The sequence below is a fragment of the Pinus tabuliformis genome, chromosome 1_2, assembly GCF_031772625.1.
Source record: "Pinus tabuliformis cultivar Carrire ecotype Pingquan chromosome 1_2, CPIR1, whole genome shotgun sequence".
NCBI classification, from domain to species: domain Eukaryota; kingdom Viridiplantae; phylum Streptophyta; class Pinopsida; order Pinales; family Pinaceae; genus Pinus; species Pinus tabuliformis.
The window spans coordinates 1,121,123,151-1,121,267,329 of NC_142298.1; the positions used below are offsets into that span (position 1 = coordinate 1,121,123,151).

Here is a 144,179-nt window from a genome sequence, read left to right on the forward strand (position 1 = left end):
ATAGTCATTAGTAGAGATGTAACATCTGATGAATCCTCTCTGTTAAAATCAAATGTTAAAAGAATTGAACAGGAACAAGTGTCGTTGAATCAACGAGTTCAGTTGAAGGCTAGAACTTTCGGTGACAGTCAAAAGGAAGGAGAGACTTCTGGAGAAAAAGGTGTTGAAGACACAAAGGAAGTCGTTGAAGCTTCTGAACCAGTGCAATTTTCTGAACCAGTTTAGCAATCAGTCGCTCTAAGAAGGTATACAAGGGAAAGGAAAACTCCCAAAAGGTATGAAGATTATGCTTCATCTTTTGCTTTGATTACTGAAGATGGGGAACCTTCTTGTTATCAGGAAGAAGTAGATGATACAGATAACGAGAAATGGAAAACGGCTATGGAAGACGAAATGGACTCCTTAGCCAAGAACAATACCTGGGATCTTGTAGAGCTTCCTGAAGGGAGAAGTGTTTTTGGATGCAAATGGGTCTTCAAGCTGAAACAGAAAGTTGATGGAAGTATCGAAAGGTATAAGGCGAGACTGGTAGCAAAAGGGTATTCTCAGGTTGAAGGTATACACTCTCATGAGATTTTTTCTCCAATTGTAAAACTTGTTTCTATTCGTACTATGTTGGCACTAACTGTGTTGCTTAATCTTGAGTTAGAACAGTTAGATGTTAAAACAACTTTTCTACATGGTGATTTGAACGAAGAGATATATATGCAACAACCAGAAGGTTTTGTATGAGGTCGCAGCAGAAGATTAGTTTGCAAGCTCAGGAAATCATTGTATGGTCTGAGGCAGTCTTCCAGACAATGGTACAAGAAGTTTGATTCCTTCATGGTGAGCCAGAACTTTATAAGAAGTGAGTATGATCATTGTGTATACGTCAAAAGTTTCAATGGCATATTCATTATCTTAGCTTTGTATGTTGACGATATGCTTATTGCAAGCAAAAGAATGGAAGAGATCAACAGGTTAAAGGCTCAACTCTCTAGGACGTTTGATATGAAGGATCTTGGAGCAACAAAACATATCTTGGGCATGGAGATACACAGAGACAGGAAAAATGGTAAGCTTTGGTTATCACAGCAGAAGTATGTGGAGAAAGTACTTGAAAAGTTCTTTATGAACAATGTGAAACCTATTAATGGTCCACTAGCTTCCCATTTTAACCTTTCTTCGGTTTTGAGTCCTAGAGCTGATGAAGAAAAGCAGTATATGTCTCATGTAACATATGCAAACATTGTAGGCAACTTAATGTATGCGATGGTATCTACAAAACCTGACATTTCACATATAGTTGGAGTTGTCAGCAGGTTCATGGCAAATCCAGGTAAAGAACATTGGCAAGCAGTGAAATGGGTGCTTCGATATCTAAGAGGCACAAGTGACCATTGCATTGTATTTAATGGTAGTGAAGGATCAGTCTGTAGATATGTAGATGCTGACGATGTAGGTGATTTGGACAAAAGAAGATCTACTACAGGTTATGTCTTTACTCTTGCAGGTGGAGCAATTAGTTGGATGTCAAAGCTTCAAGAAACAGTTGCGTTGCCCACTACCGAAGCTGAATATATAGCTGCTTCAGATGCCAATAAAGAAGCAATCTGGTTAAAGGGTCTGCTCGATGAAATTGGAAGAACGCAGGAGAAAGTGAATGTACTTTGTGACAGTTAAAGTGCTATTCACTTAGCTACAAACCCTACGTATCACAGCAGAACCAAGCACATTGATGTAAGGCATCATTTTATGAGACATGTGATCGATGGCGGAAAATTAGCTCTTCAAAAGGTCCATACGCGAGAGAATTGTGCAGACATATTCACAAAGCCAGTTATAGTAGAGAAGCTGCGGTGGTGTTTAGCTTCTCTTGGCTTGCAGAAAAGATGATGAATGGGCATGGGCAAGGGATTAGGAAAATTGTTGTCAAGGTGGAGTTTGTTAGTTTGACAATGAATTATGTAATTTTGGGTAAAATGTAACTAGTCAGTTCTATACCGAAATGTTAGTTATGTAATGGAGGTGGATGGTATAAAACTCGTGAATGCCCGAGAAATGTAAGTGAGGAGAATCATTGTTGATTTAATATATTCCAATCCCTTGCCCCATGGATGTTTCCTTGACACATTGTCGAGGTTTTACGACGTAAATCCTGTGTCTATTTGTGTGTTTGGTTTCCAGTTAGTTATGGTGTTTTCTTGGTCAATATATAACTGAATGTGTGTAATTCTTTCCTATTTTTCTTCTATTTCACCAACATAAAGTCAGAAGGATTGATATGGATGGATGCTAAGTTAGCTACAGACAAAGTTGGTTATTCAATTTGGATTATACCTTCAAAGGCTCATTGGCTTTCCTGGCTGGCCGTGAGTCTCTAGATCTATTTTTAGGCATTTTATTCTCATCAAAATGTTCGGACGAAATAGAGAAACTAGTGGAGGTTAGGCATATTGCTCTTTTGTTGTAAATAATTCCTCAAGCAGACACAAACGTTTGCAAAACAAGTTTGGGTGCATTGGATAAGCTTTACAACTGTGCTAAGGGTCGATCCGCTGCATATGACCAAGTTTTGACCGTGCCTCTGTTTCTCAGAAAATTCTTGGAGTTTGGGAGATTGAATTTGCATTGTCTATACCATGGATGCTTTGTCATTACTCGAACAGTCTTTGTGTAGCGTTAAAAGCTATTCAAGAAGGCGTGATTGAGAAACTTGTGGTACTGATGCAAATTGGATGTGGCAGAAAACAAGGAAACAAAGTTCACAACTCATTGGCCTCTTTAACCATTATAGACATGATAAGTGCCATGAATGGGAATGGCGTAGGAAGACGATATATTTGGGCAAATGATCCCTTCTTCTTTAACTTTCTTAGGATAATGTTCTCTCCAAAAATGTCTGGCATTACCCCATCCACCACTGCACGTAACTATATACCCCTGTTTATTAGACTGGTGCATACCTTGACTTGCGACCATGATGGAAAAACTCTTCCCCTAATCGGCCGAATAGAGGAAAGACCAACAAATAAATTTTATATGCAACACGTGAAAAAGCATTTTCTTCTAATTACCATAGTCTATTCATCCTAAGTTACATCGTGGAGTCATCATGAAAAGCTTGTCCTCGTTTTCTCTGTGAGGGCGTTCCATCTGCCATCGATTCATTTTACATTAAGAGTATCTATGATGATCAATAGGGGTAACAAAATTTATATGCAGATTCAGTGTAGTACAAAGATGAAGGCATTTACATATATAATATCTATGTGTAAAAATTTATCATTTTATATTTTAAGGTTTTGTATTCTTAAAATATTCGATTTTGTCACTACTAACAAGATATTTATTTTTAGCTATACTTAATATTAAAAATGTCATTTTAAGTTTTCATAATATTTGTTTTTGAAAATAAACATAATCCACATATTCCTATGATACTATCACAATTTTAAACTATTCATATTGTTTTTCATTTCATTTTTTATTTAATTTGTTAGTAAAAATTTATTTTATAATATTATTTTTTGTTTTATAATATTTTTTAATATAATTTGTACTATATTTTTTAATTAATAAAATTTAAACTATCATACTATTTATATTATTATATCTAAAACTCATTAATATTTGTTTTTTTATCTCACCTCCAGAAGAATGAAGTTTTTAAAATTATGTAAAACTTTTTTCAATATCCAAATCGAAAGACATATCAAAAAAATTTTCACATTGAACTTTTGATAAGCCACCAAAAGTTGAGAATTCACGTAAGTTCTCTGGAAAAATAAATAAATAAATCACGTTTGCCATACCCTACGCCTTCCTCATCTTGCATATCTTCGAAAATGAATTGATCATTTAAAATTACTTTAAAAACTACCAAAACCCTCGTTGCCCGGGAACTCTTCTACTGTGAACTTATCATCTAAATCTAATGCAATTCCTGCGAGGCATTTACAAAATTTGATTTTTTTATCAAAAAAATATTGCCCTACGTTTGGTTAGTTCTATCTTGAAATCCTAGGTAGTAAGCCAATCATCATGCTTTTAGGATTATTTTAAACTCGAACTCTTCAAACACTAATCCAATCATCGTGTCTTTGGAATTATTTTAAACCTTAACTTTTCTATCTTGGAATCCAGGCACTTAACCAATCGCGCCTTTGAGATCATTTTAAACTTTAACTTTTTGATGAACACCAACAGATATTAAAATAGTTTTATGATTAATTTTCAATTTTCCCCATTTACCTTTTAGTCTCTTTTTGGTTAACAACTTCCCAAGTTTTTCTAATTTTCACACTCAAATTTGAAAATTGCATGTCTTTGTGATCGTTGTAAACTTTAATCTTTTAATCAACATCAAGAGGTTTCTGAATTGTTCCATGTTTAAATTTCAATTTTATTCTATTTTGGGAATTTTTTCAAAAATGGCTAATTAAGATTTAATGGTCACCATTAACATTTTACTAGTCACTATTTCAAATATCGTTTATCTACAATTTATATGCATTAAATAAGTTTTCTCTAATATTTCTGAGCACCCGTATCCAACCCACATGCTCTTTAGGAATCCTTGAATCCTATGCATTCAATATGAAAAGATTAGTTTTGGCATTCATTATATTAGTATAAAATCATGAAACCATTTATTTTAAGTATTGTTTACCATCACCCCATAGAAAAATAGAGTTCTTCTAGTTATTATTTCTTTGTATTTTTTATAATCCAATATGAGAAGGATGTGTAATTTTATAGGTGGGTAATATGGAGTTTAATTAATTAGCCTAGATTTATCTTAACACCATATCTATCAAGCATTGAGAGAGATAAAAAAAGATGCAAATCTCTTTTTGAGTGCAAAATTTGAGGAAATATTTGCATGTCTACAAATGTGATCCTTCTTTGCTTGAATATGGAGTTAAGATGGATATAGGATAGTTTGAGTAATGCACAAACACGGATCTAATAATTCTAAATATGTTTAAGATATTTCATTTTAAAATGTGCACACTAATGCCTCATTGTTGTGGTTCATGGTGTTTATCACAAATATAAATCATCTTCTCTTTTTTGATTTGCATAATATGTCTCTCAAGGAATTTGAATTCAAGTAGAGTCGTATTCTCAAAGTCATCTATTATATAGAGAGTTTCAACATATGCTATCTTTCATTGAGGAAGAAGGAAAGATAACAAAATAATATATTAGGATATATATAAATAGTGTTGGTAATTGAAATTACACTCAATCTATGGAGTAAACTATATATTAATTAATATTATTACTACAATAGAAATGTATACATTAAAATAGATGCAATATATTTACATGATAGATTAACAACTACACTCATATTATTACATATACAATAAAATAAGATTATAAATCAGCATTTACATTAAAATCAATAAATTCAGTACAATCAAGAAACTAGGAATAGAAAATAACATGTACAATCAAATCAATGTATTTATTTTTATTCTAGTATAAAAGGAAATATATTAACATTAAAATAATATAAATTCAACTTAAGAGCTTACATTTTTTGAACAATTTATGAAAATTTCAATAATTTTTAGTATATGTTACTTTAATGACTTTCTACACTTAAAATATTTTATCTTATATTATATAATATTTAAATTTTTAATAAATTCCTAAAATTAACCTATTTTATCTTACCTCATATAATAACATTAATTAATATTTAAATTTTAAAAATTACAATGTTATAATAATATATTTAGTATAATACTATAATGTTCCTAAATTAAATATTATAATATAATATTATAACAATGTCTTTAATATAATGGTATGATGATGTCTTTAATATAATGCTATGATGTTCTTGAATTAAATATTATAAAACTATATTATATTAAAATTAAAATAATATTATAATAAAGAAATATTATATTTTAATTACATAATATTATTTTTTAAACATTATAATATTAAAATTAGTATTATATTATCTTTTAATTATTATAATATTAAAATTAGTATTTGTTTGTGTTATGCAAGTCTAGCGTCCTCACCATCCCATTGTTCATTTTATTTATATATATATATTATAGTAAAAGAAAACAACAGGATCATTTTAACAATGGAATTGTAATTTTTGTGTTAATTTGAAATTATTTATATTTATTTGTGCGTTAAATTATTTCTATGTTACTATTACTTTAAATTTTAATTATTTTATTTTAATAATGTAAAAATAAAATAAAATAGAAAAATAATTATAAACTTTGTTAATAGATAAATTTGATTCATCACTATTGATATGTTATGAAAGCAGAAATATTTTTTTGATCTTTGTAACTTAAATTGTTATTATGAGATAATCAAAAATTAATTATATCAATTATGGACTTAATCTGTTGACTATTTAGAATTGTTATGCAATTAGATTTTGTTCTTGTTACATTAATTAATATCACTTTTGCATGAAGGAATGTTTATATCAACCATCTAATTAGACTTTGTTCTTGTTACATTAATTAATATCATATTCACATAAATTAATATCATTAATATCATGTTTACATAAATGAAGGTTTATACCATTCTTACTAATCTTACCTGAAAGGTACAAAAAATTTCATGATGGTTATTTAACATAGTTGATGTAAAAAAAAAAAATCAGTAAAATTGGCATTCAAATAAGAGATGACACATTTACACTGGGGCGTGGAAAGAGATGAGACGTCCACTTCCGTGCCAAACTCTCCCTCATATGCCTTATCCTCACATTATATCTCTGTGTGAGAGTTTTTAGAAATCCCTGTTACAGATATCAAACTTCGAGTCCTTATCAGACAATGCCTAACTAAATTTGTGAAAACCTTATTCTAAAATAAACACAGCTCACACGCTCACACGTATCAATGTACCGATTAGAGAGCAATTTAAATAATCGCACCGCTGTGTTGAGCTGTGCAAACAGCCATATGACTTTGCATATTCCATGAGTCGTGAGAGTCACGGCAACAGACTTGACGGTCATACGCCTGGGCACGCATTGTTAAACGTGAGCTTCTTCACTTGGCTTTTGCATATTCAAGAATTTTTGCATATTCAAGAATTGTGAGCCGCCCCAGCAAAATTGACCACGATTTTGAAGGGATTATATAGTTTTGATTGTTGAACGTCCACACTCACTCCTGCAGTTCCTGAGAGATATCCATAGAGGGTATTAGCGTGCTTGGACTTACATACTCTTGCTTGCGATTGAACCCTGAGACAGAGGGTATCAGCTGTTGTATTTGCCAATATGAGTACATTAATCCAATGGCAGAATGGGAGTTTAAGGCACTCCATGATTCTACTATTCGCCCTCTTGATAGCGCAGTGCAAGGCACAGGTCCCGTACGCAACCTTTGCTTCGTTTGGCGACAACCGGACGTACACGTATGGCGACCAATTTGCGACAAATTTGAACAACGTTTTGGATGATCTTGTTCAGAACACGCCTTCGACAGGGGTAAATGTTTCTTCGTATGGCGAATCTCCCAACAAAGTTTATGGGCTTCTCCAGTGCAGGGGAGACGCATCGCAAAAGGAATGTTCCGATTGCTGTCAGAATATAAGGAATAATGCTACTATATTGTGCGGAAACGAAGTTGAATGTCGAACGTGGTTGCCTATGTGCGAATTGTACTACCGGAACGACAGCAGCTTCATTGCTACAGGGACACGTAATTTGGCTTTTGTTGCTAATCAATTCATGAAGGGGCAAGAAATGGCTTTTATAAATCTTGTTTCCAATCTATCCATTGAAGCTTCTACATCGATAAAGAGATTCGCGGCAGGGCCGAGCGTTGATTCTTCAGGTCATAAGATCTACGCTCTCGTTCAGTGCTACAGAGTTATATCCACCTCCAATTGCTCTAACTGCTTGGCCAATGCAACGAAACAGCTTCAAACTTATCCATATGATTATTCCGCAATTTATATGGAGAGCTGCTATGTCCTGCTATCTAATCAATCGCTTTCAAGTAATATTCCTTTTTTGCTTTCCTTTCATTTCTGCCATTTTTATCAAACCAATCACTTTTCAGTAATATTTCTTTTTGCATTTCTCTTCATTTATGCCGTTTTTATCAGAGTAACGGGTACTTAGTTTCGCCGTAGTAGCCATAAGCCTTAAGGAGGCTTGGAAAATAATGGAAATTACTATATTTGATAGCATTTTTTGAAAATCCTAATTATAATGGTGAAGTTCAAGAATTTGGGTACTCCAGAATTATTGATAGTCCTGAATTTCTCACTCTGAATAATCCTTACAATGCCAATTATTTCTATTGGTAAAGGAATATATTATTCATTAATAATAAATACATTTTGTTTTACAGCTAATCAATCAGGAAAATTACCGATGAAATTGGGGGTTGGGAGAGCTGTGCTTCTGCTTACTGTTTTGCTGGCGCTGTTAATGTGAAAATGGCTCTGCTACTGTGATTTGAATCATAGTCTGTGTCAATATGGAGGTAACTATACATGTGCACGTCTCTTTATGTTTGCCTGGCTGGCTCATCCTTTTATTTTTGACAAAAAATAATACCACTAATGTTTGACTTCTGGTTTTTATGTACGCAGGCAGATGGAACAATGCAGGCTCTCCTTATCCACGTCAACATTGGTTTCTGTTTACGGCCTGTTCCGTTGGTTGGTTTAGAATGATTTGATATATGTTTATATAGGGCAGAAACGGTGTGTAAAATTTTCAAAGCTGGTAGGCAAAAGTCATGTTATCAATTAGTCTTTTCCAACGAGATACTTTATTCGGACCTTCTCCCCACTTTAATTTTAATGATTCGGTATTTTTAAAATGTAAGACATTATACTTTATGTTAAAATGTCATTTTAGGTTCCTGTAATATTTACTTTTGTGAATTCACATATTTCTATGTTCCCATAATTTTAACCCATTTGTATTTTTTCATTTCACAATATTTTTCTAATTTATATATTTTTTTATTTCACAGTATTTTTCCAATTTTATATTATTAGTTTGATCTTTATAGTATTTTTCTAATCTATTACTAATTTTTTATTTTATCAGATTATTTTCATTTTTATAATATTTTTCTATTGTAATTTCTAAGTTAATTTTTAATTAATAAAATTTAAATTATTATAATATCTATATTTTTATATCTAAAATTTAAGTTATGGTTAATATTTGTTTCTCTTTCTCCGTCTCCAAAAGAGTGAAGTTCACTGTAATTTCTAAGGCTATGCAAATGTTCTTTAATATGCAAGTCAAAAAGATATATCAAATATTTTCCCAACTTTAAATTTTTTATCAATCTTGAAAGGTGTTCACAAAAATAGAAATTCTCATTTACAAACTTTAAAAATTTTAGTGCATCTTTAGATCTTCTTCTATGAACTAATCATCTAAAGCTACTATAAACTCTCCCGAACACCTTTAGTGCATTGTAGATCTTCTACTATGAACTTATCATCTAAAGCTATTGCAATACCTACTAGGCATTTGCAAACATTAATCTTTTCCATAAAAAATTAGCTATTGCTCCACCATTTGTAAGTTTTACCTTGAAATTTGAGGCACTAAGCATCACATAAACCTTTGGGACAGTTGTAAGCTTTAACATTTTGATCAACATTGAGAGATATCGGGATCATTCCCTCCTTAATTTTCATTTTTCCCCATTCACCTTTTGGTCTCTTGTTAGTTAACAACTTCCCATGTTTCCCCAAATGGCTTTTGGGACTCGTTCAAATTCCACACATACAAGTTTGAAAAATGTATAAGCCTTTGTGGCTCTTGTAAAATTTCACCTTTCAATCAACACCAAGAGATTTCTAGATGGTTCCATGCATAACTTTCAATTTTCCCTATTTGCCTTGTGGTCTCTTTTTGGATAACAACTTCCCAAATTTCCCGAAAAATGGTTTTTGAAACTCTTCTAAATTTCACACAACCAGTTTGAAAATCCCTTATTAGGATTTTATTCTTTATCTATTGTCCTAAATATTATCTTTAAGTGAGTGCTTCAACTTATTGTCTTAAAAAATTATCTCTATAAAAGCAATATGTAACACAATTATTATTTTCTCTTAGGGGGCAATTTCATTTTTGTCTCTCTAGAGAAAATAGTTTGGATTAAAGACATATTGTCTTTATAAAGACAATGCGTCTTTAATCCTAGCTATTATCTCTCTAGAGACAATAAAATATTATATTTAAATAAACTACAATATCATTGATTAATTTCTATTAGGGCACAGTGGAATCGAACCACCAACCTCCTACTTATAAGGAAAGTGTTCTTCCATTGAGCTAGCACCATTTAAAGAAACAATAATTTTGTCTTAAATAAATTTCTTATCTACCTATATTCTGTAGTAGTGATGCCACATTCCATAAGAAATGTAGTTGATTTTGAAATCCTATAACAACGAGAGTAATTTCTGGGAACCCCACAACAAACATTGATCTCATGCCCCTTGAGATCAACATGGTGGCTACCATCACCCCATGTGTAAAAGTTATTGATCTCAACAAGTGCACATGTGTGGTATTTACCACATGCAACAAATGTAATAATATGATTTTCTATAACATCAATTAATTTTGGTTGAGAAACATATGCACCCATACCATGGCCAAGTCAACCATTCAATTTCTTAACTGTCATTCTGCAAGAAATAAATATCAAATATTGGTAATAAATTTCCAATATCCATTGAGTTTGACAACAAATATAGTGACCACATGCCCATAACATTAAACTCCATTTTTTCTCTGTGAACCCATAAAGGAGAAATTTTGGTGTTTCCACTAACATAAAGTAACAAGGAAAATTAATTTCAATTGGGTATGAGGCTACCTAATTGATACCATATATTTTACATGACCATGAAAGGATATCCTTCATAGTTTTGGGTTTTTTAGAGTCTTGGTAGTTGGCACTATATAGTGATTCTTAACCCATCAATTTAGTTTGAGAGAACTGTAATGTCATGCCTCAATCTATTATGTTTATCTAATGAAAATGATGTAATAACCTTCTAGTAGTGATGAAGCTAATCTATAAATGCTAAGTTGTTACCAAGCAACATAATCCAAGTACCTTATTCCTAAGTGAAAAGAAGAATTATGGATATTGTGACAACTCTTAAGCCACCAGATTTAATTATATTTGATGGATCACCTTTTGTTTAATGTATTTTGTAATAACAACAATTAGTTGTCAAATGAATTATGAGTTATGCTGTGTTCATGCTTCTCTTCAGGCTATTCTCCAACATTCATGAATGAGCATTGTTTCCAAATTCTATAAAGGGCTTGTTTGCTTTATTTATGGTGCCAGGTCCAATTCCCTATCATGGAGAAAAAATTCAAGGCAGTGATGCCTACTTTGTTCTTACAACTTGGTGCCCAAAAGGAATGCTATTATTTGTTATAATTCTAAATACACTTTGCATACTGCAATTATGTGACTAGCTAAAAGTATATAATTTTGTAGTTCTAATTTTATCATATACCCCCTTCACCTCTCTTCTTTTATTTTAAACTATAACTCTGAGGCTCATTGGCTAAGATTACAGGTATTAGGAGCCAACAAATTGGAGGATAAAACATGATTAGATAAATATCACCATCACCATCCTTGAAGGGAAATATAATTATATAAATAAAAGGAATATTTATAGGCAAGGTATTTATGTATTCGTTAATCAAGGTCATTGACCTAAAAAGATAGAGAGGTTGTACATTCCTTTGTTTTTTGTATTTAGTATGTTTGTTGATGAGATGGAAATATGAACATTTGTAGATATCATGTCTTAGTATAATAGCTAAAGAACATAGTCTATTTTTGTTGCTAACTATAATTGTGCGATATATACATGCATATGCACATACGCTTCCAACATGATGTTCATGGATGTGCTTGCATTATTTAGAATTAGCACATACAAAGAGAGGATTTGTGGGGAATCAAAAAAATGACAAATGCAATTATTGACCTCTTTTCGTTGCAAATCATTTCATATCACCAATTTTAACTTTTATTGCATTTTCGAATGGAACTATTAGGTGCACACCTATGGGCGTATTTACCATGTCCAGAATCTCTAGTTCCATTAACCACTTTCTAATTTGTGGAGATTAATATAAAGATTTTTTTTTTCCAATAAATAAGAACTTCTGAAGAAATCTCAAACTTTAGGAAATGTATACACTACTACAACAAAGTGTGTTAGTCAATAAGGACTAGAACCATCTATATATGTAACCAACAACTAGTTCCTTATCAAGTGAAATCCAAGAGAGGTTTAAAATATAAACACAATAGTGTTCAATATATGGCATGCACAAAAAATAAGAGTGTTAGTAATGTGTTTCATACAAATTAATCATATATTATATTACTAATACTCAAGAAAATCTTGCATAAGTTCGAAGGATATTTACCCTTACAAGAGTTTGTAGAGCAAGACATTTAAGGAAAAAAATTGCAACAAAGGGATCTAGTGGGCTTCCATCAACACGCTCATTGAGTCTCATCCCTTTTTACCAAAAAATAATGAGCAAGTTTTGTAGTCACAGTTTTGACTAGAATTACTGGATGTAGTGAAGTAGGAAAGATCCAAATGGCAGCAGAGATGATCACAAAGATAATCAATGTAACAAATTTGCAATTGCATAAAATATTGCACTAAAAATTCTTATAGGAAATTGTTTTTTACTCTCCAAAATCCAATAATAGACAGTTAGAATAGTAAGAGATACATATCCCCCAACTTCATCAAATTTTCTAAATTAAGGAAATCCTCACCTCTTACCCTTGCTTTCCATAAATAGAGAGATTTTCTAGCCTTAACTGATTCAATTTGCTTTTCCATAGAAGCTCCATCATTTTTCTCAAAGTAGTTATCTTACTAGTAAGCAAATCCCAACCCATTTCAGTGGCCAATGGCTAAATATGAGGAAAGAGAGAAAGGACTTGCTTTGAGAAGGAAAAACTTATCCATAATTACTTATTTAAAATGACTTGTAAAACATGAAATAATAAACAAAAAATATTTATATCAAAACAATGTCATATAATACGAAGCATAGAGATATGAACTATTCCCCTTCAGAGAATAGTGAATAGTTGATTATCAAAGGAAAATACCTAACTAATAGTATGAACCCTCGACAATATTGATATTACTATAATATAGTTCACGGGTGACAAGAGATAAAAAGAAATAAAAAAATGCATCACGAAATCATATATTTCTAGCCTCTTGCAGAGGTTTTTTCTTTACAACAAAGAGAGTTTCCTTCGAAATTATCTCCAGGACATGTTCTTCAGATATATGGGGAAAATGATATAGCTCTTGCTTGTAGGAACTAACTAGCTAACCCTACACTATGGAAATATTTTCAGAAATCGGCATGTATCCTGAATACAAAGCTTTCAATCTTCTATTTAGATTTTGCAATGGTGACGGGAAGGAGTACTCATTAGAAACTTTTTTTTCCCCAACCTCTTCATGTATTCAATCATCTAGCATACCCTAAATAATGGAGAAACCCATTCTAGTAGTATTAGATCCATGCAAGTACAACTAATCATCCATTTCACTATATAAAAGCTATTGGATGTTGAGACTTCCTCATAAATCCTAAACACTTTATCTCTTGTTTGAAACCAAAATATTTCCATGTCACCATCTTGGAGCTTCAGTTTCTTTGCAGGATCATGTATCATTGTCATGCAAATTATGCAAAAATACAATTCCTTACAATAGGAACACCAACCAAAGTACTAGAAACACAACTCTTGATGTTAATATCAGTGTAGGAAGAAGAGTGAACATATTCTAGAAGAAAGAAATGTGTAATTTTGTGGTGATTATTATGTTTCCTTTATCTTGTGTGGCATGTGAACTAGTTTAGTAATTGTTACTATTTGAGTTGAATTTAAACAAGAACACAAAAAATTATGGATATAACCATAAACACAGAGATGTAGTAGAAATAAAATTTCATTTCGTTAATATCAAAGAACTGAAATATGCTTACAAAAATAATGGAAATAAGACTAGCTTGGGTAATGGTAGCTTATCTCTAAGAAGAGATGTGGCAACTACATGCCTCTAAATTGTGTCACAATGAGGCTCTAAGGCCTATTTATTATTGAGAAATAATGGAAAACCCTAAAAGTTCCAAACCCTAACCCTAGAAGATGAAGTGCCAAAACTGTGGGCCCTGTTTGGATAAATTGGTACATCAACTTCCCGGGGTCGTAACTTTGGCATATGATCTTCGTTTGCCACACACAATATTTTGTTAGAAATATCTATTCGAGGACTACAACTTCTGTCTAGCCAACACTAGTGCAAGTTCCTGGTTGGCCCCATTTTTCCCAACAAAAAAAAAACGTTGTTTAGGGCCTCAAAATGGCTCCGGAAGTTTAGGACCCGAATATTTGTAAAGATATATGAGAGAGGACACCCATCTTTCCTCTCGAATTCATCTGCTACTCTCTATAGAAAAGCTTTCCGCACCTCTTTTAACAAAAGTATGATACATGAAAAAGTTTACACAATAGTTTCCCCTCAGAGGTTTTCTTTACTTACATGGCCTTTCCAGCTAATAAAGATCTCCTTGAAGGTTCACCCGAGCTTAGGACTCCTACTACCTCTCAATTTCTCGACCATGAGATTCGTCTTTCAGGACCAGAATCTCCCCCCTAGCTTACTTGCTAAACAACAGTCTTCTGCAAGTTACTCGCACATTGTGCATGGCTATCTGATCATCACCAGACTTAGCCTTTTTTTTTCCCTCTGCCTGTCCCTACAGCGCAGATTTTCCTTCCCTCTCTTCCTTTTCTCTGGAAACTCTTCCAGTTAGGGGAGGTAGTTAGGGTTGCAATCACAACAATTATCTTTTCCCAAAACTTCCTCCTTGAGAAGTTAACAGCTCTTAAAAGAAAAACATTTCTTATCTTTAATAATAAAAACAAATATTATCAAATTTCAAACAGATAATATTATCAAATTCAGTTTGTATTTTACCACAGTAAAACCAAATATTTACATTTTTTCCTGCGGCATTACATCTTCCCCTCCTGAAATCGGACATCGTCCCAATGTCTTTTGGCCATGAACAGCCCTGGATAAGCTTTTTTCATGAGCTCTTCATCTTCCCAGGTGGCTTCATCTGGCCCAAAGTGCTGCCATTGCACTTCAACCTGGGTAATAGCTCGTTTCCGCAGCATTACTTCTCTCCGGTCAAGGATGTTCAGCGGCTCAACCAAGATTTCTCCTTCCAGCTCGACCTAAAACATGCAACATCTTAAATCAGTTTTTTTTCTAAAACTCATTTAGATTGATTTACTGGAGATATTTCTTACCTGTATGTCCTACCAGCGGATAACATGCTTAGGGTCATAAACATATTTTTTTAACACAGAAACATGGAAGATGTTGTGGACCCGTATATGACTCGGCAAAGCGAGCTAGTATGCTATCAGCCCAATTCTTGCTAAGACCTAAAAAGGTATACAAAATTGGGGTGCCAAATTAGTGCACCCGCTCCATTGTAATGTGCTCTTTTTTGCTTGAATTCTCACATACACATGATGACCGACTTGATATTCCTTAAACTTCCTTTTCCAGTGAGCAAAGTTCTTTTGCGTATCCTGAGCTGCCTTTAGATTGGACCGTACCTTCTTAACCATTTCCTCCATTTCCTTAAGCATTTTGGGACCTAACATCAATCTGTCTTCCGGTCCACCCTAGCTTGAGGGTGTATGACACTTCCGCCCATACAATACTTCAAATGGGCTCATTTGCAATGATGTATGATAGCCATTATTGTACGCAAACTCGACCAAGTGCAGACAATCTTCCCACTTGGTTGGTTGTTGCATAACATATGCTCTTAACATGTTTTCCACCACCTGGTTCACCCATTCTGTTTGTCTGTCAGTCTGAAGGTGATAAGCTGTACTGAAATTCAGTTCAGTCCCCAATTCTCCAAACAGTGTTTTCCAAAAGACTGATGTAAATTTTACATCACGGTCTGAAATTATTGTTTTTGGTAACCCATGCAACCTAAATATATTCTACATAAAAATATGGGTGATCTGCACATCTCTGTAAGTAGATTGCACAGGTATAAAATGTGCTGATTTACTTAACTTGTCCACCACCACCATGATGGAGTCGTTATTTTTTTGACTTGGGAAAACCCATTATGAAGTCCACAGAGATGGTTTCCCACTTCCACTATGGAATGGGTAATGGTTGTAATAACCCCGCAGGGTGTTGGTGTTTTGTTTTAATTTGTTGGCACTTCATACCCAACCAATAATATTCTTTTCGGAGTGTTGTGATCATTTTCTGATATCCTAGGTGTCCAACATAGTGACTTTTATGAAATTCATCCAAAATCAAGTTGTTAATGCTGTTTTGATTGGGCACATACAACCTTTTCTTATAATACAAAATTCCAGTAGCATCCATTACATAGCCTTGCTGATTTTCCTTGCTGGTTGAGTGCTGATCTTGCTGTTTTATTTGCTGATATGTGGTATCTTGTTCTGCTGCCTTTTTAATCATTTCTTTGAAGGTGATTTTCCCTTCGCTGCAACAAATCTCATATAGACATTGTAATTTTCGAATTAAAGTGTCCGCCACCCAGTTATCTTGCTCTTTCAAATGCTTGATCTTGAAATCAAAACCACTTAAGAATTCCACCCACTGTGCTTGCCTAGCATTTAAGGTGGGTTGGCTAAAATAATTGGTCAGATTGTGGTGGTTTGTCAATAATAAAAAAATTCTTCCCATAAGATAATGTTGCCACATTTTTAAAGCATGAATGATAGCTTCCAACTCTAGATCATAAGCGGAATATTTCTGCTCATGCTCTTTTAATTTTCTTGACTCGCAAGCAATTACCTTCCCTTCTTGCATTAACACGCCTCCTATCCCTTCCTTACTTGTGTCCGTGCAAAACACATAATCTTTACTAGGATTGGCTATGCTTAGAATGGGTGTGGTGGTGAGCAGATGCTTAAGTTGCTCAAAAAAATTTTGGCATTCTGGGGTCCATCTAAAGCTTCTTCCCTTTTTCTATAAAGAAGTGATAAGATAATCTACTCTTGAAAATCCTTCTACAAACCATCTGTATAACCTGCTAGTGTCATGAAGGATCTGATGTCTGCCACATCCTTTGGTACCGACCATTTCATTATGGTCCTTATCTTTTCGGGATCCACCGCGATCCCTTATTTAATGATTATATATCCCAAATATTGTATTTGTTCCTTAAAGAAATCACACTTGCTGAACTTGGCGTATAATTGGTGTTCTCAAAGGGTTTGCAGTACCAATTTGAGGTGCTCCTTATGCTCCTCCATAGTTCGGGAATATATCAGTGTATCATCAATAAAAATTAGCACAAACTTATCGAAATACTGATGAAATATGTTGTTCATTGAACACATAAAAGTTGCGGGGGCATTGGTTAACCCAAAGGGTAACACCACAAACTCATAATGACCATATCGTGTTCTAAAAGCAGTTTTAGCTGTGTCTTCTTCTTTAATCCTTATTTGATGATACCCTGATAGCAAATCAATATTTTAGAATACCGTTGCCCCTTTTACTTGATCAAAAAGTTCATTAACATGGGGTAGAGGATACTTATTTTTTATTGTCAATTTATTCAATTGACGATAATCCATACACGTGCATAGGGTCTCGTCTTTCTTCTTAACAAACAACACCGGGGCTCCCCAGGGTGACACACTGGGACGAATGTAGTTTTTGTCTAACAACTCCTGTAATTGCATCTTTAACTCTTTCAATTCTGGTGTGCTCATTCTGTAGGGTGCTCGCGATATGGGGGCTGCCCCTGGCACCAATTCGATGGTAAAATCTATGTCTCTCTTGGGTGGCAATACGAGAATCTCTTCCAGAAACACATCAACAAATTTTTGCATCACAGGAATGTTTTATGTTATCACTTAGGTTGTTCCCTTTGACTCCCAAGGGAATACGGCCGAGGTAACCACAAACCAAATTTGGGCTGCAGGTCCTAGCCTACCTGCAGTCAGAGAGGGCTCTCTCTTTCAGATTTAGCTTTGTTGAAAATGATTTTAGGCTAGCTATTGAGTTCAGGGGTTTTTGTTTTGATTTTGGTGGGAAGGAAGATGTCTCAAGTAGAGAGGCAAAACATAGTTTGGTAAGTTTCAAACCATTGGGCGTGGAGTCAAGGAGTCGGACTGCTGGTGCGTTTTCTTGGTCACAAGAGAAATAAGGAGCAAGGTAGCTGCTCATGAAACAACACTTAAGTTTAAAAGGATGGAATGAGGGATAAGGAATGAGAGGCAACAAAGAATCTCTCACTCAGCTTAAAAGGGGGAAGGTGAATGAGCTCTATCTAGGAGCAATTAAGAATTCCTAAACAACTGTCAAAGATGAATGAATTAGGGGAAATATGAGCCGTAGGGAATTCATATTCATGACTAATCCAGAGGAAAACATAAAGAAACAACAAAAAATGAGCATAGAGGGCAGTTAAACCAAGTCTAGACTATTCTTTCTTTCTGCTATTTTAGATGGTATATCAATGGAAAAACAAAGGTAGGAGAACTTGTTGAATCATGTTGCAGCACAAGAATTCCAAATTCACTTCTTCAAACCATTAGACACAGAGCAGACAGTCATTCCTCCAAGCTTTTCAGCAGTGTTTGATTACAGAAAACATATCAGGTATACAGTGCGAGTCTCTACTCAAGACTATCAACCAACCAACCCTTTAAACAATACAGAGGGTGGTATATAGAGGGAAGATTATCCAAAATTATCTATTACAACTGACCTAACAGGTCTGAAAGAAAACTGACTACTTTAACCTAATCTTATCCAGAAATAAATGCAAGAAAATATCTTTGAGCTATGCTGGGGGCAGCTGTATCAAAATGAGTTAATGTCTGTCCTGGTGGCTCTGTGCTTTTCGTCTATCATAACTGCGCATTGGTCTTTGCTCCCTTGCTGTTCGGCGGTATTGAATGCTTTTGACTGTGATTTGAGAGCTCTGATGGGCTTACGCCTCCTGACTTGACCTTTCTGAGGGACTCATTAATGTACAGGTGCTTCGAGCCCCTAAAAAATCTTTGCTGATACTCTTTGGCTCTTCTTCTTCCTCTGATACTCTTTGGCAATAAATCGGGATGCTGCTCTGACGTGCTGTGTGTCTAATCACAAATTAATGGCCGCTGTTCGGCTCTCTGTTTCCTTCAAAACTGCTTTCTGCTCCTTCCTGAGTGCCTCGCAAAGAAAAACGGCTCATTCGGTGCCTTTCGGGCTTCTTGGGGGCTGCATAATAAAAAGATTCCCTGAAGATTCCCCATTTCGGCCTAAAAAATCCAGCGATGAGCGATTTGCGCTAGGCGCCCAAAAAATGCCTCAGAAACTGATTTCAGGGCTCCGGAGTGCGATTTTCGCCTTTGCGCCCAAAAAGTGATGATGATGTCAGCATGATGTCAGTCGATGTGACTTCGTACGGCGGGTGACGTCAGCGATGACATCAGCATGATGATGTGGCAGGATGACGTCAACATGATGACGTCATCCTGTACAGACGGTGACGTGGCATGTACGGTGGCAGGGACACATGGGCAGGATATGTGGCAGGTGACTCGGCGGTGGGGTGACGTAGGCAGGTGATGTCACTGGCAAGAGTCGGTTTCCGGTTTTGTGGCACACCGCCTTCGGGGGAGGGCTGTTTCGTCAGGGGGGCTCCGCCACAGCCCAGGTGGTGACGTGTGGTGGGAGGTACGGCGGCAATACCGCCCATCTCCCAGACGCTAACCTTCGGGCGGTTCGGAGATAGGACTACCCGCCAACCGTCGATCTGGGCACAGGACGATCAGACGGCTGGCGGCGAATGTGAAGCAGCGGGGAGTTAGGGCAGGGAATATTCAAGGAATATTCTGAATTTCTTATGCGTGCGGCGAGGTTTAGACTTAGGGAATGGGGGTTTATGGGTTTAATGCGCGCAGGTTTAGCAATTTATGCCCAAAACTTAGGATAAGGGGGTAAAAAGTGGGTTTTTGAGGGTTTAAGGGCTAGGGGAGAGGTTGTTAGCATGACCAGGTGTCATCTAACCCATGTTATGACTCGGATGGGCTAAAAACAGCCCCAGGTGGACCATTTTTTTCCCGGACTTGGAGAAAATATGGCTATATTGCCAGGGAGGGGATATTTTCATAGGGGAGTTATATACATAGTTTTAGTAGGGGAAGGGGGGAAAACTGATAGGGAGTTATATACTAGAGTTAGTAGTTAATATGGAGGTGATAAGCAGACGCTAAGGTCAGGGACCTTAGGCTAAATTTTGGGGAAAAGAACTTGTAAAGAACTGAGATCCTTGAGTGAAGCAGATCTTCACCAAGGCAACTGATATGGATGATGATGAAACTGAGAGGAATCAAGCAGATCTTGACCTCTTTGGGAAGTTAGTAAGTGACTTGGGGAATTAGAAGAAAGGGAGTTAGTGATGTCCACCTTTGAGTTCCTTTTGCATGAGAACTGCCTGCACTGTGATCTGTAAAGATAAAGCACTTTGAAACACAAAATTGATCACAAATTATCATTCTGCAACCACACAGCTACCTACCCAGCCTACTCTCCTAACATTTTTTCTTTTTTTTTGGCTGGGTGCACTTTAGACTTGCAAACCCAGATTTACAATTTTTTCTTTTGAATATTTCCTATCTAAATCTACAGTTATTTCTGCTAGGGCCCAAATTAAACAGTTGGGTCCCCTTGGTTCTCTACCTATCTATAAATCTGACCAAGATTAAACTGTTTGGACAGATGTCATTCTCTATATTCTAAAATAGGAAATTGAAACTTAGGGAGACCAAGATTAAACTGTTTGGACCTCCCTCTACGAACTCCTCAAAACTGGAACAACTCATCAAAATTGGAATACAGCAGTGGCCTTTGGACCAGCACACTTCATGGCTTTTTGTGGAAATATGGAACACTGCAGCCTGCAAAGTATGACATATTTGGCATGTAAAAATGTCAATCATGAAAGATGAATACCTGCTGCAGCAGGAGGCTAACAGTGGCTCCACTTGGGGATGGCTTTTCCTTGTGAAAAGCCAAGAACAGCAGGTCAGACTGCCTTGTATTCAATTGCTGCTGTATTCTGCAAAATTTGCTTGGCCGGCTGCCTTATTAATCCTACCTACCTACCCTAACCAGCACTTACTTTGCCGTTAGGTAAAATGAAACAGCCAATGCAGCCATTTAAGCATTACAAACATGAATGGCCTCTGCTGCTTCTGATCGCTGTTACCCGAAATGGAGATCTTGCAACCTGATGTGGCTTTGTTAATCTTTGAGAAGATCAGGTAACTGCTAACCTTCTTTGCTGAAATAAGACACTGTACAAAAGGGTCCTGTAGCATATATACATTATTGTTGGACTGGATTGAAAAGTTGTACAAAAGTTTGGGATAGCTATCATGCTTTGAAATTGGGAGATCATCAACATCTTGATATTGTACCTCGCAGCCTTCTAGCGGAGAAGAGCAGTGATTTACCTCATCACACAGCTTGCCATCAGATGAATTATACAAAACACGGAACGATACTTGCATTTCATTAAAAACTGGCTCAGATGGTACTTGACAGATTTGTGCTAACTGTTCTTCTTCTTCTTCAAATATCTGAGATGGCTGAAAACCAACAGGCAGGGAATCCAGTTGGATTCTCTGGTCACATGCTGCTGCTTCTAAGTCTTCCTCAATCTGACATTTACATGCACTTTGGGGCTGCAAAACTAGTGGTAATGCATTAGGAGCAAGGATTTGACTCTCCTTTAGCTGGCCAATATCAGAACACGGTGATATTTGATTATTAACGGTATGATAATTTTCCCTAATAAACTGAAAAGACTTGAAACAAAACGGTAAATCTCCTCCGCTGAAATCAAAATTTTCTACCTTTTCCTCCTTTTCTTCATAGCTGAAATGGGCATGCTGATCATTGGTTTCAGGCAGCTGAACCTGAACTGTGCTTTCTGCCAAAATAATGTCTGACTCCTCTACAAGGCTGATTTGATCGTCAGGCTTATAATCATCATCGTACAGATCATATTTGGGCAAAGAACTGAAAGAAGAGAAGATGTTATATTCATATATTATATTAGGAGACTGCTCCATCATGTATGGCGATATGAATATGTCATCTGTTTTGTAGCAGGTTTGTTCATGAATATCATTACTTTCCTTTTGCAAAACAGGTCTGTTTTGGTGCTCTGAACATTCAACTTCTATTGTGCACCTCTGCTTTAATTCCTCTGCTTTCTTTACAAAGATATCAAGTTCATCCTTTTTTTCTGCTTTCAACTTCCTCTCCCTAACTTTCAGGTTAACCTCTACATCTACTGTCATGTTCTGCATCTGCTGCATAGTAGAGGGGCTCCTTTCTCTTAGATGAAATTCTATTTCTGGATCAAATGCTGTTGGATAATGCAGTAGAGCCAAATCAGGGGGAGGTCTTATATTCAATGGTATAGAATGATAAACTTGATTGAATCGGTCAGAAAATTGTTGAACAGATTCATTTGGAATCCTTTTTAACTGTGTATATTCTTCTATGAACATGAGGAAATTGACTTTGATCATCCATCTATCAAGGAAGAGTTTGAATAACTGCTGGAGATTTGAGATGCTTGCCTCAGGCAATGCTTTAAACCAAGTCCTAACTTCACTTTGCAAAGAAAGGGCAAACAACCTAACACTAACATCCTCATCTTCTACTTCAAAAATGTTTAAATAATCTTCAAAAGCCTGGATATGCTTTTGGGCCTCCATTCTCTCCATCAAATCTTAGGAGATACGCGGGATGATTTTTGGGCAAAGGATTGAGCACGGGAGGCAAAATGAGTGGCTTATATCTATCAGGAACCTTACGAGGGACGGGATTGTGTACAAGGGCTAAATGACTGGGTTCGGTATGAACAGGGATAGGATGATTTGTTTTGACAATAGTGTCCTCCTTGACTATAAGGTGAGCATCAGCAGCATTTAAAGGCTGCTGTTCTACTGTGCAAGGAGGGCTTTCTTCAATATTTTCAAAGGGAAAATCATAAAAGTCGAATTTAAACAATATGCACAACAAAATTTTATGGAAGAGAAAGAACATGACCTCTTGGATAATAATCCAAGTCAAAAGCCTGATCTGCTCATAAATTTCTTTTGGGTTCATTTCTCCAGTGGAGTCTTTATTATGAGGATGATGTGGAGTCGCCAGGTGGATAAACCAACTTTGAGGGGTCTGATCTCTGTCCACCAACACAGACCAGATCCAAGCATAAAATAATTCTGAAGAAAGGGAAATCTTCTCCAGGAAACGAGATTTTTTGAGATTTTTCTGATTATTTTGATTTCTTGTTTTGGGATTTTTCAAAAAGTTTTTTAAGAGAAAGGCAAACTGGTCAAAATTGGGGATTTTTACAATAACAAACAGGTGAGTTCCCCAGTGGAGTCGCCATTATGTTATCACTCAGGTTGTTCCCTTTGACTCCCAAGGGAATACGGCCGAGGTAACCAGAAACCAAATTTGGGCTGCAGGTCCTAGCCTACCTGTAGTGAGAGAGGGCTCTCTCTTTCAGATTTAGCTTTGTTGAAAATGATTTTAGGCTAGCTATTGAGTTCAGGGGTTTTTGTTTTGATTTTGGTGGGAAGGAAGATGTCTCAAGTAAAGAGGAAAAACATAGTCTGGTAAGTTTCAAACCATTGGGCGTGGAGTCAAGGAGTCAGACTGTTGGTGCGTTTTCTTGGTCACAAGAGAAATAAGGAGCAAGGTAGCTGCTCATGAAACAACACTTAAGCTTAAAAGGATGGAATGAAGGATAAGGAATGAGAGGCAACAAAGAATCTCTCACTCAGCTTAAAAGGGGGAAGGTGAATGAGCTCTATCTAGGAGCAATTAAGAATTCCTAAAAAACTGTCAAAGATGAATGAATTAGGGGAAATATGAGCCATAGGGAATTCATATTCATGACTAATCCAGAGGAAAACATAAAGAAACAACAGAAAATGAGCATAGAGGGTAGTTAAACCAAGTCTAGACTATTCTTTCTTTCTGCTATTTAAGATGGTATATCAATGGAAAAACAGAGGTAGGAGAACTTATTGAATCATGTTGTAGCACAAGAATTCCAAATTCACTTCTTCAAACCATTAGACACAGAGCAGACAGTCATTCCTCCAAGATTTTCAGCAGTCTTTGATTACAGAAAACATATCAGGTATACAGTGTGAGTCTCTACTCAAGACTATCAACCAACCAACCCTTTAAACAATACAGAGGGTGGTATATATAGGGAAGATTATACAAAATTATCTATTACAACTGACCTAACAGGTCTGAAAGAAAACTGACTACTTTAACCTAATCTTATCCAGAAATAAATGCAAGAAAATATATTTGAGCCATGCTGGGGGCAGCTGTATCAAAATGAGTTAATGTCTGTCCTGGTGGCTCTGTGCTGTTCGTCTGTCATAACTGCGCATCGGTCTTTGCTCCCTTGCTGTTCGGCGGTATTGAATGCTTTTGACTGTGATTTAAGAGCTCTGATGGGCTTACGCCTCCTGACTTGACCTTTCTGAGGGACTCATTAATGCACAGGTGCTTCGAGCCCCTAAAAAATCTTTGTTGATACTCTTTGGCTCTTCTTCTTCCTCTGATACTCTTTGGCCATAAATCGGGATGTTGCTCTGACGTGCTGTGTGTCTAATCACAAATTAATGGCTGTTGTTCGACTTTATGTTTCCTTCAAAACTGCTTTCTGCTCCTTCCTGAGTGCCTCGCAAAGAAAAATGGCTCATTCGGCGCCTTTCGGGCTTCCTGGGGGCTGCATAATAAAAATATTCCCTGAAGATTCCCCATTTCGGCCTAAAAACTGCCTCAGAAACTGATTCCGGGACTCCGGAGTGCGATTTTCGCCTTTGCGCCCAAACAGTGATGATGACATCAGCATGATGTCAGAGGATGTGATTTCGTATGGCGGGTGACGTCAGCGATGACGTCAGCATGATGACGTGGCGGGATGATGTCAGCATGATGACATCATCCTGTACGGACAGTGACGTGGCATGTACGGTGGCAGGGACACATGGGCAGGATACGTGGCAGGTGACTCGACGGTGGGGTGACGTAGGCAGGTGACGTCACTGGCAGGAGGCGGTTTCCGGTTTTGTGGTGCACCGCCTTCGGGGGAGGGTGGTTTCGTCAGGGGGGCTCCGCCACAGCCCAGGTGGTGACGCGTGGCGGGAGGTACGGCAGAAATACCGCCCATCTCCCGGACACTAACCTTCGGGCGGTTCGGAGATGGGACGGCCTGCCAACTGTTGATCTGGGCGCAGGAAGATCGGACGGCTGGCGGCGAATGTGAAGCGGCGGGGAGTTAGGGCGGGGAATATTCAAGGAATATTCTGAATTTAATATGCGCGCGGCAGGGTTTAGACTTAGGGAATGGGGGTTTATGGGTTTAATGCGCGCAGGTTTAGCAATTTATGCCCAAAACTTAGGATAAGGGGGTAAAAAGTGGGTTTTTGAGGGTTTAAGGGCTAGAGGAGAGGTTGTTAGCATGACTAGGTATCATCTAACCCTTGTTATGACTCGGATGGGATAAAAACAGCCCCAGGTGGACCATTTTTTTCCCGGACTTGGAGAAAATATGGCTATATTGCCAGGGAGGGGATATTTTCATAGGGGAGTTATATACATAGTTTTAGTAGGGGAAGGGGGGAAAACTGATAAGGAGTTATATACTAGAGTTAGTAGTTAATATGGAGGTGATAAGCAGGCGCTAAGGTCAGGGAACTTAGGCTAAATTTTGGGGAAAATAACTTGTAAAGAACTGAGATCCTTGAGTGAAGCAGATCTTCACCAAGGCAACTGATATGGATGATGATGAAACTGAGAGGAATCAAGCAGATCTTGACCTCTTTGGGAAGTTAGTAAGTGACTTGGGGAATTAGAAGAAAGGGAGTTAGTGATGTCCACCTTTGAGTTCCTTTTGCATGAGAACTGCCTGCACTGTGATCTGTAAAGATAAATCACTTTGAAACACAAAATTGATCACAAATTATCATTTTGCAACCACACAGCTACCTACCCAGCCTACTCTCCTAACATTTTTTCTTTTTTTTTGGCTGGGTGCACTTTAGACTTGCAAACCCAGATTTACAATTTTTTCTTTTGAATATTTCCTATCTAAATCTACACTTATTTCTGCCAGGGCCCAGATTAAACAGTTGGGTCCCCTTGGTTCTCTACCTATCTATAAATCTGACCAAGATTAAACTGTTTGGACAGATGTTATTCTCTATATTCTAAAACAGGAAATTGAAACTTAGGGAGACCAAGATTAAACCGTTTGGACCTACCTCTAAAAACTCCTCAAAACTGGAACAACTCATCAAAATTGGAATACAACAGTGGCCTTTGGACCAGCACACTTCATGGCTTTTTTTGGAAATATGGATGGCATAAATCTGACATCCTTTCCTAATGTATTTTTCCAACTGAGAGGTAGTTATTGGCCGAATATACACTCGCCACTTAACTCCTTGCATCTCTTGCTTTGCTCCAAGCTCATCTTTGTAACAAATAGTCTTTGTTTTACAGTTTATAATGGACCAGTGTTTTTCTAACCAGTCCATACCAATTAATACATCATACGAACCAAGGGGAAGCACGTTTAAATCAGCCACCACGGTTGTCCTGCTATCTTTAAAGGGCAGTTATTGACCTTAGGGAGCACTCGTCTCTTTGCCTCTGTTGCCAACTGTACTAGCCAAGGGTCTTTAAATTTAAAAGGTTGTAATTTACAATGCTCCACAACCTTAGGACTAATATAACTTAATGTAGCTCCAAGATTAATTAAAACAGTTACAGTAAGGTCTAAGATCTTACCTTCAAACTCCACCATGGTCAGCTGGCACTCTGCCTGATGATCTTCCAGGGCAGCATTAATCCTTGGTAAACTACGTCCTACACTGCCAATTATAAATGCTTCATAGATCTAGGAAACCTGTTCGGTTCCCTTTCGTTGAGGAAAATTTTTAACGTAATGAGGCCCACCATAGCCCCAACATTGCACTAGAGGCCTTGCTGTCCCTTCATTGCCTGTTTTTCCAGGTTGTTCGCTGATTCTGGACTCAATGGGTGGCTTTAGTCTGAGCGGATTCTTCTATATATTTCTGCTATTTTGCTCCTTGGCAAAATCCTTTGTTACCACCACCTCGATTGCCTTTAATATTTCTAGCCAACTTGTTGCTTCTCTTATCAACCCACCTTTTACCTAGGATTTCTCCCTTCTATTTACTTTGTTGATAACAAATCCCGGCTTTACGTATTACCTCATTCATCGTCTTTGGCTTATCAAACTCAATTCTTTCCCTCATGGTCAAAGGTAAACTACTGACAAAGCTCTGTACTTTAGCCTTTTCCTCTCGAATATAAGGCACATAACGGAGCAATGAAGTAAAATGAGCGATAAACTCATCCATTGTTTGTTGTCCCAGTCGTAGGTGATGGAATTCTCTTGCTTTTTCGTCATGAAAACATTCGGTCAGGTATCTTTCCTTAAGTATTTTTGAAAATTTTCCCAATTTATATTTTTTTCACTTACTCTTCTTACAATCTTAACTTCTTCCCACCACAGGGTGGCTTTCCCCTGTGATTGGAAAATGGCCAACCGTGCCTTGAGGTTGTGAACGTATTCATATAGATGGAAGTATTTGTTCATATTAATCAACCAAGCCTCGACTGTTTCCTCCAATTCTCCATCAAAGTGTGGCGGTTTTATCTTACGAAACTCCCCTTGCGACTCTATCTGTTGCCTTTTTTATGTCTGTTGCTCGGAAGCATTATCAGATCGTTCTTCTCGTTCTTCCTCCCTTCCTTCTGACTCTTCTGGTTCTGTGTGGTGATTTTGCTCCTCCAACACCCTTTGCTTCTCAGCGCTGAGATTCAGCGGTTGTTGATTCTGCTTGTTAGATAGGCTCTTTATAATCCTTTCATGTTCCATGGTTAACCTTGTGTTATCCTACCGCAATCGGGCCATTTCATTTTTCAACTCCTGTATTGTCTCTAATATTGTAAGGTTCGTATTGCGAGCCTCCTCTCCAAGCTATACCCATAATTCTGAGTTATTTTCAGGGCCTATTGCAGGTCCCTGACCCACCACAAACCTATGTGGAACACTCTCTGCTCTTCTCATATTGGTTGTCTTATGTTTTCTTGTTCTTAGCATAAGAAAGAAACAAAAGAAGGATTAACGCATTAACTGTTTATGCGAATAAAAATAAACTAGAATTAAATTGAGTATACTTTTTATATATATATATATATATATATATATATATATATATATATATATATATTCTTTCTTTCCATGAATTCTCCAGAGGCCTCAGTTTTGTAAACTTGGCTCTGATACCACTTGTCATGTACCTACCTACGTCATGTAATCTTACCCTATAATTTTTTTTTTTACATATAGGTCAAACCTTGTTTAACCTCAAACTTTACATATTAAACTTTACATAACACTTAAATATCAAATACACCATTTCATGAAATATCAGAGAATTTGTTTTTGGGTCGACTAAAAACTCTCCGGTAGAATATTTGAAGATCGCATTTAACGCTGGGTACTCTCACCCCTTTGCCATCTAGCTACCGGCGCTGTCTGCTCCTAACACATGGCTTGGTATTTACTTTTCATCGACTCTGTCATGTGATGGGGTATGGGCTAGCGTACACTCTGACTTTGTGCCCCTCAGGCTTCTCCCTTCATCGACGGTGAGGATTAATCAACGCCCATCCGAGGGCTGCGCTTGGTTCGATGTTTTCAACCCTTGTTTATCTGACAATGTGGAGACTCTCTATCCATTTGCACTGTGTTTTGTTTCAGCTCCGCCTTTTGTCCTTCGCGCCAAATGGATCAAAGGGTCTATGGGCATACCTCTAAGCTCAAAGGCTGTATTCGACCTGGTTCTTGCAGCTGTAAGCATTCTGGTAAGGGTTTATCATTTGCAGAATCTTAAGTACTTGAATTCCTTTCTCTCTGGCTATCTTTATATTTTTGTTTTTCAAGACTCTAACAGATCATTGTTTTCCTTTGTTAATCGGTCGAGGGAATATGTTAGCGACCTCAAGATGTTACAAAGGGTCCTGGACGAAGCTCATCGGGTCCTACCCTTCAGTGCTGGCTATCGAGTAAGCATATTTGCAAGTTCTGGGTCATTTGAGGTGAAGGGGTTCTTCCAGTTTTAGAGCCATCCGACCCAAGTTTTATGTTTTCTACTTCTTAAATGTTTCTGATTTGGTTGTGAATGCTATAATTCCTGTCAGGGTTTCTCTATGGCTCCTTCCAGGGTTAATGGGGTTTGAATCCCAGTTAATACTCTGGTCCATAGCCTTGGTTATTCTCGCGCACCACCAGACCTTTATGCCCTCGGGCCTGTTCATTTGTTTTGCTGATAAGCTGTTTAATTTACCATTGTAAAGAAGTACTATTATGGTTATAATTTCTGGGTTGAGCCCACTGTAGCTTTTCTCCAGTTTCTTGTTGAGCTAAAGACATACTCGTATTTTCCTTTTTCTGATATGGAACCTGGGTCCACTGTATATGGTAAATTTTAATAAGCATGTCGAGTTATGCCAGAACTCTTAAGGCTTCTTTCTTTGCTAGTTATGATTTGTATTTTTTCAGGAATCTTAGATTATAAAAATTGTTCTAAAGTTTACTGAATATTTAAGTTCAAGGTTTTCGATTCCAAAGAAATACTTTTGTGTATGTTCTGCGCGTTTTTATGAATCTCTGAGTACGCAGTCTCTGGCTTGGACATTTATGGTTTAAGATTAACAGATCTTGTGACTAAGGCATATAAATTTTAAGTCTAATCTCTTATGGGTATTTGTTGTTTCCCTTGAGCGTGTAGCATTTACTTATCCTTCTGTGTTATTAATCCGCTACACAGTGCTCTAGTTATGTTTTTTTAACTGTTATCATGATTTGCTACACTATCGAATTTTAGATTGGTTACATGCATGTAAAGATACCGGTTTGGTTTTGGGTTCGAGATACATGCGGGTCTGCTTGTCTCTCTGAGTTTCTTTTGGGAACTATCATAATTACCTCTCCGGTGATAGTGTTCCAAGGGTTTGAAAATGCCCTCTAGATTTTTCCTGCATTTTTCGTGTTTTGCACGTTTAAAGAAAGTGCTCTCGTATGGTCATTCTGTTAATTAACTATATTGTTTCTTATCCTCTACAAGAATAGTTTCATGTTAAACCTGAGTCTGCTATATTGTTTTTGAATTCTACAAATAGTTTATTGTCAGATAACAACAAACTTCTCATGCAATTATTTCCAGTTCAAAATAAAAATAAAAATAAACATAATTACTTTTACACAAACTACTATCTCAAATATTTGTAAAGATATATGAGAGAGGACACCCATCTTTCCTCTCAGATTCCTCTACTATTCTCTGTAGAAAAGCCTTCCGCACCTCTTTTAATAGAAGTATGATACATGAAAAAGTTTACACAACAATTTCCCTTAGAGGTTTTCTTTACTTACTTGGTCTTTCCAGCTGAGAAATATCTCCTTGAAGATTCACCTAAGCCTGGGACTCCTACTGTCTCTCAATCGCCCAACCATGAGATTCGTCACTCAGGACCAGAATCTCCCCCCTAGCTTACTTGCTAGACAACAGTATTCTGCAAGTTACTTGCACATTGTGCATGACTATCTGATCATCACCAAACTTAGCCTCTTTCTTTCCTCTGCCTGTCCCTACAGTGCAGATTTTCCTCCCATCTCTTCCTTTTCTCTAGAAACTCTTCTAGTTAGGGGAGGTAGTTAGGGTTGCAATCACAGCAACTTTCTTTTCCCAAAACTTCCTCCTTGAGAAGTTACCAGCTCTTAAAAGAAAAACATTTCTTATCTTTAATAATAAAAACAAATATTATTAAATTTCAAACAGATAATAATATCAGATTCAGTTTGTATTTTACCACAGTAAAACCAAATATTTACATTTTTCCCGGGGCATTACATCTCCCCCTCCTGAAATTGGACATCGTCCCGATGTCTTTTGGCCATGAACAGCCCTAGATAAGCTTTTTTCATGAGCTCTTCATCTTCTAGATGGCCTCATCTGGCACAAAGTGCTGCCACTGCACTTTAACCTAGGTAATAGCTCATTTCCACAGCATTACTTCTCTCTGATTGAGGATGTTCGGTGGCTCGACCAAGATTTCTCCTTCTAACTCGACCTAAAACATGTAACATCTTAAATCAGTTTTTTTAAAACTCATTTAGATTGCTCTACCGGAGATATTTCTTACCTGTATATCTTGCCAGCTGATTACATGCTTAGGATCATAAACATATTTTTTTAACATGGAAACATGGAAGACGTTGTGGACTCGTATATGACTCGACAGAGTGAACTAGTATGCTACCGGCCCAATTCTTGCCAAGACCTAAAAAGGTCCACAAAATCAGGTTGCCAACTTAGCGCCCCCGCTCAATTGTAATGTGCTCTTTTTTGCTTGAATTCTCACATACACATGATCACCGACTTGATGTTCTTTAAACTTCCTTTTCCAGTCAGCAAAGTTCTTTTGCCTATTCTGAGCTGCCTTTAGATTAGACTGTACCTTTTTAACCATTTCCTTCATTTCGTTGAGCATTTCGCAACCTAACATCAATTTGTCTTCCGGTCCACCCTAGCTTGAGGGCATACGACACTTCCGCCCGTACAATACTTCAAATGGGCTCATTTGCAATGATGTATGATAGCCATTATTGTACTTGAACTCGACCAAGTGTAGATAGTCTTCCCACTTCGTTGGTTGCTGCATTACATATTCTCTTAACATGTCTTACATCACCTGGTTCACCCGTTATGTTTGTCTATCAGTCTAAGGGTGATAAGATGTACTGAAATTCAGCTGAGTCCCCAATCCTCCAAACAATGTTTTCCAAAAGACCGATATAAATTGTACATCACGGTCTGAAATTATTGTTTTTGGTAACCCATGCAGCCTAAATATCGTCTGCATAAAAATATGGGCAATCTGCACAGTTCTGTAAGTAGATTGCACAGGTATAAAATGTGTTGAATTACTTAACTTGTCCACCACCACCATGATGGAGTCATTATTTTTCTTTGAATTGGGTAAACCCGTTATGAAGTCCATAGAGATGGTATCCCACTTCCATTTCGAAATAGGTAATGGTTGTAATAACCCCGCAGGGTGTTGGTGTTCTGCTTTAATTTGTTGGCACTTCAGACAATGTGCCAAGTATTCAGCCACATCTTTCTTCATACCCAGCCAATAATATTCTTTTTCGGAGTGTAGTGATCATTTTCTGATATCCTGAGTGTCCAGCATAGTGATTTTTATGAAATTCATCCAAAATCAAGTTTTTAATGCTATTTTGATTGGGCACATATAGCCTTTTCTTATAATACAGCATTCCAGCAGTGTCCATAGCATAACCTTGTTGACTTAGGATAAGTGGAGCATGGGTAACTCATAGGCACGGAGTAGTGATGCATGCTAGAGGCTCAGAGCAATGAAGCGAGCTGGCGCCTGAGTAATGCAGCTGCCCGAAAATTCCGAAGAATTTTTGGTACATATCTTCATAATGTATGTACACTATGCACTAAGCCATTAGGGCGATTGATATTTCCTATGCTATGGGATGGTGATCTCCATATGGAATGGGATGGTGATGGTCAAGCTGTATACAAAGTAGGATTCGTCATAGTACTGTTAAGGCATTCAATACTTTATACCATAGTTTCTATTGCTAGAGGTGGAGCTATGATTAATGGCAATAAATATTTAGCATACTATATAAGGTACTAGTTGAGCTGCGGCTATATATGTTTACCATTCAATTTTTCCAAGGCCAAAATTAAATGGTGGACATATATCGCGGCCTTCAATTAATGCCCTATAACAAGCTATTTATTTTTAGCTATACTTAATTGTGTGGCTTGTTAAATAAATAAAGCACAAAGAGTATATCAAATTTCATGTTCATGGCCATTGATATATCAACTAGTACTTTTGAGATATTTCATTTAGAGACTTTTTTTTTACCACTTTATATTTTAGAGTTTTGTATCATTAAAATGTAAAACACTTTATCTTAAAAAATGCCATTTTAAATTCTCCTAATATTGGTTTTTGTGATAATCATAATTGACATATTTGTATGATACTATCACAATTTTAACCCATTCATTTTATATTTTATTTAATTTATTAATAAATTTTTATTTTATAATATTATTATTTTGTTTTATAATATTTTTTTATTATAATTTTTATTATATTATTTTGTTAATAAAATTTAAACTATCATACTATTATGTCTCAAATTTGTTAACATTTATTTTTTTATTACATTTCCCAAAAAAAATTGTTAACATTTATTTTTTTATCACATTTTCCAAAAAAAATGAAGTTTTTAAACTTATGCAAAACCTTTTTTAATATCCAAATCAAAAGACATATCAAAAATTTTCCCACCCAAAAGTTGAGGATTCTCATAAGATCTCCCAAAAAAAAAAAAAAAAAAATCCCATTTGCCACACCCTACACCTTTCTCATTTTGCATATCTTCGAAAATGAATTGATATTTAAAACTACCAAAACCTTCATTGCCTTGGAACTCTTCGACTATGAACTTGTCATGTAAATCTAATGCATTCTTGCAACGCATTTACAAAATTTGATTTTTTTTATTAAAAAATATTACCCTACCTTTTGTAAGTTCTATCTTGAAATCAAAGGCATTAAGCCAATCATTAAGCTTTTGGGATTATTTTAAATTTTAATTTTTAAGACACTAAGCCATTCATCGTGTTTTTAGAATTATTTTAAACCTTAACTTTTTTATCATCATGTTTTTAGAATTATTTTAAACCTTAACTTTTTTATCTGGGATTGCACTAAGCCAATCGCCCCTTTGCAATGATTTTAAACTTTAACTTTTTGATCAACACCGACGGATATTAAAATTGTTTTATGATTAACTTTCCATTTTCCCATTTACCTTTTAGTCTCTTTTAGGTTAACAACTTTCCAAGTTTCTGTGCTTTGGGACTTTTTTAATTTTCCATAATTGCATAAGTCTTTGTGATTGTTGTAAATTTTAACCTTTTAATCAACATTAAAAGGTTTCTGGATTGTTTCATATTTAATTTTTAATTTTAATTTTCAATAATTGCGTAAGTCTTTGTGATGGTTGTAAATTTTAACTTTTTAATCAACATTAAAAGGTTTCTGGATTGTTTTATGTTTAATTTTTAATTTTACTTTTTGCTTTGTACTTTTTTTTAGTTAAAAAACTCTAGAGTTTCTTGAAAATAGATTTTGAGACTTTTTTAAAAAAATCACTAATTAAATTTAATAGTGTGTTTCACATATCACAAGATTGAAAACAAATTTATTAGCATTTTGCTAGTCACTATTTCAAATCTCGTTTATCTACAATCTATATGCGTTAAATAAGTTTTCTATAATATTTCTTAGCGTCCCTATCCAACACAGATGCTCTTTAAGAATCCTTGAATCCTATGCATTCAATATGAAAAGATTAGTTTGAGTATTCATTATATTAGTATAAAATCATCTAACCATTTAATAAATGTATTGTTTACCATCACCTTATAGAAAAATGGAGCTCTTATACTTATCATTGTTTTGTGATTTTTATAATCTAATATGAGGAGGATGTGTAAGAGGATGTGTAATTTTATAGGTGGGTAACATGGAGTTGACTTAATAATCCTAGATCCATCTTAACTCAAAGATCTATCAAGCACTGAGAGAGATAAAGAATGTGTAAACCTCTTTTTGAGTACAAAATTTGAAGAAATATTTGCATCTCTACAAATGTGATCCTTCTTTGTTGGATAAATATGGAGTTAAAATTTGAGGAAATATTTTCATCTCTACAAATGTGATCCTTCTTTGTTGGATAAATATGGAGTTAAGATAGATATAGGATGGTTTCCGTAGTACACTAGCATGAATCTAATAATTCTGAATATATTTAAAATATTTCGTTTTAAATTGTGCACACTAATAACTCATTGTTGTGGTTCATGTTGTCTATCACAAATATAAATCATATTCTCTTTCTTGATTTTCATAATATGTCTCTCAAGGAATTTCAATTCAAGTAGAGTTGTAGATTTCATTGAGGAAGAAGGAAAGGTATCAAAACAATATATTATGATATATATATAAATGGTGTTGGTAATTGAAGCTTCTTGATCAATTGATAAATTGCACTCAATCTATGGAGTAAACTATATATTAATTAGTATTATTATTATAATAGAAATCAATTCAAATAATCAATTTTTGTATACATTAAAATAGATGAAATATATTTACATCACAACATATCATAGATTAACATCTACATCGATATAAATGCATGCATATGATGCAAACAATAAAATAAGATTATAAATCAACATTACATTGAAATGAGTGTATCAAGTGCAATCATTTAATTATAGTTGAGAAACAAATGCACCCATACAGTGGCTAAGTTAACCATTCAATTTCTTAATTGTCATTCTACCAAAAATAATTATCAAATATTGGTAATAAATTTCCATTATCCAATGAGTTTGACAACAAATATAGTGACCACGTGCCCATCACATTAAACTCCATTTTCTCTTTGTGAACCCATAAAGGAGAAATTTTATGAACCCATAAAGAAGACATTTTGGTGTTTCCTCTAAAATAAAGTAATAAGGAAAATTAATTGTGTTGGGTATGAAGCTATCTAATTGATGACATATATTTTACATGACCATTAAAGGAAATCCTTCATATGTTTGGGTTTTTTTAAAGCCTTGGTAGTTGACACTGTATAGTGATTCTTAACCCATCAATTTAATTTGAGAGAATTGTAATTTGGCATGCTTCAATCTATTTTGTTTATTGTGCCGAGAGGCCCTCTACAGCTGAGTATGGGGTAGATCTCACATAATTGTGTAAATGTAAACATTTAACATTTTTAATCTACTATCGGCCCTATTTAGAATTCAATCTAATTATTATTATTTATAAATACAATATGAATTTAAAATATAAAAAGGTTTATGAACACGAAAAGAATATAGGTATGATAAATAAATAAAAATATAAATAAACTAGAGGTATGGTAAATAAATATATGTTTTTATACTTACTCCAAAGGTATGTCAAATAAATAAAAATATAAATAAACTAGAGGTATGGTAAATAAATAAAGCCTCTTTTTATATTTAGTCTATTTAAGGAGACTCAAAAAAGAAGTTTTATTTAGGTGAAGCCTATGGGCCAAATACCATTTTAATATCATGGGTCAAATACCATATTTATAGAAGAGGTATGGTAAATTAATAAAAATATAAATAAACGAGAGCTATGGTTCAAAAAAATAATATATATATATATATACACACTCCATAATTCACTTTATATTTACGAACACTCAAAATGAGATTTTATTTAGGTGAATCATATTGGCCAAATACCATGGGCCAAATTATTATTAATACCATGCAAAAAAAAATTATTAACCCTAATATTAATATTAATAAAAATAAAGATGACACATGGTATCGACCCATGGTATTCACATGGAATGTAGCCTATTTAAAGAGGGGAACTAAACTAACATAGATCCATCTTGAGGAGACCACGAGAGCGGAACTAGGGTTCAGGGAAACCCCCAACGGCGCCGACGGCTCTGAGAGAAGACGCACAATCTCTGCAAAATTCCTCACTGCAGCGTGACAGGGCTGCAGGGTACTAGCAGGAGGCAATGGATCAGCCTCAGGGGGGGGCGTCAGAGCCCTCCCCTTCACAGCACGCGCCTGAGCATACGGTCATTTTTGGATCAGTAGATCCAGAAGTCCTGAACAAAGGTAAACAGCAGCAAAGCACTGAAAAGGAGACAGGACATCGGAAAAACAAGGACAGCAATGCGCAAGAAAGACAAGAAGCTCCAGATCAAAGCCCGAAAGTCTCCTCATCTACATGTCGACCAGTGGCCAAAGAACGGCCACGAATAGAGCTGCCCGGTGACATAATAGAAAGGAGAATAGAGTACATGACGGATCATGCCCTCATTGGGAAGTTCATAGGATTTTGGCCGACTGAGAGAGCTTTATATGGTTGGATTGCGGCGAAATGGAAACCCAAAGGAGATGTTACTCTTCAGTTGGGGCCGAAAGGCTTCTTCACCGCTATTTTCTTCTGTCTTGAGGACAAATACAGAGTCCTGGCAGAAGGGCCATACTTTTTTAATGCAGCAGGTCTATATCTGCGGGAATGGATTCCAAGATTCAACCCAGATAAAGAAGACCTAACCTGGGCTCCGGTATGGATCAGGTTATACTCCCTACCAGATGAATACTGGGAAGAAGAAATCCTCAAGGGTATTGGAAATGGAGTTGGAACATACATCAGAGCGGCAGAAGAAACTAAATCGCGTAAGTACGTCTCCTATGCTCGCATCTGTGTTTTTATACGCCTGAATGAAGCTCTACCAGAATCGATAACTCTTGCCCACAGAGACGAAGAATGGATCCAACCGCTTGACTACGAACACGTCCCCTTCAGGTGCAGGAAATGCCATGCACTGGGGCATCTCTTCAGGGACTGTCCCCTAAATGCCAAAGTCAACACCCCTGCCTCTTCTGATAACCCATCCCATGACGGCTTCACCAAAGTCACAAGCCGAAAGCGTTCGCATAAGAAGCCTCAGAATGGTACTAAACCCCAGCCTAACAGACCCCAAGATCCAGCATCCAAGAACAGCTTTGATATACTTGCTCATACCCCTGAGGATCAACCACTGACCTCTGAACCCATCCCCTCGCGCCCTTCTTCCTCCTCCCACCCTCCTCCCTCTGATCCCCCCCCCAAATCTCACACCCCCATCATCTCCCCTTCTATCCTAAGCAGAAGTCAGAAAGATCCAGTGGAGATTCAAAAGAACATGGAAGTGGACGGGAAGGAAGAAGAACCTCAGGACTCAGAGAACAATATAGAAGATAGCAACAATGTGCAGCAAATGGAAGAAGAGCCTGAGAGCATAGATCTATATGGTCTGGACATTCTGGAGCTGGAACAAGCATGTAGAAAACGAGCATATGACTCCATTTCTGAGCCTCAACTCGACAAGCTCGAAATGGTCATCTCAAGAGCCTTTCATCAAAACCAGCTCAGGATACAACCAGGCAGTCATTGGGATGGCAGCCTGCGTCCAAAGGATTCCAAAAAGAGGGGAAGGAAAACAGACCTCCAGCGAACTATTGAGGTGGGAAAAATCCTGGTAGATTCAGGCAGATATGCAAAGTTAACAAAGTACTACAGGCCCTCCAACAATAGTTAATCCATGAAGCTTGTATCCTGGAACTTAAGAGGGCTTAACAGCCCAGGGAAACTAAGAATGTTAAAAAACATGATCAAAATGGAAAAGCCGCAGATGTGCTTTCTCCAGGAAACCAAATGCAATAGCTCTACCCTAGGCAACATACTCTCAAAAGCATGGCCAGGCTGTCGATCGGTAGCCGTAGACGCCTTGGGAGCCTCAGGTGGACTAGCTATCGCTTGGAATACTCAAGCGGTAACACTAACAGATTTTCATGCCTCTCACCACCTCATACAGGCAGCCTTCCACATTCTAGGCACCAATATTCATGGTAATTTATCAAATGTATATTTTCCACAAGACACAGGCAGCAAGATCATGCTCCTTGACACTATAGAAGCTCTAAGCAATAATAGAAGACACCCACTATGGATCGTGGCAGGGGACTTCAATATGATCACCAACAGCGAGGAAAAGACAGGCGGGAGGATCAGAATGGAGCCGGAAGTTGCTCGCTTTAGGGACTTCATCCAAAATGCGTCCTTAATCGATTTGCCGTTCTGCAATGGCACCTTCACCTGGAGCAACCGCAGAGCTGGCAAATCCCAAATCGCCTCCAAATTAGACCGCTTTCTCATCTCTGACAATTCGGTGCACCTAGGAGGAGATATATCAGCAGAAATCTTGGCACACACCGGGTCGGATCACTGGCCGATTGCTTTACAATGGAGGAGACCAGGGGATTTGACAAAAAGACCCTTCCGCTTCGAGGGATTCTGGCTTTCGAACCCTGCATTCAAGGATTTCGTCAAGACCACCTGGGCATCCTTCGTTCCCCCAGAAGGTGCAAAAATGTATCAATTCCAACAGAAGCTAAGATTTTTAAAAAATCAACTAAAAATATGGAACAGGGAAACCTTTGGCAATATTTTCAAGGCGCAACAAGAATTGAATCAAGAACTGGCGAATCTCCAACAGAAGATAAGCACAGAGGGGCACACAGAATCCACCCTGAACCAGGAGCGGCTCATTCACAGTCAGCTGGAAGAAAGGAGAAAGCAGGAGGAAATCTATTGGAGGCAAAAATCAAGAGTCAGGTGGCTGAAGGAGGGGGAGCGCAACACAAAAATTTTTCACAGAACCACGGTGCAGAGAAGAATGCACAATACTATCCCCTTCATCCAGAATCAGGCAGGGGAAAAAGTCGAGAAGCATGAGGAAATCGAAGAGGCCCTCCTAAATCACTTCCAACATGTCCATCGGGAACCAATAGATGACAGGCAACAGGCTATTGAGAAAATCATCAGAAATGTGCCTAAAATCATCACGGAGGATCACAATGAGCTTCTAATGCGACCTATTCTTCTGCAGGAAGTAGACGACGCAATGGCCCAGCTTAAAGATGGCAAGGCCCCAGGCCCAGATGGATTTACCACCACATTCTTCCATGCCTTTTGGGACATGATAAAGATGGATGTTTGGCAGATTGTGGAGGAATCCAGAGCTATGCGCTGGCTCCTCCCCTCCCTCAACTCCACTTTTATCACTCTCATTCCCAAAGAGGAGAATTCCATCACCCCGGACAAGTTCAGGCCCATCGCTCTCTGTAACGTCATCTACAAAGTCATATCAAAGGTCATAGCAAACAGGCTAAAACCCCTACTACCTCTGCTCATCTCTCCGGAACAGTCGGGGTACGTGGAAGGTCGACAGATTATGGATGGCATCCTCCTCACGCACGAGATAATCCACTCCCTCAAGCACTCTAAACAAGCAGGTATGATTCTCAAACTGGATCTTTCTAAAGCTTTTGACAAGCTTAGTTGGACTTACATTCACCAAATGTTAAAAGCCTTTGGATTTGGGTCCACCTGGATTCGCTGGATCATGAGCCTTATCACTTCCACTCACTTCTCTGTCCTGGTGAATGGTATACCCTCTCGTCCTTTCAAGCCATCCCGGGGTATTAGGCAAGGCGACCCCCTATCCCCCTTCCTTTTTGTCCTAATGGCTGAAGGTCTTGGCAGACACATCAAACACGCCCTCCATACTAATCAGCTCAAAGGTATTTCAGTCCACAACACCCCTGCCACCTCTCATCAGCAATTTGTTGATGATACCATGCTATTTGGCTATCCTTCCGTCCAGGAAGCCTCTCGCTTCAAATCTCTCCTCAACGACTTCTCAGAGGCTTCTGGCACCCATGTCAACTCCTCCAAATCTCAGATTTTCTTCTTTCATACTCCTCCATCAGTTAAAGCTGCTGTCACCCGCATTCTTGGCTTCCCCTCTGCCACCCTCCCTTCCAAATATCTGGGTGCTCCCCTCACTGCGTCCGCAATCAAACAGCCTGCCTGGAGCTCTCTCATAGAGAAGCTTGAAACCCGCCTCAACCTCTGGACTTACAGATCTCTAAACCTCGCCAGTCGGGTAGTGCTCATTAAATCTGTTCTTCAAGCCATGCCTCTTTACCTCTTCTCCATCCTAGCTGCCCCTAAGTGGGTCCTAAAAAGAATAAGAAGCATACAGCGGGACTTTCTTTGGGGCAGCTCGGCTACAAACCGCAAATGGGCTCTGGTGAAATGGTCTTCTGTTTGCATGCCCAAGGACAAGGGAGGCATTGGGCTAAGGGACCCAGAGCTCAGTAACTCCATAATGAATGCTAAGATTTGGTGGAACTGGATCACTAACCCAGACAAGCCATGGGTAAAAATTTGGACCGCCAAATACGCCCACAACAGACCTCAAGAAGAGATCATAAGGTTCATCCCCACTGAAAAAGGGTCGTTAATCTGGAATGCTGCCAAACAGCACTATCATTTAATTCAACAGCATAGTTTCTGGGAGATCAGGAATGGCAGCACCGCAAGATACTGGACAGACACCTGGAACCAAATGCCTAGACTTACTAATATTCTTCCTCCAACCATGATTCCGGATAGACAGGAGCGGCAACAGGATAAAATCCAGCACTTTTGGACGCAGGAGACGGAGCACGGGTACAGAAAATGGAGACAGAGTAATCAAATTCTTAGCAGCACAAATGCACAGGAGATAGAAGACCTAGAGAAGGAGCTAAGAAAACGACGCATAAGGTATTATGAAGATCACGACATTCTCAGATGGGGTTATAAACCCAAAGGATCCTTTACCACTTCTGAGGCATACACGCTGGTTTGCAACTTCCCCTCTCCTACGGATCCTCTATGGAGCAGACTTTGGGAACTCGGACCATGGCCAAAAATTTCCTACTTCCTCTGGCTGGTAGGACATAAAAGAATCCTCACATGGGATAAACTAAGGAGAAGAAGCTTCCAAGGCCCCTCTGTATGCTATAACTGCTTCCAAAACGAAGAAACCCTTCAGCACCTCTTAGATACCTGTCCCTTGGCCAATCAGCTATGGGAAAAGGTGAGCTTCAGATGCCAAAAGAGATGCAGAGAGGACAATGACATCATCAATACCATTAGGCAATGGCCAAAAAACCCCTACAACTGTGAGATCCTCAACCACCTATGGAAAATCATCCTGGGTATAGTCCTATGGAATATCTGGAAGGAAAGAAATAATCGCATCTTCAAAAATAAGAGCTCTCCCATTGAAGAAATCTGGAACAGGATACAAGGCAATCTCACAGAGACCATGTCGCTCCGCACTTGGATGAAGGAGGATCTCCCTTCAGCGGATAATGAGAAAAACATCCTGGACAATTGGCTTCTGCAACTGCCACAAGAAGATTTCAAGCCTTGCCCTCCTAAAAGCAACTTCAAGGACAACAGCTGCTGGCAAGCCCCCCCTCTCAACTCCTTCAAACTCAACTTTGATGGAGCCTCCAAAGGTAATCCGGGAGCTGCTGGATTCGGAGGTATACTGAGGAACCATTTGGGCACTCCTATACAGATCTACTATGGAAACATGGGGTGGGATACCAACAACTCCGCTGAACTAGAAGGCCTCTGGCAAGGTCTCCTACTAGCGGAAAATCTCAGACTTCAACCCCTGATTGTGGAAGGGGACTCGCAGCTTCTCATTAATATGGCAACCCACATTCAAATGGGCTCCCAAGCCAGGAAAATTGCCACAAGTTGGAGATTAGAAGCAAGGCTAAAAAAAATGGAACAGTACCTGCGCACTAACAGAGCTGTCTCCTTTAATCACATAAGAAGAGAGGGCAATAAGATAGCTGATCTACTGGCCAATATTGGGGTAGGAAATGACCAGGTCCTTCTTTCAGGAACCACGGACATCATACAAAATCATCCCCAAGCCCAGGATTGTAATAGCCTCATCCAAAAGGAAGCAGACTCCCCGGATGCGGGTGTTCACGCGGCTGAGGACAGGAGGCCACATGGCCAACATGTGCCACCTTGTGAGAATATCAGGACGGACATTCAGAACGCCGCCAAGGTATTAAATACCGAGGCCTCTGCTCCGCGCGATCAATGAAGTTTAAGGTGAATTGGTGCGGTTTCAGAGCACATTTATGGCGCTCAAGGCTCAAGAGAATGTTGAGCGGTTTAAATCTGAAATGGGCTGGGGGTCGAACCATTCTCAGAGTGAGAGGCTCGCTGCGCAGGCTGGTCTGGGCAATTTCCTTCTTCCGGCCAGTGCTGTGGATGCTACGAGCGTTGTGGTTGTGGAATTCTTCGCGCCTGTCCTCCGGGGTGTGGGTTGTATGGTGTTATTGTCAAGAGGCAAGGAAGGATTGCTGTGCAGCGTTGGGAGGAGACACGAGCAGGAGCTTTCGGCAACAAAATCTCTGTTCTTCACCGTCAGATCTTCAACCAAAATGGTCAAGCCAAGGGAGCGGATGCCTTGTCGACGAGGCTCGGGTCGAGGAAGCTCCTCACGCCATCCAGCAGCAGACATTCATCACCACTGCTGCTGCTGCTACTGTCATAGAAGGGTCGGGGCTCCCCACTTACAGGCTTCCCAATTCATGGATGCGGGTAGCCCCAATTCAGAACAACCCTCCCTTCCAGCATTTGGCACCGCTGTTTTTACTCTGGGAAGCCTCAGTGCTCACCTCTCCGTCCTCTTCGTTAAGGAAACTAAGGACAATGAAGATGGGGAGGGCAGCGGGGCACCGCCACTCACAGAGCATCAGGCAATTGATGAGGAGGGACCGGGAGGAGCTCCGGAGCAGGCCCCCGCCCAAACTCGGATACCGGAAGCGTCATCCTCCAGGAAAGCGGCAGAGGAAGAAGGGGAAGGCGCCTCTGAGGAGTATGGATGGGTTCCAATCGTTGAGGAGAAGCCTGAGGAGTAGCGCCCAGCAGCAGAAAGCGACTACCATCTTTTTGTTCAGGTTCTGCATTAGTCCTCTGTCTCGTCTGTTATCAGTGTCTGAGTATGGAATTAGTCATATGTTTATGTCTACGTTTTTTAGGTTCGGGTCCAGGTTTCTGCACGCTTTGTTTCAGTTAGTAGGTCGCCCCTGCGAGGGTAATTTTGGCTTCATAGCCCCTGCGTGGGTTTTCAAGGTCTGAAAAGAAAACTTTCATGTGTTTTGATGTACTGGCTGCAAACCAGAAGGAAAAGTCGCCCCTGGAAGGAAGCCCACAGTGCCACAGTCGGCCTGGGGCAACATGTCTATCTGTCTGTAATGTTTCTCTGTATGTAATGTTTCTCTGTATATAATATAATCTAGTAGCATAGTTTTACTGAGAAAAAAAAACATAGATCCATCTTTATTATCAAATATCCTTATATGCAAACTAGTATAGAGTGAAAAAAATATGATCCCTCTCAGGGCTTGGTAAATCCAGAGTAAAGATGGATCTATGTTGGTATATATATATATTTTTGGATTATAGTAAAAATAAATATATTGAATAATCATTTATTTATTATTTTACAAAAATGAAACACGAATAAAGTATAAACATATATTTTTTTGGGTCGAGAGCCCTATAACCCGGTATGGGGGTAAATCTCACATAAATGTGTAAATCTAAATCTAAATGTAAATGTAAACATTTAACATGTAATGTTTAATATTTAACATTTTTAATGTAATGTTGACCCTATTTAAAAATAAATATAATTATTATTATTTATAAACACAATATAAATTTAAAATATAAAGAGGTTTATGAACACTAAAAAAAATAAGTATGGTAAATAAATAAATATATAAATAAACTGGAGGTATAGTAAATAAATAAAACCTCTTTTTATACTTACTGCAAAGGTATGGAAAATAAATAAAACTATAAATAAACTAGAGGTATGGTAAATAAATAAAACCTCTTTTTATATTTAGTCCATAAACATCTTCATATTTAAGGAGACTCAAAAAATAGGTTCTATTTTATTGAAGTCTAAGGGCCGAAGACAATTTTAATACCATGGGCTAAACATCATGGTCCAAATACCATTTATAAAAGAGATATGGTAATTTAATAAAAATATAAATAAACTTGAGGTATGATAAATAAATAAAATATTTTATTATTTTTACTCCATAATTCACTTTATATATTACCAACCCTTAAAAATGAGGCTTTATTTTGGTGAAACCTATAAGCCAAATACCATGTAAACAAATAAAACATTTTTTTATACTTACTCCATAATTCACTTTATATTTACGAACACTCAAAAATTAGTTTTTATTTAGGTGATATAGCCTATTTAAAGGGGGAATTAAACCAGAATAGATCCATTTTACTCTAGGTCTACTAAGTGCGGTGAGGGATCAAGTATCCTTATTTGCAAACTAGCATAGAGTGAATAAAGATTTGATCCCTCTCGGGGTTTGGTAGATCTAGAGTAAATATGGATCTATGCTAGTATATATAATTTTGAAGTATAGTAAAAATAAATATATTTAACAATTATTTATTTATTACTTTACAAAAATGAAACATGAATAAATTATAAATATAATTTTGTATTTCTTGGGCAGCGCAGTATGCGGTAGATCTCGCATAAAAACGTAAACATGTAAACATAAATGTATATTTAAGTGTAATGCTTAACATTTAACATTTGTAACCTAATGTTGGCCCTCTTTAAAAATCAATCTAATTATTAGTATGTAAAACACTATAAATTTAAAATATAAAGAGGTTCACCAACACTCAAAAAAGATGTATGGTAAATAAATAAAAATATAAATAAACAAGAGGTATAGTAAATAAATAAAACACTTTTTTTATATTTTCTCTAAAAGTATGGGAAACAAATAAAAACATAAATAAACTAGAGGTATGGAAAATAAATAAAACCTCCTTTTATATTTATTCCATAAACTTCTTTATATCTATTAAAGCTCAAAAAATATGTTTTGTTTAAAGGTGAATCCAATGGGCCAAATACCACGGTAGAAATAATTAATACTACCATGGGCCAAATACCATGGGAGAAATTATTAATAATACCATGTGTCAAATACCATATTTAAAAAAGGTATGGTAAATAGATAAAATAATTCCTACTACCATGGTCCAAATACCATGGGAGAAATTATTAATAATATCATGTGTCAAATACCATGTTTAAAAGAGGTTTGGTAAATAGATAAATATAAAAAAGGTATAAAGAGGTATGATAAACAAATAGAAATATATCAAATAAGATTAGAAATCAACATCTAATTATATACCAAGCCTATGGGCCAAATACCACGGGCAAAATTACTATTAATACCATAGAAAAAAACATTATTAACCCTAATATTAATATTGAAAGATTAATATTATTATTATTATTAAATCTAATATTCATATTAATATATCATATATATATTAACTCTAGATATACATGGGAGGAAAGAACAAAGACATAGAGTGGTAGAGGTGGAGAGATATGGGGAGTAACAAGGGAGAAATAGAGATAAACTTGAGGATAGGGAAGAGGAGGAATGAAGAGAGAGAAAGAGGGATGTTAGTGTGAGAGGTAGAGAAGGGTAAGAGAGGGAGAGGGAGACACAAAGATGGAGTGGGGAGAGAGAGAAGGAGAGAGGGAGGGATATAATGAGAGGATTGTAGGAGAGAGAGAGAGAGAGAGAGAGAGATGAGGGAAGAGAGAGGAAGGTAAGAGAGAAATTGGGAGAGAGGAAGGATGAGAGAGAGGACTTGCAAGAGAGGAGGAGAGAAGGAAGTAAAAGGAAATAGATAGAGAGTGAGAAGTGGAGAGAGAGGGATTTGCAAGGGAGAGATGGAGAGAGTTAGTGTATTTTTAGGGGTGAGATAAAGAGACAAAGAAAGAGAGATAGAGAGAAGGGGGGAGAGAAGGAGAGAGGGAGGGATATAGTAATATAGTTGGAGCGAGAGAGAGAGAGAGAGAGAGAGAGAGAGAGAGAGAGAGATGGGGGAAGAGAGAGGGAGGGATATAATAATATAGTTGGAGAGGGAGAGGTAGGAAAGAAAGGGAGAGAGAGGAAGTATGAGAGAGCGGACTTGAGAGAGAGGAGGAGAGAGGGAGGGAGAGAGGGGGAGGGAAGAAGAAATACATAGAGAGTGAGAAGTGGAGAGAGAGAGGGAGTGAAAAGGGAGAGATGGAGAGAGAGTTTTTATGTTTGGAGGTGATATAAAGAGACAAAGAAGGAGAGATGGAGAGAATGGGGGAGAGAAGGATAGAGGAGAGAGGGAAGGATATGGTAACAAAATTGGGGGGTGAAGCGAGAGAGAGAGAGAGAGAGAGAGAGAAAGAGAGAGAGAGGAGGAGGGTCCAGGGATAGATAGATATATTGAAGAAAGAGAGTGTATGTTTTAGTGGTGATATAGAGAGACAAAGGGAGATAGAGATATACATTGAAGTAAAGAGAGGGGAGAAGAGAGAGAGGGATAGAGAGATTGGTAGATATGGAGTGAGACAACGTGTGTGTTTGGGGGGTTGACATAGAGAGAGAAATAAGGAGAGATGGAGGGATATATATATATATATATATATATGGAGAGGGGAGAGAGGGAAGAAGACTTATTGGAATAGATGCATTTATTTCAGTTTAGGACATGATTTCTAATCCTATTTCATTTCTTGCACTAGATGTATTGATTTTAGTGTAGTTGATTTCTAATGATATTTGATTGCTTTCACTAGATGCCTAAATTTTAACGTAAATGCTGATTTCTAGTCCTATTTGATTGCTTCCACTAAATGCATTGATTTCAGTGTAGATGGTGATTTCTAATCCTATTTGATTACTTCCACTAGATGCATTGATTTCAATGTAAATGTTGATTTCTAATCATATTTTATTGCTTGCACTAGATGCATTGATTCCAATGTAGATGATTTATAATCCTATTTTATTGCTTGCACTGAATGCATTGATTTCAGTGTAGATGGTTATTTCTAATCCTATTTGATTGCTTGCACTAGATGCATTGATTTAAGCGTAGATGTTGGTTTATAATCCTATTTTCTTACTTGCACTAGATGCATTGATTTTCAGTGTAGATGTTGGTTTATAAACCTATTTTCTTACTTGCACTAGATGCATTTATTTGAGTGCAAATGTTGATTTCTAATCGTATTTGATTGCTTGCATTAGATGCATTGATTTCAGTGTAAATGTTGTTTTCTAATCTTATTTCCTTTCTTGCATTAGATGCATTGATTTCAACATAGATGTTGATTTCTAATTTGATGTAATTGGATGTATGATGGTACATTAATTTTAAAGTTATTGGATTAATATTGTGCATTGATTTCAGTGTAAGCATAAAAAATATTGACAATGTTCATTGATTTTTGTGTTATAGTAATTCAACCTATTAAAATTAGAGAGAAACGGAGACAAGGTATGATGTTTACTACAATATATTGAGCTAAAGATTTAAATGATTACGGTTTAACCTGTCCTTATCATATAATCGATATGAAAAGACAACAAAAGTAACAAGGGTGACAATAAGAATAGTAGAATATTATAGTTTCAGATTAATCACAATGAATACTATTTGTAATTTATGATATTCTTATTACTCACATTTTCTATCATTCAATACTATTGCACTATCACTTTACATTAAAAAAATTTATTTCATCATTTTTCATAATTAAAGTTATTCACAATATTTATCACTCAACAAACTCAGGTAACTAAGAAAATTTAAAATTAAAATGACCAGATTAATCTCAGACATATTTAGCATATTAAAATTATTATATTAATATCAGATGATTTTACATAGTTTTGATAAAATTAATCATGTGTTCGTTAGATTTTGTTTGGCTGCACATGACTAAAACTAACCTAGATTCATCTTAACTCTGGATTTATCAAGCACCGAGAAGGATCAAATCTCTAGTGGTGCAAACCTTTCCTCGAGTTTTTCACTCAAAAAAGAGATTTGCACCTTGAGAAATCTGATCCCTCTCGGCATTTGATAGATCCAGAGTTAAGATGGATCTAAGTTGGTCTAATGAAAATGATGTAATAACCTTCTAGTAGATAGTGATGAAACTAATCTTTAAATGTTATGTTGATACCCAACAACAATAATCCAAGTACCTTGTTCCTAAGTGAAAATTGGAATTATGGATATTGTGACAACTCTTAAGCAACCTAATTTAATTACATTTAATGGATCACCTTTTGTTTAATGCATTTTGTAATAAAAAAAATTAGTTGTCAATCCAATTATGATTTATGTTGAGTTCATGCTTCTCTTTAGGCTATTCTCTAACATGCATGAATGAGCATTGTTTCCAGACTCTATAAAGGGCTTGGTTGCTTTATTTATGGTGCCAGGTCCAATTCCCTATTATGGAGAAAAAATCCAACGCAATGATGTCAAATTTGTTCTTACAACTTGGTGCCCAAAACGAATGTTATTATTTGTTGTAATTCTAAACACACACTACATAATGCAATTTTGTGACTACCTAAAATTATATAATTTTGTAGTTCTCATTATATCATATACCCCCTTCACCTCTCTTCTTTTCTTTTAACCTAAAACTCTTAGGCTCATTGGCTAAGATTGTAGGTATTAGGCACCAACGGATAGGAGGATAAAACATGATCAAAGAAACATGCCCACCACGATCCTTGACCAAGACTACTCTTCCTACTAGATTTAGGGTTCTAAAAGACCAATTTGCCAGTCTTCCAGTAATTCTCTCAATGGTTTATTGCCAATTAGCCATCTTTAGAGGATTTAGAGCTAGCGGGGTGCCAACATATTTGGTGGGGAGGTCTCCAAATCTAAATCCCAGGATTCTTGTAAGATAAGTTTTGACATTTCCAGTTGTGTTAAAGAAGTAGGTGCAAGATTTCTCCCTGTTGATTTGAGTACCTGATGCTTCCATGAAGAGATCCAGGATACTTTTCATTCTTTTTACTTCCTTGAGAGATACTGTGCAGAACAACATGATGTCGTCTACAAATTGCTGGTGGGTGATCGGTATATCATTCCCCCAAATCCAAAGCCCTTCGATTTTTCCCTCCTGCAATTCCTTTTTAATATATCTCCCTAGCCCTTCTGCCGCAATGATGAAAAGGAAGGGAGATACGGGATCCCCTTGTCTGAAGCCTCTAGAGGCATTGAAGGTGGTAGTTGGAATTCCATTTAAGAGAATGGAGAAAATCGGGGTGGAGATCATATATGATACCCAACCGATCCATCGGTTACAGAAACTAAAGGCAGCTAGCACTTATTTAAGGTATTCCCAATTCAGACAATCATAGGCCTTAGAAAGGTCTAGTTTGATCATCATCCCTGCTTTTTTTTCAAAGAGTGCACCACTTCTTATGACGTTATCAAACCATCAAGAATTTGACGCCCTTCCACAAATCTTGTTTTCTCAGGAGAAATAATACTGGAAAGAATGGGCTTAAGTCTTTTGGCCAAAAGGGTTGCAATAATTTTATAGATCATATTACAGAGGCCAATAGGTCTAAAACCTTGGGGATCTTCAGATTTAGCAGTTTTAGGAATAAGAGACAAAAGAGTAACGATTAAGCCAAGACATACCTTTTGGTTTCTTCGTGATTCTTCGACCACGTCCAGAATGTCTTACCCCATGAACTTCCAACTCGCTTCATAGAATTCCATTGTGAACCCATCAGGTCCTGGGGCTTTATTCTTCTTCATCCCTTTCACAATCTCTTCAACTTCCTCCAAGGTAGCTGCCCTCATTAGAGCAAGGTTATGATCTCTGGTAATCAAGCTTGGAATATCGTTGCAGACTCTCTTGATAGCTACTTGTCATTCCTCTTGGGGTTCAGTGATGAGGTCTTTAAAGTGCTTGACCAGGGTATGTTCCATCTCTTCATGCTGAGTTAGGCGAGTTCCTTCTACATCCTTTATAGAGAAGATTCTATTTCTCTGTCTCTGTTGGATCATAGCCTGATGGAAGAACTTTGTATTCCTTTCTCCCTCTTTTAACCAATTCACTCTTGATTTTTGTGTCTATAGAATCTCTTCTTGTATCCTTCTTTCTTCAATTTGGATAATCAGGACCCCTTCCTCTCTGGCTAGTTCTTTGCTCCTCCCTGCTATTATGATTTCTTTTTGAATTCCCATCATTCTTTGGGCTAGTTGTTGCTGATATTTGAAGATATTCACGAATTCCTCTTTGTTCTATTTTTTAATTTTCTCTTTTATTTCCTTTAATTTCAATTGGAGGGTTTGCATTCTGCTTCTCCCCCTCTGCTAACTTTGTCTCCACCATTCCTCTACTTTCGTCATGAACTTCTAATCTCTGAGCTAGAAGGCCTCAAACCTGAAAGGGCGCTTTTTGGGGCTACCTTTGTGATCAATTTCAAGTTTGATCGGCTAGTGGTCGAAACCCATTCTCGGGAGGATCATGGCTTCTATGAAAATGTCTCGGTTTTTTACCTGTTTAGATATAAGGAATCGGTCTAACCGCGAGGCAATTTGGTGGATGCCTCCTCTTCTGTTGTTCCATGTGTGAGTCCCATTTATCATTGGGTTGTCCACCAACCTTTGTTCATTGATCATATCCCGGAAGGCTTCTATATCCATGTTTTACGTTCTGAGACCTCCTCTCTTTTCACTCAGTGATGTGATCATGTTGAAGTCTCCTCTTACAATCCATGGGTTGTTTGGGAAAAGACTCTAGGTTTTTTCCAAGTTCTGGAGGAAAATCCTACGCTCCTCGGGTATAGGCAGCCCATACACTCCTGAATTTCCCTGATAGAATTCTAGGTAAATTATCTTCAAATTGAACCTCCTAAGGGTTCAAGAGTATTGCCAAGCCCCCAGCACTTCTTGTGGCATCCTGGCCTATTATTTTGTAATAGGTTTAAATTTTCCCATGATTTTTTTTAGTTTCTGTTCACTGATCTTTGTTTCCTATATTATCTTTATATTAGGTTTATCCTTTCTAAGTCTCTCTTTCAAGTATATTTGTTTCCCCTTACTATTCAGCCCTCTAATATTCCAAGTTGTAATAATCATTTCAACAATTTGATGGGTTGTTGGAATACCTTTGATAGAGGCACGACTCTTCCCGAGTTCACCAGCATTTCTCCTACCATCTGAATGGATTCGCTCATGGTTCTTCTTCCCCGTTTTCTTCCTCCTTTCCCTGTAGTGCCTGTTTCTGTGCTTTGTCCCCCTTGCGATCCTAGGTGCTCTGGCTGACTAACTATGATTGATCCACGTTTCTCCTTGTATCGTTGGAACATGTCTTTGTATAATTGCTTCTGATCTTCTGGGATGAACCTCTCATCCAGATGCCTCCATTCTTGTAGTAGTCTTTTCATGACCTGTTCTTCTTCACTGCCATTGTCTTTCTGGGGGTCGATCTCCATTTGGATCTGCTCTTGTTGGGTTTCTGTCTCTTCCCCTTCATTTTCCTGCCCTATCGTAGCTTGTGCCTTACTTTTCCCTTTGTCTATATTTTTAGGTTCTATTGGTTCTTCACCACTTTCTTCCCCTTCTTCGTCCATTTCCTCTTCTTGTAGAGCTGCAAACTTATTTTGATTTACCTGAACTGATTCCTTGGAAGGTGTTTTAAAACTGGTCGGTCCTCTTTGAGATTTTTTTCGTTGATGCACTTCTGAAAAACCATCCTTTTTGTCCTTACCCGTTTCTTCCTCCTTCTTTGTTTTGTCCTCCTTCCTTTTGTTTGGTGGTGATGCAGTTGCGTTCAATGGGTAGGATCTAAAGAGGTGGTCGTATTCGTGACATCGTTTGTAGCGGAATGGAATGTTCTCATAATCCACTGGTTGTTGCCATACTTCATCAAGATATTCCACCTTAATACAATCAGGGAGTGGTTCTGTGATGTTCATGTATACAGAGATCCTTTCATAAGAGGTGTATCTACCTTCACTGGTGGTGTCTGCTACTTTGACAAAGGTCCCAATTGAGTTCCCAATACCTTCCAGGATTTCTGGATCCCAAAACTCAATTGGGAGTCCGAAAAGCTGGACCCATATTGGTGCCACCAACATTTTCTCCTTATCTGGGTTGTAACATTCTTCCCAATGCCTCATAAAGAGACCTGCGTTTCTGAAGAAATGGGATCCATCATCAAAAACCATCTCCTTATCATCCAGGTTAGAGAAAATGACCGAGAAGAAATCTTTAGCGCCTAATTTTAGGTCAATATGTCCTTTAGGTTGCCATCTCTGTTGTGTCCATTTTGTCAGTTCTTTCTCTAACAACCACGCCCCTATAAACTTGCAAATCAGAGCATGGTCTTTCATATATCCTCTATATTCTTCTAGTTTGTTATTTGGGACTACAAACCTGGGTTTTTCATTGCTCGGGGCAGACATTTGTTTCCCAATCCAGCTTGCCCTCCAGCCCCCATGACTGGGGCATCCTTACTTCGTTTTCTTGTGAATCCGGTCGTTCCATTCCTGCTTGCCTCGCTCGTCATTACATTTTTGTAGGATCGCTCCCCCCAAGCCGATTTCGTCATTTCTTTGTCAGCGCAGCCTGGGGCCTGTCCTGTTGCCCCAACGGCCCGTGACTCTATCTTGTCTTGATCTAATGTAGGTCGCTGCAGTCTTTACCTGAGCCTTGCCCGAATCTCAAGTCTGCCAGAGGCAAACCCTGCAGAAAACCCTAACCCTAACTGTTGAACATCATCACTTTCCTCCGTCTCGCTTCCAGACTTCGATCATTCCCATCTAATTTAACACAAATTTTGATTAAGATGTTTTTTTCATTTATTTATTATATCTAAGCATTTATTTTTGTTTTAATTTATATATTAATTTGTTTTTGATTAAAAAATATTGTCGTTTATCTATAGTTTAATATTAGAAATTCAATTTTTATTATTATTTAAATTTAGTTATTGGTAAATTGATTGGTTGAGGTCTTATTATGGGTTTTTTTAGTAACTTCCATTTATATTAGTTATTAATTTTTTGTTTTTAGATTTATTTCCTTTTTATTGTTATTTTTTTATTTTTTCTCTATATTTTCAATTTAAAATAACTTATTATTATATTAAAAATAAATTATATATATATTATATATATATATGATTAGTTGTTTTATTTTTCTGATGAATTTTTTGTCTTTATTATTTTTTGGTTTAGTTAAGCTATATTTAAGCTAAGTTGCAAGTACTAGTTACTATATAGCCTTTGTTTAATATGTACTTTAAATTAATTAATTTATATATTTTAATAAACAACCCAAAACATCGATTAATTAACTATGCCAAAAAATCAAATTTACATTTTTAAATAATCTTATACTAAGTTTTACACCAAACTAAAACTACAAAAATTCTAATAAAAATCAAAAACCTTAGTTAAAGTACAAACTAGTGCACCCATATAAATTAAATGATTGGTAAATGCAAATAAACTTCAATTCATAATTAGCATCAAAACACTTCTTAGATATATATATATATATATATATATATATATATTTAAAACAATACAACATGAAACAAAATCTTTAACCATGAAGTCAATCCATAATAAGTAACCTAACACTTCATGATACATTTAATATATAGGTTAAACATATATACATTGAAAACAATACAACATTGACAAGATTCTCAACCATGGAGATTCCTATGTAAATAGAATTTATTCCAACACAAAACCATGACTCATTTCATATAACATTTTTCAATTAATCAATTTAATTAAAATGACATAATTATTTGGGAATAAATATTGACAATTGATTTCATACTATTGTAAATATTATCTAATTTTTTATATTTTATTTTCATATGAAAAAAACCTAGTTTATATTATGTACAAGTACAATTATCATAAACATATTTGCAACCATTATATCATTATATTTTGTCCATATACTTCAAAAAAAAATATAAAAAGAAACTTATTAAAAAAATAAAATAAAAAACATATAATATCTAAAAACTGAATTTTATAGAAATTATTATATAATATTCTATAAAATTAAAACCTTACATATTTCAAAATAGACACACTTTTACCCCTGACTATGAGATAGCAATTTTATAAAAACACATCTTCCAAAATAGACCAACTTTTAATTATAACGATTATTTTAAAAATTTCCAACCTGCCTACTGAAGCTTCTGCATCAATAAAGACATTCGCGGAAGGGCTGAGTGTTGTTTCTTTAGGATAGGAGATTAACGGTCTCGTTCAGCAAGACAAAGTTACATCCACCGCCAGTGGCTCCAACTGTTTGGCGAGTGCAACGAAACAGCTTCAAACTTATCCATATGATTATTCCGCACTTTATATGGAGAGCTGCTTTGTCTTCTGTCAAATCAATTACTTTCCAGTAATATTTCTTATTTTTCTCTTCATTTCTGCTATTTTATAATTTTTTGAACATTTAGATTACAATTGTCGAATTTTAGAATTTTGGACATTCAAGTTTTTTCAATGTTAAATACATTTTGACTGTAAAAAAAAATTACTTAAATATGTTTAGGATTGAAAATTTTATTATTTAGATATGTTCAGGATTGAAAATTTTATTACTTGATTACTAAATAATTTTTAATTTGAGTTTGGCGAGGAATGATTTAGAAAAAACATGGATGAAATTAAGAGTTAGGAGAGGTGTGCTTTTGTTTATAGTGTTGCAATTGTTGTTAATGTGAAAACTTATTAATGCACATAATTATTGGATTTAAGAAAATACATTATCCGGAAGGCGAAGGCGATCGGAGCTAGGGTTGCAGTGCCGATGGCCTAGGGCTCAGCGGGTGAGGGGCAAGGAGGCTACAATCTTGACAGACAGGTGTACAGGAAGCTGACAGCTGAAAGATCAGGCATGCAAGCGACAAGTGTGGAGAACAGGCAGGGAGAGCTGGAAGGACCATAGACAGGGCACCTGGGAACGTGGACCGCAGATGGTTCCCCATAGAAGATGGCAGCCAAAAGCATCACAGAGTTTAGTTTCACGTTAGGTTTTTCGCTGTCACTTTCCCTGAGCTATTCGCGGCTACATCTTGACAACGAAGGGTTTCTGAACACATTGTTTCCGGCCTTCGGTTTGCTCGCTGTTACCTGTAGTAAATCTGTTAAAAATGGTCAAACCCAGTGATGCCTTAGATCTTGATCCTGAATCGGGAGACATTTTGTCAGTTTGGGGTTTGGAGGTTACTGAACAAAACATTGAAAGATATAGGCTAGTTGGACGCTCTAGGAAAGCTAAATCAGGCTCGAAGGTGACCTGGAATCAAAGAAAATCACTAGGTTTGCTGGAGGAGAGCTTAGGGCTAGCCTTTCTGAGCGGCCAAGGAGCTTCGGCGATTTCTCCGCTACAGGACAGAAGAATCCAGTCAACAACATTCAAGCAAGCGGAAGGCCAACAAATCCACCAAGTATATACAGAGAAATCCCTCCCGCTTAGCCATTTCTTCTCTGGAGGTGTTGAGCATATCGTTTGTAGTTGTGGGTTGAGAAAATCGGCGGGCAATAGCCCAGGTTGCGGGTTAAAGGCAAATTTAGGGTATACAGATGCGGATCAGCCGTCAACTGTCAGAAAGGATCATTTTGGTCGAGACCCAAAAAACCCCAGGACACTTTCTGGGAAGGCAAATTTAGGGTTTGGACGGGGTTCGGCCCTCAGGAAGGAAATCTTAGATTATGAAGGAGGAGCAGGCTTTTCCGGGAAGGCAGGAGGTTTGGGGGTATCAGAAGGCATAGTGGGAGAGTTTGGAAGCAGGACATCAGCAGTAAGGGAAGAAAGAGGGAACCCTATCACTGGCTCAAGGAAGAATTCAGGCTCACAGCAGGAGGGATTAGCAAATGGTGCAACACCTGCTCAGAACAGGGAGGAAGGGCCAGCCAAGAGGCAGATGGGGGAAAAGAGGAAAAAGCAGAAAATAATAAAGAAGAAAGAAAACTCAGCAAACCTAGTCTTAGGTATGGACGTCTAGATAGATGAAGCCATCGAAGTGGCTGAGCTTACCCTGGTGGGTAGAGCAAGGGGGAAGAAACATTCAGCCCAGTTTATTCAAAATTGGGCCATGCAGCAATGGCAATCGGCTCCTGATAAGGGTTTCCAGGTAACATCCTTGGCGAAAGCATGGTTTATGGTAAAATTCGAAGAGAAAGAGGCGATGGATTAAGTCCTGGGGAAGAACTGGGCTTTCGGTAACCACCCTGTAATGTTCGATGCACAACACGAGAAGGTGGAGGACATTCCTGTTTGGATACGCGTGCCTAGGTTACCACCTTTCTTGCAGGTAAAATCAGTCTTCAAATCCATTGGGAACCATATCGGAACATATTTGGAAACAGACATGTCCTTCATCCAGTCGAAGGACAAGGCGATGGCTAAGATACTGGTGAGACTGAACCCAAGGGAAGGACTAGTGGAAGATATCACGATTCAATATAAGGAGTTCATCTATGTTCAACCTCTGGATTATGAACATATGCCATTTCAATGCCACAGATGTCATGTTTACGGACACTTGGCAAGAGATTGTCCTCTGGGATATCGGCGTAGGCAGAAACAGAGGAAAGCCGAGGAGGAATCGACGAAGGCGAAGAAGTTAAGGACTCCGCTTTCAAAGAAGGATTAGGGGTCGGATCACATGGAAATGGATAGGCCATAGGAGGAAAAAAGTAGAGGATGCAGTTAAGCAGGAGACCCCCCTTCTGGATTCCCTCCCTACACAGCCTCAAGAGCTAGAGAAGTGAGTCCAGGGTACCACATAAGCACATGCAGCTCCTAGTACTGAAGACACAAAGGGTATGTGACTGGACTTAAGCATTACATCCCTTTCTCCATCTTTATCTATAGAAGATGTTAGCTTAAATTCTTATGCTCATGTTAGTACTTGCCCGACATCTGGTTATGATTATACACATGTGGATAACATCATAACATCTATTCCCAAGTTAGATCTGAACTATGAGGGGGTTCCGGGTGAGGAGGAGGGAGTGAGGAAAGGTTCACTCCCAGGTTCAAAATATTATTACCTCCATTCTCATGACAAAAAACCGCCTCCTTTGGAGACTGTGGGGGGTTTGGGTATGGACTTGTCCCTGAGTAATAAGCAGAAAACGAGAGGTAGGAAATCTGATCTATCAAAAGCTCAGGTGAGAGCTAAGATAGATATTGCTGATGGGAAACAAATGTCAATTTTTGGGGTTCTTAGAGTAGCAAAGCCCTGTGTGGAGGTTGAAAAATGATCTTTCTCTCCTAGAACTTTAGGGGTTTAGCCAGTAAACCTAAAAATTTGGCTCTCAAATAAATTGTCCATCGGTGCAATCCGGATATCCTACTGTTGCAAGAAACTTTAGGCAGTGTTGAAGAAGTCACGAATGTTTTATCATCCCTTCTCCCAGTGTGGAATTTTCAGGCAATGGATTCCATAGGACACTCAGGAGGCATAGCCATGATCAAGGAAGGGAAATTAAAATTGAGGAATCTTTGGGGGATGGAGCATGCAATGGGGATGGAAGTCCTATCCTCAGAGCTAGGTGTCCCCCTATTGATAGTCAATATCTATGGTCCATGTCAAGGGAGAGCTGCATTCTAGAATTCTCTACTTTCCAAATCGGTGATGAGGAATCCAAACCTGGTGGTAGGTGGAGACCTTAACTTATCTATTGGAACTGTTGAAAATATGGCCCATCAGCTAGAGAAGACTCATTATCAGATTTTTTTCCCTCAATTTTCTTAACTCTCACAATTTGATGGATATTAACCTGTTGAAAATAAGGCCTACACGGAGGAATCGAAGAACAATTGCAAAAAGACTGGATCGGTTCCTCTTGTGTGAAGAGATAGCCTCAAGGATCCCTGCCTTCCATCAATGGGTAGGAGAGGGAGGAAACTCAGATCACCTTCCAATTCTTCTTGAGCTATTCAAGCCTCCTAAAAGGTCGGCATCCCCTTTTAAATTCAACTCCTCATGGCTGCAGGAGGACTCTTTTAATAAGATTCTCAAAGAAACTTGGAGACCTCCAAGAATAAATGACACTGAAGAAAAAGGCTTCCTGTTCATAGAAAACCTCAAGAGGTTGAAAAAAGAAACAATGGAGTGGTTGAAGGCTAGGAAACAAAAACAGGATGAAGATCTAAATAAAATTGGACTAGAACTCCAAGACTTGGAAAGTACTGAATCAGATGGCTATGAAACCCAGGAGAAAAAGGATAGAATATTGTTGCTAGAAGGACAATGAAGTAAAATCCTTCTAACAAGAGAGGAGGAATGGAGGTTGAAAAGTAGAGCCATTTAGCTGAAGGCAGGAGATGAAAACACTAAATTTTTCCATAATTATGCTAGAGGAAGGAAGAACTCAAACACAATCTAGAAACTAAAGGATGAAAAGGCAGAGAAGCAAACTCTTTTGAAACTCTTTCTAATATAGGGAGAAGCCATTTCCAAAAGCTTTTCACTAGACAAGCGGAAGTCACACTGGCAGAGGTTATCAAGATAGCCTAATGCCTTCCCCGCTATGTGGATGAGGAAGAAGTGGTGGATCTGATGGGAGAAGTCATGAAGGAGGAAGTTGAGAGCATCATTAAATCAATGGCAAAGGATAAGAGTTCGAGTCTAGATGGGTGGACAATTTAACTATTCCAACACTTCTTCGATCAAATTAGACAGGAAGTGACAGAGGTGTTCGAAGAATCTAGGAGGAAAGGCACTATCTACCTGCCTTTTAACTTAACTTTCGTAGCCCTAATCCCAAAAAAAGAAGATCCAGGCTCTTTTGAAGACTTCAGGCCAATCTCACTATGTAATTGCATTTATAAAATAATTGCTAAAGTGATAGTGGTCCGTTTGAAACCCATTCTGTCAAGATGCATATCAAAATAACAGTTTGGATTCTTGGATGGAAGACAGATCCATGAGGCTATCAGGGTTGCTCAGGAAACAATTCATAGTGTCAAACAGAAGAAGAGGAAAGGGGCAGTAGTTAAAATAGATTTATCCAATGCCTATGATAGAATAAGTTGGATCTATATCCGTATGTTACTAACTCATCTGGGATTCAAAGTCTAATTTATCAACTGGATCATGGGATGTATTACAAGTGTTAGTTTCGCGGTATTGATAAATGGAGTTGCTTCTTCTTTTTTCAAAGGGCGGAGGGGTTTGAGACAAGGGTGCCCTCTTTCGCCTCTGCTCTTTCTTCTGGTTGCTAAAGGTCTGAGCCAATTAGTGCAAAAGGCAAAATTGGATGGAGCTATAAGCGGTTTGGAAGTGGCAATAATTTTTTTTATCTCTCATATATTATTTGTAGATGACATATGACTATTCAGTTACGGGAATATAAATGAAATAAAGGAACTCAAGAGGATTCTAGGCCTATTTATGAAAGCCACAGGAATGCAAGTGAACCAAAGGAAATCTCAGTTGATCCTGGAAGGCTTTAATAGGTAGGAGATAACCCAAATTTCAGCATTTTTACCCTTTGAAGTTCATAAACTTGATGATCCATTTAAATATCTAGGTTTCTAGTTGAAACTGAATGCCTATTAGAAACAGGACTGGAACTAGCTAATAGCAAAAATAGAAGCCAGGATTACACATTGGAGTTTCAAGTGGCTTTCAAGGGCCGAAAGGTTGACCCTCATCAAATCTGTCCTACTAGCAATCCCAATTATTAGGCAGCTTTGACATGGGTTCCGAAAGGCATTCTGGAGAAAATAAGAAGGATATGCAGCAGATTTCTCTGGTCAGGATATAAGGAGGAATTAGTCCTACCTTGGGTGGCATGGGAAAAGGTGGCAAGGCCAAAGGAATGGGGAGGCTGGGGAATAAAAGACCTCACAGCTTTCGGGCGTTCATTAGCAGCAAAATCAGGATGGAGGATACTTAAGATGGAAAACCTGTGGACGACGGTGGTGAAAAGGAAATATATTGACCCTGTCCCATTAGAAGATTGGATAAGAAACCTAATTAAGAAAAAAGGGAATATATCTGTTGTTTAGAAGGCTACCATAGACGCTTTCAAGATCATTGAGCAAGGTTTGTCTTGGCAGGTCGGGAACAGGGAGAACCTTCAGATAGGGAAAGATCCTTGGGTAGGCTGTAATGAAAAATTTTCATTATCCCCAGACCTTATTATGCAACTCGAATCTAAAGGTGTTTATTTCTTCAACCAGATTGAGAAACAAGGTCACTCCACTATTTGGGGGCAAGCGTGGCTATTACTATGGACTCTTTAGGCCTATAGCACAGCCTGAATTTTTGTTTTCAGATGACTTTATGATTATTATCTCACATGTCATTGTTTTTATGATCTTTTTAAAATTCAGACTTCTGATGGTTTTGTTTTCCTTCATGTTTGGATTGTTTTCCTCTGTGAGGAGACCTGGGAAGTGGAAGCATCGTTTTTTTTCCTTTTCATGGAGATTTTCATACAATGTATTAAACTGATATACATTGTTCTTTAAGCTGGGGACATGGGTTGTTTTCCTCAATATGAGGAGGTCCATGCTTCAGATCAGTGGTTTATCTTTTTCTTCATGTTTTTTGGACAGGACTGATATTCACATCCTGTGGAGCTCTATGATTTTCAAATCATACAACAAAATGAATGTATGGCATATACTATGTAACTTTTTATTTTGGTTATAAAAAGTTTGATTTTTTCTTTGGAAAAAAGAAAAAAGAAAATACATTATCCAGCTACTAATATATACAATCAGGGCGTATTAACAGTTTATTAAAATTGTTTCTATAAAATTCAATAAAGAAAAATTAGGGAATATATATCTTAATATGATTAACACATTTCTTTTTTCTTTTCAAAATTTTAAAAATTAATCTAGAATGATGTTTATATTAGAAATTTCAAAAAATATTCATTAAATATTTCTCTTATATCTATTTCCAATATTTGCCTTGCATGTGTATAAGATGATCCAAAAATAATGAAAGACAAAATGCATCAAATTTATTAGTATCGCAAAGTGAGAAAAAATGTAAATAAAATCTAATAACATAAAGACAAATATTAAATATGAAGTTCAACATAGAGAATAAGACATTGGATATTAAAAGTAGATTTAAAATGATCTCCACATATCAAAAAAATTATGCCTTAATCACTATTCCTATCGGATCCAAGATCCAAATTTATTTAATAAAAAGTGTGTGCGCAGACTATCCAAAACTTCTATCATCAGGCTCATTGACTATCGTCTCCCTTTTACCAAAAAATAATGAGCAAGTTTTGGAGTCACAATTTTGAATAGAATTAGTGCAAGTAGCGAAGTAGGAAAGATCCAAATGGTAGTAGAGATGATCGCAAAGATAATCAATGTAATAAATTTGCAATTGCATAAAATATTGCACTAAAAATTCTTACAAGAAATTGTCTATTATTCTCCAATGTCCAATAATAGGCAATCATAATGGTAAGAGATACATGTCCCCCAACTTCATCAAATTTTCTAAATTAACGAAATCCTCAACTCTTCCCCTTGTTTTTCATAAATAGAGAGATTGTCTAGACTTAACTGATTCAATTTACTTCTCCATAGAAGCTCCATCATTTTTCTCAGAGTAGCTATCTTACTAGTAAGAAAATCCCAACCCATTCCAACTACCAATGGCTAAAGACGAGAAAAGAGAGAAAGGACTTTCTTTGAGAAGGAAAATCTAATCCATTATTGTCTATTGAAACTGAATTGTAAAACTTGAAATAATAAGCAAGAAATATTTATATCAAAACAAAGTCATATAATACTAAGAATAGAGATATGAATTAATCCCCTTGAGAGAATAGTGAGCAGTTGATTATAAAATGAAACTACCTAAGTAATAGTATGAATCCTCTACAATATTGATATTACTATACTATAGTTCACGAGTAACAAGAGATAAAAATAAATAAAAAAGACATCATGAAATCATACATTGCTAATCTCTTGCATAGGTTTTCTCTTTACAACAAAGAGAGTTCCCTTCGAAATTATCTCCCATACATGTTCTTTAGATATATGGGAAAAATGATATAGCTCTTTCTTATAGGAACTGACTAGCTAACCCTACACTATGGAAATATTTTCATAAATCAGTGTGTATCCTGAATGAAAAGCTTGCAATATTTTGTTTAGCTTTTGCAATCGTGGCAAGAAGGAGTACTCATTTGAAACATTTTTATCTCAACCTCTTCATGTATTCAATCATCTAGTATACCCTAAATAATGGAGTAACCCATTCTAGTAGTTTTCGATCCATGCAATTACAACTAACCATCCATTTCCCTATATGAAAGCTATTGGATGCTAAGACTTCCTCATAAATCCTAAGCACTTTCTGTCTAGTTTGAAACCAAAATATTTCCAGGTCACCATCTTAGGACTTCAATTTCTTTGCAGTATTATGTATCATTTTTATGAAAATTATGCAAAAATATAATTTCTTACAATAGGAACACCAACTAGAGTACTAGAAACACAACTCTTGATGTTAATATTAGTGTAAGAAGAAGAGTGAACATTTTCTAGAAGCTAGCAATGTGTGATTTTGTGTTGATTGTTATGTTTCCTTTATATCATGTGGCATGTGAACTAGTTTAGTAATTGTTACTATTGTTGAAAATTCAAACTATTTGCCATGCAATTCCTTTGATAACAAGATGTTGATAATAAGGCAAAAACTTGGATTGAGTTAAATACGCAAGTCATTCCCTTAACCATTTCCCCACGTGGGGAAGTTATGGGCAAGTACAATGGTAACTAATAGTTCAAAAGTAGAGAAGTTCATGAGAGTATTGGGAGAAAGTGATGGGAGGAGGAGGATATGGGGTACCATGTCCCCCTCCAGTTACAACAGACTACTCCAAGGTAAAACATCCAAGTTATCAATGCAGCGTGTGGAAAAAACCTAACCATGAATAACATTAACTCCAATAGTTGTGTGGGGGATATGTCTTGAATTATGGTTTTATAAATGGTGTATAGTTGAATGGAAATAGGTGTTTATAGTAGTAAAATTCTAGCTATAAGTGTGGGTTTGAGTGATGGCAAGAAAATCACAATGCATTTCCACAAGGACCGGAGTTGGAGATGCATCAGATGTTCCAAGGTTCCTTGTGACTAGACAATGCCACCCTGATGAGTGCAAAGAGAAAATACTACTAGGCACAGAGCCTTCAAAGGGATGGAAAATGGCTTTGGTAGTTGTTGTCTCATCAATCCTCTTTGAGCATAAAGAATGAGGTGGAGACCTTGAAAAACATGGAAATCCTGTAGCACTGGCACACACCATGTGGGATAATTAATGAGGAAATATAAGTGTGGAATCGTAATATGGGACATTAAAGAAACAAAAAGACCAAATGTACTAAACTAACTGACCTTTCCTATCACATAAAAGAACTTATTGGGTGTGTGGTGGAAGTAAGAGGGGATCGTAATAGTGAAGTTTCAAATAATTGGATTGAGTACACAATGAATGTGAAATTATTATCAATCTAATTTTATGCTTTTAGTTTGAAACTAGGAACATCAAGGAAATAAGGGAAGTTAGGGATGCAGGGAAATTGGAAAAGGGAGCAGACATAGGAGTTGAAGGGGCATTCATATACAACAATTTTTTATTAAGTATAAACAAGTGGACAAATATAATATATACTAAACATGAATAAATAAATTCTCAATTTGTCGCTCCTCCTAAGGTCTTCTTGCCTACCGTTTTGTTTGGACACTTCGTGCATAGTGCTCATATTCATGACAATGGAAACATATATTTTTTTATCTTTCTTCTTTCCCCCCTAGCTAGATTTTGGTTCGGTTTGAGATTTCTTCCCTTCTTCCTTCTTTCCCTTACCAACCAATGCAATTTTTTCTTCATCCTCGCCCATTGGAAGAGGTCCTATCTCTAGTATTCCGCCTTATTTCCTCTTGTACCAAATCAGACCATAAGTGTTCCCAATTCAGTAGTTTCTCCCTCATGTTCACTGAATCTTGATAGTTATGCCAACTCTTGGGAAGGCCGAGAAGGGTTAGCCTTACCAAGTCATCCTCTGAAATAGTAACACCAACTCATGCAAGCTCATCAAGAACTTGTGTGAACCTACTAAGATACTATGGGATAATTTCATTCTTTTGCATCTTGATATTTCAAAGTTTATCCATGAGTGTCAGCTTCCCATTGTCACTACTATTCTAGATCGGATCTGTCAGTGCCTACCACATTTCATAAGGATTTTCTTTCCCATGGATATTGGTGTTAATGTGGTCTTATACTCCCTCCAATATTATTCTCCTTGTCTTGGCTACATATTTTTTCCTCTAAGCAAGGTTTTAAGCATCAGATTTTGTTGGTTTTGCAACATCTCTCTTGATGTATTCTAGCAATACATTGTGATAGAATACCTCCTCCATGTGATCCTTCCATGCGATGAAATTAGAGTTTCCTTCCAAGGCATACTCTAGCCTCAACACATTGAAGTTCACCTTCTTAGCTCTAAAGAGATCCTGCTACATTGAAATGCAAATTCAAGCCTCCTGAGAAATAACTTCAAAATTCCTGCTATGATACCATGTAGAAATCATGGTGTAGATTTGCAACTACTCATGAAGTTTTAATCAAAATTACAAAACAAAAACCTAATCTACTGCTCTGTGGAAGTTAATTCCCAATTTAGAAAAAAAGTTTCAAACAAGCAAAAAGAAATAACACAGCGCACAATATTTTTCCTAGGGAAAACAAATCTATTAAAAACCCCAATGTTTTCTTGCATTAATCTGATGAATAGTGATGTATTACAATTAATTTGCGTAACTAAGCACAACTTGCAAGTTAATAACCTATCTCTCTACTCACTGAGAAGCTCTGACCCAAATATAATCAATTTCTACCTCTGCTTCAGCCCCTATTTGCTTGCACAATTCTTTGAGAAATTAGGCCCCTATTACTAGGAATTTTTCCAGAATGAATTGTGCAATTCCCAAGGTTGGTCATTTGATTTCATGCAACACCTATACACTCAAGACTAATCTACAACTGATGTTACACTACCTTAGAATATCCACCACAACTTGGGAACTCGAATTTTGTGCATGCACTAGCTATTTTGGGATGATTGATCAGTTAACTAGACGATCGTTGAATTTGAATGAAGTCTCACTGCAGGACTAACCTTCCACAAGTTCCTGCAATAGTTAGAATTAGTTTAACTGAGTACAACTCGAGATAATTAACTTTGATTTCTACAAATTAGCAATCACACATGCTTAACTAAACTATAACTCCTCCAACTCGAGTTTACTGAGTAAACTGGGCGACATAAACCATATCACACAAGTTAATTGCATCTGAGTTATCTGCTGATGTGGAAATTCAAATTTTCTCACTTTAATAAAGACAAAATCAAATTGAGAATTTCTTGTTGCATTTTTCAACAATCCTTCAGGTGAATCTAATCCATGTTTTCGATGACAGTTAGGAGTTCTAACACAACAATGTGCTGATAATAGCAACCAATGGATAGAAGTAGCATTCAAACTAAATGAAACATTCATAAAACACACATTAAATCACAATTGATGGAGACCCCGAAAAATACTCCAACTATGTTACTACCTATCCACATTCAGCAAAAGTTCCTCCATCGCTCTCCTCATGAAGAACACCTCTGTTGTTGGTCTCCATCGCCCTAAATCCCATCATTTGATGTCGACCTCCATCGCTCCAGTTCATGAAGAACCCATCAACAACGTAAAGATAGGACCTTAATCCTTTACCTTTGTAAAGAATTCTTTTGTCTTAAAAAATTGTTTTAAAATCCCCCTCCTTGTAGTAGTGTCAAATGCAACGAGAAACAAGTTTTCTCTAATTGTATCAGTAGAGATCAAAGGGATAGAAGACGAATTGATGTCCGAGAAATCTTGCTAGGAAAAGATGTCACGTTTTTCAGAGTCAACTATCCCCACAAAAGGAAGAGCCCAACAAATTGTTGCATTTATATAAGATAACATGAATGGTAACTGGAATAGCAGTGTTGGTATAAGTGCAAGACAGTGGTAGCCTGCAAGTTGGCGGACTTAGGGCGCACTTTCAGAGTCAATTTTGTAGTTGTTAGATAATTTTGTTTTAAATTGATATATTTTTGTCTTAATTGTTAATTGTCTTAAATGGGTTTTGTCTTAAATGGTCATTGTCTTAAATATAAAGTTTTGTCTTAAAATATTTTTGTTTCAAAATGTTTTTGTCTTAAAATAATTTTTTCCTTCAACATTTCTTGTCTTAAATATAAAGTTGTCTTAAACTAGTACAACCACATTAAAAATATTAATGTGGTTGATATAGTCGAAAAATTCATAAATATAATTAAAAAAACTATTGCAACAAGAAAAATGTCTTACTAATGCACACATTTGCCATATTAACCATGTATAAAAAGGTTATGGGTCAACTTTAAATAACGAACTTGAAATATGAAGTTCAACATAAAGAATAAAATATTGGATATTAAAAGTAGATTTAAAGTGATTTCCACATACCAAAAAATTTATGCTTCAATCCCTATTATTATGGGATCCAAGATCGAAATTTATTTAATAATAAGTGTGTACAAATTATCTTTTACTAGAACCACAAAAAACTAACCTCTATTTGAATTCAACACCACCATCATTTTTATTGCTAGAGTAATTACTATCCTCCAAAAAAATAAAAAACAAATTTTTATTTTTTAAAATATATAATTTATCATTCTATACTATACTTTTTATATATATATATCTATATCTATCTATATATATATATATATAATTTATAATTAATTAATTACAAATTTTTAATATAAAATTTACGTTATATTTTTAATATAAAAATTATTATTTTTCATTCTTACTTTTTGGAAATTTTCATTTTTTAATATAAATTTTTTAAAAAAATGACTCCTTTTCATTTCTATTTTTTAATTAAAAAAAAATTCTAAACTTCTAATATAAAATTTATAAAAATTGTTCTTGTTTTACATATAGTTACCAAATATACCAAATCCAAAATCGAATGATAAACATATCCGGCGACCACCCAATTAATGCCCTATACCATGTTCAATATTTGTTATCATAGTCGGTGTCAATATAAAGGCAAACACATGCGTGCACGTGTCTTTACTTTTGCCTCGCTGGCTGATCCTTTCATTTCTGGAAAAAGTTAATACCATTAATGCTCGACATTTGTATGTTTATCTACATGGGCGGATGGGTTAAATTTGACGGGTACCTTTATTTTTTGCAGAATTTTTTACTGACGGTTTTATTTTAAAATGTTTTTCATATAATTTTTAATATTTATTTTTTCAAGTATTTTTTAATCTTTTCCAATTATATTCATAATTTTTTTTACATGGAAATAATGAATATAAATACTGTTGCAGTATAGAAATTGAAATATATATATTATATCATGTTTTCCATTTAAATAATTTTAATACCAATTCAATTAAAAAACAATATTTGTGAAATAAATTTCAAACTAAAAAACGTAAAGTGCGTGAAGAATGTAAATGTTCAAAAATTTCATTCAATATTTTTACATTGAACATTCAAATTTTTATGTAAAGGAACTAAATTTTTGGATAGTTTCACTCAAAAATAGTAATTGTCAATATATATATATATATATATATATATATATATATATATATATATATATATTGAAAAACAAAAACAAACTACATACCTGAAAAGATTTTCACATATTCAACAATCTCATCAAATATGTGTGCAGTGTTCATTAGCTGCATTGAGTCAAAAAATGAAAATTTATCATTATAAACTACCAATTGTAATAACTTTTATAAGGAATGAGTTCACGACATAACACATTTAGAATATTAAGATCTAATTTTCTTATTTTTTCATATTTGGTAGAATCTATTCATTTATTTATTTTTGTTCTTCACACATGCAAATATGCTAGTATAGATATGGTCTGCGTTGTGAGAAAATACTATAAAAAACATCAAATATTATGACATCTATAACTTAATTTTTCAAGAAAATACATTTTCCTCAAGCAAATAATTAGACTTTTCCTATAAAGATTAAACATCCAAACATGACAGGGTGAAATCATATAAATATCCAAACATAACAAAATGAAATTATATAAACATTCCATTGTATAAAATTTAAACTTTCTTTCTCAGATTAATTCAAAAAAACATATAATAGAATGAAAAAATTCCATAAAAAAATTATATAGTAGAATTTCTATAATAATTAAGGTAAATTTTTTTTCCAAATATTAAAACTCTTAGACTTGTCCTTCAATAATTAATTTATGTTGGAAATTTTCCTACAATTACAATGAAATTTTGCATTTTGTGTGACAACATATTTTCTCATAAATACACTCAAATCCTGTAGAAAATTAATGAAAAACTTACGTGAAAAAAAACCAAAAGAAAACCTGAACACTGGAAATTTTGTTGGAAATAATTCCTCAAGCAGACAAAAAACGCTTGCAAAACAAGTTTGGGTGCATTGGATAAGCTTTGCAACTGTGCCAAGGGTCGATCCGCTGCATATGACCAAGTTTTGACCGTGCCTCTGTTTCTCAGAAAATTCTTGGAGTTTGGGAGACTGAATTTCCGGATAGAGGAAAGACCAGCAAATAAATTTTATATGCCAACACGTGAAAAAGCATTTTCCTCTAATTACCATAGTTTATTCATCCTATCTTACATCGTGGAGTCATCATGAAAAGCTTGTCCTCGTTTTCTCTGTGAGGGCGTTCCATCCGCCATCCATTCATTTTACATTAAGAGTATCTACAGGGGTAATAAAATCTATATGCAGATTCAGTGTAGTATAAAGATGAAGGCATTTACATATATAATATCTATGTGTAAAAATAATCTATATGCAGATTCAGTGTAGTATAAAGATGAAGGCATTTACATGTATAATATCTATGTGTAAAAATTTATCATTTTATATTTTAAGGTTTTGTATTTTTAAAATATTCGATTTTTTCAATACTGACAAGGTATTTATTTTCAGCTATAGCTAATCTTAAAAATGCCATTTTAAGTTTTCATAATATTTGTTTTTGAAAATAAACATAATTCACATATTCCTATGATACTATCACAATTTTAAACTATTCATATTGTTTTTCATTTCATTTTTTTATTTAATGTGTGAATAAAAATTTATTTTATAATATTTTTTTTGTTTTACAATATTTTTATTATAATTTGTAATATTTTTTTTATTAATAAAATTTAAACTATCATACTATTTATATTATTATATCTAAAACTCATTAATATTTGTTTTTTTATTTCACCTCCAAAAGAATAAAGTTTTTAAAATTATGTAGAACTTTTTTTAATATCCAAATCAAAAAACATATCAAAATTTTTCCCACATTAAACTTTTAATAAGCCCCAAAAGTTGAGGATTTTCCTAAATTCTTTGGAAAAATAAATAAATAAATTCCATTTGCCATACCCTACGCCTTCCTCATCTTGCGTATCTTCGAAAATGCATTGATCATTTAAATTACTTTAAAAACTACCAAAACCTTTGTTGCCTGGGAACTCTTCTACCGTGAACTTATCATCTAAATCTAATGCAATTCCTGCGAGGCATTTACAAAATTTGATTTTTTTATCCAAAAAAATATTGCTCTATGTTTGGTTAGTTCTATCTTGAAATCCTAGATAGTAAGCCAATCATCATGCTTTTAGGATTATTTTAAACTTGAACTTTCAAACACTAATCTAATCATCATGCCTTTGGAATTATTTTAAACCTTAACTTTTCTATCTTGGAATCCCGGGCACTTAACCAATAGGGCCTTTGAGATTATTTTAAACTTTAACTTTTTGATAACACGAACAGATATTAAAATAGTTTTATGATTAATTTTCAATTTTCCCAATTTACCTTGTAGTCTTTTTTGGTTAACAACTTCCCCACCTTTCCAAAATGGCCTTTGGACTTTTCTAACTTTCACACTCAAGTTTGAAAATTGCATGTCTTTGTAATGGTTGTAAACTTTAACCTTTTAATCAACATCAAGAGGTGAAAATTGTATGTTTTTGTGATCGTTGCAAACTTTAACCTTTTAATTAACATTAAGAGGTTTCTGGATTGTTCCATGTTTAAATTTCAATTTTACTCTATTTTGGGACTTTTTTCAAAAATGGCTAATTAAGATTTAATGGTCACCATTTCACATATCACAATAATTAGGATTTAATGGTCACCAATACCATTTTACTAGTCACTATTTCAAATGCCGTTTATCTACAATTTATATGCATTAAATAAGTTTTCTCTAATATTTCTGAGCACCCGTATCCAACCCACATGCTCTTTAGGAATCCTTGAATCCTATGCATTCAATATGAGAAGATTAGTTTTGGCATTCATTATATTAGTATAAAATCATGAAACCATTTAATAAATGTATTGTTTACCTTCACCTCATAGAAAAATAGAATTCTTTTAGTTATTATTTCTTTGTATTTTTTATAATTCAATATGAGAAGGATGTGTAATTTTATAGGTGGGTAACTTGGAGTTTAATTAATCAGCCTAGATCTATCTTAACACCATATTTTATCAAGCACTGAGAGAGATAAAAAAATGTGTTTTAATAATGTAAAAAAATTAAATTAAAAAAATAATTATAAACTGTGTTAATAGATAAATTTGATTCATCGCTATTGATATGTTATGAAAACAGTTATATTTTTTGATCTTTGTAACTTAAATTGTTATTATGAAATAACCAAAAATTAATTATATCAATTATGGACTTAATCTTTTGACTATTTAGAATTGCTATCCAAATAAACTTTGTTCTTGTTACATTAATTAATATCACTTTTGCATGAACGAATGTTTATATCAACCATCTAATTCGACTTTATTACATTAATTAATATCATATTTACATAATGCATGTTTATACCATTCTTACTAATCTTACCTGAAAGTTACAAAAAAAAAATTCATGATTGTTATTTAATATAGTTGATAGTTAAAAAAAATCAGTAAAATTGGCATTCAAATAAGAGATGACACATTTGCATTGGGGCGTGGAAAGAGAAGAGACTTCCACTTCCGTGCCAAACTCTCCCTCATATGTCTTATCCTGACATTATATCTGTGTGGGAGTTTTTAGAAATGCTGGTTACAGATATCAAACTTAGTAGACCATGCTTAATTAAATTTGTGAAAACCTTATTCTAAAATAAACAGAGCTCACACGTATCAATGTAGAGATTAGATAGCAATTTAAATAATCGCACCGCTATGTTGAGCTGTGCAAACAGCTTGGCATTCACATGACTTTGCGTATTCCATGGGTCGTGAGAGTCACGGCAACAGACTTGACGGTCATACGCCTGGGAACGCATTGGTAAAGGTGAGCTTCTTCACTTGGCTTTTGCATATTCAAGAATTGTGAGCCGCCCAAGCAAAATTGACCACGATTTTGAAGGGATTATATAGTTTTGATTCTTGAACTTCTTCGCTTGTCTTTTGCATATTCAACAATGGTGAGCCGCCCAAGCAAAATTGACCACGATTTTGAAGGGATTATATAGTTTTGATTGTTGATCGTCCACACTCACTCCCGCAGTTCCTTGGATTTTGAAGGGTATTAGCGTGCTTGGATTACATACTCTTGCCTGGGATTGAACCCCGAGACAGAGGGTATCAGCTGTTGTATTTGCCAATATGAGTACATTAATCCAATGGCAGAATGGGAGTTTAAGGCACTCCATGATTCTACTATTCGCCCTCTTGATAGCGCAGTGCAACGCACAGATCCCGTACACAATCATATCTTCGTCTTCCGACAACCAGACGTACACATATGGCGACCAATTTGCGACAAATTTGAACAACGTTTTGGATGATCTTGTTCAGAACACGCCTTCGACAGGGGTAAATGTTTCTTCGTATGGCGAATCTCCCAATAGAGTTTATGGGCTTCTCCAGTGCAGGGGAGACGCATCGCAAAAGGAATGTTACGATTGCTGTCAAAATATAAGGAATAATGTTACTTTATTGTGCGGAAACAAAGTTGAATGTCGAATGTGGTTGCCTATGTGCGAATTGTACTACCGGAACGACAGCAGCTTCATTGCTACAGGAACACGGCCTTTGGTTTCAGTTGCTCATCAATTCATGAAGGGGCAAGAAATGGCTTTTATAAATCTTGTTTCCGATCTGTCTGCTATAGCTCCTACATCAACAACGAGGTTCAACGAAGGAGCGAGTGTTGATTCTTCAGGTCTTACGATCTACGCTCTCGTTCAGTGCTACAGAGTTATATCCACCTCCGATTGCTCTAACTGCCTGGCCAATGCAACGAAAGAGCTTCAAACTCATCCAAATGTTTATTCCGCAATTTATATGGAGAGCTGCTATGTCCTGCTATCTAATCAATCGCTTTCAGGTAATATTCCTTTTTTGCTTTCCTTTCATTTCTGCCATTTTTATCAAACCAATCACTTTTCAGTAATATTTCTTTTTGCATTTCTCTTCATTTATGCCGTTTTTATCAGAGTAACGGGTACTTAGTTTCGCCGTAGTAGCCATAAGCCTCAAGCAGGCTTGGAAAATAATGGAAATTACTATATTTGATAGAAATTTTTGAAAATCCTAATTATAATGGTGAAGTACAAGAATTTGGGAACTCCAGAATTATTGATAGTCCTGAATTTCTCACTCTGAATAATCCTTACAATGCCAATTATTTCTATTGGTAAAGGAATATATTATTCATTAATAATAAATGCATTTTGTTTTACAGCTAATCAATCAGGAAAATTACCTATGCAATTGGGGGTTGGGAGAGCTGTGCTTCTGCTTACTGTTTTGCTGTTGCTGTTAATGTGAAAATGGCTCTGCTACTGTGATTTGAATCATAGTCTGTGTCAATATGGAGGTAACTATACATGTGCACGTCTCTTTATGTTTGCCTTGCTGGCTCATCCTTTTATTTTTGACAAAAAATAATACCACTAATGTTTGACTTTTGGTTTTTATGTACGCAGGCACATGGAACAATGCAGGCTCTCCTTATCCACGTCAACGTTGGTTTCTATTTACGGCCTGTTCCGTTGGTTGGTTTAGAATGATTTGATATATGTTTATTAGTGTGGTTTACAGAAACAGTGTGTAAAATTTTCAAAGCTTGTACCCAAAAGTCATGGAACGAGATATTTTATTCGGACCTTCTCCCCACTTTAATTTTAATGATTCTGTATTTTTAAAATGTAAGACATTATACTTTATGTTAAAATGTCATTTTAGGTTCTTGTAATATTTACTTTTGTGAATTCACATATTTCTATGTTACCATAATTTTAACCCATTTGTATTTTTTCATTTCACAATATTTTTCTAATTTATATATTTTTTTATTTCACAATATTTTTCCAATTTTATATTATTAGTTTGATCTCTATAGTTCTTTTTTAATCTATTAATAATTTTTTATTTTATCATATTATTTTCATTTTTATAATACTTTTTTTATTGTAATTTCGAAGTTAATTTTTAATTAATAAAATTTAAATTATTATAACATCTATACTTTCATATCTAAAATTTAAGTTATTGGTAATATTTGTTTCTCTTTCTCCATTTCCAAAAGAGTGAAGTTGACTGTAGTTTTTAAGATTATGCAAATGTTCTTTATTATGTAAGTCAAAAAGATATATAAAATATTTTCCCAACTTTAAACTTTTGATAAATCTCAAATTGTCTTCACAAAAATAAAAATTCCCATTTACAAACTTTAAAAATTTCAGTGCATCTTTAGATCTTCTTCTATGAACTAATCATCTAAAGCTACTATAAACTCTCCCGAACACCTTTAGTGCATTGTAGATCTTCTACTATGAACTTATCATCTAAAGCTATTGCAATTCCTACTAGGCATTTGCAAACATTAATCTTTTCCGTCGAAAATAAGCTATTGCTCCACCATTTGTAAGTTTTACCTTGAAATTTGAGGCACTAAGCCATCACATAAACCTTTGGGACAGTTGTAAGCTTTAACGTTTTGATCAAGATTGAGAGATATCGGGATCATTCCCTCCTTAATTTTCATTTTTCCCCATTTACCTTTTGGTCTCTTGTTAGTTAACAACTTCCCATGTTTCCCCAAATGGCTTTTGGGACTCGTTCAAATTCCACACATACAAGTTTGAAAAATGCATAAGCCTTTGTGACTCTTGTAAAATTTCACCTTTCAATCAACACCAAGAGATTTCTAGATGGTTCCATGCTTAACTTTCAATTTTCCCTATTTGCCTTTTGGATAACAACTTCCCAAATTTACCGAAAAATGGTTTTTGAAACTCTTCTAGATTTCACACAACTAGTTTGAAAATCCCTTATTAGGATTTTATTTTTTTATGTATTCTCCTAAATATCGTCTTTAAGTGAGTGTCTCAACTTATTGTCTTAAAAAAATATCTCTATAAAAGCAATATATAACACAATCATTATTTTCTCTTAGGGGCCAATTTCATTTTTTTCTCTCTAGAGAAAATAGTTTGGATTAAAGATATATTGCCTTTATAAAGACAATGTGTCTTTAATCCTAGCTATTATCTCTCTAGAGGCAATAAAATATTATATTTAAATAAACTACAATAGCATTGATTAATTTATATTAGGGCACAGTGGAATCAAACCACCAACCTGATACTTATAAGGAAAGTGTTTTTCCATTGAGCTAGCACCCTTTAAAGAAACAACAATTTTGTCTTAAATAATTTCTTAACTACCTATATTCTGTAGTAGTGATGCCACAATCCATAAGAAATGTAGTTGATTTTGAAATCCTATAACAACGAGAGTAATTTCTGGGAACCCCACAACAAACATTGTTCCCATGCCCCTTGAGATGAACATGGTGGCTCATCACCCCATGCGTAAAACTTATCGATCTCAACAAGTGCGCATGTGTGGTATTTACCACATGCAACAAATGTAATAATATGATTTGCTATAACATCAATTATTATGGTTGAGAAACAAATGCACCCATACCATGGCCAAGTTAACCATTCAATTTCTTAATTGTCATTCTATAAGAAATAATTATCAATTATTGGTAATAAATTTCCAATATCCATTGAGTTTGAAAACAAATATAGTGACCACATGCCCATAACATTAAACTCCATTTTTTCTCTCTGAACCCATAAAGGGGAAACTTTGGTGTTTCCTCTAACATAAAGTAATTAGGAAAATTAATTTCAGTTGGGTATGAGGCTACCTAATTGATACCATATATTTTACATGACCATGAAAGGATATCCTTCACAGTTTTGGGTTTTTTAGAGTCTTGGTAGTTGGCACTATACGGTGATTCTTAACCCATCAATTTAGTTTGAGAGAATTGTAATGTCATGCCTCAATCTATTGTGTTTATCTAATGAAAATGATGTAATAACCTTCTAGTAGATAGTGATGAATCTAATCTTTAAATGCTAAGTTGTCACCAAGCAACATAATCCAATTACCTTGTTCCTAAGTGAAAAGTGGAATTATGGATATTGTGACAACTCTTAAGCCACCAGATTTAATTATATTTGATGGATCACCTTTTGTTTAATGTATTTTGTAATAAAAACAATTAGTCGTCAATTGAATTATGATTTATGTTGAGTTCATGCTTCTCTTCAGCCTATTCTCCAACATATATGAATGAGCATTGTTTACGGATTCTATAAAGGGCTTGGTTGCTTTATTTATGGTGCCAGGTCCAAATCCCTATTATGGAGAAAAAAAATTCAAGGCAGTGATGCCTACTTTGTTCTTACAACTTGGTGTCCAAAAGGAATGCTAGTATTTGTTATAATTCTAAATACATTTTGCATACTGCAATTATGTGACTAGCTAAAAGTATATAACTTTGTAGTTCTAATTTTATCATATACCCCCTTCACCCCTCTCCTTTTATTTTAAACTATAACTCTGAGGCTCATTGGCTAAGATTGCAGGTATTAGGAGCCAACAAATTGGAGGATAAAACATGACCAGATAAATATCCCCATCACCATCCTTGCAGGGAAAGATAATTATATAAATAAAAGGAATATTTATAGGCAAGGTATTTATGTATTCGTTAATCAAGGTGATTGACCTAAAGAGATAGAGAGGTTGGACATTTCTTTGTTTTTTGTATGTAGTATGTTTGTTGATGAGATGGAAATATGAACATTTGTATATATCATGTCCTAGTATAATAGCTAAAGAACATAGTCTATTTTTGTTGCTGACTATAATTGTGCGATATATACATGCATATGCACATACGCTTCCAACATGATGTTCATGGGTGTGCTCACATTATTTAGAATTAGCACATACAAAGAGAGGATTTGTGAGGAATCACAAAAATGACAAATGCAATTATCGACCTCTTTTCATTGCAAATCATTTCATATCACCAATTTTAACTTTTATTGTATTTTTGTATGGAACTATTAGGTGCACTCCTATGGGCGCATTTACCATGTCCAAAATCTCTAGTTCCATTAACCACTTTCTAATTTGTGGAGATTAATATAAAGATTTTTTTTCCAATAAATAAGACCTGTTGAAGAAATATCAAACTTGAGGAAATGTATACACTACGACAACAATGTGTGTTAGTCAATAAGGACTAGAACCATCTATATATGTAACCAACAACTAGTTCCTTATCAAGTGAAATCCAAGAGAGGTTTAAAACATAAACACAATAGTGTTCAACATATGGCATGCACAAAAAATAGGAGTGCTAGGAACATGTTTCATACAAATTAATCACATATTATATTACTAATACTCAAGAAAATCTTGCATAAGTTCGAAGGATACTTACCCTTACAAGAGTTTGTAGAGCAAGACATTTAATGAAAAAAATTGCAACAAATGGCTCTAGTGGGCTTCCATCAACACGCTCATTGAGTCTTGTCCCCTATTTACCAAAAAAAATGAGCAAGTTTTGAAGTCATAGTTTTGACTAGAATTACTGCAAGTAGCGAAGTAGGAAAGATCCAAATGGTAGAAGAGATGATCACAAAGATAATCAATGTAAAAAATTTGCAGTTGCATAAAATATTGCACTAAAAATTCTTACAGGAAATTGTCTATTATTCTCCAACATCCAACAATAGACAGTTAGAATAGTAAGAGATACATGTCCCCCAACTTCATCAAATTTTCTAAATTAAGGAAATCCTCACCTCTTACCCTTGTTTTCCATAAATGGAGAGATTGTCTAGCCTTAACAGATTCAATTTGCTTTTCCATAGAAGCTCCATCATTTTTTTCAGAGTAGTTATCTTACTAGTCAGCAAATCCCAGCCCATTTCAGCGACCAATGGCTAAATATGAGGAAAGAGAGAACGGACTTGCTTTGAGAAGGAAAAACTTATCCATTATTACTTATTTAAAATGACTTGTAAAACATGAAAGAATAAACAAAAAGTATTTATATCAAAACAATGTCATATAAAACGAAGCATAGAGATATGCACTATTCCCCTTCAAAGAATAGTGAGCAGTTGATTATCAAAGGAAAATACCTAACTAATAGTATGAACCCTTGACAATATTGATATTACTATACTATAGTTCATGGGTGACAAGAGACAAAAAAAAAAAAAAAAATACATCGTGAAATCATATATTTGTAGCTTCTTTACAACAAAGAGAGTTTCCTTCGAAATTATCTCGAGGACATGTTCTTTAGATATATGGGAAAAATGATATAGCTCTTGCTTGTAGGAACTAACTAGCTAACCCTACACTATGGAAATATTTTCAGAAATCAGCATGTATCCTGAATACAAAGCTTTCAATCTTCTATTTAGATTTTGCAATGGTGACGGGAAGGAGTACTCATTTGAAACTTTTTTTACCCCATCCTCTTCATGTATTCAATCATCTAGTATACCCTAAATAATGGAGAAACCATTTTAGTAGTATTAGATGCTTGCAAGTACAACTAATCATCCATTTCACTATATAAAAGCTATTGGATGTTGAGACTTCCTCATAAATCCTAAACACTTTATCTCTTGTTTGAAACCAAAATATTTCCATGTCACCGTCTTGGGACTTTAGTTTCTTTGCAGGATCATGTATCATTTTCATGCAAATTATGCAAAAATATAATTCCTTACAATAGGAACACCAACCAAAGTACTAGAAACACAACTCTTGATGTTAATATCAGTGTAGGAAGAAGAGTGAACATCTTCTAGAAGAAACCAATATATGATTTTGTGGTGATTATTACGTTTCCTTTATCTCGTGTGGAATTTGAACTAGTTAAGTAATTGTTACTATTTGAGTTGAATTTAAATAGAAACACAAAAAATTACGGATATAACCATAAACATGGAGATGCAGTAGAAATAAAACTTCATTTCATTAATATCAAAGAACTTAAATATGCTTACAAAAATAATTGAAATAAGACTATCTCGGGCAATGGTAGCTTATCTATAAGAAGAGATGTGGTAGCTACATGCCTCTAAACTGTGTTACAAAGAGGCTCGAAGGCCTATTTATTATTGAGAAACAATGGAAAACCCTAAAAATTCAAAATCCTAACCCTAGGAGAGGAAGCGCCAAAACTATGGGCCCCGTTTGGGTAGATTGGTACATCAACTTCTCGTGGTCGTAACTTTGGCATACGATCTTCGTTTGATGTGCACAATACTTTGTTAGAAAGATCTATCCAAGGAATACAACTTCCATCCAGCCAACCCTAGTGCAAGTTTCTTGTTGGCCCCATTTTTTCCCAAAAAAAAAAACTTCGTTTAGGGCCTCAAAATGGCTCCGAAAGTTCAGGACCCAAAAAACTGCCAAAAATAGTAAATTGTGCTATAATTAAGGAAATTGAAAACTAAAAGAAACAATGGAGGGATCCAAGTGGAATAGGTGGGTGGCCACCAATATCCACCTAGATCATTACTCCCCCTTAGCAAGCAATGTTCCACATTGCATTGCGTTCCTCCATGAGATGAGGAAACTTCTACTGAACTTGGTCCCTAGTGAGCCACTTGCCCTAGTGAAGGAGCTGGCTTGCTTTGACAAGTCAATATAGTTGGATCATATTCTGTTGAGTGTTTTTGATCTGTGCATCCATGATCCGATCAATTGTGGCTTGTTCCATGCAATATGGGCTTAACTTTGTTGGTGTGAGTTGTTCTACAATGTTGAACGTGTCCAACAATGGTGGAAATTAGGGCCGAGGGTGGTCCACATTGAACACTAGGGGAAAACCCAGGAATGGTGGAATACTGAGCTTGAAGAAATGGTCATTGCCTTGGTGATGGTGTATGGCCCATATCGGAGTGGGTGAAGCTTGCGGTGGGGCCCAACAAGGCGCTCCTTCTGCAAATGTAGCCAAAATTTGTCACCCACCTTGAACTTGTGTGGTACCCGATGTTGATCATGTCGCTGCTTGTACTTAGCATTGGTTCTGTCCAATATGTCATGGACCTGTTGGTAGATGTGCTGAATGTGCTTAATGAAGCTGTTTTCCTTGTCAGCTTCGGACTGGATATGATCCACATCTTCCTGAGTAGTTGCAAAAGGTATGACCACATCAATGGGACATATTGGTTGGAATCCTAATCCCACTTGAAAATGGTTTTGGCTAGTCGATTTGTGGAGAGCTCATTTATAGTTGTGCTAGACATAGGGGAGGCTCTCATCCCATGTGTGTGGATGCTTTGAGTTGTACATGTGCGGAATGTGTACGATAATCCTATTGATGACCTCTATTTGGCCATCAGTTTGGAGATGGAAAGTTATGGACTTATTGAGCTTAGTGTCGAGCATCGACCAGATACTAGACAAAATTGTACCGAGGAACCAGTGGTCCTGATGTGAGATGATAGACTATGGGATCCCAAAGTATACCCCAACTCATTCAAAGGTAGAGTTTAGCAGTGGCTTCTGTTGTGATATTCTTTTGCAGGCTGCCATAATGGCCATATTCGAGAATCTGTCAACAACCAGAAAGAAACAATTATTGTTATGCTTAGTAGAAGGAAGGCCTCACATGTAATCCATGGAGATGAATTCCCAAGGTTGACTAGGGGTAGGCAATAGAGTATAGAGGCCTTTCTTCTTGATGTTCTGTTTGGAAATTGCATAGGAAATGCAGGATATGATGTACTTCTCGACATCTTGTCGAAGATTCGGTCAATAGAAATACTTCTGCAGTACTGCCACTATTTTCTCGACCCGGAAATACCCAACGACCCGACTGTAGTGCACTTCCAAAATGATCTTGGCACACTCGCTTGAAGGAACACAAAGGTGTCCCAGGTGGCATAACAGTGCATCCTGGAGGTGAAAATCTAGAACTTGCTGGCCCTCCAAGGGCATTTGCTATGTGTGGCCGAATTCTGGGTCACTTTTGTAGAGAAGTGGCCAATCAGAAGTCTCGTGCCTACAAGAGTTGAGCACAATCATTAATGCCATGATCTATAGTCGGTTGAGGCAGTCTGCAACATTATTGGTGTTTCCATTCTCGTACTTGATATTCAAATGGAATTGTTGCAGGTATGTGGACCACTTCTGATGGCTATCATTATGCAACTTCCCTTGCATCTGTATGAACTCCAGGGGTCGGTGGTCTATGTGGATGACTGTTTCCTTCCCTAAAATGTAATGCTTCCATTGTTGGTAGGCTTGCACAATGGAATACATCTCTTTGTCGTAAGTGGGATACTTCCAGACTTTGTCTGAAAGTTTCTGACTATGATATGCCATTGGATGCCCCTTGTTGAGTAAGGACTGCGCCAATAGCATAGTCAGAGGCATCTGTCTTGATCTCAAATGGTTGTTGCAAGTTTGGTATTATAAGCACTGATGCAGACCAGAGGTAATGTTTCAACTCTGTGAATGCCTTCTGGTGAGATTTAGACAAAATGAATTTTTCTTTTGCTCCTCCATTAGTAACTTGACTCAAGGGCCAAGTGATATGTGAGAACCCCAACACGAACCTGCGGTAGAAATTGATAAGACCTAGAAATCTACGGCGCTTTGTCAGAGTGGTTGGGGCTAGCCAATCCCGAATGACTTGGATCTTGGTTAGATCCACATGCACCCAAAATAGTGAACCTAGGTCATGCCAAAAGTGCATTTCTCCAAATTGGTAGATAGCTTGTGTTGCCACAGTGTTTGGAGAACCTGTTGGATGTGGTGGAGGTGCTCTTCCCAACTCTGGCTGAAGATCAGGATGTCATCCAAGTATACCACTACAAATGAGTTGGTGAATGGCCGAAAGATGTCATCCATTAGCCTCATGAAGGTTGCAGGAGCATTCGTCAACCCGAAATGCATAACTATTTGTTTGAAAAGACCCTCCTTGGCTTTGATAGCTTCCATACATCGAAGGGTTCGATTGGTACGTGGTGATATCCGGACTTCAAGTCGATCTTGCTAAAATATTTTTCCCCCTTGAGTTGGTCTAGAAGGTCATCAATTCGTGGGATCAGGTACCTATACTGGACAATGATCTTATTCAGCGTCCGATAGTCAATTAAGAGTCTCCAAGTCCCATCCTTCTTCTGTACCAACACGATCATGCTCCAATAGGGCGATGAACTCAGCCGAATGTGACCTTTCTACAATAACTCCTGAACCTGCCTCTTGATTTCGACATTCTCCAGAACATAACACCGATAGATTGGTCCATTGGGAAATGACACACCTGGTGTCAGATTGATGGAATGTTTGACCTGACAATGCAAAGGCACCCCTGCAAGGGAGGTGAAGATGTCCTCGTACTCCTCTATGACCTTGTCCATCTATTGTTGTCGTGTGGAGGGGCCGTGTTTGGAGGTCGTGGCTGTTGTCTTCTTCTTTCCCTGAGTGCATATCATAAGGAAAACAAATTTCCCAGTTTTGGAAATGATCTTACTGCATTGTTTTGCAGTAACCAAAAGATGGTGGCAGGCGTTGCTACCTCTGGTATCCTATACAACTTATTTCCCAAGGTAACAATAACAGTGCGAGGCCTTGACTCATACACAACATGTCGCTTCCACAAGTATGGTTGGCCTCATAATACATCACAAACATCAAGAGGAGCAATGTCACATAATACCTCATCCATGAAAGGCTTGATGCCGTATGGAAGGTGGCACTACTAGTTGACGCGAAGATCTCGTCTTTGGTGAAGCCACCTGATGGTGTACAGTTGTTAGTGTGATGTGGTCGGTAAGCCCAACCACTTCACGACCTCTACTAAAATGAGGTTCTTTTGACTCCTTTTGTCGACAATGAACTGTAGCGAGGAACCCTTTACCCACATCTGGGAGTGGAAGAGGCGCTCCTCCTACTCTGCATCTTTGGGTTCCTCCTTCTAGATCTTCATGGTGGCAACAGTGGCGTTGCGCTCTGCATTTATAATATGCTTCCCTTTGTCATTTCCCTTGTTAGGCTCTAAATTAGAGTTGGAACATGCATCTAATTCAAAATACTTCAGCTCGACCACCAGTGACTGCTTGGCCTGATACTCACTCATGTTTTGAGTGGAGCTCTTATGGAACACGCACCACTTTCTCATGTCCTTCTTCAGTTTCGCGATGTTTTTCTTTTCTTGCGGATTTGGTGGGTTGTCCTCGGGCGCCCCGCCTTAGCTTTGTCATTTTTTCTATAGTTTGGGGGCACCTTTCCCTTGCTTCAGATTCACAAATCCAAAGTATCACTTTTTCTATTTAAGCTTTTGCTCGATTTTGATAACGTACCTATACAATGTTCCAAGCAATGAGATGTCCAGGAACTCCATATCATCCTGGATGTACCTGTGTAGGTAGTCATGGTAACTCAGTAGCAAATGTTTCTTAGAATCTTTGATACCCAACTTTGTGCGAAGGTTATGAAAAACATTGGTAAACTATGGCATGTTTTGGTCCCTTCACTAGTGCAACATGGTCCACTTTATGTATTTATCTGCATAGCTCCCGACAGGGTAGTATTGCTCCTTGATGGCGTCCCAGAATGAATTCCAAATGGGTGCCACTAAAAACAATGATGGTGTACTTTCATCCTTCTGCTCACAGTAGGTTTCCCACCAGTCCTTGACATGGGGGTCGACTTTGAGAAGAGGAAAAGTAATATTTTCTTGGCTGGAAAAATCATGAACATAAAAATATCCTTCTAGAAAATTTAACCATTTATCTATGATGTCTACATCTATTTGGCCCTTAAATATGGGAATGTTAAAGTTTACTTATACCTTAAAAGGAGTGGCACCTCCAGAGTGGCTACTAGATGTGGATGCGCGTCAGTGGGCAACCGTTGAAGGATCTGGGAAAAGTTATCCATCGTCACATTCCTTTGTTTCTAGAGGGCCTCCTCGAGCAATATTTTGATAGGATCTCCTGCTCCCTCGTCTTTATTTTCTTCCCCCATGGGCGTCTGTTGGGGTTTGCGAGGTTGATCTTGCAAAGGTTCAACTAGTTCAAGCCCTAACTCCTTATACCCCAACCTCATTTGGGACATATAAAGAAGGATCAAGAAAGAGCAGATTGCTCTAATACCACTAATCCGAATTTGAACAAGAACGCAACAAATTATAGATATAACCATAAACACAGAGATGCAGCATAAATAAAACTTCATTCATTAATATAAAAAAACTGAAATATGCTTACAAAAGAATGGAAATAAGATTAGCTCAGGTGATGGTAGCTTATCTATGAGGAAATATGTGGTGGCTACATGCCTCTGAACGTGTGTTATAATGAGGCTTGAAGGCCTATTTATTATTGAGAAACAATAGAAAACCTAAACATCTAAAACCCTAACCCTAGGAGATGAAGCAGTAAAACTATGGACCCCATTAAGGTAAATTAGTACATCAACTTCCTAGAGTTGTAACTTTGGCACACGATCTAAGTTTGATGCACACAATACTTTGTTAGAAATATCTATTCGAGAACTATAACTTTTGATTGGCCAACACTTGTCTAGAATTCTTGTTGGCCCTGATTTTCCCAAAACATCATTTAGGGCCTCAAAACGGCTCTGAAAGTTTAGGACCCGAAAAACTGCGAAAAATAGTAAACTGTGCTACAATTAAGAAAACTGAAAAACTAAGAGAAACAATGGTGGGGGTCCAAGTCGAATAGGCAAGGAGCCACCAATATCCACCTGGATCAGTATTGTTGAACATTCAAATTATTTCCCATGCAATTCCTTTGATAACAAGGTGTTGATAATAAGACAAAAACTTTGACTGAGTTAAATACACAAGTCATTCCCTTAACCATTTCCCCACATGGGGGTGCTATGGGCAAGTGCAGTGATAACTAATAGTTCAAAAGTTGATAATTTCGTGAGAATAGTGGGAGAAAGTGATGGGAGGAGGAGGATATTGGGTACCATGGTCCCCTCCAGTTACAATAGACTACTCCAAGGCATAACACCCAAGTCATCAATGTAGCAAGTGGGAAAAGCCTAACCATGAATACCATTAACTCCAATAGTTGTGTGGGGTATATGTCTTGAATTATGGTTCTACAAAATGGTGTATAGTTGAATGGAAATAGGTGTTTATAGTAGTAAAATTCTAGTTGGAAGAGTGGATTTCGGTGATGGCAAGAAAATCATAGTGCATTTCCACAAGGATTGGAGTTGGAGATGCATCAGATGTTCCAGGGTTCCTTGTGACTAGACAATGCCACCCTCATGACTAGGCACAAAGCCTTCAATGGATGGAAAATGGTTTTTGTAGTTGTTGTCTCATCAACAATGTGACCCAATTCTTTGAGAATAAAGAATGAGGTGGCGGCTTTGAAAAACATGGAAATCTTGTAGCAATGGTACACACCATGTGGGAGAATTGATGAGGAAATATAAGTGTGGAATTCTAATATGGGACATTGAAGAAACAAAGATACCAAATGCTCTAAACTAATTGACCTCTCCTAGCACATAAAAGAACTTATTGGATGTGTGGTAGAAGTAAGAGGGGATCATAATAGTGAAGTTTCAAATAATTGGACTGGCTAGACAATGAATATGAAAGTATTATCAATGTAATTTTAGGCTTTAAGTTTGCAACTAGGAACACCAAGGAAATAAAGGAAGTTGGGGATGCAGGGAAATGGGAAAAGGGAGAAGACATGGGAGCTGAAGGCGCATTCATATACAACAATTTCTAATTAGGAGTAAACAAGTGAACAAATATAATATATACTAAACATGAAGAAATAAATCCTCAAGTTTTGGAACCTAGAAACATTTAGGGAGTTTGGTTGTTTATATTTTTAATCTTCATTCACCATATACATAGTGTAGTTAGTATATTGTAATATTTCATTGACTTCAACTAGCTCCTCAAGTCCTGGAACATAGGATTTTCAATATGTTTTATTGTTCATCTTTTAAATCTCAATTCAAAATATATATAATGTAGTTATTATGACACTATCTTTGATTAAAAACTTCAACTATTGATCATTTGGGCCCACAATAGTTTTGACTCTTATTCATTAAATTAATAAACCTTCAAGATTTAAATATAAGGGGCTATGACAAGTAGGTATAACAACCCTAGTTTAATTTATACAAGGAACATGTTGCTTCCAAAGGCCCATACAGTGTAAACGACTATGTATAATCCAAAAAGAGGAATCTTAAAGGACAAAACTATTCACCTCATGTTGATTGCGCTGGACGCCGCCAACAGGGAGGGGGGTCTCCTCGGTGTGAATTCCCAATTAGACCCCACATTGTTTGGAGTAGGAGCCCTAGCCGAAAATCCACTAATTGCGAAAGTGGTGGTTTCAAAGATGCGCCTTGGCTATGATAAACACATAAAATGACATATGCATGATTTTGGTGGAAACAGGTGTATGAACTTTGTGAAGTGCGAAATGTAATGCATGAGAGGTTCCATCACACCAAAGGGAAATAAGTGAGCTCCTTAGAAGCATGTAATACAAATTAGCTTAAAAGAGGCACATGAGTAATAAAAAAGAATCAGTAGTTAACTTGGAAAATAATTCACAAGATAACAACGATTTCAATAACATAACAACACACATTCAACAAGATCATATTAAAGAAAATCAATTTGTTCATAAGCATTACCGTAAATGAAAGAATACATATCACAAATATAACAAGAATAATCTCAATATATCCATGACATATGCATGAAGACATGTCCACTTTGAGATTTTAATAAAAAGTGAGAGTTCTTGACATACATTTACAATTGCCAAGACACTAGTCCCAATAGTGGAATATGAAGCCAACATTTTGTATTAAATATAAAATTGTCTCAAATTGTTTTTGTTTTAAAGATAAAGTTTTGTCTTAAATATAAAGCTCTCTTAAACTAGTACAACCACATTAATATATGGTTGACATAGCGGAAGACTTCTTAAATATAAAAAAAAAAACTATTACAACACTAAGAATGTCTTACTAATGCACACATTTACCTCATTAATCATTTATAAAAAGGTTATGGGTCAACTTTAACTTGAGAAAAAAAAAGAAAGAATTATAAATGAATACTATAAATAGTAATGAACAAATGGAGTCACTTATTAGAATTGAGATAATCTCAATTCCCTAGGAAATAGATAAATGGGAAGTCACACGACACAAATCAATTTTTTACATTTATTAAATGTAATGGACTATTTTATAATGAGAAACTTATCATGGAAGAACTTATTAAAATTGGAATAATCTCAAATCTCTAGGAAATTGGTGGGTGGGGAGCCACTTAGCAAGAATATAATTTTTTAAATGTATTAAAATTCAATACAACCCAAAAAACTCTTTAATACTCATTTCCACAAATATTTTTGTTTCACACTATCTTTATATTAAATTTTATATTTAAAATAATTTAATTGATATTAAATTTTAATGTAAAATAATTAAAATGAAAAGGTGATTTTTAAAACAAAATTTCTTTCGTATTAAAAAAATTATCTTAAGAGTACTTTGTTGTAGTAGTGAGTCAATGGCGATTGGCAAATGATAGTAACCCTCTCGTCTCGTGACTAGCGTTAGAACGCGCACAGCGTGATAAGTAGTCAATGGCGATTTGCTCATGATAGTTCGCTCTGTATTTTCATGACTAGCGAGACATCAGGACTCGACTAGTGTCTAAGAGAGATAAGGACAGCATGATATGTAACTCTGCTACCATTTGGCTCTATTTTAATTGGATAGCAATTTCTCATAATGATAACTTTGGATTGTGTAGTATGTATAAGTATGTATAATTTGAGTTTTTTCTCAATATAATACAATAATGTTTTTTTCTGAAAAAAAAAGAAAAATATAATTTGAGTAAAAGTTATTTTTTTTCGAAGGTAGTTAATTTTATTTATATTTTTTAAATTATATTTCAAATAATTAAATATAATTTTTTTTTGAAAAATTTATTATTAAATTTAATTAAAATCAAATCAAAATATAAAGAAGTATTTAATTAAATAAATAGTTTTTTTTTTCAAAAATTTAACGTTAATTTGATTGAGATTTTTTCCATTTATTTATTTAATATGTATTTTTAATTATTTTTTTATACATTTTAAGAAATAACTCAAAACATCTATTAATTAATTATGTTAAAAAATCAAATTCACAATTAAAAAAAATCTTATACTAAATTAAAATTGAAAAATATCAATAAAAACAAAAAATTTAGTTAAACTACAAATTTCGTATATCTATATAATTTATTTTTTTGTTTAGTTTCGTATATATTTCTTTTTCATTATTATAAGGCAAATTAACACCACATAGAACTAGCTAAGTGGCTTCAACTTGCCCAGTGGGAAACCAAGTTTGTTGGCTACCTATCCGCATTATATGCAATCCAGCAGCAAAAAATCTCAAGTCTCTATCCAAGCAATATAAGTTTTAGTTTCCTATCCACTTCCATACTCTAGGGTTCTACATATATATGTAAATGCATAAACAAATTTAAAAGCTAGCCGCATATATAAACAAAACTATCATAGAGTAGGCATACTAATAACATTGTTCAGCTGACGTTGATTCCAATGATGTTAGATCTTTGGCATTCGTTCTAGGCAGCTCCGTTTGAACCATAATGCATGGTAGGTGTTGCTCAATTCGAGCAAGGCGGATGTCCTATTTGTACAGTTGAATTACACCTTATGAAATTCCTACTTGTAGTTTGGCATTCCCTGAACCGTGATTGCCATGCCTACCGAGCTCTAATCCATTGCCTTTCCCAATAGGCTTTTCATCAACCAGTACAAGTAAAGGGTATGTTTGAACTGGGTGATTCTCCCTCTTGTGTTCCTAGGATCCGCGACGAGGGCTCTTTAGTCCTCCAACTCCATATTTGTCTCACTTTCCTGCTTCAATTCTGCCTCCCATTCTTCTAACAGTTTTCAAAATTTTTCATTGGTTCCCTCCCGGTAGGCAGTTGCCGCTTCATTAATTAAATGTTCAACAGACTTCTAACCTATTTAGCCACCCGAAGAACCAGGTTATGTGTCGTTCTTGGCCTCTCGAGACCTCTTAACTCGGCCTTACATCTTTGCTGGTTGAGCCATGATCTCATTGCCCTAGTCCTTTGCAATGCGACAAACTATAACCTGTTCAGTCTTGGAATTTCCTTGTGTCGGGGTGGGTTTACAACGCGACAAACTTGTTTTGCATACAAAACATTCAATTGACCAATTAAACTTCAATGTGTTACTACAAAATTCATGTATACGAGTGGTAGGACTTTGTCGCTCCATCCCCCAAAATTCATACCTCCCCTGACGTTAGCAGTAGCATGCCCCTCATGGTCGTGGGCGAGTTCCATAGAGAGGACCTATTCATACCCTACACAAGTGGTTCCAAGTCCCAATAGAAGCCCCCCCCCCCACCCCAGCATCGTTCATGCATGTAATATCCCCCCCCAATCCCGGTTACAGACACCTAACTGCCTTTTGGCCATGGGCCCAACCTACCTGACTTGCCCTTTGCTATAAGCCCAACAAGAAAAATGGGAACCAAACACAAGCGGTCAGCCATCCCTGAGCCCCGTAACACTGCCATTGCCAACCCTCCTTCCCATTCTTCTATAACCAGTCTCAATCCCCTGCCAGGTTTTGTGCCCGCAGTGATTCTCCTCCTTCTCCCACATTCCCAAGCCCCTGCAAACCCCCTTTGGCTGTGCATTGTGACAAGACAGAGGTTTCCTCCTAGAATGCAGGTGCATAAGCAGACATTATCCCCATATCCCAACCCCCCAACTTTTCCAGCGATGCAATTGCATGCTCCAACACTATGCTCCCTACCTAGAGCCATCATAATTCCCATATGGTATAGGAGTATCTCAAAGCAGAGCGAGATGGTAAGGATGCCTGATGGTTGCCAAAGGCAGAAGAAGACTATTGCCACCAGCCTACGCCCCCAACCCCTAACATCCTTATGCTCCTTCCCATATATTATTTCCCTCTCCCTCAGATGAAACCAGAAATAGGGCAACATAATGAGATGAGAGAGGTTGCCAATAACATACCCAGTTTCCTTCGCTTGCAGATGACAGAGTTTTTGTTGCTCGTGGAGCCACTGGACCAGCCCATCGTTCCAATCTCCTTGCACTCGGTCGTTCTGGTGCTCACTACACTTCTCTCTATGGAAATTACAGACTAAAACTCTTCCCCTCCTCTCACTGTGAACTTTTGTTAATGCACTGTTCATCATCATGCAAAGGGCCACTGCGCCCATCGCCTCGAACATGTGGGGGGCAGTGGTTTTGTATCTCACAGTACATACTATTATCATCGCCTTAATGAAGTGATCCGTTGGCTTGCACCCCGATTGGGGGCATGCACCCATATAAAGTAAATGACTGGCAAATACAAATAAACTTCAATCCATAACAAGTAGCAAAACACTTCATGATACATTTAATATATAAGTTAAACATATATACATTTAAAACAATACAACATGGAACAAAATTCTTAACCATGACGTGAATACATAATAAGCAACATAATATATAAGTTAAACATATATAAATTTAAAACAACACAATATGAACAAGATTCTTAACCATTGAGATTCCTAATATGTAGATAGAATTTGTTCCAATACAAAACCATAACTCATTCCATATAACATTTTTTAATTAATCAATTTAATTAAAAAGACATAATTATTTGGAAATAAATATGGACAATTGATTTCATACTATTGTAAATATTATCTATTTTATTTTTATTTTATTTTATTTTCAGAAAAAAGAAAATTAATCTATATTATGTACCAGTACAATGTACCATAAAATTCAATAAGGAAAAAAATCAAGAATATACATCTTAATATGATTAACATATTATTATTTTTTTCTTTTCAAAATTAAAAAAAAAAAAAAAAAAATAATTTGGAATGATGCTTATTTTAAAAATAAATAAATAAAAAATCATCAAATATTTCTCTTATATTTATTTCCAATATTTACCTTGCATGTGTATATAAGATGATCCAAAAATAATGAAAGACAAAATGCATCAAATTTATTAGTATTGCAAAGTGAGAAAAAATGTAAGTAAAATCTAATAACACAAAGAACAAATCTGAAATGTGAAGTTCAACTTAGAGAATAAGACATTGGATATTAAAAGTAAGTTTAAATTGATCTTCACATACCAAAAAAATTATGCTTTAATCACTATTCCTATGTGAACAAAGATCCAAAATAATTTAATAACTATTGTGTGCAGATTATCCTTTTTGAAGACCACAAAAAATGAACCTCTAATTGAATTCCACACCACCATCATATTTTTCACTATAATAATTGCTATCATCCAATTAAAATTACCAAAAAAAACTAAGTTTTAAATTTTTATTTTTTAAAATATATAATTTATCTTTCTCTACCCTACTTTAATCTATATATAGCTTAGAATTAATTAACTACAATTTTTTAATATAAAACTAAAAAAATTAATATAAAAATTAATATTTTTCATTCTTATTTTTTAATAAATTTTTATTTTTATTTTTTAATATAAAATTTCTAAAAACCATTCCTACTTTTCACTCATTTTAATATAAAATTCATCGTCATCCAAAGAAATCCTTTTCGACTAATCAAATCGTACGGGTGAATTTTGGAAGTTGGTAACTTGATTTGAATAATAGTGCGTGTCAATATAAGCTAAACACACGCGTGCACGTCTCTTTATTTTTGCCTTGCTGGCTCATCCTTTCATTTCTGGCAAAACTTAATACCATCAATGCTTGACTTTTGGATTTTTGTGTACGTTGGCCTCCATTTACCCGTTCCATTGATTTAGAATGATACAGTCGGCCTCAATTACTGCCCTATAACCAGTTATATTTAACTGTGTTACTTGTTAAATATAGCACGATCTGGCACAATCCGTATATCAAAATTCAGGATAATGATGTCTATTTTTTTTGTTTTTTTTAAATGGTGGAAAAACTTATCAAATTCAGTTTGCAAACCAACTGTGAGGACAGCCATCTTTGGCTATTATTTGGGAATGTGGTTGACTCATCATTGTTATTAAAGGAAACCACGCCACCTCATAATGTCCATTGTCATATCAATTGGTACTTTCCAGATATTTTATTTTGAGATTTTTTTTTTACCATTTTATATTTTAGAATTTTGTATCCTTAAAATGTAAAACATCCCACTTTATCTTAAAAATACTATTTTAAATTTTTTTAATATTTGTTTTTATTTTTATTTTATTTTTTTTTCCGAAGAAAAAGCGAACTTTTTATTAAGAAGAAAATAAAAAGTTACATTGCATATGCTGAGCATCCCCAAGGAATCGAGTGCTGACGCACCCCCCGCAGCGTTAACAGACTAACGTGCACAAGAATAAGAAAGGAGAAAGAGAGAAGAGAGAACGGAAGAAAAACTGAATACCGGCTGTGAGTAAAACTCACGCTTCAAGTTTTCCTTCCCTTTTTCTTTTCGACCTTGCGCCACTCACCTGGAGTGGGCTCAATCGAAGCAATTACTAACTGTGTTTCTACATGCTGTGGACCTGAATCTTTGTCTGAGTCTGAAGTGTCTGACTGGTGATGTCGTTTAATGCCTCCCATGCTTTGGTCCCCACTTGTCATCTCTGTCTGATTCTTCTCTGCCTGATTTGAGTGAATCTGTGGGTCCTTTGGGCTGATGTGGAAACCTTCCGTGTCTCTGGTTCTTGAGGAACCTCTGCATTTTCTGCAATAGGCTCTTCCTCCTCTGCCTCTGATTCTTCATCCTCTGATTCTGGGGTGGTAAATTTCCATCCTTTCCTCTGCTTCCCTTTCTGCTTCTTTTTGCTGTTTACTTTTTTGGCTTCTGGGCATGAGCTTTGCAGGTGTCCTGTCTGCCTACATAGCTTACATCTGAAAGCCGTGTTTTCATAATCTAGGGCCTGTAACCAGTTCTGTTGTTTGTAAATCAACCTTATGTTGTCCGGCAGCCCTTTGCTTAGATCTACTTCCACACAAATGCGTGCGAAAGTGTAGATCCTTTCATCAATCCTTTCCAGATCTGTTTTGATATATTTCCCTATGCTGTTCCCAATACCTTCCAGGACTTCTTCACTCCAGAAGTGAAGAGGAAGGATGTATAGGCGCACCCAAACCGGTACTATGGATACCGTCATTGTGTTTGGGTCGAAGTCTGGAAACCATGGGGTCATGAACAGCCCTGCTGTTCCCCAAAACCACGGTCCAGCATTGATGACTGTATCTCTGGCTTCCTTGGATGTGAATCTTACTATAAAGAACCCCTTGGAGCATAGGTGTATGTCACATTCCATGGTCCAATTTTTGAAGATCTAGTGGAATAAATCCATTGGATTTGGCCAAAAACTGTTAAAACGGCATATAAGGGCCTGCGTTTCATAGGACTTGACGAAATCATCAAGTCCTGAAGAGTCAAAATTCAGAGCTGGGGTTTGTCCCAATTGATCTACGATGTACGGCTTGGGCTTATTTCCTCCTTGGTCTGGCGAGGGCCCCGAATCTCTGTTGCCTTGTAAAATGTTTTTGTAGGATATGCCTCCTTTGGGTTGGTGCTGAGGAGCTGCTTTCCCCTTAAATCCCCTTGAATTGCTTGGCTGTCCCTGAGGAGTAGCCCCTCCTCTCAGCCTCAGGTTTAATGCAATGGTTGTTCCTGGGTTGATCTCATAACTTTCCATCGTTCTATGGTCCTGGAGGGACCACCTACCACTCACCAGATGTTGGATTTGAACTGGATACCCCAGCTCTGTCCATATCTGCTGTTTCAGCTGCAAGATGGTACCTTCTGTATGAACCCACAATAATCGAGTTTTCCCCTCAGGGAGATTAATAAAAATCTGAAAACGAGTTGATTTTACCTGCTCTCGCTGTGACCAAATATCTAGATCCGGTCTCGCTTTACGTTGTCTTCCTTTGTGTATGTCCAGATCTGCCTCCCCTCTGCTCGATCTATGCTTGGGGTTGCCGTTCTGCTGCCTGGGGTCTCGAATATTGGCTGGTTCCGGTAGATCAGGCCCGGATCTGAAAGGATTTGGCCGCTGCTTTGAAGGGGGGAGCAGATCTGCAGCATGCAGACCCCCCTTCCCTTTTCTTTTTGCGTTCTGGCACTTCTTGCTCTCAAAAACCGGAGCGGCTTGGTGACGGCCTTGATCATAGTCGAATATTGGCCCCCCACTGCTCAACACCCCAGGATCTCCCGCGTTTGACCATGCTCCGAGGTGATCCACCGTTTGGAACCCCACTGCTTGATCCCGTTGAATACTCTGCCGTAAAGTTCGATCACACAGATCTCTACCCTCGGCGCATTCAGTTATCCATTGATTCGGAAAAGCGACCAAATCGTGGATCGTACCGGGGATTTTGGGCATGTCTCTATTTGCATATGTTCTGGGCGATCCCTGGCATTTCCGGTTCATAAAAATATGATTCCTTAAACCGTAGAAACCCGCAGATATGTTGCCATATCGTTCTGGAAGGATTTGGGATCCTTGTCTGCACCAAGCCGCAAAGAGGATCCTTTCAGCACCATGAAGTAAGATGCACGCCGTATCTCCAACCCCTGTTTCGCCATCACTTTGCGCCGGCGGCGGCCACCTTCAGATCCCTGCGATTGCAAACCCTAGCGCTCGCCATTTTTTCTACGAGAGTTCTGTCCTCTTAATATTTGTTTTTATAAATGAGCATAATTCATATATTTTTATGATATTATCATAATTTTAACCTATTCATATTGTTTTTCATTTATTTTTAAAATTAAATTCCTCAACATATAATTGATTCATATTATAATATTAACTTTTTAAGTTTATTAATTCTTTGTATTTATGGTATTAATATTTTGGGTTTATAATATTAATGTTGAGATTTTCTGTTTCATAAATTAGGCAAAAATCTCTAATGTGTGACAACAATAGGAATTAGTTCCTAGATTAGCTCCAGTTTGTTGGGAGGGAGTTAATGCATCCTAAATTTGATGTGAGAGGATTTATGAGGCAGTTAGATTCTCCTTGCTATAAAACAGGTATCCATACGGATTGTTTTTGTAGTGTGAGAGTTTGTGAGGATTTGATTTATGTAATCCCCTGTTTGATTAATAAAGAATTGCCGATGCCTATGTTTGGTGGACGTAGCCTAGATTGGTTGGGTGAACCACGTTAAATTTCTGTGTTTCCTGTGCATGATTTTATGGCTGTGTATATGTTTTATTATTTGTTGTGCATCTGATCTCCAATAAGTGGTATCAGAGCAGTTGGAGGCGTGGCGCAGCTGAACCAAATTGAAGGTGGAGCGCAGTTGAGCGCTGGCTGTGTTGAACTCCTGTCCGCCTGCGCTGCATCGCTGCACCTGCGAGTGCGTGCTGTTTGCTATGAAGGCCAACGCATAGACATACAGTGCTGGAGCATTGATTGGTGTTGCGTGGTGTATTAAAATCTGCCTGGAGTGCTGTGTGGAGCGTTGATTGCACTACTGCGTAGAAGTCACCTGCAATGTTGCCACCAGAAAACGATTCAACAGATGCGTGGAGTCCCGGAGCTGGTGCTGCGTTGAAAAGCCTAAACGCTGGTATAAATTTGGTTGCTGGCAGCGTGCGTGCGTTTGATTGCTGCTGCTGCGTGGATCATTTGCTGGCAGCGTGCGTGCGTTTGGTTGCTGCTGCTGCGTGGATCATTTGCTGGCAGCGTGCGTGGTATTCCACTGGTGCTGATGCGTGGATACAACTAATCGGTAATCCCGTTTCAATTGAAATTGTGTTAGATTTGGTATCAGACTGGCATTATTTTGATTGAGTTTTTAGTTTTGTGGTGCGCCTCAAACCTGCGTGAAAGTGTTGGCTGTATGGAGTTGTCGTTCGCATTCTAGAGTTAGTTTATTACTACGAAGGATGATATCTATATAATGTGATATAAGTCTTCTGTTTATCTTGAACAAACGCTACTTGGGACTGCTTTTCACATAAACGAACGACTTATGCTAAGTAAAACGATAGAAACCTGGAGCCTTGATTTTCACATAAAAGTATTCGGTTGTTTTTCACATAAAAGAATTCGATTTTCTTTTAGTGAGGAAAATAACACGATGGACTTATAAGGAAGCACTTACATTGTTGCATTAAAATTTGGCTTTGACCATTAAGCATATGGACCATTAAGGAAGCACTTACATTGGTGCGTGGTTTGATTGTTGGTGCATGGTTTGATTGCTGGCGCGTGGTTTGCATGAAAGGGATGTATTACTTTCGAGTTTGATACTCAACGGCAAGATTTTTTTTTTTTTTTTGTTCTTTTTTACAAAAAAAAAAAAAAAAAACAAAGGCAGTGTCATATAAGGCATAGGCAGTTTTTTTTTTTTGCTGGTATTTAAAAGTTGGATTTTTGGAGATTATTGTGTTTTGGTTGATATAAGATGGCGAAAACTCAGAGTGCTCGGTTTGAAATCGAGAAGTTTAATGGAAAGAACAATTTCGAGATCTGGAAGGTGAAAATGTACGATTTGCTTGTCCAACATGGTGTGGCAAAGGCGTTGTTGGGCAAATCCAAACAACCTTACAACATCACAGATAATGAGTGGGCCGAGATGGATGAAAGAGCGATAAGTGCTATTCGACTGTGTCTAGCTGATGATGTCCTGTTTAATATCGTGTCGGAAACAACAGCTGCTGGTTTGTGGACGAAACTGGAGAAACTGTACATGACCAAATCCTTAACCAATAGGATTCTCCTGAAGCGACAGTTGTACAGTTTGCGAATGAAGGAAGGTACATCGATTGCTGATCATTTAAATGCTTTTAATACTCTTCTTGTGCAATTACAAAGTATAGAGGTAAATATTCAATCCGAGGATAAAGCTATTACTTTATTGTGCTCGCTCCCCGAATTCATGGGATCATTTTGTTACTTCTATAAGTCTTAGTTCATCAGAAACTATTGAGTTTGATGATGTAGTTGCATCCTTATTATCGGAAGAAACAAGGAGAAGGTCGCATTCTGAAACCTCTACATCAGAAGCTATGATGGTTAGAGGTCGTTCGAAAGAAAGACACTCCAGGAGGCCGAGCGAGTCACGTTCAAAGTCGAAAGGGAAGAAGAGTAAGCTAAAGTGTTGGTTTTGTGGCAAATTAGGGCATTTAAAGAAGGACTGTTGGAAGCGACAGCAACAAACTTCTAAAGCAGATTCTTCGACAGAAAAGAAGGAGGCAAATACGACAGATACAGGTTCGACATCTGGTTCAGGTATGAGTGATGAAGTATTATCAGTTAATGTGTCAAATCATGGTCAACATTGGTTGTTAGATTCCGGTGCATCAAACCACATGTGTATCCATAAAGAATGGTTTAAGGAATATAAATCAATTAATGATGGAGTTGTGTACATGGGTAATGATGTAACATGTAATATTGTGGGGATTGGGAGCATACAACTACAAATGTTTGATGGGACAACTAGAATATTAACTGATGTGAGGCATGTACCAGATTTAAGGAAAAATTTGATTTCATTAGGAGCACTTGATTCAAATGGATATAAAACTGTAATTCAAGGTGGAGTAATGAAAATTTACAAAGGTATTTTACTAGTTATGAAAGCTAAGAAGGTAGGAAATCTATTTCAGTTAGAAGGAAGTACAGGGTCAAATTATGTGTCTACGGTGTCTGAACATGACAGTAGTTCCATTCACTTATGGCATCAAAGATTGGGGCATATGAGTGAAAGAGGGTTAAAAATTTTGGCTGATCGCAAGTTACTTCCAAATCTAAAATATGGAAAGTTAGATTTCTGTAAGCATTGTCTGTTTGGAAAACAAAGTAAACAAAAGTTTAAAATAGGCAAACATACTAGTAAAGGCATACTTGATTATATCCATTCCGATGTGTGGGGACCAGCCCCTACAACTTCATATGGTGGTTCGTCTTATTTTGTATCATTCATTGATGAATTTTCTAGGAAAGTGTGGGTCTACATGTTGAAAAGGAAGTCTGATGTTTTTTCAGTTTTCAAGCAGTTTAGAGCATTGGTAGAAAACAACACTGGTAGAACAATAAAATGTTTAAGAACTGACAATGGTGGTGAGTTTACTTCCAAGGAGTTTGACAACTATTGCAAGGATGCAGGGATCGAGAGACATAAGACCACGGTTTATACTCCTCAGCAGAATGGAGTTGCTGAATGCATGAACAAGACTCTTCTAGAGAGAGCAAGGAGTATGCTGAGTAACGCCGGGTTGCAAAAGGAGTTGTGGACGGAAGCAGTGGCAACAGCTTGTTATTTGATAAACCGATCTCCATCAACGACGATAGGCTACAAGATTCCGCAAGAGGTATGGAAAGGACACCCTTGTGACTATGCTAAACTCAGAGTGTTTGGTTGTGATGCATATGCTCTAGTGCCTAAACATCAGCGAACTAAATTAGATCCAAAGTCGAAAAGGTATATCTTTGTTGGGTATGGTGTTGGAACAAAGGGATATAGATTGTGGGATCCTACTACCCGCAAAATCATTATCAACAGAGATGTAAAGTTTAATGAATCCTCTCTTGTACAGTTAGATGTAGATAGTAGATTGAAACAGGATGATGTATTTGATTTTCAACACATTCAGTTTGATAGCATTTCTAATGATAGTCATGATGACCATAGTTCAGATACTAGTCATGTACAAGTTTCAGAATCAGAACATGAACAGGGTTCAGGTATAGATCATGAACAGGTTTCAGATAATGGTCATCAAGAAGTTCCTACAGATGGTAGTCAGCCAATCGAGGAAGCACCTGAAACATCATTAAGGAGGTCGACAAGAATCAAACGACCACCAAGAAGGTATGATGATTATGTCACTTCTGTTGCATTTACTGCTAATGACGATGAACCTCTGCGCTATCAGGAAGCAATAGAAGGTTCGAAAAGTGATAAGTGGAAAGCAGCCATGAAGGAAGAAATGATGGCCTTGGGTAAGAACGGCACATGGGATCTGGTTGAGCTTCCGAAAGGCAGGAAAACTGTGGGGTGTAAATGGGTTTTCAAGCTGAAACGGGGTGTGAATGATACGGAAGACAGGTACAAAGCACGACTGGTTGCAAAAGGGTTTTCTCAGAAAGCCGGTATTGACTTTCATGAGATTTTTTCACCAGTGGTTAAAATTGTTTCAATTAGAATTATGTTAGCATTAGTGGCTTTGCTTGATTTAGAGTTGCAACAATTAGATGTTAAGACTGCATTTCTACATGGAGACTTAGATGAGGAAATATATATGGAACAACCGGAAGGGTTTGTTCAACATCGCAATGAGAAATTTGTCTGCAGGCTCAAGAAGTCATTATATGGCCTGAAGCAATCGCCTCGGCAGTGGTATAAGAAGTTTGATTCTTTCATGTTGAGTCAGAAATATGTTAGAAGTGAATATGATCATTGTGTTTATTTTAAACAGTTAAATAATGGCATATTCATTATATTGGTATTGTATGTTGACGATATGCTTTTAGCAAGCAAAAGCATAGAAGAAATCAACAGGTTGATGGCTCAGATGGCAAGGACGTTTGATATGAAAGATCTAGGAGCAGTAAGACAGATTTTGGGCATGGAGATTTTCAGAGATAGGAGCAATGGTAAGCTATGGCTATCACAACAAAAGTATATTGAGAAAATACCTTTGAGGTTTGGTATGAATAACGTGAAGCCTGTGTCAATCCCTCTCGCTTCCCATTTCAAGCTTTCTTCGAGTTTATGTCCTAATTCAGATGAAGAAAAGGATTATATGTCTCGAATTCCATATGCTAATATAGTAGGATGTTTAATGTATGCGATGGTGTGTACGCGACCAGATATTTCACATGCAGTTGGGGTTGTCAGCAGGTACATGGCAAATCCGGGTAAAGAACACTGGTCAGCAGTCAAATGGGTGCTTCGGTATCTGAGAGGCACAAGTAGTTATTGTATCACTTACAATAAGAGTAGTGAATTTGTTTGCGGATATGTTGATTCCGATTTTGCAGGTGATTTGGATAAGAGAAGGTCAACTTCAGGGTATGTCTTTACTCTTGTAGGTGGAGCTATAAGCTGGATGTCAAAGCTATAGAACATTGTCGCTTTATCCACTAATGAAGCAAAATACATTGCTGCTTCGCATGCTTGCAAAGAGGCGGTTTGGTTGAAAGGTTTGCTTGGTGAGTTTGGTAGGTTACAGGACAACATCAGGTTACTTTGTGATAGTCAAAGTGCAATACATTTGGCTAAGAATCCGGCCTATCATAGTAAATCAAAGCATATTCCAATTAAGTACTATTTTGTAAGACAAGTTATCACTGAAAGGGGAGTCTCTCTTGAAAAGGTGCATACAAAGGAAAACTGTGCAGACATGTTCACGAAACCAGTTTTGTTGGAGAAGCTACGCTGGTGTTTAGCTTATCTTGGCTTGCAGAAAAAATAAAATAATAAACAAACAGGGCATCAGGCTAATTGTTGTCAAGGTGGAGATTGTTGAGATTTTCTGTTTCATAAATTAGGCAAAAATCTCTAATGTGTGACAACAATAGGAATTAGTTCCTAGATTAGCTCCAGTTTGTTGGGAGGGAGTTAATGCATCCTAAATTTGATGTGAGAGGATTTATGAGGCAGTTAGATTCTCCTTGCTATAAAACAGGTATCCATACGGATTGTTTTTGTAGTGTGAGAGTTTGTGAGGATTTGATTTATGTAATCTCCTGTTTGATTAATAAAGAATTGCCGATGCCTATGTTTGGTGGACGTAGCCCAGATTGGTTGGGTGAACCACGTTAAATTTCTGTGTTTCCTGTGCATGATTTTATGGCTGTGTATATGTTTTATTATTTGCTGTGCATCTGATCTCCAATAATTAATCCTAAGGTTTATAAGATTAATTTTAGGGTTTAATATTAATACTAGGGTCTAATGCTATTATCTTGAGTTTATAATTCCTTGGTTTTTTAATATCCAATGGGTTTATTAATCTCTTGGTTTTATAATATTGATCCTAAAGTTTCTAATATTAATCATAGGGTTTATATTCATAGGTTTTAATATTAAGGCTATGGTTTATAATATTAATCTTAGGGGTTAATATCAATCTCTTACTTTATAATTCTATGGGTTTATAGTATTAATTATTTGGGTTTATTAATCTTAGGGTTTATGTTCCTACGTTTTAATTTAATATCTTAGGGTTTACTATTAATCATTTGGGTTTATCAATCCCTTGGGTTTTTAATATTAATCCTTTGGGTTTATCAATCCCTTAGGTTTATAATATTAATCCCTTCAGTTTACTAATTCCTTGGATTTATAGTATTAATCTCTTGATTTTATAATATTAATCTTAAGGTTTATAATATTGATTTTAGGGTTTATATTCCTAGGGTTTAATATTAATCCTAGGTCTAATGTTGTTCCCTTGGCTTTATAATCCCTTGGGTTTTTAATATTAATCCAATGGGTTTATTAATCTAATCCAATAGTATTAATCTCTTGGATTTTTAATATTAATCCCTTAGGTTTATTAATCTAAGGGTTCATATTACTAGGGTATAACATTATTGATAAGGTTTATAATATCAATCCAAGGGTTTATAATCCATTGGGTTTGTAATATAAAATTATTGGGTTCATAATATTAATTATAGGGTTTATATTCCTAGGGATTAATATTAAGCCTAGGGTTTACGATATTTATCCCTTTAGTTTATTAATTTTAGGGTTTATATTCCTAGGATTCAATATTCATCCTAGGGTTTAATGTTATTCCCTTGGGTTTTTAATATTAAGCCCTTGGGTTTATAATATTAATCATAAGGTTCATGATATGAATCTTCAAGTTTAATGTTTATTTTAGGGTTTATAATATTTATCATAGGGTCTATATCCCTTTAGTTTATAATATTAATCCCTTGGGTTTAATATTATTCGCTTGGGTTTATAATCCCTCAGGTTTTTAGTATTAATAACTTGGGTTTATTAGTCCCTTGGGCTTATAATATCAAGGGTTTATTACTATAAGATTTGAATGGTACAAAAATGTATCCAACATAACATTGTGACAAACATTGTCTCAATATGAAAATAAGTCTAACAATCATTGTCACAATGTTACATTACATTGTAACTTATTCAATGTCGCATTGTTACATTACAAAACTTGGATTTAATACAAGGTTTATAATATTAGGGCCTTTTAATATTTGGTTTATAATATTAAAGTTTAATATTGAGTTTATAATTTTTAGTATTAGGGTTTATAATATTAATCTTAAGGTTTATTATTAATCCATTGGGCTTTTAATATTAATCCTTTGGGTTTATCAATGCCTTAATTTAATAATATTAATCCCTTGCATTTAAAATTACCTGTTAGGTCCCTATACTACTAGTGTCACCCCTTATTGTTATTAGTACAACCCCCTTATTATATTGTTGTGCCCATGTAGTTCCCATATTGTTATTATTATGCCCCATAGAAGCCCACTATTGTTATTATTGTGCCCTTACACTATTACTATTATGTCGGCTCTGATTATATTATGACCCCTTAGACTCCTACATATAGAAAGGAGGTCTTGTCATTTGTATCATTTAAGAATTGTTCATTTGTATAATGTAAAGGAGGTTGCCCCCTCGAAGAGACTAAATTCTAAGGCGTTGATCTATCTTTTCTATCTTTTTGTGAGCTGGTTTCATAACATTTGGTAAAAGAGCTTTGGATTCTAGGGTTTCGCTGCTCGAAACAGGTCATCGTGGAATTTTCGTTATAACGTTTTTTCTGCGACATTTCAGACACTAAAAAAAAACCATTTGAGACGAAATCTCGTTGAACCTCGGGTACGAATTTGAGATCTTGTAACACTATAGTTTTGGGGATATGATCTGAGGAAGTTAGGGTTTTTGCAAGCCCTAGAATTTCATCTAAAACAGGTCATCGTGGAAGTTTCGTTATAAGCTGTTCACTACGAAGTTTCAGAAGCTAAACCAAAAACTCATTTGAGAAGAAAGCGGTCTGAACCTTAGGTCCAAATTTCAGATCTTGTCTCGCTATATTTTCGGATATATGATCTGATGAAGTTAGGGTTTTTGCAGACTCCCGAATTACATCTTAAACAGGTGACCTTGGAAAAATCATCATAACTTTCTCTCTGAGCATCAGATTGAAATTTCGTAAGAAATTACAGAAATAGGACGGACTGTAACTTTTTGTGTATATTTTTTAAATCCGAAGGTCAAAACAGTGACATGTGGCACTTCATACAAGTTTTCTCTTCTGAAAAGGTATATAATCCGGTCATCTTGGGAGATTGTTGATCCGGATTTAAACAGGAACGCAACAAATTACAGAGATAACCATAAACACAGATATGCAATGGAAATAATACTTCATTTCATTAATATAAAATACTGAAATATGCTTACAGACAATAATGGAAATAAACCAGCTAGGGCGATGGTAGCTTATCTTTGAGAAGAGATGTGGTGGCTACATGCCTCTGAATTGTTCTGAACTGTGTTACAATGAGGCTCGAAGGCATATTTATTATTGAGAAACAATGGAAAACACTTCACATCCCAAAACCTAACCGTAGAAGATGAAATGCCCAATTGTGGGCCTCGTTTTGGGGTGAGTTGGACAGCCAACTTCCCAGGGTCGCGAATTGGTCATATTATCTCCGTTTGACGTGCATGATAGCCCGTTGGAAAGATCTCTCCGAGGACTACAAAGGAAAAGGCGATTTTTATCAGAAAAATCGCGTGTGGTAGATTTCCCAAAAAAACGTCATTTAGGGCCTCAAAACGGCTCCGGAAGTTTAGGACCCGAAAAACTGCAAAAAATAGTAAACTGCGCTATAATTAAGGAAACTGAAAACGCTGAGAGGAACAATGGTGGGGGTCCAGGTGGACTTGGCAAGTGGCCACCAATATCCACCTGGATCATTCCTCCCCCCTTAGGAAGCAATGGTCCCCATTGCACTGAGTTCCTCCATGAGATGGGGAAACTTTTGCTGAACTTGGTCCCTGGTGAGGCACTTGCCATTGTGAAGGAGTTGGCCTGCTTTGACAACTCGATACAGTTGAATATTCTGTTGGCGAGTATTCTTGATATGTGTGTCCATGATTCGATCAGTTGCAGCTTGTTCCATGCAATCTGGATCTAATTCTGTGGGTGTGAGTTGTTCTGCAATGTCAGATGTATCTAACAATGGTGGAAAGTATGGCCGAAGGCGGTCCACATTGAACACTAGGTGCAGGCCAAGGAATGGGGGAATGCTGAGTTCAAATGCATTGTCTCCCACAGCCTTAGTAATGGTGTAGGGACCATATCGGAGTGGTCTCAGTTTCTGATAGGCTCCAGTAAGGCGTTCCTTTTGAAAATGCAACCAGACTTTGTCACCCACCTGGAACTTGTGTGGCACTCGATGTTGATCATGTCGTTGCTTGAACTTGGCATTTGATTTCTCCAGAATGTCATGGACCTACTGGCGAATATGTTGGATGTGATCAATGAAGCTGGTCGCCTTGTTTGTTTCGGACTGGACATGAGCCGAATCTGTGTGAGTAGCTGCAAATGGCATGGCCACATCAATGGGGCATAATGGCTGGAATCCCAAGCCCACCTGATAAGGGCTGTGGCTAGTGGAGCTGTGAAGAGCTCGGTTGTAACTGTGTTGAACATAGGGGAGTCTCTCGTCCCATGTGCGTGGTTGCTTTGAGTTGTACATGCGCAGAATGTGTACAATCATCCTATTGATAACCTCTATCTGGCCATCAGTTTGAGGATGGAAGGCTGTGGACTTAGTGAGTTTGGTGTCCAGCATTGACCAGAGACTGGACCAAAATGTACTGAGGAACTGACTGTCCCGATCTGAGATGATAGACTATGGGATCCCAAAGTGCACCCACACTCGTTCAAAGAATAGTTTAGCAGTGGATTTTGCTGTGATGTTCTTCTTGCAGGCCACCATGATGGCCATCTTCGAGAACCTGTCGACGACCACAAAAACACAGTCATTTCCATGCTTAGTGGAAGGACGGTCGGACATGTAATCCATGGAGATGGATTCCCAAGGTTGGCTAGGGGTAGGCAGTGGGGTATAGAGGCCTTGCTTCTTGATGGTCGGTTTTGCAATGGCACAGGCAGTACATGATCTGATGTACTTCCCAACATCCCGTCGAAGATTCAGCCAATAGAAATGCTTTTGCAGCATTGCCACCATTTTCTAGACCCCGAAATGACCAACAACTCGACTATAGTGTGCTTCCCAAATCATCTTGGCACGCTCGCTTGAAGGAACAAAAAGGTGATCCAGATGGCATAACAAGGCATCCTGGAGGTGAAAATCTAGAACATGCCGACCCTCCAAGAGTGTCTGGTATGTGTGGCCGAATTCTGGGTCACTTTTGTAGAGATGTGGCCAATCAGAAGTCTCATGCCCACAAGAGTTGAGCACAGTGGTTAATGCCATGATCGGTGGTTGACTGAGGCAATCTGCAACATTATTGGTGTTGCCCTTCTTATACTTGATATTCAAGTGTAACTGTTTCAGGTATGTAGACCACTTCTGATGGCGATCATTCTACAATTTCCCTTGGGTCTGTATGAACTGCAGGGGTCGGTGGTCTGTGTGGATGACCGTTTCCTTCCCCAAAATGTAATGCTTCCATTGTCGACAAGCGTGCACAATGGAATACATCTCTTTATCATAATTGGGATACTTCCAGACTGTGTCTGAAAGTGTTTCACTGTGATATGCCACTGAATGCCCGTGTTGAGTAAGGACTGCCCCAATAGCATAGTCAGAGGCATCTGTCTCGACCTCAAATGGTTGTTGTAAATCTGGTAACGCGAGCACGGGTGCTGTGCAGAGTCGATCTTTCAACTCTATGAATGCCTCCTATTGAGATTCAGACCAAAAAAATTTCGCTTTCGCTCCTCCTTTGGTGACTTGACTCAAGGGCCAAGTGATATGAGAAAACCCCAACACGAACCTGCGGTAAAAGTTGGCCAGACCTAGAAAGCTGTGGAGCTCTGTCAGAGTGGTTGGAGATGGCCAATCCCGAATGACTTGGATCTTGGCTGGCTCCACATGCACCCCCTGTTCATCAATAATGTATCCCAGATATTGAACCTGGGTCATGCCAAAAGTGCATTTCTCCAAATTGGCACATAGCTTGTGTTGCCACAGTGTTTGGAGTACCTGTTGGATGTGGTGGAGGTGCTCTTCCCAACTCTGGCTAAAGATCAGAATGTCATCCAAGTATACCACTACAAATAGGTTGGTGAATGGACGCAAGATGTCATCCATTAGCCTCATGAAGGTTGCAGGAGCATTCGTCAATCCGAAAGGCATCACCAACCATTCGAAAAGGCCCTCCTTGGCTTTGAAGGCAGTCTTCCACACATCAGAGGGTTCGATTGGCACTTGGTGATATCTTGACTTCAGATCGATCTTGCTAAAATATTTTGCCCCCTTTAGTTGGTCCAGGAGGTCATCAATCCGCGGGATCGGGTACCTATTACGGACAGTGATCTTGTCAGCGCCCGATAGTCAATACAGAGTCTCCAAGTCCCATCCTTCTTCTGTACCAACACGATTGGGGTCCCACAAGGTGATGAACTCGGACGGATGTGACCTTTCTGCTGTAGCTCCTGAATCTGCCTCTTGATTTCATCATTCTCTAGAACGGAGCGTCGATAAATTGGTCCATTGGGTAGCGGTGCACCTGGGGTCAGATTGATGGAGTGCTTGACCTGACAGTGCAGAGGAACCCCTGCAGGGGAGGTGAAGATGTCCTCGTACTCTGCCACGACCTTTTCCATATGTAGCTGTCGTGTAGAGGGGCCCTGTTTGGAGGTCGTGGCCACCGTCTTCTTCTTTCCTTGAGGGCGTATCATCAGGAAAAAAATTTCCCGGTTTTGGAAATGAGCTTACTGCATTGTTTTGTAGTGATCAAAGAGATGGCGGTAGGCGGTGCTACCTCTGGTATCCTATACAACTTATTTCCCAATGTAATGATAACAGCACAGGGCCTTGATTCATACACAACATGTCGCTTCCACAAGTATGGTTGTCCTAATAATACATCACAAACTTCAAGGGGAGCAATGTCACACAATACCTCATCCGTGAAGGGCTTGATGTTGTATGGAAGGTGACACTGCTGGCTCACGCGAAGATCCCATCCTTGGTGAAGCCACCCGATGGTGTATGGTTGTGGATGTGCTGTGGTCGGTAAGTCCAACTGCTTCACGACCTTTGCCGAAATGAGTTTCTTTTGGCTCCCACTATCGATAATGAACTGTAGCGGGGAGCCTTTTACCCACATCTGGGAGTGGAAGAGACGCTCCTCCTCCTCTGGATCTTCAGGTTCATTTTTCTAGATCTTGGCAGTAGCAACAGTCGCATTGGGATCCGCATCAATGATCTGCTTCCCTTTGTCATTCCCTTTGTCGGGTTCTGACTCAGAGTCGGAACATGCATCTGATTCTGAAACCTTTAGCTCAGCCACCAGTGACTGCTTGGCCCGACACTCACTTGTGTTGTGAGTGGAGCTCTTATGGAACTCACACCATTTTCCCGTGTCCTTTTTTGGCTTTGCGGCGCTGTTCTTTGCTTGCAGCTTTGGCGGGTTGTCTTGGGCTGTCTCGCCTTGGCTTTGTCCTTTGTTCTATGGTTTAGGGGCACCTTTCCCTTGCTTCAGATTCACAGATCCAAAGTCGCACTTCTTTTGTTTAAACGTTTGCTCGACCTTGACAGCATATCGGTATGTTGTGCCAAGCGAGGAGATGTTCATGAATTCTATTTCTTCTTGGATGTACTTGTGTAGGTAGCCACGGTATTTGAGTATCAAATGCTACTCTGTATCCTTGATACCCAACTTTGTGCGAAGGGTATGGAAAAGATTGGTGAACTCCGACACATCTTGGTCCCTTCCCTGCCGCAGCGTGGTCCACTTTATGTATTCATCCTCATAGGTTCCGACAGGGTAGTACTGCTCCTTGATGGCATCCCGGAATGAATTCCAAGTGGGTGCAGCTGAAAATAGTGAGTCGGTATTTTCATCCTTCTGCTCGCAGTAGGTTTCCCACCAGTCCTTGACGTGGGGGACTGCTTTGAGAAGAGCGAAAACAATCTTTTCCCGACTCGAAAATTCATGAATAGAAAAATAACCCTCTAGCAGATTTAACCATTTATCTATGGCACCGGCATCTATCTAACCCTCGAATATGGGGATTTCAAAATTAACTTGTACCTTAAAGGGCGTGGAATTTCCAGAGTAGCTGCTGGAAGCCGATGCGTCGCTTCTGGGTAGCCGCTGAAGGATCTGGGCAAAGTTGTCCATCATCGCGTTCTGTTGTCGCTCGAGGGCTTCTTCGAGCAAGATTTTGATAGGATCTCCTGCCCCCTCGTCTTTCTTCTCATCTACCATGGGAGGCCATTTGGGTTTGCGAGGCTGGTCTTGCAAAGGTTCGACCAGTTCAAGCCCTAACTCCTTATATTCCGACCTTGTTGGGGCATGCAAAGAAAAATAGAGAAAAAGCAGACCGCTCTGATACCACTGATCCGGATTTAAACAGGAACACAACAAATTACAGAGATATCCATAAACACAGATATGCAGTGGAAATAATACTTCATTTCATTAATATAAAATACTGAAATATGCTTACAGACAATAATGGAAATAAACCAGCTAGGGCGATGGTAAGTTATCTCTGAGAAGAGATGTGGTGGCTACATGCCTCTGAATTGTTCTAAACTGTGTTACAATGAGGCTCGAAGGCCTATTTATTATTGAGAAACAATGGAAAACCCTTCACATCCCAAAACCTAACGCTAGAAGATGAAACGCCAAAATGTGGACCCCGTTTTGGGGTGAGTTGGACAACCAACTTCCCAAGGTCGCGAATTGGTCGTATTATCTCCATTTGATGCACATGATAGCCTGTTGCAAAGATCTCTCTAAGGACTACGAAGGAAAAGATGGTTTTCATTAGAAAAATCGCTGGCGGTAGATTTCCCAAAAAAACGTCGTTTAGGGCCTCAAAATGGCTCCGGAAGTTTAGGACCCGAAAAACTGCTAAAAATAGTAAACTGTGCTATAATTAAGGAAACTGAAAATGATGAGAGGAACAATGGTGGGGGTCCAGGTGGACTTGGTAGGTGGCCACCAATATCCACCTGGATCAATTGTGTATAACTCTTTCTCGGAGAATCCAATTTCGATTAGACTAGTGGAATTGGAAAGAGGATGCAGAGGGATATTGTAAGTCGTGATTTCAGGGCTGGAAGATCCGAAATTACAGAGTTACAGTCGTTTCAAGATCGAGCTCCTAAAATCAAGAAAAGGCGATATGAGGAAGTTTGATGGCAAGGATCCAGTAAATTGGATACTACAAATGAATCAATATTTTGATCTACATGAGGTTCAAGTTTTACAAAAGGTACATATTGTTGGCATTATGATACAAGTGTTGTCCTTGATGGCAACTCACACAGATGACAGATCATAGTGCAGTAGGTTAGTAGCAAAGAGTTGATGATCAGATTATAAAGAATGAAGAAAGAAGAGTATATATGTAGGTTCACTATATACCAAGTCGCGTACATAAGCATGTTATACGCAGGTTCACTATGTACCAAGTCACGTATATACGCAGGTTCACTATATACCAAGTAGGGTATACATGTAGGTTCATTACATACAAAGGCACGTATACACGTGGGATTGCTGATCAAAAGTCACGTATACATATGCACGCACTTCCATGCATGGAAAAGCGCGTACATGTGGGAAAGCTTATTTTTGGGTCCGTGGTATTTAGACCTATGGTTTTGGTCCTTGGTATTGCGTCTGAAATGTTGAACCCAGGTATTGGTTCTACATGGTTTTGGACCATGGTATTGAGAGAAGCCTAAACCTATATAAGGAGAAGATCATTAGGCCAAAGGGGGAAAGTGTGTTGAATATTTGATGAAGTATGAGATCTAGTATACTGGTTATGGGTTTGTGATGCTTGTCTCGATCTGAATCAAGGAGGCTCCTATGAGGTTGATAAAGTTGGAAATTGCAACGAAGGTATGAGTAATTATCTTTAGATTTGTACGCGGGTTCTCTCTGGTGAAAGGGCGTATACACGCTGGTTTGACACAGTCAAGTAGCGTATACAGTGTGAGATTTGATGTTTCAGTATTTGGGTGATTGAAAGATTGATGATGCAGGTATAGTTGATGATTGTATTGCAGTGGTGATTGTTTTGTATCTATGGATCCAATCTGAAAATTTATGAAACGTGGTCCCTGGAAGAAAAGAGAAGGTTGTATCCTTCTACAGGTAGAAGCCTGCGTATTGGTATAAGACTGCACCAGTACATAATCATTGTAAAAAGAAGTTTCTAATTGAAATAAGATAAAGACGAATTGCGACAGGTGGTTTTCACCCACATTGGGTTTCCACCTTATATCATGGTGTTCATGTGTGTTTCTTATGTGTGATGATCTGTCTGTTTTACTGCTCCTGTTTACTGTTTATATGGTCAATAATGTTTTGATGCACTCATTAAAGGATCAACTAACTGAATCATAAGTTTACTGCATATACGCTTGTTGCCTTACACATAGTTGTGTATACAAGCGGTTTGCCTTAACTGAAGTAGCGTATATGAATCTGAGTATGAAAATGAAAAAGTTATATCGATTTGATAATACTGATTCCCCCCCCCCTCTCGGTATTATTTCCAACACATATTGCATCTTTATATTTAGAAATCAATTTTTATGGTATAAAGGACTTTGTTCTCATAAAGCACTTGTTACTTGGTCAATTTTCATGGAAGAAATGATAGCACATTATGAGGATACAAAAAGTAACACCTTCTTTAGCCAATTGATGAATCTCGAACAAAAGGGTTCAATGGAAGAGCACATTGAGGAATCTCAAACATTGAATATAAGGGTAAATGATATTCCAGAGAAGCAAAGGATTGATGTCTTCCTAGGGACTTTAAAGGATAACATTCACATGAGGTTCGTCTTTGGGAACCTGATTCATTGGAGAAGGCATTCAAGTTGTCAAAGAAAAATTGAAACCGAAATTATGGAAACAAGGAATCCCACCACTCAGGACTATAATTATGGAAGTGTTTTTTCTCCTAGCCTTCCACAACCTACAAGGTTTTCACGACAACAATTGGAAGAAAAAAGAGAAAAATGACTTTGTTATAATTGTGATAACAAATACATTAAAGGTCGTAAGTGTGCTGAGAAGAAATTATTTTACATTGATTATGTAGAGGAGGAAGAAAAGGATTAAAAAACATCAAAAGAAGAGGATATACACCAAGAACCAACCCCAAAGAAATAAGAAATGAAACCGACCATATCTTGTAAAGCGTTGGCTAGAATTACCACTCCTCAAAATCTTAAGATAGAAGGACATATAGAGAAGAAAAAGGTTCAAGAAGTGAAATATCACATCGAGAAAGAAGAAAGGAATCCGACCATATCTTGTAATGCATTGGCTAGAATCACCACTCCTCAAACTATCAATATAGAAGGACATATCAAGAATAAAAATGTTCAAGAAGTGAAATATCACATCGAGCATCAAGAAATGAATTCGACCATATCTTATAATGCATTGGAAGAAATAATCAATCCTCAAACTCTCAAGATAGAAGGACATATAAAGAAGAAAAAGATTCAAATAGTGAAATATCACATCGAGCATCAACAAAAAGTTCTCCAACCTTTAAAGGACAACATCACTTTGGTGCAGAATCGAATGAAACAACAGGCAGATCAACATCACAGTGAAAGAAGTTTTGATGTAGGTGATTGGGTATTTTTAGAACTAGATCTCAAGCAATCTATTCATGAGAAGGAAATGTTGGCAATACTACATGCACTTAAGAAATGACGACCTTACCTAATGGGAAGACACTTCAAGGTAAAAATGTTTCATGATAGTCTTAAATACTTTTTAGAACAAAGATTATCTTTAGAAGAACAAAAAAAATGGTTCACAATAATGTTGGATTATGACTTTGAAATCATCTACAAAAAAGGGAAGACAAATGTTGTTGTAGATGCACTCTCAAGAAAGGATGATGATGTGGAAGCATTGTTTTGTGCTATTTCTATTATCCAACTAGATTGAATAAACAAAGCAAGGGATGAATGGAAGAAGGACAAAGAAGTGTGGCCACTCATTCAAAAGTTGTAGAAGATCCTAGTTCAAACAATATTACCAGAACTTGACGAGGAAGGAAAAATCATATTAGAACCTGGAGAAGTCACAAAAACAAGAACCCGATAGCTATGAAATCAATCAATTTCAGAGTATCTCATCAAGTGGAATAACTTACCCGCTGAAGATTCCAGATGGGAGGACAAGAATTTTATACAGAAGAATCAAGAACTACTCAAGCATTGAGGACAACACTTTTTGAAGGAGAGGGGCATGTTAGGTCACTATACTACTAGTGTAACCCCTTATTGTTTTTAGTACAATCCCCTTATTATATTGTTGTGCCCATGTAGTCCCCATATTGTTATTATTGTGCCCCATAAAAGCCCACTATTGTTATTATTGTGCCCTTACATTATTATTGTTATGTCGGCTTTGATTATATTATGACTCCTTAGACTCCTATATATAGAAAGGAGGTCTTGTCATTTGTATCATCCAATAATTGTTCATTTGTGTAATATAAAGGAGGCTTCCCCCTCGAAGAGGCTGATTTCTAAGGCATTCATCTTTCTTTTCTATCTTTTTGTGAGTTGGTTTCATAACATTACCCCCCTTACTATATAATCTATTGAGTTAATAATATCAATCCCTTGACTTTAGAATTCTTTGGGTTTATAGTATTAATCCTTTGGGTTTATTAATCTTAGGGTTTATGTTCCTACGATTTAATATTAATATCTTAGGGTTTACTATTAATCCCTTGGGTTTTTAATATTAATCCTTTGGGTTTGTCAACCCCTTAGGTTTATAACACTAATGTCTTGGGTTTAAAATTATCCCCGTGATTTTATACTACATTGATTTTATAATATTAATGCCTTTAGTTTATTAATTCCTTGGATTTATAGTATTAATCTCTTGGGTTTATAATATTAATCCTATGGTTTATAATATTAATCTTAGGGTTTATATTCCTAGGGTTTAATATTAATCGTAGGTCTGATGTTATTCCCTTGCATTTATAATCCCTTAGGGTTTTAACCTTAAGCTAATGGGTTTATTAATCTCTTGGTTTTACAATATTGATCCTAGGGTTTCTAATATTAATGATAAGGTTTATATTCCTAGGTTGTAATATGAATCCCATGGTTTATAATATTAATCTTAGGGTTCATATTAATACCTTAAGTTTATAATTCCTTGGGTTTATAGTATTAATCCTTTGGGTTTATTAATCTAAGGTTTATGTTCCTACGATTTAATATTAATCCTAAGGTTTGATGTTATTCCCTTGGGTTTTTAATATTGTCGCTTGGGTTTATAATGTTAATCCTAAGGGTTATACCATTAATCTTAGGGTTTAATGTTTATTTTAGTGTTTATATACTTTGGTTTATAATACTAATTCCTTGTGTTTAATATTATTCCCACGGGTTTATCATTCCCTTTCATTTATGATATAAATCCCTTAGGTTTATTAACCTAAGGGTTCATATTCCCAAGGTATAATATTATTCACAAGGTTTATAATATTAATCCTAGGGTTACATTAAATCTCTTGGGTTTATAATATTCTGTTAATATGAAAATCAACCATGGTCAACCATGTTCAACAATCCTTAACCATGGTCCATTGTCACATTGTGACAAAGATTCTCTCAATATGAAAATCAATCATGGCCAACCATGGTCTAACATCGCATTGTGACAAATATTGTCTCAATATGAAAATCAACCATCATAAACCAAGTTTGTTTTAGATTTTATAATATTTATCTTAGGGTTTGTATACCCTAGGTTTACAATATTAGTCCTTTGTGTTTTTGGGTGTTTAGTATTAATCCCTTGTTTTTATTATTGCCTTGGGTTTATAATATCAATCCCTTGGGTTTATTAATCTAAGGGTTAATATTGTTAGGGTATAATATTATTGACAGGTTTTATAATATTAATCTTAGGTTTTAATATAAATCACTTGGGTTTATAATCCATTGGGTTTGTAATATAAATTCCTTAGGTTTATAATATTAATCATACGATTTATATTCTGAGGGTATAATATTAATCCTAGGGTTTACAATATTAATCCCTTGGGTTTATTAATTTTAGTGTTTATATTCCTATGGTTTAATATTCATCCTAGGGTTTAATGTTATTCCCTTGAGTTTATAATCCCTTCGCTTTTTAATATTAATCCTATGGGTTCATTAATCCATTGAGTTTTATATTCATCTTAGGGTTTAATATTAATATTATAAGTTTATAAATCCTTGGGTTTATAGTATTAATTCTTTGGGTTTATTAATCTTAGGGTTTATGTTCCTACGATTTAATATCAATCCTAAGGTTTAATGTTATTCCCTTGTGTTTAAAATCCCTTGGATTTTTAATATTGTCGCTTGGGTTTTTATTCACATATATTTATAATGGTAATCCTAAGGGTTATAATATTAATCTTAGGGTCTAATGTTTAGTTTAGTGTTTATAGCGCTTCAGTTTAATATTATTCCCATGGGTTTATCATTCCCTTGCGTTTATGATATAAATACCTTAGGTTTATTAATCTAAGGGTTCATATTTCTAAGGTATAATATTATTCACAAGATTTATAATATTAATCTTGGAGTTTAATTTAAATTTCTTGGGTTTATAATCCATTGGGTTTATAATATTCTGTCAATATGAAAATCAACCATGGTCAATGATGGTCAACCATGTTTACTTTAGGGTTTATAATATTTATCTTGGGGTTTATATACATTGGGTTTTTAATATTACATCCTTGGGTTTAATATTATTCTCTTTGGGTTTATAATCCCTTGAGTTTTTAGTGTTAATCCATTGCATTTATTAGTCCCAATCCCTTGGGTTTATTAATCTAAGGGTTCATATTCCTAGGGTATGATATTATTCGTAGGGTTTATAATATTAATCCTAGGATTTAATATAAATCCCTTTGGTTTATAATCATGGTCAACCATGATCAACCAAAGTCCAATGTCATATTGTGACAAAGATTGTCTCAATATGAAAATCAACCATGTTCAACCATTGTGAACCATCGTCAACCATGGTCAACCATGGTCCAACATCACATTGTAACAAAGATTGTTTTAATATGAAAATGAACCATGATCAACCATCTTCAATGATGGTAAACCATGGTCAAATGTTGCATTTTAACAAAGATTATCTCAAAATGAAAATCAATCATTGTCAACCATGGTCCATTGTCACATTGTGAAAAGTTTTGTCTCAATATGAAAATCAACCATTGTCAACCATGGTCAACAATGGTCCAATGTCGCAATGTGAAAAATATTGTCTCAATATGAAAATCAAACATGGTCAACCATGGTCAATAGTCATCAATATCCATGTTCGCATTATGATAAATATTGTCTCATGGTCCAATGTCGCATTGTCATTAATGTTCAACCATGGTCCAATGTCGCATTGTCATTAATGGTCAACCATGGTTCAACGTCGCATTGTGACAAACATTGTCAATTTGAAAATCAACTATTGTACACCAAAATCAATCATGGTCAACCATGGTCCAACATGAGATTGTGACAAAGATTCTCTCAATATGAAAATCAATCTTGGTCAACCATGGTCCAACGTCGCAGTGTGACAAATATTGTCTCAATATGAAAATAAACCATGGTCAACCAACTTTGTTTTAGGGTGTATAATATTTATTTTAGGGTTTATATACATTGGATTTACAATATTAATCTTTTGTGTTTTTGAGTTTTTAGTAATAATATCTTATTTTTATTATTTCCTTGGGTTTATAATATCAGTCCCTTGGGTTTAATATTAACCCCCTAAGTTTATAATCCTTTAGGTTTATAATATTAATCCTTTGGGTTTATTAATCTTAGGGTTTATGTTCCTAAGGTTTAATGTTATTCCCATGGGTTTAAAATCCATTAGGTTTCTTAATAACATATGTCTATAATGTTAATCCTAAGGTTTATAATATTAATATTAGAGTTTAATGTTTATTTTAGGGTTTAAATCCTTCCAGTTTATAACATTTATTCCTTGTATTTAATATTATTCCCATCAGTTTATAATCCCTTGGTTTATGAGTCCCTTGTGTTTATGATATCAATCCCTTTGGTTTATTAATCTAAGGGTTCATATTCCCACGGTATACTATTATTCACAATATTTATAATAGTAATCCTAGGGTCTAATTTAAATCTCTTGGGTTTATAATACAAATTCCTTGGGTTTATTAATCCCTTGGTTTAGAATATTATGTTCATTATGTTATAGTTTGAAATATAACTATTAATATAATATTATATAAAAACATAGTATTATATTAATATATAGTATAATATTAATATAATAACCATATTATTATTTATATCATTATTAACAATTACAAATATTTATTTAATTTTTAATAGCTACCTTTACATTATATAACTAATAATATTTAATGTGGTTTATGTAAGTCTTTTGACATATATCAACCTCATTTGTAAATATGGTTATGCTAGTTCTATGAGACTGTCACAATTTTAACCCATTCATATTGTTTTTCATTTATTTATTTTTTCATTTAATTTATTAATAAATTTTTATTTTATAATATTATTTTTTGTTTTATAATAATTTTTACTATATTTTTTTACTAATAAAATTTAAACTATCATACTATTTATATTATTATATCTAAAATTTGTTAACATTTTTTTTTTAATCTCGTCTCCAAAAGAATGAAGTTTTTGAAACTATGCAAAACCTTTTTTAATATCCCAATCAAAAGACATATCAAAGATTTTCCCACATTAAACTTTTGAGAAGCCCCAGAGGTTGAGGATTCTTGTACATTCTCCACAAAAATAAATAAATAAATCCCATTTGTTGTACCCTACGCCTTCATCATCTTGCATATCTTCGAAAATGAATTGATCATTTAAAACTACCTTAAAAACTACCAAAAATTTCATTGCCTTGGATCTCTTCTACTATGAACTTATCATCTAAATATAATGTAATTATTGCAAGGCATTTACAAAATTTGATTTTTTATCAAAAATAAATATTGCCCTACTTTTTGTAAGTTCTATCTTGAAATCCTAGGCACTAAGCCAATCATCAAGCTTTGAGGGTTATTTTGAACTTTAACTTTTCAGGCACTAAGCCAATCATCGTGCCTTTAGAATTATTTTAAACCTTAATTTGTCTATCTTGGAATCTTAGGCACTAAGCCAATCGCACCTTTGGGATTATTTTAAACTTTAACTTTTTTATCAACACCAACATATATTAAAATTGTTTTATGATTAACTTTCAATTTTCCCCATTTCAGTTTTCCACATTTACCTTTTAGTCTCTTTTCGGTTAACAACTTCCCAAGTTTCCCCAAATGGCCTTTGGGACTTTTCAAACTTTCACACTCACGTTGAAAATTGCATAAGTCTTTGTGATTGTTGTAAACTCTAACCTTTTAATAAACATCAAGAGGTTTTTGGATTGTTCCATATGTAACTTTCAATTTTACTCTTTGGCTTGTGCCCTTTTTTTAGTTAAAAACTTTCCAAGTTTCTTGAAAATAGATTTTGGGACTTTTCTCAAAAAGTGCTAATTAGGATTTAATGGTCACCATTTCACATATCACAAAAAAAAATTAATAGCATTTTACTAGTCACTATTTCAAATCTCGTTTATCTACAATTTATATGCATTAAATAAGTTTTCTCTAATATTTCTTAGCACCCCTATCCAACACAGATGCTCTTTAGGAATCCTTGAATCCTATGCATTCAATATGAAAATATTAGTTTGGGCATTCATTATATTAGTATAAAATCATCTAACCATTTAATAAATGTATTGTTTACCATCACCCCAAAAAAATAGAGTTCTTATAGTTATTATTCCTTTGTGATTTTTATACTCCAATATGAGAAGGATGTGTAATTTTATAGGTGCGTAACATGGAGTTGAATTAATTAGCCTAGTTCCATCTTAAATCCATATCTATCAAGCACTGAGAGAGATAAAAAATGCGCAAACCTCTTTTTGAGTGCAAAAATTGAGGAAATATTTGCATGTCTACAAATGTGATCCTTCTTTGCTTGATAAATATGAACTTAAGATGGATATATGCTAGTTTGAGTAATGCACAAGCATGAGTATGATAATTCTAAATACGTTAAATATGTTTAAGATATTTCATTTTAAATTGTGCACACTAATAACTCATTGTTGTGGTTCATGGTGTCTATCACAAATATAAATCATCTTCTCTTTTTTTTGTTGGCATAATATGTCTCTCAAGGAATTTGAATTCAAGTAGAGTCATAGTCTCAAGGTCATCTATTATATAGAGATTTTCAACATATGCTAGCTTTCATTGAGGAAGAAGGAAAGATAACAAAATAATATATTAGGATATATATAAATAGTGTTGGTAATTGAAGCTTCCTAATCAATTGATAAATTGCACTCAATCTATGGACTAAACTATATAATAATTAGTATTATTATTATAATAGAAATCAATTCACATAATCACTTTGTGTATACATTAAAATAGATGCAATATATTTACATCATATATTAACAACTACACTCATATAATTGCATATGATGCAAACAATAAAATAAGATTATAAATCAACATTTACATTGAAATCAATGTAGCCAGTGCAATCAATAAACTAAGAGTAGAAAATAGTATATACAATGAAATCAATGTATTTATTTTTATTTTAATATAAAGAAAAAATATTAAAATTAAAATAATGTAAATTCAACTTAAGAGCTTACCTATTTTTGAGCAATTCAATTTGATGAAAATTTCAATAATTTTTAGTATATATTACTTTAATGACTTTCTAAATTTAACATATTTTATCTTTATCTCTTATATATATAGATAATGAATTTTTAAATTTAACCTATTATATAATAACATACCTAATATTTAAATTTTAAAAATTACAATATATATAATATTATAATAATATATTTAATATAATACTATAATGTTATTAAATTAAATTAGATATTATAATATTATATTATATTAAAATTAATATAATATTATAATAAAAAATACAATATAATATTAAATCAAATATTATATTTTATATGTATAATATTATAACAATATGTTTAATATAATACTATGATGTTACTGAATTAAATATTATAAAATTATATTATATTAAAACTAATATAATATTATAATAAAAAATATTATATTTTACCTTACATAATATTATTTTTTAAACATTATAATATTAAAGTTGGTATTATATTATTTTTTAAATAGTATAAGATTAGAGTTAGTATTTTTTTCCCGTTTTCTCATTGCCTAGACGAGTGTCATGCAAGTCTAGCTTCCTCACCACCTAATTGTTCATTTTTAATATTATATAATATTTATTTAATATTATAATATATATTTTTTTTAAACATTATAATATTAGAATTAGTAAAAGAAAACAACATTATCGCTTCAAAAATCTATTTATAATTTTTGAGGTTTTTTATTTGTTAATTTCAAATTTATTTGTGTGTTAGATTATTTTTGTATTATTATTATTTTGAATTTTAATTATTTTGTTTTAATAATGTAAAAAAATTAAATTAGAAAAATAATTATAAACTATGTTAGTAGATAAATTTGATTCATGACTATTGATATGTTATGAAAGCAGTTATATATATATATATATATATATATATATATTTTTTTTTTTTTTTATCTTTGTAGCTTAATTGTTATTACCAGATAACCAAAAATTAATTATATCAATTATGGACTAAATTGTTTGGCTACTTGCATTAATTGGACTTTGTTCTTGTTACATTAATTAATATCATTTTTGCATGAATGAAGGTTTATGTCAACCATCTAATTTGACTTTGATCTTGTTACATTAATTAATATCATGTTTGCATAAATGAATGTTTATACCATTTTTACTAATCTTACTTGAAGGGTACAAGAAATTCACAATTGTTATTTAATATAATTGATGTAAAGAAAAAGATCAGTGTAATTGACATTCAAATAAGCTTACTTTTCACCCTACATAGAGAATGGATGTGTGTTGGGGCATGGAAAGAGATGACACCTATGCATTGGGGCGTGGACGGAGATGACACCTCCACTTTCGTCACGGAAAAGGCATAATGTGCCAAACTCTCCCTCATATGAGGTTTTAGAAATCCTTGTTACAGATATCAAAATTCAACTTTGAGTCCTTGGTAGACAATGCTTATTGAAATTTGTGAAAACCCTATTCTAAAATAAACATAGCTCACATGCTCACACATATCAATGTAGCGATTAGATAGCAACGTTGTGTTCAATAATCGTGAGTTGTGCAAACAACCTTGGCATTCATATGACTTTGCATATTCCATGAGTCGTGAGAGTCACGACAACAAAGACTTTGCATATTCCATGAGTCGTGAGAGTCACGACAACAAAGACTTTGCATATTCCATGAGCCATGAGAGTCACGGCAACAGAGTTGACGGTCATACGCCTGGGAACGTATTTATAAAGACAATGTGTCTTTAATCCTAGCTATTGTCTCTCTAGAGACAATAAAACATTATATTTAAATAAACTACAATATCATTGATTAAATTATATTAGGGAATAGTGGAATCAAACCACCAACCTCCTACTTATAAGGAAAGTGCTCTTCCATTGAGGTAGCACCCTTTAAAGAACAATAATTTTGTCTTAAATAAATTTCTTAACTACCTATATTGTGTAGTAGTGGTACCACATTCCATAAGAAATGTAGTTGATTTTGAAATTGTATAACAACGAGAGGATTTCCAAGGAACCCCACAACTAGCATTGTTCCCATGCCCCTTGAGATGAACATGGTGGCTATCATCACCCCATGTGTAAAACTTATCGATCTCGACAAATGCACATTTGTGGTATTTACCACATGCAATAAATGTAATAATACGATTTGCTATAACATCAATTAATTATGGTTGAGGAAAAAAAGCACCCATACCATGAACAAGTTAACCATTAAATTTCTTAATTGTCATTCTGCAACAAATAATTATCAAATATTGGTAATAAATTTCCAATATCCATTGAGTTTGACAACAAATATAGTGACCACATGCCCATCACATTAAACTCCATTTTCTCTCTGTCAGCCCATAAAGGAGAAATTTTGGTTTCCTATAACATAAAGTAATAAGGAAAATTAATTTGACTTGGGTATGAGGCTATCTAATTGATACCATATATTTTACATGACGATGAAAGGAAATCCTTCATAAGTTTGGGTTTTTTAGGGTCTTGGTAGTTGGTACTATATAGTGATTCTTAACCCATCAATTTAATTTGAGAGAATTGTAATGGCATGCCTCAATCTATTTTGTTTATCTAATGAAAGTGATGTAATAACCTTCTAGTAGATAGTGATGAAGCTAATATTTAAATGCTAAGTTGTTACCAAGCAACAATAATCCAAGTACCTTGTTCCTAAATGAAACATGGAATTATGGATATTGTAACAACTCTTAAGCCACTTGATTTAATTATATTTGATGGCTTAGATTTTGTTTAATGCATTTTGTAATAAAATAAATTAGGTGTCAATTCAATTATGAGTTATGTTGAGTTCATGCTTCTCTTCGGGCTGTTCTCCAACATGCATGAATGAGCGTTGTTTCCAGACTCTATGAAGGGATTGGTTGCTTTATTTATGGTGGCAGGTCCAATTTCCTATTATGGAGAAAAACTCCAAGGAAGTGATGTCTACTTTGTTCTTATAACTTGGTGCCTAAAAGGAATGCTATTGTTTGCTGTAATTTTAAATGCACTTTGCATACTGCAATTCTATGACTAGCTAAAAGTATATAATTTTGTAGTTCTCATTTTATCATATACACCCTTCAGCTCTCTTCTTTTCTTTTAACCTAGAACTCTGAGGTTCATTGGCTAAGATTTCGGGTATTAGGCACCAACAAATTGGAGGAACAAACATGATCAGATAAACATCCCTATCACCATCCTTGAAGGGAAAGATAATTATATAAATAAAAGAAATATTTCTAGGCAAGGTCTTTATGTATTTGTTAATCAAGGTCATTAACCTACAAAGATACAGAGGTTGGACATTCCTTTATTTTGTGTAAATGGAAATATGAACATTTGTATAGATCATGTCTTAATATAATAACTAAAGTACATAGTCTATTTTTGCTGCTAACTATAACTATGCGATATATACGTGTGAATGCATTTACGCTTCCAACATGATTTTCATGGATGTGCTTGCATTATTTATACTTAGCACATACAAAGAGAGGATTTCTGGGGAATCACAAAAATGACTAAAGAAATTATTGACCTCTTCTCATAGCAAATCATTTTATATCACCAGTTTGAGCTCTTATTGCATTTTTTTATGGAACTGCTAGGTGCACTCCCATGGATGCATTTACCATGTTCAAAATCTCTAGTTCCATAACCACTTTCTAATTTTTGGAGATTAATATAAACCTTTTTTTTTTCCAATAAATAAGACTTGCTAAAGAGATCTTAAACTTTAGGAAATGTATACACTACTACAATAATGTGCACTAGTCAATAAGGACTAGAACGATATGTATACGTCAACAACAACTAGTTCCTTATCAAGAAGTGAAATCCAAAATAGATTTAAAATATAAACACAACAATGTTCAACATATGGCATGCACACAAAATAGGAGTGTTAGGAATGTGTTTCATACAAATTGATAATATCTTATATTACTAATACTCAAGCAATTCTTGCATAAGGCCAAAGGATACTTACTCTTACAAGAGCTTGTATGACGAGACATTTAAGGAAAAAAATTGAAAAAAATGGATCTAGTGGGATTACATCAACATGCTCATTGAGAATCTTCCCCTTCTTACCAAAAAATAGTGAGAAAGTTTTGGAGTCACAATTTTGACTAGAATTAGTGCAAGTAGCAAAGTAGAAAAGATCCAAATGGTAGCAGAGATGATCACACAGATAATCAATGTAACAAATTTGTAGTTGCATAAAATATTGCACTAAAACTTCTTACAGGAAATTGTATATTATTCTCCAATATCAAACAATAAACAATCAGAATAGTAAGAGATACATGTCCCCCAAATTCATAAAATTTTCTAAATTAAGGAAATCCTCAACTCTTCCCCTTGTTTTGGATAAATAGAGAGATTGTCTAGCCTTAACTGATTCAATTTACTTCTCCATAGAAACTCCATCATTTTTATCATAGTAGCTATCTTACTAGTCAGCAAATCCCAACCCATTCCAGCTACGAATGGCTAAAGACAAGGAAAGAGAGAAAGGACTTTCTTTGAGAAGGAAAATATTATCCATTATTATATATTGAAAATGACTTGTAAAACATGAAGGAATAAGAAATAAATATTTATATCAAAACAAAGTCATGTAATACTAATCATAGAAATATGAACTATTTCCCTTCAGAGAATAGTGAGCAATTGATTATCAAATGAAACTACCTAAGTAATAGTATGAATCCTCTACAATATTGATATTACTATACTATAGTTCACAAGAAACAAGAGATAAAAATAAATAAAAAAGACATCATGAAATCATACATTGCTAGTCTCTTGCAGAGGTTTTCTCTTTACAACAAAGAGAGTTTCCTTCGAAATTATCTCCAAGATATGTTCTTTAGATATATGGGAAAAATGATATAACTCTTCCTTGTAGGAACTAACTAGATAACCCTACACTATGGAAATATTTTCAGAAATCGTCATGTATCCTAAATGAAAAGCTTGCAATATTTTGTTTATCTTTTGCAATGGTGGCGAGAAGGATTACTCATTTGAAACTTTTTTTACCTCAACCTCTTTATGTATTCAATCGTATAGTATACCCTAAATAATGGAGCAACCCATTCTAGTAGTATTAGATTCATGCAATTACAACTAATCATCCATTTCACTATATGCAAGCTACAGGAAGTTAAGACTTCCTCATAAATCCTAAGCACTTTCTCTCTTGTTCGAAACCAAAATATTTCCATGTCACCATCGTAGGACTTCAATTTATTTGCAAGATCATGTATTGTTTTCATGGAAATTATGCAAAAATATAATTCATTACAATAGGAACACCAACCAGAGTACTAGAAACACAATTCTTGATGTTAATATCAGTGTAGGAAGAAGAGTGAACATTTTCCATAAGCTAGCAATCTGTGATTTTGTGGAGATTTTTATGTTTCCTTGACATCGTGTGGCATGTGAACTAGTTTAGTAATTGTTACTATTGTTAAACATTCAAACTATTTCCCATGCAATTCCTTTGATAACAAGGTGTTGATAATAAGACAAAAACTTGGACTGAGTTAAATACACAAGTCATTCCCTTAACCATTTCCCAACGTGGGGACATTATGGGCAAGTGAAGTGATAACTCATAGTTCGAAAGTAGATAAGTTCATGAGAGTACTGGGAGAAAGTGATGGGAGGAGGAGGATATCAGGTACCATGGCTCCCTCCAGTTACAATAGACTACTCCAAGGCAAAACACCTAAGTCATCAATGTAGCATGTGGGAAAAACCTAGCCATGAATGATATCAACTCCAATAGTTGTGTGGGGGATATGTCTTGAATTATGGTTCTATGAAATGGTGTATAGTTGAATGGAAATAGGTGTTTATAGTAGTAAAATACTAGTTGGAAGAGTGGATTCGAGTGATGGAAGGAAAATCACAATGCATTTCCACAAAGACTGGAGTTGGAGATGCATCAAATGTTACAGGGTTCATTGTGACTAGATAATGCCACCCTCATGAGTGCAAAGAGAAAATACTACTAGGCACAGACCCTTCAAAGGGATGGAAAATGTTTTTGGTAGTTATTGTCTGATCAATCCTCTCTAAGCATAAGGAATGAGGTGGACGCTTTGAAATACATGGAAATACTGTAGCACTTGTACACACCATGTGGGATAATTAATGAGGAAATATAAGTGTGGAATCCTAATATGGGACATTGAAGAAACAAAAAGACCAAATGCACTAAACTAATTGAACTCTCTTAACACATAAAAGAACTTAATTGGATGTGTGGTGGAAGTAAGAGGGGATTGTAATAGTGAATCTTCAAATAATTGGACGGAGTAGACAATGAATGTGAAATTATTATAAATGTAATTTTAGGCCTTTAGTTTGCAACTGGGAACACCAAGGCAATAAGGGAAGCTGGGGATATAGGAAATTGGAAAAGGGAGTAGACATGGGAGCTAAAGGGGCATTCATATACAACAATTTTTTATTAATAATAAACAAGTGGACAAATATAATATATACTAAACATGAAGAAATAAATTATGAAGTTTTGGAACCTAGAGCCTTTTAGGGTGTTTGGTTGTTTATATTTTTAATCTTCATTCACCATATACATAGTGTAGTTAGTATACCATAATATTTCATTATATTCAACTAGCTCCTCAAATCCTGGTAAATAGAATTGTTAAGATCTTTTCATGTTCATCTTTTTAATCGCAATTCATATATATATATATATATATATATATATATATATATATATATATATATATATATATATATATATATAGATATATATATATCTTGTAGTTAGTATCACACTCTCTTTGATTAACAACTTCAACTATTGATCATTTGGGCCCACAATAGTTTTGATTCTTGTTCATTAACTTAATAAACCTTTGGAATTTCAATATAAGGGGCTATGACAAGTACATATAACAACCCTAGTTTAATTTTTACAAGGAACATGCTTCTTCTAAAGGCCCATACAGTGAAAATCACTACTTATAATTAGAATGAGGAATGTTAATGGACAAATCTATTTGCCTCTTGTTGATGGTTCTGGAAGCTGCCAACAGGGAATGGGTTCTCCCCAGTGTTAATTTCCAATTAGAACCCACAACCTTTGGAGTAGGATCCCTAATCGGAAAATGACCGGTTACCAAAGTGGTGGTTTCAAATATGCACCTTGGCTACGATAAACACACAAAATGATATATACATGATTTTGGTGGAAACAAGTGTATGAACTTTGTGAAGTGTCAAATGTAATGCATGAGAGGTTCCATCACACCAAAGGGAAATAAGTGAGCCCCTTAGAAGCATGTAATACTACTTAGCTTAAAAGAGACACACGAGAAATAAAAGAGAATCATTAGTTAACTTGCAAAATAGTTCACAAGATAACAACGATTGCAATAACATAACAACTGATTCAACAAGATTAATACTAAAGAAAATGAATTTGGTCATAAGCATTACCATAAATGAAACAACACATATCGCAAATATAACAAGAATAATCTCAGTACATCCATGACATATGCATGAAGACAAGTTGACTCTGAGCTTTTATTAAAGAGTGAAAGTTCTTGACATACATTTATAATTGACAAGACACTAGCCCCAATAGTGGAACATGAAGCCAACACTTTCTTCTCCAAAGAATGACAATCATCCTATGCTAAACTAAAGAAGTCAAGGCTTCAAAGCAAAGCTTTGAAGCCTTCGGTTCCAAGCCCTTTGTTTGAATTATGAGGGTGTATTTATATCATATGAGATGACTCTTCACTTCCCTTTGTGACTTTTGACCTAACCTCATGATTCTTTTACTTCCTTTGACATTTTCTAACTAATGACTTTTCATATTCCACAATTAACACTTGGACTTCCCCTTACATATTTATTTCAAATACAACATACAAAAACCCATATGAAACAAAAATGGGTAAAGCCTAATAAGACAAACTAAATATATCAAGCTTGAGTTTGAGGAAACTCTAGCTCATTAGCTTCAATTTGTAAATCTTCTACCACATAGCGATAGCATTGCTTTGTATTGTGCGATGGTATCCTCAAATTTTATAAGAATATTGGGTTGAAAGCGAATCTATCTTCCATTGCATCCGGGTAGATAGTTTTGGAATTGGTTTGTGTCTCCTTCGATAAGACCAACATAGTATTGATCTTGGTAGGGTCACTAATATACTTCTGCATGGTGTGTCTATAGATCACCAGGTCTTCTTTGGCAACAATCAACCTTAGCTGGTCCAAGTACTCTGAAAATTCATGCCTAACCACATTTCTACGTTTTTTTTTTGTGAATGTCCCGACTGAAGGCATCTTATTATATTTCGCCAAAGAGTCCACACTATTGTATAATTGTGGATAAGAAGACAAGATGTTGGCTATGAAAGTGTTGAGCTATTTATTGCTTTGTATAAGCATTATGATTTCAAATTTCTCCCACTCAACTTATTGTATTTTTTTCTTAACCAATTTTAGTGGTGCACCTCTATACTTCATTGCCCATTCATGAACTGTAGGGATGGTTACATGGATGACCTTTAGAGCTTTTTCATTCTCCCATGATTTCTTATACATGTCATGCAAGGGGACAACTGGTTTATGCACGGTGACCAAATCCTCATAAAGGTTCATCATAGTATCTTCCAATGCCTGAAGATATTTCAAGTACACATGTGCAGGAGCCAACTTCTGAGTTTCTACCTAGATTGTTTCTATTTGTTGTCTCGCAGCTTCCAAAACCTTTACCATTTTCTTGTTTTCTTCCATCAAATACTTTATATTTGCCTTCAAAGCTCCTGCAAAGGCCAAGTTAGTTGCGACAATAGTTTCAATTTCTGGTGTACATGACAATCACCCTTTCTGTATTGATTAAAGAAGGATGTGTGAGGTCATTTTGTTGAAAATAGCAACAACAAATGCTAAATATAAAAGTGCTAAATTTAGTATTGCTATAAATAGAATTTCAGGATACCTTCCTATTTTAGTTAGTCCCTGAACTAAAATAGAGAAGTAAAAAATCAAATTTGATCTTAGCACTTGTTTGTAAAATAATTAATTAATTCACCATGAGTTAATTACTTGTAGAAAATCAAACATGAAGTCTATGTGGGGACATGCAACAGTTTCTCCATTAATTCAGGAGTTTATCCTTCAGTCAAATAGATAAGCATGAGTTGTAATTAGTTGGATTAGTTAACTAAGTCAAGTCCAGTTAGATTAATTCAAACAATTTGTTGAATTAATTGTGAGTTCAGTTAGTTAATGCATGCATGCATGTAACTGTTGCACTTCAGATAACTGAATATTCTCTCATAAATAACTCACGCATGTCAGTTCAGACAGAGACCCATGTTCTTAGCGAGTAAGATGAGGAAAGGGAAAGGGAAGGCGTCCCTTCCCAAATCCAGCTCTTCCCATGGTGGGAAGAAGTTTGAAAAATCGAAAGTGTGATGCTTTCATTGTCATGAAGTGGGCCATTATGCTACAAATTGTCCACAAAAGAAATCCAAGAAGGGTTCCTCGAAGGGATCCGATGGTGAGGCACTGGCCTCATAGTTTGAGTTAGATTTCTCAATTATCGCATGCATGGTTTCATCCATGGTGGGATGTGTGTGGTACCTGGACAGTGGAGCTTCCTTCCACATGTCAGGTGACAAGAATATTTTCAGTACATTGGAGGAGAAGGATCTCCAGATGCGGATCGAAATGGGCGATGATGGAAAGTACCGTGTTTCAGGTGAAGATATGGTTGTGTTTTAGAGGGAGAATGGAGCTCCCCTCACCCTGGCCGATGTAAAGTATGTACTAGGTCTGAAGAAGAATCTTGTGTCTATCGCTATGCTAGAAGATAAAGGCTATGATGTAGTCTTTAGTAAAGGAAATGTATTCTTGAGGCATATCAGTACTGGACAGAGAATGTGAATTGGGGTTGTAGAAATTTCACACCTGTAGATCAAACTGATATATTCAATGTACTAAAGCATAATACTTGATCTAGTTCTACAAAACATTAAGCGGAAGCATAATCAATTTCATGAGCAACATCAAGCCTAAACACATATAACTGATTAGGAGAAATAATCAACCATAACACAAAATATATCACTGGGGAAAGCACCAGCATAAAACCCCTATATGTATTATCAATCAAGTGGAAATCCTCTTCTGTTTACAAAAATAATTAGCTCAAGAGCTATCATGTACTCTCTGCAATCAAAAGATGAAGATCATAGACTACCTAGGCCTCAATATATAGGCCACAAATCCTCCAATCTCCTATATTATGTATTTCTCTTGGAAATAGATCCTTCTCCATGCAAGGAATACTTACTAGAAATATCCAAGCATCTGATAGTACATTGTCCCTTATCTGAACTCAACTGGCTCTCTGTCTGAACTGACATGCATCAGTTATCCATGACGGAATGCTCAGTTGTCCGAAATAATAGTTGTCACATGCATGCAAGCATTAACAAAATATATCTCATTATTTTAACAACTTGTTAAATTAATCCAACTGGACTTGACTAAGTAAAACTAAGTCCACTGATCCTCTCATTATAGAACTCATACTTGATTCCTCAATCAGTGGAGAAAATCAAGGATAAATTCCTCAATCAGTGGGAAAAATAATTGTATGTTCTCACAAAGACTTCAAGTTTAATTTTCCATAATTAATTAACTCATGGAGATTAATTAATTAATATTTTAAAATGTTATTAAGACCAAATTCGATTCTACTTCCTATAGTTAGACCAGGGATTGCTAAAAATAGGAAGGGACCCTGAAATGCTATTTTTAGAAGATTCTATTTTTAGCAGTTTCACCTCTCACCCAAGGTGACCAAAATGCTCATTGGCCAAACTGTTATTTTTAGAAGTGCTATTTTTAGCAGCTCCATTTTTATAACTTTATAAATTTAGCATCTTTGAGACTGTGTGGTCAAGAGGATCATGTTGTTGTTGTATGTTTTGACTGAGGAACAGGATGCAAATATTTTGACTAAGGCATTGTCAAAATGCAAGTTCGAGTTCCACAGAGACAAGATTGGGGTTACTGATAATCCCTTTCTTGTTGAGAGGAAGTGTTGAAAATAGAAACAAGAAATACTAAATATAGGAGTGCTAAATTTAGTACTGCTATAAATAGGATTTCAGGATACCTTCCTATTTTAGTTAGTCCTTGAACTAAAATAGAGAAGTAAAAATTCAAATTTGATCCTAGTAGTTGTTTGTAAAATAATTAATTAATTCACCATGAGTTAATTAGTTGTAGAAAATCAAACATGAAGTCTATGTGGGGACATGCAACAATTTCTCCATTAATTGAGGAATTTATCCTTCAGTTAAAGAGATAAGGATGAGTTGTAATATTGAGTTGTAATTAGTTGGCTCAGTTTAACTGAGTCAAGTCCAGTTAGATTAACTCAAATAGTTTATTGAATTAATTTTGAGTTTAGTTAGTTAATGCATGCATGCATGTAACTGTTGCACTTCAGATAACTGAATATTCTCTCATAAATAACTCATGCATGTCAGTTCAAACAGAGACCCAGTTGAGATTAGATGGAGGGGCAGTGTACTATCAGTTGCTAGAATATTCCATTGTGAATATCTCTTGCATGCAGAAGGAATTCTTTCCTTGAGGATTGTACAATTACTTCTTTAGGTTTTGTGAGTGTGATGAGGCCAATTCATACATGTGACATCATTGGACCCCAAGAAAAACTTTGCAAGGAAATAGGAGGCTTAGAGGGCTTGAGGAGGACATATATTGTGTTTATTCAGTCTGTGAGTTGTATTGTTTGATTGCAGGGAGAGCAGGATAGCTTGAGAGCTGATTCTTTTTGTAACTTGAACAAGATTTCCACTTGTATGATAATACAGAGATTGGGGTTTAGGCTTAGGCTTTCCTCAAGTTATTTCTTCTATGTTATGAGTGATTGATTTCTCATTCTTAGTTATATGTGTTCTCATTGATCTTGCTCAATTCGATTAAGCTTCCGCAAATTTTGTTGTAGAAGTAGATCTTGTATTTTGCTTTAGTCTATTGCATAATATGTTGATCTACAGTGGGAATTTCTACACATTTGGAAATTGATTCTTTTTTGCTTGCACAATTTTCCTCAGAAGCTCATTGAAATTCAAATTGCAAATATACATGACTGGGCTATCATCTAAAGGAGCAATTTTTCTTCTTCACCAGGAGCTCTCCCATTTGTAGGAGGAGGCAGTGACTAACTAATGATATGTTTTGTACTGGGCATAAGATCAACATCTTGATTCTACTGTTCTTATCTACTTCCATGTCTTAAATAAGTATTAACTCTTCAATCTCTTGGGCAAGCTCTTGACCCTGTTATTGTTAAATCTCTTCATCTTGTAGTTGATTATGTCTTTCTTCTTCTTCTGCTTGCCTCAACATTAATTCTTCTAGTTTATTTTTTGTTATGGCTTAATTAAAGAGATATCATTTGCAAGAGAGACATACTGGGATCACTATGGAGCAGGAAAATATTTTGTAACCTGTAGAAATATTAGAATTTGAAAGCTATGGTGATTCACTCAAAACCCTGCATAGTAAAAAATTTAAATTTATTGCTAATAATTTTTACAATTTATGTTAGATTTATTCAAAATTCAGGGGAAAAAAACCATGTTTGATAAAAAAAATTACTACTGATTTTACTAGTAAATTCTTTTAGGACCAATGTTCATATTTAGATAATTAAAACTTAGGAAAAAAAACAAAAAACAAAAAAGTTCAATACTTACCTTAAACCCTTGCTTCTTCTTGCTTATGTGACCACAAAAATTTAGCCTTAGGGTTTAACTCCCTCTACAACTTCACAATTAGAGATTTCATTTTAGGCATTTTAGATTTAATGGGTTTGTGTACTTACTATATATAAGACATTTGACATCTAAAGTAGGGGATCACTTCTTGAATTAGATCCAAAACTTGTCATCCCTGTCTATTTTTTTTTTAAACAGTGTATGTTTCATGGTGTGCTAGTGTAATATAACACACCAATGCGCCCAACATCCCTGATCCAAGTGGCTCTAGAAATATAAGTGGCCTTGAAAAAGCTCAAAAATTAAAGTCATCTGATTGAAGTAAAACTAGGACAGGATTGTAATGCTCGTCATCCTGATTCCAATGACGTGAATGAAACTCAAATCTGAGTTCGTATGCTCAAGATATAGCCAGTCAAAGTTCTTGTCAAACTAGTCCCAATGATAGTCACTAACGAGGCAACAGTTTGGCAAAGGGTCGGAGCACAAAATCCGACAGTCGGAATGGGTGAATTTCTCACCTCTTTAATTTGTCGAGTGAACCTTAAAAACCGCCATCGAAATTTTGACTATATTGGTATAAAAATCGAATAAATAAATAAATATAAAATTGGAGTGGCGGGAAGCCACCCCCACCACCCCTCAACGAATAACAATATATGTTTAAAAAAATGTGGTGGCCCAACTCAACCCACCAAAAACACAATGAAGCCACGTATTAGGCAATCAACGAGGTGTTGGGTTTGGAGCACGATTATCATCCTAATTTAGAGGTCTTTGTTTCAGCCGGATGTATACCCCAGAAAGTTTGTACACCCCTCCATGCGGGGGGTTGCAGGGGGGACTTGTCCCCCCTTGGGGGTTGGGGGAGACCATCCCCCCCGACTGGGGCGTCTAGGGGCCAGTGGTCCCTTGGCGAGGGTTTCGGGGGCAGCGCCCCCGAAGCTAAAAACAGATGTAAAATTGCCTTGTAAAAGTATAGTAATTTCTAGTCAATTTGGGTCATTCATTAGGTTGATGATTTGACGGTAGAATTTATGTTTAGCTTAGGGTTTTTTTCCCTAGAAGGCAACCCCTCTCTTTGTATGAGGGTATTGTATTGAGGTTGTTGAATATAGATGTGTATTCTCAAAGCGAGAAATAGAGAGGTGAGACTATGAAAGAAAATAGAGGATATTACAGTGGATCTACTGTAGGTTGTGTTTCTTTATTTTGTTGGATAATAGAAAGGAAGGACTAGCTGTTCGGGGTGGACTTAGCCCAAACTGGGTGAACCACGTATATCTGTGTCTCTCTGGTTTTATGTGTTTGTGTTTTTTCTACATATTATATGTCTTAGATTTCTCTGTAATATATAATTTTCTAACATGGGGTTCAAACCTGCCTGGCCTAGGTGGTTTGGCCCGCCAACGGGCGACCCCATTTATAACAAATGTCGTTATTCAAATCAACAACCGTAACCGTATTCCAGACTGATACCAAATTTAACTTTGTCAGAGGTGCCAAAATGGGAGGCCCATGGTTTGGAACCTGGGACCTCCCAACCAACAACATTATATTTTAATGCCACCAACCAACATGTCACTAGCCCTTTGTTGGAAGGTTCACCCACTTTTCATTACTTAAACTCACCTTTTCGATTCGATTGAATGGAGGCGTGGTAGAATCGGGACAACAACAGAACATTTGTAGGTAGAACTAGGAGCGTGAAGGCGGACATGGAATTCGAGAAATATTTTCTAGGGAATCTTGGGAGAATCTTACACAGGGAATCTTGAGGGAATCTAAAGATTCCTTAGAGCTCCAGAGATCACCTACTCAAAATATGGTCAAGTTTATAGTCATTTGACACGATTTTGTACCACAAATCCAATGGTGATGTCCATTTCTGCATCTGAACTCTGTATTTTTCTCCCATGACAAAATATGTGTAGGTTTTAACCCCATTTAGAACTTACTTGCATACGAATTCTAAAAATAGAAAATAAACAAAGACGAGAGCATAACACATAAAACAAATATACACAGAGATTTTCCATTGGATTCCAAAACCAGGACTACCAGACTAATTTTTCATTATGTTCCTTTCAATGTTACAATACATATATATACATGTCGAAGTATCCAATACCATGGACTGAAAACCATCGCACCCAAAACCATGTGCGAAAACCATGCACAAAACGATGCACAAAACCATGGACAAAACCATGGGTCCAAAAAAATATTCCCCAGGGCGTTGCCTTAGATCTCGAGAAGGGGGGCTAACCACCCCTCTCAAACCCCGTATGAACCCCCCCCCCCACACCGCCGCTGCGCATCGGCGCTACTCATGGAAAGAATATTAAACAACCCAACAATATGGATGTATAAAGTTCAGTTATATAAAGTTCATTTTAATTCATTTTTGAATCCATTTAATAAAATAGGCCTCCCCACTTTAAGAAGGGCTAAGAGACGTAGCCCACAATGGGTGAAATCTGTAATCAAATTGTTTTGTGCCTTTGATCTCATGGTTGGTTTATGATTTCCGCTTCTTTATGTTTGCCTCGCTGGTTGGTTCTTTCATTTTTGACAAGAATTAATACCATTAATGTTTGACTTTTGGTTTTTATGTACGCAGGCAGATGGAATGATGCATCCTTCAATATCTCGTTTTACTTTCAGGTTCAGGATGCAGGCTCTCCTTATCCACGTCAACGTTGGTTTCCATTTACAGTCTATTCCATTGGGCTTAGAATGATTTGATATATTTGAAAGTGGATATAGTTTTATTAGTGTGGTTTTTCAAATAAATATAGACCAGATTAAGCTTTGAAACAATATATAAAATTTTCAAAGCTTATAGGCAAAAGTCATGTTCATATTTCATGACACTTTTCGAACGAGATATTTCATTTGGAGACCTTTTATCCAATTTATTTTTTAGAGAGTTTGCATGCAAAAGTCATGTTCATGTTCATGGCATTTGATGTATCAATTAGTCTTTTTGGGCAAGATATTTTATTCGGACCTTTTCCCCACTTTATTTTTAAGGATTCTGCATTTTAAAAATGTAAGACATTACACTCTAGGTTAAAATGCTATTTTAAGTTCTTGTAATATTTGCTTTTGTGAATTCACATATTTCTATGCTACCATAATTTTAAGCAATTTATTTTTTTTCATTTCACAATATTTTTCCAATTTATATATTTTTTATTTCACAATATTTTTCCATTTTTATTAATAATTTGTAATCTTATAATATTAGTTTCATATTTATAGCATTTGTTTAATTTATTAATATTTTTTAATTTTATCATATTATTTTTATCTTTATAATATTATTTTTATTTTTATTTTTAAAATAAATTTTAATTAATAAAATTTAAATTATCACAGCATATATATTTTTATATTCAAAATTTAAATTATTAGTAACATTTGTTTCTCTCCATCTCCAAAAGAGTGAAGTTCAGTGTAGTTTCTAAGATTATGCAAATGTTCTTTAATATTCAAGTCAAAAGCACATTTCAAATATTTTCTCAACTTTCAACTTTTGATAAATCTCAAAAGGTGTTCACGAAAAGAAAAAATCTTATTCGCAAATTTTTTTTGTAAGCTTAGTAGGAACTTTCATTCATTCATAAAAAGCAGATTACAACCATAATAGACATTTCGTGGCCTCAACCTGCCCATCGGGAAACCAGGTCTATTGTCCATCGGAATGTGTTATACGCCATCCAAAATCTGAAGTTCTTAAGCCTATCAAACTTAGCCTTATAGGCCAGAATGTCTAAAACTCAGTTCACTCTTAACCCACTAACATTAGTATTACTTAGCGACATATACAACATCAAAATTTAACAACAACAAAAAAAAAGAAGTATCTAGAGTTACTCCTCTAAGGACTCCACTAGCGCCGGGTCCTTTGCACTAGAACCCAAAATATCTAACTTAGGCGGGCACCTAATGTTTCATTCAATATGACTCAATCAAACATTTTGCTGTTGAGTTTGGAATTGGGTGGGGTTGGAATTCCTTTTGGATTTCCGGAAATCCTGGATCAGTTTTAATGAAACTTGTTGTGTTCATAATTGCCCTGACCACTATATTCTTCTGTTGGGAAAAATGTTGAGAGGGAGGGGTTGAATCAGTATTTTAACTTTCACTATTATGATTTTCCTTTTCAAACAGTATACGCTATTTTACTGAAACCAACCAGCATATGTCCGTGACTATATAGAATGAAACCAGAGTATATGCAATAAGCAGTTAATTCATTGTCTTCAATCAGAGCGTGATGCATTAAGCAGTAAATAGATGTAGTAAGAACATAATAAATCAACACACATGAACACTAGGGTTTTTCAGGTGGAAACCCAATGTGGGAAAAAACCACAATTGTTTTCATCTCAGTCTTCAATCTTCTTATAATAACAAGTGTTTACAAATTTTGTACTGGTGCAGACTTTTCCAGTGTGCAGGCATCTACCTATTGAACGCTACAACCTTCTCTCATTTTCTAGCTTCTACAAGAAGGAAACTCCAACCCCCTATCTCTTGCACTAGCTAATATGTTTACCAGTATGTAGGCGCCATCCTATATAAGGCTACTACCTTCACTCTTCCTCCAGGGACCAAATTTCATAAATTTTCAAAATGGATACTCCTGGTACACAACAAGACAATATGAAGGCCACGTTTCATCAAATTTTCATACCTGACCCAACAATAACATTGAAGCTCAAAATTAATCACCACTGTAATAAATACATCTACCAACAATCAGTCAATACGAACAGTCAAATCACTATCACCAGAACATAGAGCTGAACCCAGAACATTGCATCAACAATTAGAACCAACTACAACCTCAAAAATCATATGTTAGAATGTATACACTACTTCAGTTAAGCGAACCTACGTGTATACGCTACTTCCTTTAACCAAATCTGCATATACCTCCAAAAACACTGAATCATAAAAACCTCTAAATCAAAACTGGACAAACCAGAATATTTTGAAGATCTACTGTCAAATTATATAGTTCTATACAAATATTAGAAAAGATCACCCTTCTTTCTCAATCAATCAATCAATCAGACTCAATCTCCTTATACAGTGAGTTCTACTTTTAGATCTAATGAAGACATCATTGACAGACAACAGTAAAACAACAACACTGATCAGATAGATCAGCAATCTCTGAACAATAAGATTTTCTTTTGCATACGCTACTTGGAGGTGTCGAACTAGCATGTATATGAGCCTTCACCAAGGCGAACCAACATATAGATTTGCAAATAATAAGTTAAAACTTCACAGCTACTCTAGACTTCAGTCATACTCAAATCATAACATTTGTAGGATAAAACATGTGTTAGCATTCAGATCTAGCCCAACAATTATCAGATTATACAATGATAAGTCATTTCAAGTCTCATGATCATGATCCAACATTGTATTAAAAGGTGCACAAGGTATTTCAGATCATATCATAGCCATAGCCCTTACAACATAAGATATACTTTAGATAGAAGTATACATGAAAAACCCTTTCACTTGCACACTTAGCCCTTTAATCTTCTCCTCCTTGTATAGTTTTAGCCTTTCTCAATACCTCGACCAAAACAATAGTTAGAACCTGTGGTATTCTTGGACGGGATCAAGTAACCGTTATTCCACTCAATATTGTGGGCTAATACCATTTTATGGACCCTTGGTATTCATTAATCTTAATTTTCCTTAATTTTCCATCCCATATGCATTTTCCCTCTTGTTAAAGTGCGTGTATACATATACACTCTTTTTGTTCTATGAACCCGCTTGTATATACTACTTGGAATAGGTGAACCGACGTATACAACTTAAAATATCTTAAAACATCATTTTTATTCAACTGCTTGATTATGATTTGTAATCCTTTGTCCATCATGTTCTTCTGTACCATTACCCTGTTACCTCTTAATTGACTTGTTACAACGTGAGTTACCCTTTATCAGATATGAGTTGACCTGTTACAATGTGAGTTACCCTTTATCAGATATGAGTTGACTTGTGAGTTTGTTTCCATCGAGGACAACACCTGTACCATAATGCCAACAATCTCCCCCTTTGGACTTGATGGCAACCATATAGGTGTTGATCACTTCAAGCTGTACAACATGTTAGATATATCAAGGAACACCAAGATACTCTCCCCCTTTGACATCAAGGGAAAAGGGGGGACCAAGATATTCTCCCCCTTTGAGATATACTATGTTGTCCATGCTTCCTCTGAGTACATGCAGAGTCTATAGAGATATTTTTCAAAAGAATAACGTGAATCTATAACTCAACTATGTGAGTATGACCTTCCTATCACCAATGACTCATGCATTTATCAATCACCCAACCAAGTGGGGATATACCAAATGTTCATACATCACTGAAAATTTGCAATTATTACATCATCCTTCCCATGCGTAGTGGGGGTACAAATTAAATCATATGTCCAAAAGGACTCATTAATAGACTATGAGAGAAAGAGACATATTATCACACCATGGGTCTTTGAATGACCTTTACAACAAATTATATGAATATCTACGACCATAGATGAATTCAGCAACCATGATGCCAACAATGCATAATGTTTTTGAAGGCTAATGCTCCCTCTTGAACCTATGCTACCTGTGCATTGTCAACAATCCATTCATCAAGGCATCTTCATCAATCAAATAAAAAGTAATGAACAAATCATATCAGTAGATTGTAACCATTAATATCAGACTGAACACCCATGTCAGAAACTGATTTTGAATCTGATGCCATTGCTTTTCTATCAAAAAAACACATACACTCATGCAGCCACAAAAACTTGTGTATAGACATGAATCTTCTTCATGAAACTCACATATAGGAAACATTCCTCTAAAACTGATTTTAACAACAGGATGAGGTAGAAACAACTCCCAGATTTTGTCAAAGATATTCAAATGCTTCTCTGGGAAGAGGTTTGGTAAATATATCAACAACCTGTTCTTTGCAGGGAACATAATCCAATTTAACCTTTTGTTCAAACACTTGTTCTCATATAAAGTGGTGCTTAATGGGTATGTGCTTGGTCTTGGAGTGCATGACAGGATTTTTCGAAATACTAATGGCACTTGTAATATCACATAGAATGGAGATGGGTGGAGAACATGTGATTTGAATATATTGTAATTTTTGCATCATCCAGAGTAGTTGTGTGCAGCAAGATGTAGCAGCCACATATTCTACTTCAGCTATAGATAAGGAAATCGAACTTTGTTTCTTACTGAACCAGGATACCGATCGTGATCCCATATAGAATGCACCTCCACTAGTACTTTTTCGGTCATCAACATTTCAAACCCAATATGCATCTGCATATGCATGAAGAGTGAGATCTGTATCTTTAGGAAACCATACACCAAAGTCTTAAGTTCCTTGGAAGTATTTGAATATTTGTTTTACAGCCTGAAGATGTGATTACTTTGGATTGGCTTGAAACCTTCCAATGGTTCCTACTGCATGCATGATATCTAGTCTGGTTCCTGTTAGATAAAGTAGACTTCCAATCATAGTTTTGTACACTAGTTGATTCACTGTAGGACATTCATCATTAAAATTGAGACTGCATCCTATTACCATTGGAGTACATACTGGTTTAGAATCTTCCATTTCGTACTTCTTTAGAATCTGCTTGAGATATTTAGTTTGTGAAAGAAAGATGCCATCTTTTGTTTGTTGTACTTGTAGACCAAGAAAATAAGTTAGTTCACCAAGTAAAGAAATTTCAATTTTTTTGCTACATAATAGGAATAGATTTTTGACTCATATATTCTTCATTGTTCCCAAAGATGATATCATCAACATAAACAAAAATAATTAGCAGTTTATCATTCTCACTTTTTGTGTATAGGTTGTTGTCTGCAGATCCTTTTGTGAAACCTTATTGTTGAAGATATTTGTCAAGACGATAATACCATGCCCTTAGAGCTTGTTTCAATCCATACAGAGCATTTTTTAGTTTTCATACAAGCTTTGCATCATTTCGTATAATGAATCATTCTGGTTGTTTAATATAAACTTCTTCTTCTGAATCTCCATTAAGAAATGCAGATTTTACATCCATTTGATACACTTTGAATTTTGCAAAAAATTGAAAGAGAAAGAAACATTATTATGCTTCAATTTTGGCAACATGTGAAAAAGTTTCTTCAAAGTATATACCTTATTGTTGAGCATACCCTTTACAAACAAGTCTTGCTTTGTTTCTAACTACTTCTCCATTTTATTTCAACTTATTCTTGAATATCCATTTTGTTCCTATAATATCTTTATCACGAGGTCTAGGAACTAATTCTCAAGTATCATTTTTTTCAATTTGGTCAAGTTCTTCATCCATGGCCTTAACCCAACATTCATCTTTGCTAGCTTCACTAACATTTTATGGTTCTATGGATGATAGGAATGCTAGATAACTAGAAGCTCCTACAATATTTCTTCTTGTCTGTACTCCAAACCCTTTTTCTCCTAGAATTTGAGATTATGGATGATTCTTTTGAACATACCTGGATGGAGCCTTTTCCCTGTTAGTTGTATCTACTTCTAATGCTTCATTGGTTTCTTCCTCTATATCATTTCAATTTGATATGGGAAAACATTCACCTTCTTCATCATTGTCATCTTCCTTTGCTGATTTTACCCGTTCTGGATTTCTGCATGCTTCATTGATTACAACATCAATGCATTCAACAATTTTTTGAAGTCTCTTATTATAACATTTGTATCCTTTACTTCTAGATGAATAACTAAGAAGTATTCCTTTGTCTACTCTGGTTCAAACTTACCAAGTTTTTCATCAGTCCTTTTGATGAAACAATTGCTTCCAAAAACTCTGAAATGTTTTATAGTAGGAGGCTTACCATACCAAAGTTCATATGGAGTTTGATCACTATTTACATGAACATGAGCTTTGTTGAGAATATTTACTGCAATATGTGAAGCTTCACCCCAGAAGGTGTCAGGAGTTCCAGATTCATCAAGCATAGCTCAAGCCATTTGTTGAACTATTATATTCATTCTTTCCACCTTGCCATTTTGTTGAGGGGTTTTGACAACAGAGAACTATCTTTTTGTTCCATGTTGTTCACAAAATTTTAAAAATTCATCTGATATGAATTCTCCTCCCTATCAAATCTGAGACATTCGATTTTTAGATATAATTCATTTTCATCTAAATCTTTGAAGACTTTAAACTTTTCAAATGCTTCATCTTTATGCTTTTTTAAACTAATCTAGCACATTCTAGAAAAATCATCAATGAATAAAATGTAGTATTCTTCTCCTCGAGGTGAATTTTTCCTTGTTGGCCCACACAGATCAGTATGAATGAGTTCAAGAGGCTTACTTGTTGATCCTTCTTTGGCATTGAATTGAACTCTAATTTTCTTACCGAATTGACATGGTTTGCAGAATGTATTTTCTGGGATGATGATATCTCGAAGATCACAAATTGCCTTGAGCTTGCATGCTTTTCTTATTTGAGAAAAGCTTAGATGCCTCAATCTTTTGTGCCATAACTAGTTCTCTTCTATTTTTCTTATATAAAATTATTCTTGACCTCCTTTTAGTATATATAGATTGCTTGGATTTCTTGTACCTTTGATTATGGTCTTTCATGTGTCAAGCTCACGAACCACACATTTTTTTGATCGAAACACAACTTCATTCACTTGATCACACATTTGACTAACACTCAACAAGTTATGCTTTAAACCATCAACATACATAACACTTCCATCTTTAACCTTTTCTTTTAAATAAATAGAACCCTTACCCTTAATGACAACAGGTGTGTCATTTCCAAAAGAGACATTCTTTTCCTTTTCTAAAGCTTTGTAAGAAAGGAGTTTATCTTTATCACCTGTCATGTGTTTAGAGCATCTACTATCAATGTACCACTGATTTTATTGTCCTTCTGCAAATAGAGCTATGCCACATCTTTCTTACTGAAATTCCTTCCTTTTCCATACCTTGGAATTTGATGTTGTTTGTTCCTTTTGAATTGTTGGCCGAAATTTTCTCTTGCATTCAGATTCTTCATGACCAAAGTTATTGCAAAATGAACATTCCATTTCATTTTCAAGAGGAGAAAAGTTATTATAAGAGATTTTCTTGATTCCTGTCACATTCCTTTATTTTCTTGCTTCTCTAGTTATGATAATCTTGTAAGCAACACATTGAGTAACTTTATGACCAAAGTTATGGCACGAAAAACATTTCCATTAAAGAAAAAGTTTTTTGATCATAAAATATTTTGGTGTTGTTCACCTTTTGATTGGTGCTTCTATTGATGTTCACCCTTGGAGTAAAATGAGCATGATTTACCTGGGTAGTACCTTTAGGCTTTTGTTGAGGGTTGACACATTGTTCACTGGGTTTTTCTACATCAAGATAGCTTCTGGCACTGACTAAAGGCTTTTCTAGTTGGGATGTTTTTCCAGTGTCTCCAAGACCAATCTTTATAAGCAGAGAACGTTGAACCTTAATGTTTTCATATAAGCTTTCTGATCCTTTAGCAAATCTAAGATTAAGAGATTTTTTCTTCTCAAGTTCTTTTCTTAGACCCACTATTTCACATTGTAATTTTTCATTGTGCTTTTCTCTTTTAGTGAGTTGATGTGTCAAAATGTCTATGAACATATTCTTTTCTTCCAAACATATTTTAAGTTGAGTGATTTCTTCAAGAAAATATTCCTCTTCTAAGGCATCCATAAAATTATCATTTTCATAAGCCATGAGTAGTTTAAAATCTTGTTCAGATTCATCTTCATCACTATTAGACAAGTCATCACTATCTTCATGAGTATAATAACTTCTTCTATTAACAAACTGTTTTCTGTTACCTTTTGCAGACTCCTTTCCTTTTTCATGATTATCCTTATGAGGACATTTAACAGCATAATGGCCAACTCTACCATAAGTAAAACATTTGAATGGAAGCTTACCTATGAATCTTCCAAAACCCCGTTGAAGCTTCTTTACAAACTTTACCTCATATTCTTCTAAAATATATCCTGATTCCTTGAGATCTTCCTTTTATTTTCCCTTTGCTGAAGCTTTGAAAAAAGCTTCTCTAATATTTGATGGACCTCCTTTCCTCATTTCAAAGGCAGTTAAAATTCCATGAAGTTTAACAATAGTAATAGATTGAAGATATTGCTTCTCTTCTATGGAAAATACTTTTGAATCAAATTTAGAAGACAGACCTCTCAAAAATTTCTCTACTAAAGTATCCTCCTTTATTTCTTCACCCAGATTCTTCATACAATTTACAATCTCATCTACTCGTAAAAATTAACTAGCAATACTTTCATCACTATGCATCTTGAGAGTTTCATACTGAATTCTGAGAGTTTGGAGCATAGCACGTTTTACCTGGGAGTCTCCTTTGTAGCTCTGAATGATTTTGTCCCATATTTCTTTGGTTGTGTTGATCTGCATGAATTTGACGAATTCTGATTTTGATGGACTTCCCAATAAGGCATTGATGACTTTGGCATTGTTTTGATATGCTTTCTTTTCTTCTGGATCTATGGGGATTCCTGCTAGATATTGGTATCCTCCTTCCACAATTGCCCAAACATCAGCTCCAAGTGACTGAAGATAAGCTCTGGTTCTTATCTTCCAATATGCTAAGTTGTTTCTGTTGAATATTGGTGGTCTGATAGATCCCATGCCTTTGTGATTTTTCATCTTGAGAGATCTCACTTTAAGCGATCAAGCTTATTGTGAAGGACCTACTCTGATACCAATTGTTGGGAAAAAATATTGAAGGGGGGGGTGAATTAGTATTTTGAATTTCACTATTATGATTTTCCTTTTCAAAAATTACACGCTACTTTACTGAAACCAACTAGCGTATTTCTGCGACTATCAAGAATGAAACCAGTGTATATGTAATAACAGTTAATTCATTGTCTTAAATC

At 35.9% G+C, this 144,179-nt stretch overlaps 3 protein-coding genes across 5 annotated transcripts; all 3 read left to right on the plus strand.

Moving 5' to 3' along the window:
- Window positions 1–7,079: 7,079 nt before the first annotated feature.
- On the plus strand, window positions 7,080–74,000 carry LOC149210073 (antimicrobial ginkbilobin-2-like protein). Of its 3 annotated transcripts, XR_016252925.1 has the most exons (4): window positions 7,080–7,991; window positions 8,349–8,483; window positions 8,593–8,630; window positions 73,927–74,000. XR_016252925.1 is itself a non-coding variant. In XM_089396609.1 (3 exons), the coding sequence occupies exons 1-2, from the start codon at window positions 7,268–7,270 to the stop codon at window positions 8,432–8,434; spliced, it is 810 nt and encodes a 269-aa protein (XP_089252735.1). In that variant the 5' UTR covers window positions 7,080–7,267; the 3' UTR covers window positions 8,435–8,483; window positions 8,597–8,830. The 3 variants fall into 3 exon arrangements, 2 of the variants coding, with proteins under 2 accessions (XP_089252735.1, XP_089252734.1); XM_089396609.1 differs by lacking the exon at window positions 73,927–74,000 and having other exon boundaries at window positions 8,597–8,830; XM_089396608.1 differs by lacking the exon at window positions 73,927–74,000 and having other exon boundaries at window positions 7,081–7,991; window positions 8,593–8,830.
- On the plus strand, window positions 38,600–42,931 carry LOC149210074 (uncharacterized). The gene is made up of 3 exons (XM_089398858.1): window positions 38,600–39,339; window positions 39,625–41,580; window positions 42,103–42,931. The coding sequence occupies exons 1-3, from the start codon at window positions 38,600–38,602 to the stop codon at window positions 42,929–42,931; spliced, it is 3,525 nt and encodes a 1,174-aa protein (XP_089254984.1).
- Window positions 72,328–73,989, plus strand: LOC149210075 (cysteine-rich repeat secretory protein 55-like). The gene is made up of 3 exons (XM_089396610.1): window positions 72,328–73,261; window positions 73,619–73,753; window positions 73,863–73,989. The coding sequence occupies exons 1-2, from the start codon at window positions 72,538–72,540 to the stop codon at window positions 73,702–73,704; spliced, it is 810 nt and encodes a 269-aa protein (XP_089252736.1). The 5' UTR covers window positions 72,328–72,537; the 3' UTR covers window positions 73,705–73,753; window positions 73,863–73,989.
- Window positions 74,001–144,179: the final 70,179 nt, after the last annotated feature.

What these genes read in the sequence shown, in the direction of transcription:
- LOC149210073 (XM_089396609.1), top strand. Translation starts at nt 7,268, where the DNA reads ATGAGTACATTAATCCAATGGCAGAATGGGAGTTTAAGGCACTCCATG. An exon ending in ATCTAATCAATCGCTTTCAA is followed by an intron (nt 7,992 to 8,348) that starts GTAATATTCCTT and finishes TTTGTTTTACAG; the next exon opens with CTAATCAATCAGGAAAATTA.
- LOC149210074 (XM_089398858.1), top strand. Translation starts at nt 38,600, where the DNA reads ATGTGCTTTCTCCAGGAAACCAAATGCAATAGCTCTACCCTAGGCAAC. An exon ending in CCCCCAGAAGGTGCAAAAAT is followed by an intron (nt 39,340 to 39,624) that starts GTATCAATTCCA and finishes AATTTTTCACAG; the next exon opens with AACCACGGTGCAGAGAAGAA. An exon ending in CTAAGAAAACGACGCATAAG is followed by an intron (nt 41,581 to 42,102) that starts GTATTATGAAGA and finishes AATCTGGAACAG; the next exon opens with GATACAAGGCAATCTCACAG.
- LOC149210075 (XM_089396610.1), top strand. Translation starts at nt 72,538, where the DNA reads ATGAGTACATTAATCCAATGGCAGAATGGGAGTTTAAGGCACTCCATG. An exon ending in ATCTAATCAATCGCTTTCAG is followed by an intron (nt 73,262 to 73,618) that starts GTAATATTCCTT and finishes TTTGTTTTACAG; the next exon opens with CTAATCAATCAGGAAAATTA.